The following is a 107,108-nucleotide window of genomic DNA, read 5'->3' on the forward strand; positions in this document are numbered from 1 at the left end:
AACTCAACACCTCGACAATAAGAAGACAAGTAATCCAGTTAAAAGACGGGCAAAGGACATAACAGGCGCTTCACCAAGGAAGACCTCAGGCAGCTGACAGCCGAACGGGCGTCGGAGGAGACACAGAGGAGGAAACGCGGATTTCAAAATGGGCGCCCCCCGTCCCCCGGGCAGCTGCAGGCCGGGGCCGGGACTCTGGCGTTCCCGGGCATAACTACCAGTCACCAGACGACCCCAAAGTGCGCCCCAGCAAGCCCGCGGGATGTGGGTAGGACAAGTCGACTTCCGGCCTCTGACCGCGGACCACGTGTGGCGCGGACCGCCCCCCTCCCCGATCTCGGGCCGCTCCGAGGCCGGGAGCGGTTTCCCGGGGTTGCATTTCCCGCCGTACCGCGGGCCGCCCGGACCGCCCTGGCAGAGGCCCCTTCCGGCGGCAGCGGCCCCTTCCGGCGGCCCCGGCGCGGAGCCATGGACTCGGCTTCGGCTCGGCAGCGGCCCCGGCGCGGTGCGGGCGGTTAGCGGCGGTAACAGCGGGGGAGCGACCCCAGGCGGCGACACGGGACCCGCAAGGCGGGCAGGCGGGTACGGGCTGCGGCGGGCGGACCCGGCGGTGGGGACTGCAGCGTCCCGCGGCTCCCGCGGAGCCCCCGTTGCACCTGCGGGTCGGGGTCCCGAGCGTGCACCCTGCCGCGCGGGTCGGCGCCCCCCCAGGCTGCGTGGGGCCCCTCACGGAGGCTCAGGCAGGGTGCGCCCTGGGCCCCAGAGGGACGTCAGCGTTCCGGGCAGGGACCCCCAGCGCAGCTCCTGGTTGGCTGTCCACTGACTGACCAGGTAACCTAAACTTAGACAAACAGAGGGGCGTCTTGGAGGCTTTCGGCTCGCAATTGTTTGCAACTCGAGCTCCATTTGGGCTGCCAGGGAGTGGCCCCGACTCTGGCATTGCAGCCCCTTGCGACAGTGGGGTTAGAGCAGTGAGCAGAAATGGCACCATTTGGGGCAGAGGGAAGACCTGGCTGGTTAGGCTGGGCGGTCACTTTGGTGAGGACATTGGTGGCCTGGATGATTTCTCTGTGTAATTTTACTGTTCTTGAAAATGTCAGACTAGTAGTTGGACCTTAGTTAAGTATTAAACAGGTGAATCTACTTAGTATTTCTAGAACATGGGCAGTCTGCTCGGGGAGTAAGGTACGTGGAGTGAGTGTTCTCTCAAAGTAATCCTTGCTCAGTCTGTTCTCTTAGTATTTAATTTTGTGTTCGGACCTTGGCCACTTGGTATTAAGTCACTGATACGGAAGGATAGTTCCCGTGGGGCTTAGTGGCTGGACGCAGAAAAGATAAGCCCAAGGAGAGTCTGCTTTGTCTCTACTTGGTGTGGGTCTAAGAGCCGTTCCTGTAAGGGAAGAGTGGGTGGAACATTCTCAGGGCCTTCCTCACCCGCTGAGATGGCCTCAGAGCGAGACCTTTGCTCCATTTTTGAACGTAACCTCTTGACGCCCCAGAGAAGGGCATGGAGTCCAGGCAGCCTGTGTGGTCCCACTGGCGGGCAGGGAGGGCAAGCCGAGCCCCAGACTCTAGGTGATGTCACCACAGGGTGGTCCTGTATGGTAGAGGTCCTGAGGGTCTCCTGGGTCACGGCTCCCCTTTGTCGTTCCATCTCCATGCGGGGCTTCAGCAAGGCTACTGCACCTGGTGCTGCTTTAACTCTCACCTCAGTCCTGCCAGGCAAACGTGTTCAATTGCTAACACACGAGGGGCTGGGCCCAGAAGGTCAAGTGACTTGTCTGAGGCCACCATTGGGAGGTGACGGCACTGGGGTTTCAGCTCTCAGGCCCACCCCTACTGACACGGTCCACCTTGTGGCCCAGCAGTAATCCCACCAGTGGGCCTTGGAGTGACCTCAGAAAGAGCTGTCGTGCCCTCTGAGTCTATTCTTAGGTGCCCACCGGGTCGGGTCCACACGGGGCTCTCAGGCAGGGCGGGGGGAGGGTGTGTCTGAGCCCCTGGTCCCAGTCTGCACCCCCTTTCTTCTGCACTCTAGGCTCTCTGTGGGCTGAGTGTCTAGTCCCTCCCCTCCTGCAGGGTGGAGACAATGCCCAAACTGCAGGGCTTCGAGTTCTGGAGCCGTACCCTGGGGGGGGCCCGCCACGTGGTAGCCCCCATGGTGGACCAGAGCGAGCTGGCCTGGAGGCTGCTGAGCCGCCGCCATGGGGCACAGCTCTGCTATACGCCCATGCTGCACGCCCAGGTCTTCGTGCGTGATGCCAACTACCGGAAGGAGAACCTGTACTGTGAGGTGTGCCCTGAGGACCGGCCCCTCATTGTGCAGGTGGGCCCAGGAGATCATGCCTCTGCATGGGACCCCCCAGCCTTCCCAGAAACAGATTCAAGGGGAGCAGGGTGGGGCTGGGCCACAGCAGGAATGGCCCATGGGGAAGCACGTAGCTGCCAGATGCACCTGGAGCCATCAGAGGCTGTTTCCCGCCCAAAATTAACCCTCTCCTGGGAGCTGCCCCGGGATGCATGGCCATCATGCTGCTTACCTGTCTTTTCCAGTTCTGTGCCAACGACCCGGAAGTGTTTGTGCAGGCGGCTCTCCTCGCTCAGGACTACTGTGATGCCATTGACCTGAACCTGGGCTGCCCGCAGATGATAGCCAAGAGGGGTGAGTGCAGCACCAGGAGCCCGCACGGTGCCAGATGGCAGCGCAGCACATTGGTTGCAGCTTGGGTTGGTGCTGCTCAGGTACTCTCTGAACATTTGACTGTGCAGGGCACCAGGTCCCAGTTCACACTGTGAGACGCAGGGACCCCTTCCAAGGGGGTCACCTGGAAGGCATGGCACCAGCCAGTCCTACCTTGGAGTCTGGGTGCACCAGTGGAGTCTGCAGGCACAGAGCACCCACCTAGCTGTCTGGTTGATGGGACTGAGCAGAGCTGGGGGTGGGGGCTCCTGGCCTACAAAAGCTCAGTAGGGACAGTGGGGCTGGGGTGGCCTCAGCCTGCCTACCTCGAGCTGCAGCCAACACACTGCTTGCCCTCCACAGGTCATTATGGCGCCTTTTTGCAGGAGGAGTGGGACCTGCTGCAGAGAATGAGTGAGTTGCTGCGTGCAGCTGTACTGGCAGGGAGGGCTGGGCCACATCACAGAAAAGGGGCGGGGGGCCCAGGGCAGTCTTGTGGGGGGCTCAGCAGAGGTGCTGGCTTGTAAGGTCCCGAGACACTGGGGGCCTGGTGGCCAAGTGTCTCCTCCTAGAGGAAGGGGCCGTGGAAGAGGTCACAGCCTGTACAAGCTGCTGCCTTAGAACCAGACAGTAGGTGCTGTGGGCAGTGCCTCAAGCTTAGCCCTGGCCCTCCCATGTCCTGGGGAGTAGAGCCAGATTGCCAGCTGCCAGCAGGGGAGGCTGGCGCTAGCCCTGTTGGTCTCAGACTCGCCAGGCCAGGGGAAAGGCCCTGGCAGACACCACGCTCCCCCGCCACCCCTCAGAAACGCTTCTCCTCGTCCACAGTTCTGCTGGCCCACGAGAGGCTCTCTGTTCCAGTCACGTGCAAAATCCGTGTCTTCCCAGAAATTGACAAGACCGTGAGGTACGCCCAGATGCTGGAGAAAGCTGGCTGCCAGGTGAGAGGCTGGGGGTGTGCAGGAGTGGAGAACCTGGCCTCCCTGAGCCAAGGGTGTCAGTCAGTGTGCCCTGCAGGTCCACTAATGGGTGTCCGGCTCGGCCTTCCTGTCCCTCTCCTGAAGCTGTCACTCACCCCAACCCCTGGGTCAGGCTGCCTGGTCGTTTCTGCCGGGGGCACTGGAGGCCCTGCCACCTGTTGACGGGGAAAGGGGGCTGGGCCTCTCACCCAGGGTGGGGCGGGGAGGGGGCTGTGGGACCTGGCACTGAAGCGCTGACCGGGCCCCCTATCCCAGCTGCTGACCGTGCACGGGCGCACCAAGGAGCAGAAGGGGCCCTTGCCGGGGCCTGCATCCTGGGAGCATATCCGCGCTGTGCGGTGAGTGGGGTGGCAGCTGGGTTGACAGGCTGGGATGGAGTTGAGGGTGGGTGCCCACCTCCCAGAATGGGGGACAGGGCAGGCACTGCCTCACAACTGAGCGTCTGTGCGGGCTCTGCACAGGAAGGCTGTGAGCATTCCAGTGTTTGCCAACGGGAACATCCAGTGCCTGCGGGATGTGGAACGCTGCCTGCAGGACACGGGGGCGCAGGGGGTCATGAGTGCAGGTGAGGGGGCATAGGGTCATGAGTGCAGGTGAGGGGAGCAGGGGTCAGAGTCATGAGCACAGATGAGGAAGGGCACAGGGTCATGAGCACAGGTGAGGGGGTGCAAAGGTCGTAAGCACAGGACATGGGAGGGTGGGGGGAACAGGCGTCCAGGATGCCCCAGGCTCAGGGAGAGTGGCCTCGTGAGCCCAGTAGGGCTGCCCTGTCTGCACCCTCAGCCCTCAAGTCCCCATCCCCCGCAGAGGGCAACCTGCACAACCCCGCCCTGTTCGAGGGCCGCAGCCCTGCCGTGTGGGAGCTGGCTGAGGAGTACCTGGTGTTGGTGCGGCAGCACCCCTGCCCACTATCCTATGTCCGCGCCCACCTCTTCAAGCTCTGGCACCACACGTGAGTGGGGGGCCCCCAGCACCCCGGCTGGCGCTGCTGTCGCAGACCCCCTGAGACGTATGGGGACTCGTTGCAAGCCCACACTGGAGATGGCTGTATGCATCCTGAGGGCTCAGGGGGGCTGGCAAAGGCGAGCCAGGCAGGCAGCTTGGGGAGGGGGTGCGGGTGGGAGAATGAGGGAGGGAGGGAGACAGGGCAATCATGTGTCTGGTGGGGCAGGTGGCGCAGGGGCCCCCATGACGGGCATCTGTCCCAGGTTGCAGGTGCATCAGCAGCTCCGTGAGGAACTCGCCAAGGCGAAGACCTTGGAGGATGTGGCCACAGTGAGCCGGGCACTAAGGCTGCAGTGTCAGGCATGTCCCTGTGGGCGTGGTAGGGTGTCGCCGGTGGGGTGGGGGCTCAGGCCATGACTCCTGACGGAGGGGCCTCTGGGCTTTTGCAGGAGGACATGTCCAGGCAGAAGGAGGGGGAGAAGCCCTCGGGAGGTCTGCCGTTCTTCCACTGGATCTGCCAGCCCTACGTCCGGCCCGGGTGAGCCCTGCATAGGTGCCGGCCTGGGGATGTTGGGGCTTGTTGCCCCTGAGCCTGGCCAGCACCCTCCTTGATTGTTAAGGTTAGTGGCTGCTCACAGGGAACGTGAAACAAGGAAGGGCAGGCGTGGCCACTGCAGATGAGGTGTGCCTCTCCTGTGGTGTGTCCTAGCCCCACACACCACCAGCCTCACAGTGGGAGCCCAGCTGAGCTCCTGGCCCTGGTGGTACCCTCACCCCATCTGGGGGCTTGTAGGTTTGTATGATCAGTTTCATGGGACGTTGCTTTAAACTTCTCTGATCCAGGTGGATTGGTCCTTGGGGTCAGGAGGGTGACCCCTCAGCTTCCTTGGGTCCTCAGATGCGGGGTGGTGCTGTGTGGCTTTAGCCCTGCCTAGGCACAGCTGTCAGAGGAATCCTGGCCTCACCGCTGTCTGCTCGCTGTGTGGCCCCGGACAGCAAGCTCTGGCCTTCAGCTGCTCTGAGGGGACCTGGTCTTTCAGGGCCCCCAGTGCTCTCCCCCTAAGGCCTGACTTGGGTCAGAGCACCTGGACCACAGTGGTAGGGCTGGGTGCCCTCAAGCACACTCAGCATTACCCATGCCTCTCTGTCAGGCCCAGGGAGGGGAGCAAGCACAGCAGTGCTGGCAGCAAGCGGGCCCTAGAAGAGGAGGAGGAGGAGGGGGGTCGCCTTGAGGTCCTGTCCAAGAACAAACAGAAAAAGAAGCTGAGGAACCCCCACAAGACCTTCGACCCCTCGCTTAAGCGTAAGCCATCCCCCCAGCCTGCCAGGCCAGGAAAGTGGGTGGGCTGAGGCCAGCCTCCAAGGGGCTTCTTGTCTCAGCCTGGTCTTCTACATGGCGTTCATCATTTGGCACCTGTGGCAGCCTTCCTGAGCCATCTAGGCTGTGAGACAGGACTTCTGAGAGTGCATGAGGGGCAGGTGTGGTGGGATCAGGCACCGGTGGGGGAGGAGTGAGTTAGGACCCAAAAGGCCGCTCGTCTACTCCCTGAGAGCTTTTCTCAGCCCTGTACCACTCCCCCCGAGACCCGTAGGTGAAGGGGCTAAGCCCACTGGGCCCTGCTTCTTCTTGCGGTTGTCCCCCGAATCAGATTTCTCTGACAGCTGCTGGCAGCCCACTATTGGAGACCCCTCCCCCAAACAGGCCCTGCCTGCCATTTGTACCCCTAGCTGTTCTAGGAGGCAGCCAGGGTGGGGTGGGGGTGTGGGCTGAGCCCCCATCTCGCCGCAGCTCTCAGGGCGGATGGACAGGGCGTTTTCTGGGTTCCCATCCACCTATCACCTCCCACATCCTGCTGACACCTCATCTTGCCCCTACCCCTTGCCCAAAGGGAAGAGCAGACCAGGGCCACCCCAGTTCCCTGAGCCTCCAGCTGTGACGGCTCTGAGGGACCCTCATTGCTGAGCCCGGCCACCTGTGCTCCCCCTAATGTCTTTTGTTCTTTTCTTAGCAAAATACGCAAAGTGTGACCAGTGTGGAAACCCTAAGGTGAGTGGCTCTTTCTGTCCATTGCTGCCCATGTTCAGGCTGCAGGGCCCCAGGCCATGGTGGGGAGCCAGGAGTCTCCAGTGCAGCGGCCTGGTCGCTAACAGTGTGAACACCACTGCAGCTCCAGGCCCTGCCCCCAGGACAGCCCCTGGCCTGTCACCTGGAGACAAGTGCCCTCTGGGCGCAGCCCTGCTGTGCCCCTCCCAGGCTGTGGTACCAAAACACCAGGGCTGCTCCCTGGTCACCTTTGGTGGTGCCACACTGGGGAGGGCAACAGGCTCACTGGCCATTTTATGTCCAGGGCAACAGGTGCGTCTTTAACCTGTGCCGGGGTTGCTGCAAGAAGAGAGCTTTCAAAGAGTCTGCAGATTGCCCAGGTGAGGGGCAGCTGGTGGCCCTCAGCTGGTGGGCAGGGGTGCCAGGGCAGGGCCAAGCACAGACCCATTTCTGTCCCTCTGCTCCCCCAGGTCACGGGCTGCTGTTCAAGACCAAACTGGAAAAGTCTCTGGCCTGGAAAGGGGACCAACCTAGGCTGCAGGAGCCACCCCCACCAGGACCTGGGGGACCGGGTGGCTTCCCTGAAGTTGTGGGCAGTGCTGTGGCCTGAGGCCAGCTGTAGCCTGGACAGGACTGCCATTGAGGCTTGGACACAGCTCCCTAAGCACATACCTTTACTCAGGGATCTCCTGCTATTTAACATGGACGGGAGCATGCCAGTCCACCCTCACTGGGGTCTGAGGATGCCAGTGGGCAGGCCCCAGTCCGGTCCTGCCCTATTGTCCTGCCATTTGAGTCTGTGTTTGAAGTGAACAATAAATTGTCAGTGCCAGGGGGGTGGCCCACCCCACCAGAGCAGGAAGGTGCAGAGCCAGGGGAATGTTTGCAGTCTGCTCTTTAATGGACGCCTTCACTCCAGATGACACGGGAAGGGGGATGAGACTGGGAGGCAGCGCCCTGCGCACCCCGTGGGGCCAGCACCACACAGCTGGGGAGAGAGAGAGCGTGCCAGGGGCTGTGGGTGGATGGGTGGGTGGATGGCCAGCCCTTGGAACAGGCTTGATGGCACCAGGCTTCCTGTGCAGGGCCAGCAGGCGGCAGTGTTCCACAGAGGCTGGGTACTTCACATGTTGGTGCTCATCCGAGACTGGCTGTTGGCGGGTGTGAGCTCCCCCTGGCTCCCTTCCCGGGGAGGAGACTGCCGGAAAGGGTGGGAAGACGGGGCTCAGTCTGGCCCCACCCACCCTGCACTCTCCCTCCTTCCCAGGGAGGAGACTGGTAAAGAATGGGGAGGTGGGGCTCAGCCTGGCCACAACCATCCGTTGAGCCCCCCTCCAGCTCCCTCCAGGGAGGAGACCCCAGAAAAGGACAGGGAGGTGGGACTCAGCCCAGCCCCACCCACACCACCCGGCCCAGCCCACACCACCTGGCCTCCCCACCTTGACGTGGATCTGGTTGCGCAGTACTGCGGCTCGCAGGATCATGGCTTTGGCTCGGCGCTGGAACTCTTTGCCCATCAGGAGGGACTTCTCAAAAGTGGTGCTGCGCTGGTCCACATCCCGAGCATGCAGGATCTGCAGGAAGCAGGGTCAGCAGGGCCAGGGGTCCCACCCCCTTCCCAGGGCCTGGCATCGCCCACCTTGCTGTGAGAGTCAATGCGCGCGTTGATAAGCCCCTCCAGGATCAGCTGGGTCAGCTCATCCTCCAGTGCCACCACTGTGGTGTTGAAGGCGGTGGCCATCTTGCGCATGTCAGCAGACACATAGGGGCTGAAATACTACAGGACAGAGATGTGAGCAGCTGCTTCACCTGCCAGTGGTCTGCCAGGCTGTCAGCAGCACCTACCCACCTGCTCCCATGCTTACCTGGATGAGGGCACGGTTGCGAATCTGAGTGTAGAGGGTCCTGACATGGGGGGCCAGGTACATGTCCAAGAGTAGGTTGTCCTTGGGTGCAAGTCAGGTCAGGGGTGCCTGCTGCTGCCCCATGGCCCCCAGTAGTAGACCACCCCCTCCCACAGCCTGGCCTGGCCCCACCCTCACCTTCATCTCGTCCAGCATTTTAAGACAAGAGGCGTACTTGGACTCGTAGAATTTAAAGATGATGTCCCGTACCTGGGGCTCCAGCTCCAGAAACAACTTGAAAGAGCTGTAGGGACCAGACTCCTCAGAGAACGGCCTCTGCCCTCCAGGGCCACGGGGGCCGCCAGAGGCCAGCTGGGCATCAGCCCCAGGCTGAAGGGACATCAGGGCTGGGGAGGGGCTGCTGGGCCAGGGCCGTGCCCCCACCCACCTGCTGGAGATGACGTTGCGCTGCAGCTCCTGGCGGTCAAAGGTGGCCAGGGCGCACAGGCCCCCATAGACAGCCACGTTGCTGGGGGAGAGCAGCTGAGGGCAAGAGGGGAGGGGGTCAAGACCCCAACCACCAGTGGTAGTCAGGATGGTAGCCAGGAATGAGGCCCGGAGCCCAGGTGGGGTCCGTGTAGACATCTCAGAGAACCCCTAGATGCCCACCGGAGGGAGACCCCAACACCAGCACCTAACCCACCAAGCACACCCCCACTGCTCAAGACCCAACCAGGCTCCTCCAGAGCCCCCATGACCCCTCACCTCGGGGAAGTCACAGTGGTCAAAGGAGGCCAGCAGGAAGCACTTGGCAGCCTGCTTGTACTTGCGGGCAGCCAGCTCGGCCAAGCCTGGGGCAGAGGGAGCCGAAGAGCCTTGTGAGGCCACCAGAGTGCTGTGGGCAGCAAGGGCTCAGCGGCCAACGGTGCCCCCTTGCCGCTCCCCCACCCCCATGCCGCTCCTCAGCATCAGGAACTTTAGGGACATTGGGGACAGCAGTGATTAGACAACAGCGCCACCACGTGACTGAGAAAAGCCTCCAATGAAGTTATCACCGTTGTGCAAAGGAGCCAGGCTGCACAGCTCACAGGTGGGAAACCAGCGGGGAGAGGCCTGCTGGAAGGCAGGGCCTCTGTTCATGACCATGGTTCCTGCCCCACAGCCCCTCGAGTGGGCCCGAGCGGGGCAGGCATCACCTGCACCCACAGATAATGCTGCGTCATGTGATCCTGCCGCGATAGAGCACATGGGGCCCCGACAACCTACTTGGCCCTCACCTGCGGCACACTTGAGCTTCGTGAGGATGGCCTGGGTCTGGCTGTCCCGCTCCCCACGCTGCTGCAGGGGAAGATCACACAAACGAATGAGCATCACCCCGCTTGCCGGCATCTCTCCCCAGTGCCCCTGCCCCAGCCCAGAGGGAATGCAGGCAGCTGGGGCTCCTGGGGCGGCAGTGCCGTGGGAAAAGGGGGTGGCAGAGCAGGCTCCCATCTACCTCGGCGATCTCTGGGGTAGACTCAGCCTTGCTGACATAGCTCAGCACATGAGACCAGTTCTGTAAGTAGACGCTGACCTGCCAGACAGAGCAGGCAGACTGAAGCCAGTGCCCCCGCTGCTGCCCAGGCTCCCCATGTCTGCCCGTGGTCCCACCTTGATGACATTGAGGCACATGTTGATGACATGTTTTGCGCTGGTGCAGTAGTCCCGGGCCCGTGAGTAGCACTTGAGGGCGTTGCTGAGGTCCCCGCAATCCAGGTAGTGGTCACCCAGGTCATCGTGGCCACGCCTGCAAGCCCACCATGAGCGGCCCAGGTCAGGAGATCCCAGGCAGGCCGCCCGCCTCCCCAGGTAAACCAGCACCTGATGCTCTCTTTGATGGAGTTGCCCTTGTAGTTCTTCAGGTCCGTGTCCAGCTTCTCCAGCTTCAGCAGAGCTTTTTTGCGAGTAGCCTCCACCCAGGCCGTGTCCAGGGGCGGGGGCTCCACACCACTCTCAGGGACAGTGTCAGAGGCATGCTGCAGCTCCCTGGGGGAAGACCGGCCATCAGTCCAGTGGCTGGTGTGGGGGCTGGGGAGGCGTAGGAAGAGTCCCCGGCCACAGGCTGGCCCTTGGAGGTCATGACCTGCAGGCACCTCCTACCCAGCCCCCACCTGCCACACTGCCCATGCTACAGGCACCCAGTCTGCATCGAGCCCGGTACTGGGCCCAGAGATGGTCCCAGGGTGCAGAGCCTGGAGGGGAGCCTGCAGCCTGGCTGAATGAAAGGGCCACCTCCACACACGCCTTTCTCTAGGAGTCAGAGAATTAAACGTGCGCGCGCGCGCGCACACACGTCAACTCTCAGCAGGAGGGCAAGACCTCACCATCTCCTCCGCTTGCCCCCTTTCCTGACTGGGACACGGAGACATGTGGAGCCAGCAGAGGCAGCGGGAGCCTGTCCCCACACCACCTGCTCACCGGGTGGCCTCCGAGAGCTTACGGTGGATCTCCTCATACATATCCACGTTGAAGGTTCTCTGCACGAAGGACAGAGCCATCTTCAGGGCCTCCACACGAAGCGGGGGACAGTGGTCGGCAATGAACTGCAGCCGCTCAATGCGCATCAGGCCACTGTAGCTGGCTGCGTACTGCTCCAGGTCCTGGGGCGGGCATGGGCACAGGGGGCTCGGGCCACGCCTGCAAGGCAGGACCCTGGACCCAACCCCCCGTCCTGACTGCCCGGAACAGGATGCTGCCCCAGGTGCTGAGAAGAAGGAGACGGGGGGGGGTAGGTGGGTTGGGGGAGGCGGTGGGTGGAGAAAGGGGAGAACCGAGTATCAAGGGCTCCAGGTCAGAGACACCCCACCAAGCATTGCTGAGAAGGGCCAACTGTCTGCCCCCACCCAGGGACATCCTGTGGCTCCGTACCAGGGTGGGGTTCTCCACCACATAGTTGACATCAGGTGCATTCTGTGGGTCCTCCTGGGGGTCCACGTCAATCTGCATGGGCTCCACTGCCCCCTGCAACAAGGGTACCTTGGCACCTCATGCAGGAGAGGCCCGGGAGGGCTGCACAGACCCTCACCACCTCCCACAGTCACCTGCCCCTCTATCCTCTGAGGCGCAACCGTGCCCGCGCTCCTACTGCTGCACCCCAAGAGTGCCCTCCACAGCCCCCTTCCTGGCAAGTCTCCAGTGAAGAGTCAGGGAGGGCTGTGCACAAAAAGCCCTTAGCCTGATGGTAACCCCGTCAGGAGGGCTGTTACACAGGCCTCTGAGGCTGTCCTACATGGTTCCAAGCACTGTCCTGATGTGGTTTCCTCAAAGCCATAGAGAAGAAGCACATGAGACCTTAATCCCAGGATGCAGGGGGCCTGCCCGCAGGCTCAGGCCAGCCCCTGGAATGTCCCAGAACCTGTCCCAAGCAGCTGGAGCAGCAGTACAGGGCAAGAGTCACGCCGCAAGGTCAGGAGGGGATGGAGTCAACTCGGGGAACCCCACAGGCCTGGGGGGGGGGGACACTGGGTTGGATGCTCAGTTTCAAGATCTACAAAGCAGGCTGGTGCCACGCCTGTAGGAGACCCCGAGGTCCAGGCCTCTTTCTTGGAAGGGCAGGGGCTCAGGCTGCCGGCCAGAGCGCCCACCCAGCCCCTCTGCTTGGTGCTGAGTCCCTGTCCTCGGGCTGGCGGGGCGGCGGGGCTCTCCCCCTGGCTCGCTCTCCGCCGGGGCCTCTCTCCTGGAAGGTACCTCGTAAAGCAGCGTACAGGCCGACAGACTGGCGCTCAGGCTGAAGTCTCCGGCCGTGCCCGGCAGAAAGAGGTCTGACCTACTGCTGTGAGGGGTGCAGCACAGATCTGTCACTGACGAGGAGGCCGAGCTGGGGGCCGAGCTATCCCTCATTCTGTCCTGACTTTCTGCACCCCCCGACCCTGACACAGAGCTGGCTGGATGCTGAAGGGGAGAAAGAACGTTAGCGTCGGGGCCGGTGCCTCTCCCCAGTCTGGCGGGCGGGCGGGCGGGCGGGTGGGGCGGGGGAGGGGAGGGGGCGCCGCCCGGCCGAAAGCTGGGGGGGGCGGGCGTGACCCCAAAGGGCTCCCGCCGGAGACGCAGCCGCAGCGGGTGGAGCCCGGGGACGCGACTGCTAACGGCACCGCGGCCCCCGCCCCCTCGGCATGTCGGGCCGACGGCGCAGCCGGGCAGGAGGCTCTTAGGCCGGGGCCCGCGGGACGCACACCCCGAGCGGGCCGCGCTCCTGGGCAGCTCACCGCGCGGCCCTGGACACGGCCCGGCCCCGCGCCGATCGGGCCTCCGGGGGGACTTCGCCGACACTCGCTCTGCGCTGCCCGGGGCTCCCTGCGGAGGGCCGGGCCCGGGGCGGCCAGCGAGCGCGCCCTGCACCGTCGGGCGCAAACCGGGCCGGGGGTTGTGGGCAGGCCCCGCCCGGGCTCGGCGCCCGGACCCCGAGGGCGGCGGCGGAAGCGCGGCTGGTCCTCGGCTCGTTACCTGCAGGTTAAACACCTGGACCGGCAACGGCATCTTCTACCCACCCTGCCACGGCTGTGCCGTCCACTTCCGGGTTAGCGCAGCCGCCGCTTCCGGGTCGCGGGGCTCCAGAGGCCGCGGCTCTTAAAGGGTCCGCCGCGCTCTCACCTGCGGCTCCGGCCGTGCACGCCGCGCCTGGCGCCGGGGGTCGCGGGCAGCCGCCGGAGGTCGCGAGCGGCCTCATGAGCCGAGCGCGGGGGGCGCCGTGCAGGGCCTGCCTCGCGCTCTCGGCGGCCCTGGCCGCGCTGCTGCTGCTGCTGCTGCCGCTGCCCCGTCTGCCCGCCCCGGCCCCAGACCCGCTGGCCCCAGCCCCCGCCGCGACCCTCCCCGGGCCTACCGCCGGCCTGCGCCCCGACGATGTCTTCATCGCCGTCAAGACCACCCGGAAGAACCACGGGCCGCGCCTGGGGCTGCTGCTGCGCACCTGGATCTCCCGCGCCAGTCAGCAGGTCGGGCTCGCCCCGGGCCCCCGGCCACCCCTGGCTCCGGCCACCCCGCCGTCCTGGCCAGGCCGCGGACTCCCCTGTCCCCTGCTGTGTCCGCCGGATCTAGGTCCCGAACCGCGAACCCCCACTTCGCAGGGCGGCCCCAGTCTCTGAGCTCACCAGACCCAGCGCGCAGACTACCGGATCAGCGCCCTCCTGGGCCACAGCTCAGCCGGTACTCTGGGGGGGTTCTCCCAACCTACCGGCCTGAGACCTGAAGAGCTTCTCCAGTGATTCAGGCCTAGGGCCAAGCTGCCATTTAGGGGCGGCAGGATGACAGCCAGCAGTGGGCATCTGAGGGCACCCCAAACACCCCAATAGGCTCTCTCTCCTGAGGTGCCTCCCCTACCTGTTAGGCACACTGCACCAGGCCCCTGCATGGTGGCCCTAGGTGATCACAGGCATGTTTCCCACCAGACCTTCATCTTCACTGACGGAGATGACCCTGAGCTACAGCTCCAGTGGGGTGAGTGTCCCCAGCCTAGCTCTGCCCACGGGATCCTTCTGCACAGGGTTCCTCCCACCCCTAGAGAAGCAACAGCCTCACTGTGTTCACTGTGTTCCTTCTACGGATGATAGCCCCAGGGAGGCAAGTGACCGCCCCCCGCCCCCAGGATCACAGCTGGCAAGGGGCAGAGCCTGGGTACCCACCAGTGGCCAGCCAGGTCCCAGGACCCTGCTCGCCGCCCACCATGCCGTGTATCCTGCCTGGCCACTGGCTGACTTCCAGGGCCTCAGACCACATCCTTCCCAGGCTAGGGGGCGAGGGTCTCTCCTCAGTCATGTTTTCCAGTGGGTTTCCATTCATGTGTTCTTAAGCAATGGCCACCTGCTTAGATCTCAGAGGTCACCAATGGGTATAGCTGAGAGAGGGCTAAGCAAGGCTGTAGTTGGACCCAGGGCAGGAGCCTGCCCTGCCCTCTCCGTGGCGGTGCCCACCCGTGTTCCCCCTGTCTCTGTGTCGCAGGCAGTCATGTCATCAACACCAACTGCTCAGCCGTACACAGCCGCCAGGCGCTCTGCTGCAAGATGGCGGTAGAATATGACACGTTCATCGAGTCGGGGCGCAAGTATGTGAGGCCTCATCCCACCCTGGGGTGCCCATTTGCCTTGGCCTGGTGGGTGGGGTTTGGGCGTTCACTGGAACCCTCTCCACTGCCCAGGTGGTTCTGCCATGTGGATGATGACAACTACGTGAACCCTGGAAGCCTGCTGCGGCTGCTGGCCTCCTTCTCACCCAGCCAGGACGTGTACCTGGGTCGGCCCAGCCTGGACCACCCCATCGAGGCCACTGAGCGGGCCCCAGGGGGCGGCACTGTGAGTGTCCCAGGCCAAGGGTGGGGCGGCCACAGTCAACAGGTGGAGAAATGGCTCAAGCTAGAGTTCTGCCTGACAGCCGGGCTCAGGCTGGAGTCCCACGGCAATGGTGGGCAGTACCTCACACCCCTGAGGGTGATCCTGGAGCTCCCAAGGGGCGGCCTGAGGAGGGCATTGAGAGCTCTAGGAGACGTCGGCGCAGAGCCCTAGGCCTGGCAGCCCTGACCCCATGCCCCCACCCCACAGGTCACCACAGTCAAGTTCTGGTTTGCCACTGGTGGGGCTGGATTCTGCCTCAGCAGAGGCCTTGCCCTCAAGATGAGCCCGTGGGCCGGGTAAGTGGGGAGCAGGAACTAGGCCAGGTTGTGGGGGAGGGTGCCGGGCAGCACTGATCCGCCCTGCTCCCAGTTTGGGCAGCTTCATGAGCACGGCTGAGCGGGTACGGCTCCCGGACGACTGTACTGTGGGCTACATCGTGGAGGGGCTGCTGGGCGCGCATCTGCTGCACAGCCCACTTTTCCACTCACACCTGGAGAACCTGCCGCAGCTCCCAGCCGATGCTGTGCTCCAGCAGGTACGCTGCCTTCCGCAGATGGCTGTGCCTCGAATCCTCATCCCAGGCTACCAGCATCTCCTCTCTTCCCCCTTTCCACTCTGTCGCTCCTCCACTCCTGTCCCGTATCTGGTGCCAGCACCCCTCTAGCTGATCTCCTCACCCTTTGGTACTGTTCCCACAGCCTGGCCCACCAGGGCTACCAGGCCCCTCCAGCAGGGGAAACTGGGAGCCAAGCAGCCTCTCCTGGCTGGACTCTGGACCCAGGCAGAGGCAGGGTGGGCCCTGAGAAGGCAGCTCCCCTCACTTTTCTACTCCTGCCCCGCCCCAGGTCACCTTGAGCTATGGGGGTCCAGAGAACCTGCATAATGTGGTGAATGTGGCCGGAGGCTTCAGCCTGCAGCAGGACCCCACTCGGTAAGCAGGCAGCTGTGGGATGGAGGAGCTCAGGCCAGCAGGAGTTCAGGTGGCAGCAGCCCCACTTCCCACAGCCTGACACCCACTTCCTGCCTTCCCAGGTTTAAGTCGGTCCACTGTCTCCTCTACCCAGACACGGACTGGTGCTCTGCACAGCAGCGGGGCTGACTGCAGCCCCTTGGTGACCCACAAACTCTGACCCGGGTGCAGGCAGATGATGTTCTGTCTGACCTCCACAGTGTGGCCAGTGGGTCACGCACTGTGCCAACCATTTGGCAAGGAGAGGACAGCACGTCCTGCCTGAGGACTGGCATCTCGTTGATCATTTGGCAATAAGAGGACAGCATTTCCCACCTGGGGACGGGCACCGTGCTGAACACTCAGCAATGGGAGGACAGCGTGTCCCGCCTGGGGATGGGCACTGTGCTAAGCATTTGGCAACAGGAGGACAGTGTGTCCCGCCTGGGGATGGGCACTGCACCAAGCATTCAGCAACAAGAGGGCAGCGTGTCCTGCCTGGGGCCAGGCTCTAGTGCCACTCGCTGCCCTGAGAAGGGAAGGGAGGGGCCGCAGAGCCCTGGGGGGCACCCAAACAGGCCACCACAGGGGCCAGCACTGTGCTCCCAGGGCAGGCTGAGGCCACGGTATCCTGCTTCTTACAGTGGCTCTGCCCTGGGACAGTGCGTCCACCTCCCACCCCATCTCCCCAGCTTGCTCTGGGCCTTCCACCCCCCATGGTGGGTCCCAGTGGGTCCTTCGCCCATATCACCCTTGTCTCCAGGCCTCCCTGGCACGGCCCCTCTGCTCTCTGGATTCCTGCCCAATAAACCCTCTTTGAGCTCCGCAGTGACTCACTTCCCCACTCGCCAGCAGCCCCCACAGCTAAGGCAAGAGGGTGCAGAGGTGGCTTCAACTGCTGGACCCAGTTGTCAGGGATCCTCACTGGCCCTCTGGGGGACCTGCCCCCAAGGAAGGAGGCCCTTGAGCGGCTCGGCCTGATGCATGCCCCCTCAGCCTTAGTCTGCTGTGGCCTCCTCTGGGGATGGATGTGTTCCCAGCAGCCTTTGGGCCAGGCCTCTCTCTCCACTTCGGCTTCCTCAGCCTACCTTAGTCAAGTTAGGTACAAAAAGACACAGGAAAATACAACCCACAATGAGGGGAATAATTGAGGAATCAGAACTCTATCAGTCTGGGTCCAACCAGAAAAAAGAAACCACCCAGTAACTTGAACAGAGAAAACATAAAGAATTTTCATCTGTAACGTGGTTGGAGAAAGGAGGAATTGTTTAGTAACAAACAAGGAACACTCTGAAGAATACAGGACTAACAGGTATAAAGACGTATAAGTATTTGCCACCCGCAGGGCTGAAATAGAGTGCCAGAGAGGACACCCCCACAGGGCTGAGACACAGGCCTTGTTGGAAGGGGACGGCCGGGGTCACTGGGTCGCAGCGAGGCAGCTGTGGTGCTGGACATCTGCCCTCTGGGGTGCAAGGGAAGGCTGTTCACAGGGAGGTGCCTTCCCAGAGACACTCCTGCACAAGTGCCGAGACAGGTGCAGGAAAAAGCTGCTGCGGAGCTGGGCCTGGGAAGCCTCTATGCTCAGGAGCCCACACGCTGTAGAAAAGGGGATCCACCAAGGCACATCGCAGTCAGATTGATCCAAGCAGTGAACAAGGGAAAAGCTTCAAACCCAGAGGAAAAAAAAACATGTAGCAAGAATCAAAGGAAAAAACAACAGCTTTTTTTATCAGAAACACCACAAGCTGGAAGTACTGAAAAAGACAAAAATACCTCATCAACCTAGGATTCTATACTCAACCAAGTTAGCCTTCGGAAACAGACTCATACAGACAAGCTGAGTTTCCCACCGACAGAGCCACACCACAGAAAGCGCTGAGGGAAGTCCTTCAGGCAGAGGGAGACAGACGCCTGAGGTGGCCACACAGGCCTGCACAAAGGCAGGAGGTTGTCACCAGAAGTGCTGACTGTGGGGAAGTGTGTACTTTTTCTCATGTAACTCTTTAAAAAATAATTGGCTGTTTAAACAAAAATAATGACAGGGTAATATGGGGTTTATAACAAACTTAGTTAAGTGTAGGACGGTGTCACAAAGTCCTGGGGATAGGAAGGGAAGTTGTAAGGCCCTCGGGCTATGCAGAAAGTGGGGGTCTGTGATAAGCTGAAGAAGTAGACAATAAGCCCTAAAACGACCACTAAAATAACACGGTCATATTGAACAAACGGGCAACAAAGGTAAACGGAATCCCACTTAAACCCACCTCTCTGTGGAATGTCACTGGTCCTGCTCCTCCCAGCAGCTGAGAGGCAGAGTGGGGTGGCTTACACGAGGACTTGCAGGTGGTAGCAGGGAGTACCAATCTAAGGGGGTGCCAAAATCCCAGTAATGAAGACATAGACATATTTTTTAATTGTGTATTAGGTGAAAGTTTACAGAGCAAATTCATTTCCCATTCAATAGTTCATACTTAAAGTGTTCCAAGACATTGGTTTCATTTCCCACAATGTGTCAGCACTCTCCCCATTTCTGTCGGAGACAGTATTTTAATGCAATATTTAAAAAAAAAATCAAACGATGCAAAAATGCCCATGATGAACAAAATACCAGAATTTTAAGTCAGGATCCGGGTTACTGTTTCCTTCTGCATCAGTGACTCACCGGCATTGTTGCTGGTCTTGTCCGCACTGTCCACCTCCCGGGTACTCTCCCCAGGCCAGACCTAGTGTACTGGCTATGCCTTAGGGCCCAGTTTACAGGTGGAGAAAGTGATGCCCTGTGAGGTCCCGGGCCCTCCAGCCCCCCAACCCCAGGTTGTGGGCAGGGTTTGCCCTCGAGCCACTGCACTTCTCCCGGCTCTGTCCACCTGGTAAGTCAAGGTCTTGCTTTCCAACTTGAGTGCCAGGTGCAGGGGGTGGGGGGCAGGTCTTGGGAGAAGGAAGCTTGGTTTTGGGTGCCGGCACTGAGGTAGATGTGGGTCTTCAGTTAGCTTGTGGGGCCCACAGAGCACTGCCAAGGGCCTGCCTGGGATGCTGTCACCTGGCCCACGGCAGGAGGAGCCAGGGGTCCACTGTCCTGCTTGGCTAAGCACCAGAGAAAGGGGCTGTGTGAAGATAGCCAGGGCTACTCACTCACACAGCACCTGCCTGCCTCGTGGGGCCCTGCCGGTGGCCTCGGCTGAGCCCTGCAGGATTTGGGGTAGGAAGGAAGGAGCAGGATCTGCCCCATGGCCTCAGGACCCTGCAGTCCAGCTTGCCAAGGCAGAGCATTTGCAGGTGTCTTGTCTCGGGTCATCTCCTTAAAGAGGGAAGGTACCCCACTGGCAGAGACGGCTTGTGAAACAGACAGGATGGGTCCCAGCGTGGCGGCCCATAGCATCACGCCAGTCAAAGTCCGCAGTGTGAATGACCCGAGAACAGTGTACATCGCAGCCCCCCAGCAGCCCTGGGGGTAGTAGAGGACGTGCCTACGTCAGCCCCACCCACCTCTGGGGGGCAGAGACGCAGCCCTCTAACTTAGTGGGCCTCAAACCCCAACGCTGCCCAGGTGCCTTTTCAGCTTGGTTTAGGCACCAGGAGAGTGGACTAAACCTTTTGGTTAGCAGCCAAGCACTTAAGAGAGTGGATTAGCATGTGCCTAAAGCCAGGCTTCCACCAACCAGAGACTCGGTCTCAGCTGATGGCAGAGCGTGAACTAGGTGTGAACGAGCCCTCTCCTCTGTCTGGGCCCAAACCCCAAGTCCCCAGCGAGGGGCTCCGGTTCCAGGAGCCTGTTCAGTCCCCAGGGTCACCTGGCCCTGCGCATGTGCTGCAGTCCTCAACCACAGGCGTCTGGGCGGGTGCAGCCCCCTCCTCTCTGATGCCATTGGATCCCTGCCTCAAATTCTGACCTCTGCCCCCTCAGCCCAGAGCCCCACAGGCACTGCTCGGGCTCCCCATGTATAGCAGGAAGCTCTCCCCTCGTGGGTCTCCATCCCCTGGGGTTGCAAGTCTTGTGCTGCCTGTGCCACCTGTCCCTGGAGACAGCTGCCAGGTGTATTTTGGTGAGCTTATGGGTTCTGCTGCTAACCCATTGGTGGTTGGAACCCACCCAGTGGCTCTACGAGAGAAAGACCTGGTGATCTGCTTCCGTAGAGATAACCCTATGGGGCAGTTCTGCTCTGTCACGTGGGGTCACTATGAGTCGGAATCCGCTCTATGGCACCTAACATCAGCATGGCTATTTTCAGGGACGGCTGCGGGTACCAGGCACAGCACGTGGCTGCAGCACGTGACTGGAGGCAGCCGTCTGAGAGGTTTGCACACACTCCAGTGCCTGCAGAGGATGGAGCCACCCGCCTCCATCTGCTTTTGGCTCCTTCCCCTCTGCACTGGGGGGCCCAGCAGCAGCAGCCCCTCCGGGACCTGCCCAAGAGGAGGAGTGGTGGGGAAGAGTCTGGCAGGGCCAAGACAGCACCTTGTCTGAGCTGGGAAGACCCTGAGGGGCTGCTGGAGGGACGCCGTCCCAGGCTGGGGCTGGGCTCCTGCAGGAAGATTGGTGGCCTCGCCATTGAGGGGGGACCCCAAACTCAGGGCCCATGAGTATAGGGGCCCTGTGCCTGAAAGCTGGGGTCTACTCCTAGGAGCTGTGGACCACTTCCAGAGGGGAACCTCAGTGCCCCCACAGGTGAGGTGGGTAGGTGGGGGCAGCTTTCTAGGAGGGAGATTGATCCCCCTACCCCACCGTGGGCCCCCCCCCAGGTCTAACCCTGGGAGCTGCCGGGATTTTTTTCCAGTGGCATCACCTTACACCTCCCACGGAGATTTTGTGCCTGGTCACTGCAGCTCTAGCCCTGGCCAGACCCTCCACCTGGAACGGCTTAGCCTACAGCAAAGGCACCCCCTGCACCCCCTAATTTCATGTGCGTGGCTCCTCCCGCCTTACCCCTAGAAGAAATGGGCCCCTCCATGCAAGGGGATCTGCAGGCCTTTACCTGCCAGAGAAACTGTCACTCCCCTGGGTCCTGGGGGTGACTCAGACCTCTGTTGTGCCTCTGGGACCCAGGAGCCTTGAGGATGTGGGGTCCCAGCGCTCTAGCCTGGGCAGGGGGAGGACCCTATTACGGCCACAGACCCTGGCTCAGGGGGAGACATGCAGCCTGACCCCCTGGCACTTGCTCACCCCAGGACACTCCAGCCATCTCCCCAAACTCAGCAGAGTGGGCTGGGACCCTCAGGGGATGATGGGATGCAGCCTGTGTGCGTGCATACGTGTGTATGTGATTTCTATTTGTGAATGTTCGTGTGTATCTGTGTGCCTCGTATGCATGCATGTGTCCACGTATCTCCATGCATGCCTGTGGACATAGATGTGCTGTGTCTCCATTGCTCCTTGTGCACATGTGTCCATGTGTCTTCATGCGTGAATGTGTGCACGTGTGTGTGGGGTCACCATGTGTGCCCTGTGCAAACATGTATGTGTCCATGTGTGTCTGTGTGTGCCTTGCATGCACATCCATATGCGTGTGTGTGTGTGTGAGCCCAGGTGTGCTCACAGGAGAGAAGAACCATGGCAACCAGTGTCGGGAGTAGGTTTTCTTATCCTCCCAGCGTCCCCTGGGGCCTATGCCTCCCCCAGGAAGCCCCTATGGCTGTGGCCCCAGTGGTGCTGTGAGGTTCTTGTGCTTTCATCTCTAATTTATAGTTTCATTGCACCTGTGTCTAGGAAGCTCCATGGGACCATGAGTCCTGATAATAGTCAGAATGACAGAGATAAGGCTGGAGCCTTGGAGGCCAGCCAGGCGTCCACACGGGACCTGGTGGCCAACAGAGGCTTTTCTCCCGTTATCTCAGACCCCGCCCACACTTGTGCTCCATGCTGCATCCTCAGCTCCCTGGGCTGGCCACCATGGCCGGCTCCCTCTGCAGCCCTGGTGCCTGCTGCTCGCCCCTTGTCCAGGGCATGTGCCATTCACTCACTCATCACTCATTCGACGGCATGTGCTGAAAGCTCTCTGCCTGCGTCGGGGGATGGCCATGAGGAAGCAGCCTCGCCCTGGGGGCTCTCGGTCCATGGGGAGGGGCAGAGAGGGTGAGGATGAGCCAGGGCAGTGGTGAGGGCACTCTGAATGCAGGAGTAGGGGGTGACTCCTGGGCAGAGAAGGCCTGTGCCAGGGCAGGGGGAGTATTGGCCTGGGCGGCAGCCTTGCAGCTAACTGGAGCCGCCGTAGTGGCCAAGAGTAGCCACAGAGCTAGAGTCTAGGCCCAAAGAGACTCCATACCCAGGCTCTGTTGTGAGGCCACAGGGGGCAGGCAGGGCCCAGCATGGGGCACAGAGGCCACTGAGGGGCCTGGCTGTGGGAGAAGGTGGTAGGACGTGAACAGTAAGTGGAGTCGAGTTGGCAGCCTGGTGGCCACAGGTGGCCAGTGAAGGACAGGGAAGGGCCTGGAACCAGGCAAGGCTCCAGGCCGCTGCCATTCAGGAAGGAAGGCCAGGTTGGGGACTGTAGGTCAGGACCCGAGTCTCCGGTGTCAGAGTAGGATTGGAGCCCTTCACTCCTCATGCACCTCCCTGTGCCCAGAGCTTCTTGCATCCCAGGGAACACCTACCCATGTTTGGAGCCAGACTTTGCTCCCAGTTTCCATGAACGCCCCCTCCCTGCCATGCTGTGTTTGGGGTCAAAGGAGTATGGCCATAGGCCATGGCTGCCCTCTCCTCCCAGATGTGGAAGTTTCCAGGTGGCTTCAAGCCGTCCCTGCCCAAGGCCAGCTTCAGAGGAGCCCCCTTGCCCAGCATCCCTGGCACACCGGACGCCCGTGGAGGCTGTACACCCTGCACCCCCTACGTCCTCAGCTCTGCTGGGGCAAGCACCCTGAGCTGGCTTACTCCCCCAACACTGTCCTCCCATGACGCCATGTGGCCAGTGCACAGCCCTTCCCCAGGGGCTTCTCAGACCCTCCTATCCCAAATCCCTGCTCCAACTGCAGCCCCTCCCACCCCCACTCAAGTGCCCCCTGTGGGCCAGAGGAGTCCGGATTCAGGAAACTTTCTCAAGGGCCCTCTCCATCCTAAGAAACCCAGAAACAGGAAAAACAGAAAAGGAAATACAACATCTCATCCAAGTGACCACAGAGGGAATTTGAGAAGGAGTCTTAGCAGCTTATCGGGAAGGGCCTTTGTCCCTGTAGCCCCTCCCTTAGAGACAGGCTCCATCGGGGGCAGGGGCTTTACCTCACCCCTTGTCACATGCACACACACACGTGAACTCACATGTATACGTGGACACACGTGTGCACACATCACATGCTTATGCATATGCAAACACATATATTGCATGTACATTCACACATGCAAACATGCTCACCCATGCACACACAAGCACTCACACACACCTGCACATGCACACACATATCACAGGCACACACAAGGCAGTTATAAGCCATTGGCCCGCTCTTCAAACCCTCACCTGCTTCACAGTGGTCTCCTGAGTGAGGTCCCCCACCTGGCCTCACCCATCCCAGGTGCACCTTGATCACGTGGCTCCATCCTCCGTCCTTCTGGATCCTCAGATCCCCCACCCACGGGAGCAATGCCCATGCAGTGTCCTCATCCTGCTGTCCTGGTCAGGTCTCCCCACTTCAGGTGTACAGTGGCCAGAAGTGTGCAGACTGGTTGTGGACACTGGGTGTGCATGCTTGAGTGTATAGGTGTGAGCCCTACCAATCCCACCACAATGCAAGAAACCAACTAAGTAATGAAGAGTTGGGGCTGGAGTAAGGAAACTGGGAAAGAGTGAGCACAGACAGAGGGCCAGTGTAGACAAAGGGGCGAGTGCAGACAGAAGGTGAGTGTGGCACAGGTGTGAGTGTAGACCAAGGGGTGAGTGTAGATCAAGGGGTGAGTGTAGACGGAGGGGTGAGTGTAGACAGAGGGGTGAGTGTAGACAAAGGGTGAGTGTAAACAGAGGATGAGTATAGACAGAGGGTGACTATAGATGGAGGGGTGAGTGTAGACAGAGGGGTGAGTGTAGACAGAGGGTGAGTGTAGACAGAGGGTGAGAGTGGACACAGGTGTGAGTGTAGATGGGGTGAATGTGGACAGAGGTGTGAGTGTAGACTGGGGGGTGAGTGTTAACAGAGGGCGAGTATAGAGCAAAGGGTGAGTGTACCAAGGGGTGAGTGTAGACAGAGGGTGTGTGTGGTGAGAGGGTGAGTGTAGACAGAGGAGTGACTGTAGACAGAGGGTGTGTGTAGACCAAGGGGTGAGTACAGACAGAGAGGTGAGTGTGGACCGAGGGTGAGTGTAGACCGAGGGGTGAGTGTAGACAGAGGGCGAGTGTAGACTGAGAGTGATTGTAGACAGAGGGTGAGTGTAATCAGAGGATGAGTGCAGACAGAGGGCTGAGTGTTGACAGGGTGAGTGTAGACGGAGGGGTGAGTGTAGCCGAGGGGTGAGAGTAGACAGAGGGAGAGTGTACACATAGGGTGAGTATACACAGAGGGGTGTGTGTAGACCTAGGGGTGAGTATAGACAGAGGGCGAGTGTACACAGGGGGTTGAGTGTAGACCATGGGGTGAGTGTAGACAGGGTGAGTGTAGACACAGGAGTGAGGGTAGACAGAGGGTGAGTGTAGACAGAGGGCTGAGAGTAGACAGAGGGGTGAGTGTAGACAGAAGGGTGAGTGTGGACAGAGGGGGAGTGTAGATAGAAGGTAAGTGTAGAAGAAGGCGAGTGTAGACAGAGATGTGAGTGTAGACTGAGGGGTGAAAGTAGGCCAAGGGGTGAGTGTAGACCGAGGGGTGAGTGAGGACAGAGGAGTGAGTGTAGACAAAGGGGTGAGTATAGACCAAGGGGTGAGTGTAGACAGGGTGAGTATGGACAGAGGGGTGTCTGTAAACTTAGCAGTGAGTGGAGAGAGGGGTGAGTGTAGACAGACGGTAACAGTGGACAGAGGGTGAGTGTGGACAGAGGAGTGAGTGTAGACACAGCATGAGGGTGGACAGAGGGGTGAGTGTAGAGGGTTAGTGTGGACGGGGGTGAGTGTAGACAGAGGGTGAGTGTGGACACAGGGTGAGTGTACACAAAGGGTGAGTATGGACAGAGGTTGAGTGTAGACAGAGGGTGAGTGTGGACAGAGGGTGAGTATAAACAGAGGTTGAGTGTAGACAGAGGGTGAGTGTGGACAGAGGGTGAGTGTGGACAGAGGGTGAGTGTAAACAGAGGGTGAATGTAGACAGAGGGTGAGTGTATATTAAGGGGTGAGTGTTATCCGAGGGGTAAGTGTAGATCAAGGGGTGAGTAAGAATAGAGGTGTTAGTGTAGACTGAGGGTGAGTGTAGACAGAGGGCGAGTGTCGAAAGTGGCGGAATGTGGACAGAGGGTGAGTGTGGGCAGAGGGTGGGTGTGGATTGAGGGTGAGTGGATAGAGGGTAGGTGTGGACAGAGGGTAGGTGTGGACAGAGGGTGGGTGTGGACAGAGGATGAGTGTGGAGAGAGGGTGGGTGTGGACAGAAGGTGAGTGTGGAGAAACGGTTTGTGTGGACAGAGGGTGAGTGTAGACAGAGGGTGCATGTGGACAGAGGGTGAGTGTGGACAGAGAGTGACTGTGGACAAACGTGGTGAGGACCCTGCCCTGGGACAAGAACGCTTGAGACGGAGGCAGAGCAGCACCAGGAGCCTGTGAAAGCCGGCAAACAAGGGCTTTAGGAAGAAGCCCAGCAGCTGAGGAAGGCCAGACCAGCAGGTGAGACCGAGTGGCAGTGGCTGTGGCGGAGAGGGAGGGCGGTGGGGGATGGGCAATGTCCCATCCGTGGGTTTCAGGGGCAGGTGATGACGCAACAGCTTCTCTCAAAGTGCTTTTCTGCAAAGAAGAGCAAAGGTGGTAGCGGGGGGGGGGGGGTGCGGCAGGAGAGGATTTGGGGGTTTTCCTTTTAGAAGGAAATGGACTTGGAGAGGATCCAGAGGGAAGGGGTGCAGAAAGCCAAGCCCTGGGGAGCAGTGTGGGGGTGAGAGGTGGGGGAGCATGGGTGGGCTGGGAGAGCATGACGTGCCCTGGACCACCCCTAGGGGCTTGCAGAGGGCCAGAGCAACGGGCTATAGCGGTCTAGTTGGTCTGCCCTACTTGGCCCAGGAAGGAACATGGCAGACCCTGGCTAATGTCCACTCAGGAGCATTACAGGGAAGCTGGCAATGCCAGAGATAAATGACCCCTGTTCCCAGGGGTTTGGCTGCCTGGGCCTGGAACAGCCTGGAGTACCTTGAACTGTTGGGGAGGCCAGGGCTCCTTTTCTGGTAAAAGCGGAGTTACTGGGTAATGCTTCTGTCCAGGCAAGAAAAGAGGAAAAACAAAATTCCATCACCCTGCAACCTCCCTTCATTACACAGTTGACTGTATGAACACCCACTCACACATACTCACATACACCCAAACACATACACATATGCGCACACACACATACACATATATGCACACTCCCGCACACATATATATAAACAAACATGCATCCACACTTTTTTATTTCTTCTCCAAGATCCAGAGGGAGGCCTGGACGGTGCCTCATGGGTACAGGCGAGAAGGACTGCCCCTTGGGGACTCTCAGCTTTCCTATGAAGGAGCAGAGAAGGTCTGTGCTGTCTGCCCCACCCCCATGCCCTCAGCCCTCCCTCCGTCTGTCACCGCCAGCCCAGGGCTATAAATCTAGCTGCAGCCTGGGTCCTGGGTTCCCAAGGAGGCCCAGAGCCAGCATGATGCAGTTGAACTTCAGTGGCCTACGGGCCCTAGTGACAGGGGCAGGAAAAGGTGGGTGTGAGTGGGCAGGTGGGCTGCAGATGGGGCCTGTGTGGGACAGTGAGCAGACCCATCCCACATGGGGCCAAGGGGAGTCACTGTGTGCCTGTCACAACCCGACCAGCAGCCTCTGTGCCCTACCGGTTGGGATGGGACAGCAGCCCCTCCCAGTGAATGCAAGACCACCCTGAGAGTGGTGAGCTTGCCTTGATCCCAGGGAGGCCCCCAGACCCAGCCTGGCAGATGGGGGTCCAGCCCTCTTCCTTCGGGCCCAGTGGGAGGGAGCTGCCGTTGGGGGCTTCCTTGGGCTGCATTTTGCCGGCAGGCTGAGCCTCCAACTCAGACTGCTATCCTGGGCCCTCCATCTGCTCCTGCTGCTAATTTCTTGGCTGTTGGGGCTGCAGCCCCCTCCCCTTCCCAGCCTTATCCGATGTGGGGCCTGTGTGATGTGGGTGCCCCTACAGGGATCGGGCGGGACACAGTGAAGGCGCTGCATGCGTCCGGAGCCAGAGTGGTAGCAGTGAGCCGGACCAGTGCGGACCTGGTCACCCTGGCCAAGGAGGTAGGCAGTCACTTGGCCTGAGCCCCCTCTCAACCCCCTCAAAGACCCCAGTGTGCCCACTGTGGCTAGGCCTGCCCTCCACTGCCCAGCCACTCTCCCCCCACAGTGCCCTGGCATTGAGACCCTGTGCTTGGACTTGGGCGACTGGGAGGCCACAGAGCAGGCTGTGGGTGGCGTGGGTCCCGTGGACCTGCTGGTGAACAATGCCGCCGTGGCCCTGCAGCAGCCCTTCCTGGAGGTCACCAAGGAGACCTTTGACAGGTGGGAGGTAGGGACAGCAGGTTGGCGGGGCAGGGGATTTGAGGTGGCCGCAATCCTCTGACTGGGCTTCTTCCATGCCCCCCACCAGGTCCTTCCACGTGAACCTGCGCGCTGTCTTCCAGGTGTCCCAGGTGAGCTGGTGGGGGTGGGGGGGCATGGCCCAGTGGGGAGTGTGCTGGGCAGGCTGGGTGGGTCAGCAGTTCCCTCTCTTCCAGATTGTGGCCCGGGGCATGATTGCGCGTGGAGTGCCCGGCTCAATAGTCAACATCTCCAGCATCTTGGCCCACGTTCCTTTCCCTGCTGTGTCCGTCTACAGTGAGTCCTGTGTCCACTGTGTGCAGGAGCTACCAGGCTCCAGGGCTGGGCCACCGTGCAAGGTCTGCACCCCAAAGAACCCTCAGTTCTGCCCTCCCCCTACAGGCTCAACCAAGGGCGCTATGACCATGCTGACCAAGGCCATGGCCTTTGAACTGGGGCCGCACAAGGTGGGCACGAGGGCTGCCTGAGGTAGGCCCTGGGCTGGGGCAGGGCTTGGGAGCAGGGACTGGGGCCAGAGCTAGAGCAGCCACATGAGGTGGGAGAGGGAGTGGAGAATGAACACAGGGGAGAGGGCAATAGGCCTTGGAGCCATACAGGCTCTGGGCAGTGGGGTCAGGGTTGACTGAACAGTGAGCTCAGCTCTGGGGGCCATGGGGGTATGAGGGCTGCTTTGGTCCCATAACTGAGGCCACACCTCCCGCCCCTGGGCCCCAGATCCGGGTGAACTCTGTGAACCCCACGGTGGTGCTGACAGCCATGGGCCAGAAAGCCATCCAAGACCTGGAGTTTGCCCGGAAGCTGAAGGAGCGCCACCCCCTACAGAAGTTCCCAGGTCAGGAGCACTGTGGGGTGCCCGGAGCAGTGGTGGGGCAGGGCCAGCCAGCAAGCTGCCCTGACCCCCATCTAACTCTCACCCCACCCGCACCCTGACTCCCGACCCTGCCCTGACCCCTGACCCTGCCCTGACCCCCGCTGCCCACCTGCAGAGGTGGAGGACGTTGTGAACAGCATCCTGTTCCTGCTCAGCGACAGCAGTGCCTCCACGAGCGGCTCTGGCATCCTAGTGGATGCTGGGTACCTGGCTGCCTAGAGCTTCAGCCCCAATCCACCCCACACCTGCTGCCCAACCTGCCTGCCCCATCTAGCCTGTCCAGCCTCAAATCCTGTCCCCGAGCTCTGCACACAGCAGGCAGCTGCCCTCAGACCCGCCCCTCTGCCCTCACTGCCCCTGCCTCCCCACCCCCACCTGTGTCCAGGCTGTGCAGCGGTGAAATTTGCCGAAATAAACGGAGGCTATTCTCCCAGAACCAGAGCATACCGGAGTCCTGGGTGGGCAGGTAAAGCTTTGGGGGGGGGAGGGGACAGATGGGGGGATGTGTCACCTTCCCAGAGTGATGAGGACAGATCCAAGGCCAGCCCGAAGTCACCGTGGCCCCGCCTTGTGGCGCCCACCCTCCAGCTCCTCATTCCCTGTCGGAGAGGATAGGGGCTTCAGCTGTACCTTCTGGCCCAGGGCTGGCACAGCGAATGCCCTTCTGGGAGGCTGGAGTATGGACTGAGGGGGCAGTCAGTGGGACTGGCCCAGGGCTCAACCCTGAGGAGGGGGACAGAAGGGGACATGGGGGGCCTGCAGGCAAATGGAACCTGAGGGCACACTGACCAGGGAGCAGGGCCTCCCAGGAGCAAGGGTTGACTGGAGCTGGCTTGGGCTGGTCTGTGAGGGTCCCTGGGCAATGGAAGGATTGGGACCCCGCCCTGAGGGCATATGGTCAGACACGCCTTCCTGAGGTACAGGCTGGGGCTGTCCCTCCCTTGGTCTCAGCAGGCAGAGGGCAGGGTCCTGGGTTAGGAGCAGAAGGCAGAGCCACAGGCGGCCAGGGAGTGGAGGCTCCACCTGGCCTCAGATCTGCCCCTCCTGCTGCCCCTGGGCACCCTCGCCTTCACCTTGACCACCCCTTGGACCCAGAGCCCCAGGTGAGCCCGGGGCCCTGCAACCACCAACCGCCCAGCCGCAGGAGGTGCTGAGCCGCGGCTCTCGGAAGGCCCCACCGCTGCCCGGGACAGAGCAGCTTGACGTGGGGCTCAGTGACCGCGCACGCGCACGCGCACCTGCGCTCTGGTTGGCCGCCCGCGCTCCGCTGTCCCCGGCGGCCCCTTCCTGTCCTAGGCCATTCTTTGCAAGTGCTGCCGGCCTCCTGGTGGCCTCGGACGGCTAAAGCACAGCTCTTGCCCTCTGAGACCCCGAGCCGGGCGGTTGCTCTGAGAGGCCGCGGGACCCACTCCCAGGTGTGGGGCGGGGACAGGCGTTCTTCTCAGAAACAAAACAAGAAACGTTAGCCCTGAGCTTTCCATTTCACGCGTAAAGCCCCAGGTTCCTGGCATTAACTCCCAGATATGTCTTTCGTAATAATCTTGGCAAAGAAGAAATGCGCTTCCGGACGCCCCCGCTCTGAGTTTGAAAAACCTCGCGCAGGGCAGTGAGCGACCTGCCCCGTTCCCGGACACGCCTATTCATTTTGGCCAATCGCACTCGTGGTGTGTGTGTGGGGCGAGCGGGAAAGGGGGGGAGGCTGTATTTGCATGACCCCACCCCCAGGGACGCACGTCGCCTTCCGATTGGCCACGCCGCCCCGCCCCGCGACCCGCCCCACCTAGCGACCTGCCCCTCCACCCCCCCTCTCCCGCGCACTCGCCCTCGAACACGCCCCCCCATTTTGGCCATTGGCATTCGCGAAGGTAGAAGCTCGATTTGCATGGTTCCGCCTCCTCCCCGCATGTCGTCTTCCGATTGAAGGCACCGTCTCACCCCCACGCCCTTCCTTCGACCACGCCCACTCGCTCCGACCAGTCAGTGTGGCGGAGAGGTCGCTATTTGCATGGTCCCGCCCCCCGCCTCGCCCCCCCCGCCCGCGCCCCACCCTGGTCACCCGCACGGAGCTCGAAGTCCAGTCCCGGCGCGCAGGCCAAGACGCACCACCATGGAGCTGGGGCTCGCGGGCCGTCGGGCGCTCGTCACCGGGGCAGGCAAAGGTGGGCCCGGAGGGCGGCGGCGGGCAGCGGCGGGCGACGGCGGGCGGGGAAGGCGCACACTGAGCCCCGCTCCCGGCTTCCCGCAGGCATTGGGCGCAGCACAGTCCAGGCGCTGCATGCGGCGGGCGCGCAGGTGGTGGCCGTGAGCCGCACCCGGGCCGACCTGGACAGCCTGGTCCGCGAGGTAGGCGCCGCCGGCTCGAGGCTGTCCGGTCCCCTGCTCGGAGGGAGGGCTGAACCGGGCCGGGGTGGGACTGGAGACGGCCACCCCGCCCACCCACCCTCCCATTCTGGGCGCCAGGGCTGGGGCTGACCAAGGACCCTCAGCACCCCCTCCCCAGGGGTAGAGAGGCCCCCTAAGCTTGGAAGGAGGCAGAAATGGCTGTGGAGCAGGCTGGGGCCAGGGTGCTCTGACAGGGAGGAAGTTGACTTGCTGCAGGTGCAGCCAGGCTCCTGGTCAGTGGCCCTGGGCTCACCCAGTGGCCAGGGCCATGACACCTCCCCTCCCGCCTCAACCTCCTGGGGTCTGGTCTCCAAGAGGGCAGCTGGCCCCTCTGGGACCCCTAACCCCTCGCCTGTCCAGCTGAAAGATCGCCCAGACCCTGCCCCTCCCTCAAGTGGCAGAGGCCCAGCTGTACCCTTTTGTGGGCATGGTGCCCCTGCTAGCTGCCCACCCCCACAGTGCCCAGGCATTGAGCCCGTGTGTGTGGACCTGGGTGACTGGGAGGCCACGGAGCAGGCGCTGGGTGGCGTGGGTCCCGTGGACCTGCTGGTGAACAATGCTGCCGTGGCCTTGCTGCAGCCCTTCCTGGATGTCACCAAGGAGGCCTGTGACATGTGAGTCTGCTGCAGGAGCCCTGGGGGGCAGTGGCGTCCTGGGGGGAGGAAGAACTCCGGGGGAGGGGCTGCCCCTGCAGCAGTCCCGGGCCCTGACCAAGGTCTGTCCCTCTACCTCCAGGTCCTTCCATGTGAACCTGCGTGCTGTCATCCAGGTTTCCCAGGTGAGCTACCCTGTAGGCAGAAGCAGGGACTGGGGATGCCCCGTGTCGGCTTCACCCTCCCTCTGCCACTCCAGATCGTGGTCCGGAGCCTGATCGCCCGGGGAGTCCCAGGTGCTATTGTGAATGTCTCCAGCCAGGCCTCCCAGCGTGCCGTGACCAACCACAGCGTCTACTGTGAGTGAGCCCCATGTGCCCCACCAGCTGAACGCTGGTGCCCCCCAGCATGCGGCATTGGGCTCCCTGCCGCCCCTCCCCACAGGCTCCACCAAGGGTGCCATGGACATGCTGACCAAGGTGATGGCCCTGGAGCTTGGGCCGCACAAGGTGAGCTGGCCAGGGAACCTCCCACCCAGCTTCCATGCCCAGGGGCACCTGGCCTGCCTCACTAACCCGTCTGCCTCATGCAGATCCGCGTCAATGCGGTAAACCCCACAGTGGTGATGACACCCATGGGCCAGGCCAACTGGAGTGACCCCCAGAAGGCCAAGGCCATGCTAGACCGCATCCCACTGGGACAGTTTGCTGGTGAGTGGTGGGATAGCCGTGGCCTCTTCCTTCCCCAGGTGAAGGGTGGGAGGAAGGGCCTGGGTGGCCCCCTTCATCTGCCCTGTCCCCACCCCAGAGGTGGAGCACGTGGTAAACAGTATTCTCTTCCTACTGAGTGACTGCAGCGGCATGACCACCGGCTCCACCCTGCCAGTGGATGGCGGCTTCCTGGCCACCTGAAGGCCTCCCCACGCCTGCCTGGTCCCAGGTGCTGAGCCCGCCCCGCTCCCCTGCTCCCTCCAATAAACACTCTCTTCCCTCTTCATACTGGTGCCGATTCCTAGGCTGCTAGCAAGTGTCCAGGAGGTACTGGGCTCAGGGCTGGGCGTGGGTCAGGTCCACACAGGGAGGATCCCATTCCACTCATGTTCCAGGCCAGGTGGGCGCCTGGTTCCCATACCTGGCTGACTTCCTGGCAGAGGCGAGGAGGCAGAGGCTTTAAGAAGGATGGCTTCTGGGAGGCAGCGGTGAATTTGGCCTTGGGGGGAGCCCTGATGGTGCAGTGGTTAAGAGCTTGGCTGCTAACCAAAAGGTCAGCAGTTCAAAGCCACCAGCCAGTCCTTGGAAACCCTATGGGGGCAGTTCTTCTCTGTCCTATAGGGCCACTTGTGAGTCAGAATCCACTCAACGGCAAAGATTTTTTTTTTTTGGGGGGGTGTGTGGAAGTGGTGGAGCGCTTCTAGGAGTCCAACAAGCACCAGCTCGGGGAGTGAAACTCCAGCTGAAGCTGGTTGAGATTTCTCCAAGTTAATGAGTAGGAAAAAGTAAGACAGTGAAGGTGTGTGGGCCAGAACGTTTGTCAGCGACTGAGCTACATCTTTATGATCAGCAAATAGTTTTTGAATGCTGGCGGAGTGTTTGATCGACTTTGTGTGCTGTTTACAGCGTTAACAGCCCTAGACTCAACACACTTAGGTTTAATCAGAATTAACTTTTTTCCATCAGTTTCTTAAGTCTAGATGATAAAACAAGAATTCCCAGTTAATAGCATTTGCCAATTCCCATAGTGTAAATAATGGCACTGTGCATGACTTCAAGCCACCAATTTGATGTCACTGAAGTGAGGTTGGAGTAAGTGCAGCAGCCATCATTCCATGGCATCTCCACCGTACATGTACCCTTGACAGGGGTAACCTCAGGGCACAGATGACAGTAACACCAACAAAAATAATTAGGAAGGGGTGAGCTTTGACTATTCCGTTGTTATGCAGTTTTTCTCCTATTTATATAATTGAAACTTTAATAGTGGCTACGAAACAACTGGCTAGCACCCATTCCAGACAGTTTAGCAGTCGGCTCACCAAACCAGTATGAGCTGGATCCAGCATGAATGTGTTCTGATCACGTGCCTGTCCGGAGTGGTGCCCTGTGGCCTCTGGAATGAAGTCCGAGGCCCTAGACTGGCTTCCAGACCCTCCTGGGCCCCACTCAGGCTGACCCGAGCTTCATCACCCACTATTCCTGCTGACACAGCAACGCCGACTGCCAGACCGCTCGCCATTGCTGTCTCTCCCGCTGTGCCTGTGGGCAGCCCCGCCTGGGCTTTGGGGCTCTGTGAGGCCTGACATGGCAGCGGTGAGGAGTGTAAGTGGCCAGACTCGCCCTGTATGCCCTCCCCCAGGGCCTTGTTGAATATGGGCCAAACACACCCACTCCTGCCGTGACCTGGGCTGTGTCCTCTGGGAAACCGAAGCAGCCCACCAAACTTTCTTCTCTCTTGCCCAGAGCATGGGGCCAGGCTCAGGGAGACTCCCCTTCAGGGAAATCATACCCCGAGGTGCTGTTGTGTGTGCTGCAAAGCACCTGGGGTGGGGGGGAGGGCGAGGGGGGCAAACACTGAGGAAGGCAGGCAGTGTTGGTAGAGAATGTTTATTGTATAAAATAAGAGCAGACCGTCCCAGTCCCAGGCACATGGACAGACCTTCCGCCCCAGCCCTCCCATCAGAGAACCCACCCTAGGGCTGCCCTGGACCTGGCCCTGCAGCCCTGAGGGAGACCCCACTCCCTCCCGGCCTCTGGGGGATGGGGAAGGCTGAGCCTCGCACCCCAAAAGAGGAGGCCGGGAGCCCTGTGCCCTCCAGGCAGCCTCGTCCCCATGCTCCCCCCACCCCCCCCACGGCCCACAGCAGACTCAGGGACACCAGACACTTCAACACAACAGTAGACACTGCCCACAGGAGCTGCTCCTCATTGCCCCGGCCAAGGTGGGTTCTAGAAAACCGTGCACTTCTTCCCCGGCTTCTTCACTGGTGGTGGGCAGAGCACAGCCCGGATGGCTTCATCGAACACCGTCTTCAGGCCCCGCTGGGTCAGTGCAGAGCACTCGAGGTACTTGACAGAACCTGGGGTCCAAGGGGTAAGGGCGGGGGTGGTGAGGGGGCAGTGAAAATAGACGGAGAGTGAGGACAAGGGACAGTGAGGTCAGGGGCAGCAGGCACGAGAAATGGGGACAAGGCAAAGCGGGGAGGAGGGGCGGGAGGACGAGGGGCAGTGGAGTCAGGAGCAGCGAGGACAAGTAGTGTGGGCGGGGTAAGCATGGACCAGCAGTGCCCCCTGGAACAGCCTCCCCTCTCTCCCTCTGCCCGCCGTGCCGCTTACCGATCTCCCTAGCCATGGCCAGGCCCTGTGGGTAGGTGATGGGCGCCAGCTTCTTGTCCCGCAGCCGCTCGATGGTGTCCTTGTCATCCCGGAGGTCCAGCTTGGTGCCCACCAGGAGGATAGGCGTGTGGGGGCAATGATGCCGCACCTCTGGGTACCACTGTGGGGACCAGAGACTCTGATTCCTCAGGACCAGGCCTCCCCTGCCCTGGGGGCTGCTCCCCCAGCATGGGCCCATAGTGGGCCAGGTCCCCACGGGCTCTGCCTCGCTGGCCTGAAGCCCCATGCTTGGCCCTTCCTGTATCATGGGTGACCCCGGCTCTAGTGGGGAAATGACCGAAGAGGAGATAAGCAGCCCAGAAGCTTCCAGGCTTATCCAGGCATCACAGTCAGGCTCTTGGCAGTGTCTTCCAGCCCCCCTAAAGGTCACAGAGAGGCCCTCTGAGAGCCCTGCTGGGGACCTCATCCCCACCCCTTCTCCCTTTACCACCCCAGCTGCCTTTAGACCTCACCTGGCATGCCCACCCGAGCAGAATGGCACCTTGACTGCCTCCAAAGGGCACCTGGCCTGTCTGAGATCTTTAGGCAAGAAACTCCTGTGCCCTCTGCCCTGCCAGGGCCAGTCTCCTGGGGACCTCTTCCTACAGGGTGGCATCCCAGCCCTGCTCACCTTGGCACGGACGTTCTCAAAGGAGGCCGGGCTCACCAGGGAGAAGCAGATCAGAAAGACGTCCTGGGCAAGGCAAAGAACCAGGTGGGAGCAAGGAAGGATATTCCAGTGGCCCAGCCCCAAGACCCATATGCATCCTTAGAGACACCCCCACCCCCAGCCCATCTGGGACCTCAGGCCCCCGGCCCCCAGTGCCAGCTGGCCCAGGGTGCAGGGGTAGAGGCAGTGGCACCCACGGTCTGGGGATAGGAGAGCGGTCGCAGCCGGTCGTAGTCCTCCTGGCCCGCAGTGTCCCACAGCCCCAGGTTGACTGGCTTCCCGTCCACCATCACGTTGGCTGAGTAGTTGTCAAAGCTGGGGAATACACAGGGGTCAGGGCAGGGAGGGGCCTGGGCACCCTAGCATGCCCTGGTGGCCCGTCCAGCCCACCCTGGCGCCCCGGCTCACACAGTAGGAATGTACTCTCCGGGGAAGGCGTTGGTGGTGTAGCTGATGAGCAGGCACGTCTTCCCCACCGCGCTGTGGACCGACAAGCCACGTTGCTGCCGGCCGGCCCCTCCACCAGCAGCTACCCCCTCCCATCGAGCCACAGGCTCGGCTTAGGTGTCTGGGTGGGGACCCGCAATGACCTAGAGCTGGAGGAGGCCTGGACAAGCGGTCTCTGAGGGGCGGGGTGGTGGGTGCGGCACAGCGTCCGACATTGGGCCAGGCACCCCGGGAGGCAGAATAGGGGCATGGTGGGGAGGGCAGGGGGCGCAGGCTGAGGGTCCACCCAGGGCAGAGGCCTGGCCTCATCCATGCAGAGGGCCGGCTGGTGGCTCGGATGCAGAACCTGCCTCGTCCTGGGCACCGGCTCCGGGGGCCCGGCGAGCAGCGGCGCCCCCGGGGAGGGCCGGCAGCATCAGGTGGGCCTGCCGGGAGGCCTGCCGACGCCCAGCCTGCGGCTCCCGGCTTCCCCGGCCTAGGCACGCACCGCCCGTACCCGGGGCCGGTGGTTGGCCCGACCCCGCCCCTGCCTCGGCCAGCGCGCGGCGGCCCCTCTGCCCGGGCCGCGCCCCGAAGCCGCGCTCGGAGCCCAGCAGGGTCCCCGGGGCCGCCCCCGCCCGGTCCCGGCCGCAGGGTCCCCAGCCCGGCACTTACCCGTCGCCTACCACCACGCACTTGATGGCCTGCATGGGCACCGGGGCCGGGCGGCGGCGGGCGCGGCCGCGAGCCGAGCTGCGGAGAAATGCCCGGCGCCGCAGCGGCCGCGGGACCGAGCCGAGAGCCGAGCCGAGCGGCCGGAGACAGCCGAGCACCGCCGAGTGCTGGGCGCGGAGACAGCCGAGCGGCGCGGCGCGGGCGGGGGGCGCAGGCTCAGCTCCCGCCCTGGCCCTCGACTCCCGAGCGGAGGGGGCGGGACGCAGTGCCCCTCCGGCCTGTCCCCGAGACCCCAGGGTCTGGTTAGGGACCGGGGTCCTGGTGCACAGAGCTCCCGGGTCCCATGTAATCTACAGTCAAAGGAGAGGGCCGAGCAGGAGACCCTGGGGGCTCCCTGCAGGCACGCCCATTACTCTCCGCTCTGACTTGTGGCCCCAGAGCTCTGGGCAAGCTTGAGCGTGTGCTTGTTGTGGAGGTATGTCTGTAGTCTTTCTAAGAAGACCACCTGAGACCCGAGGAGCTGAAACCCACGCACCCACCCTCCACCCCCCCACACCCACTCTCTGTCCAGCCTTGAGGCAGGTGATGAGGACTGGGGGTTTGCAGTTGGTCGCCAGTGTCCCAAAGGCGGGCAGCTGCCCTGCCCCCTGTCCTATCTCTGCCAGCAGTGGACCACACCCAGGGTCCAGGCAGAGGGTCCCCCACGGCTGTGGGAGAAAAAGATGGAGCCAAAATGTATCACAAAGTGCAAAAGTCCTGTATTTTAAACCACAGTCACACAAGTCCGGGCTGCAGACGGCTGGCCCTCCAGTGGTCTTGACTACCTTGTAAAAACGATTACAGACGGGCAGGGAGCTAGCTCAGGCCGTCCCTCCACCAGACACCCTCGAAAGGCACACGGTTCCAGGGGTGGGGACGAGGTGTGGAAGGGGCCCCTCTGGACTCAGGGCTCTGATCACCCAGTCCTGGGGCAGGCACCCTGGTGGCGGATGTGTTGGTTCCCCAGCTCAATCTGGGCAGATGGGAGGAGGCCTCGCTGATGATTTAGGGACTCAGCTGTCCATTTGTCTGTCTGTATGGCGCACACGCTGCTTAAGGCCAGGGAAGAGGGGCAGTTTTCTCTCTACACTATTATTATCTCCAGACACTGAAGGCACTGTGCTTCAGCCTCTCCGGGGCCACCTGGCCTCTCTCACTTGTGGGGGCTCAGGGCCCGCAGGGGCGCCCCCTGCACGTAAGCCAGGACGGCGTTCTGCAGGAAGCTGGCCCTCTGGGCCTCCTCCTCGCAGATTCGCGCTATCTCCACCTCCTTGAGCCGCAGCTTCTCCCGCAGTGAGGCGTTCTCGCTCTCTCTGTCCAGCAGCGCCTCCCGGTGGTCACCTGAGATCACTGCAGGGAGGAGACAGTGAAGGGTGCCGGCCACCACAGGCACCTACGGGAGAGTGGCACAACGGGGACCTTCTCACCTTTCAGCTGGCGCTCCAGGGCAGCTACCTTCTCCCTCAGCCCGTCCTGGGCCGTCAGCTCCGCCTGCAGGTGCCCGATCTGCTCCTGCAGCTCTACCCGCACCCGGTTCACCTCAACCACCTTCTCCTGGTCCTTGCTGCTCAGCTCCTGCCAGCAAGGGGTGGGGTGCTATCGGAGGTGAGCGCGGGGATGAGGTGCAGCTGGGGAACACCTCCCCATCCCTCTCGTCGCCCCACCTGCTGCAGCTCCTCCAAACGCTGCCGCAGGCCATCCACCTGCAGGCTGAGCTGGCTGGCCCTAGCCTGGGCCTCAGCCACAGCCTGCTTCTGCTGCAGGCAGGCATTCTGGGCCTCGTCCCGTGCCTGTGCCAGCAGCCGTAGCTTCTCCTCCAGGTGGGCCAGGCGCTGTTGCTGCACCGGAAGGGGACGGTGAGCACCCATGGGCCCTCCCTTGCCCCGGGGCCGATGCCTTGAGCTTGCTCAAGAGACCCTCAACATGTGAAGCGATGGCATACAGCTTTCATCTACAACCTGGCTGCCCTACTGTGGCTCAGGTCACTGCTGTACTGTCCTGGGCCTGTGCACCTTGGACCTGCCTCTCAGAAGTGCCCTTTTCTGGGCTGCCCCTTTAATCCCAGGTGAACTTTGCCTGATGGTCCCCCTCTTAATTCAGCCACAGGCTTGAGATTACATGCTCAAGATGGTCTAGGGCTGTGTTCAAGCCAGAGCCAGGCTGACTGAGAACACCGTGCTGCCTGCTGGGGGCACGAGGTGTCATGCTGGGGGACAGGCATTCTGATTTCATGTGCTCCCTGCACCCCACTTTGATAGGACCAGGACCCCAGAGCTTCAGACTGCTCAGCCCCCTGCAGAGTCCGGCTTGGTGCCCTGATGCCTTGGCCTGGCCAGCGTGTTCCCGGCTCCCTCCCTCATCTGTCAGGGGACTAGCGGTGGGTGCACGCACCTCCTCCAGGCGGACTTGGGTCTTGGCCTTAATAAGCTCTGCCTCCACCTGCCCTCGCTCGCTGAGTGCAGCCGCCTTCACGTGGCTCAGCTCCTGCATGGCAGACACCACCCACGGCCCTGACTGCCCCGCCTCCCCCTACACCAGGAACCCACTGCTCCTCACCCCAGCCACCAGACTTCTAACAGTCATGAGGCTACCTCTACATCTCCTTCCCGGGCAGGGTTTTCCATGGCAAGAGACACCCGAAAACACCTAAGTCTCTGAGGGCCCCAGCTGGGCCCTGACAAGGCCCTGCCCCCTCCCTGACTGACACACAGGGACACACACCTCCTCCAGGGTTAGCCTTGCAGCCTCCAGCCTCTGCACCCGCTCCTGCAGGGCCCGCTCGCTCTCCTCCACGTGGCGGGCCATGTGCTCCACCTGCCGGATGCCAGGGTGAGAGGGGGCTCCCCCTGACCCACACTGGAGCCCCTGGACCTTCTGGGAAAGGGCTGCCTCAAGGGCTTAGCAAGGAGGATGGAGGGCATCAGTTGAGCCACCCAGGTCGGCAACCCCAGAACATGTGCCTCACGTGGGCACAACCTGAATGGCTCGTCTGCACCTTGGGGTACACAAAGCGTTTGGGGTTCCCCTCATATCACCACTAGGTAGTACTGGGCCTGATATCTGCCCAGCCATTATCCCAACACCCAGGGTGGGCAGCAGCAGGGTGGACCCGCGCTACAGGCATCCCAGAAGTTTGGGAAGATCAGAGAAGCTGGTCGCCCTGGTGGGGAAACAGGCACCTCTCTGATGCGCAGCTGCTCCGAAGCCTCCAGGCTCTGCTTGAATCTCTTCTTCTCTGCATCCAGGCGCTCTGGAGGCGTGGTAGGGAGAGGTGGTGAGACTCCCCAGGGGCCTCACCCTAGGTGCCCTTCTCCCACCCCTCCAGGTCCCAAGGCCCACCCTCAGCCTGTACAGCCCGCAGTTTCAGCTCCGCAGCGGTATTGGTCAGCTCCTGCTTGGCTAGGAACAGCTGCTCCTGCTGGGACTTCACCTTCCGCTCAAGTTCGTCCACCTGCAATGCAGAGCCACAAGGTGGGGGGCTCGAGCTCCCTGCCCCACAGAGCCCCACCCGCCCCCAGGCACCCAGGGCCCCACCCACCCACCTGGGCACCTCAGCCCCATCTACCTGCCCCTGGCGCCCCCCCCCACCCCAACCCACCTGGTTCCGCAGCAGCAGGTTCTTCTCACTAGCAGCAGACATGTCCCTGAGGAGCTTGGACTCGCGCTCTGTGGCTTCCTGGAGTAAGGATGGTGAGAAGCAACTAAGTCACCCTGCCCCTGCATGCCACCTGCCCACCACCCCTGCCCCGGCCCACCTGCTGCTCCAGCCTCCGCTCCTTGGACTGCTTCTGCGACAGACTCAGCTGCTCCTGCTCTGCAGTGGCCAGCCGCTCCCCCAGGTCCTGAGCCTTCTCCTCTGACAATGCCAGGGCAGCCTCGGTCATCTGCAGCCTGCGGGGGGCAAGGTGGCCACCCCGGCCAATGACTTGAGGGTCCTGTGGGCCGTCTACCCCCGACACCCTCAGTACCACTCCCTGGACAGGCTGGCCCTCCCTGCGAAGGACCCCTTGGCTGAGGTATCAGCAGACCCCACCCAGCTCCACGACAAGCACCAGACACCTTGCACGTACCTTGCCGCCCTCTCACCCTCGCCTGGCCCTCATTCAGGCCCCATCTTGACGTCTCCTCTAGGGAGCCTTTCTGGAGTGGCACCCCAGCCCACTCTGCTTCCACGGGCACAGTTCCACCAGTGCTTGTAACTTAGCACCTTGTTTTGTGCCAATTCCTCAGTCCCCAAAACATGCTCCCTCAGCCGTTGAGACTACCTCTTAGTGACCTCCTACTCCCTTACTTGGCCTTGAGAGCGTTGATGATGGAATGCCTCTCATTCAGGGCATCCTGCAGCTGGCCTACACGGGCAGCTGAAGTCCTGTGGGCAGAGAAGAGGATCCACCAGACACCCAACACTGGTGCCTTGAAAGGCTCTTCTGCTCCAACAGCAGCCACTGCTGTTCCCTGGACACCTGCCCCACCCCAGCAGGAACCACCGTGTGGCCAACTTCCACAGAAGGCACACAATACAGCCCCTGTCTTGTGGCCAGAAGCATGAAAGTCAGTCTACGGAGAGTCAGAGCCGGGACAAGAGGCCAGAGACGGAGACCAAGCCCTGCCCCGATCCCTCCCCCTGCTGCCCGTCACTCACCTGCTACTCTGGGCTATCTCTTCTCGCTGCTTGTGGATGGTCTCCATCAAATCCAGAAACTGTGGACAGAGCCGCCGAGCCTGTCAGGGTATGCGGAGCCCTGCCGGCTGCCTGGCTGGGCTGGAAAGGAGAACAGACGCCCACCTGCGTCCCCGGCCCCGCCCCCACTCAGAGGACGTATATCGGCAGAGGGTGCCTGGAGACCCAGACCACCCGAGAGCACCCAGGGGAGGGGGCTCTCAGCTCAGGGCCAAGAGGAGGGGAGGAGCCTGCTTGGGGCAGCGCATGGTCGGGGCTGCGGTGGACACACCTGCTTGGACTTCTCCTCTCTCAGGCTGTGTACCTCCTTGCTGAGCATGTGGGTGCGGGCTTGGCTCTCTCGGAAGGCTGCCTGCCGATCCTGGTTGTGATCCACGGCCTGCTCTGTCGGAGGTGGGCTTGTGTTACCCACGGGGTTGGGGTGGGAGAGACTGCTCGGGCGCTGCGGCAGCAAGTGACCACCAGCCTGGGGGACTGGGGGACTGTGGGAGGCACTGTCTCATGTCTACCAACCAGCCTGCATCACCCTATGCAGTGCCTGGGGGAGGAGCTCAGAGAAGCCACTTGGAGGCTGGGGAGCGCTGGAGGGGACAGGGCCCTTACGGTGAGGCAGCCCAATGGCCAGAGAGCTGTTGCTGCTGTTTTCCTTAGCATTTCCTTTTCCCTCATGACTTCTAAGTCAGGCTATTTTTAAAGCAAGTTGCGTGTCCCGAGTTGTTCCCCTTCCTCCCTGGGAGACAGTTCCCACCTCACTCCCAAATGCTTGTGTGCTACTCGTACCCACAGCTCTGAGGACATCGCTGGGAATGTTGTTCCCGGCCAGCTCCAGCCTCCACAGAGTTCTGTTGCTGGGGAGACAGTTCACCAAGGCCCGGCCCCCCAGGAGGCCGATGTTGTTCCAGCGCAGATCTGCAAGGAGACCCGTCATCATGGATAGAGCATGCCTGGGGCAGCAGTGAGCTGGCCCAGCCCAGACACTTACGAGGCTTCCTTTGGGGCAAGGCAGATTGTTGACCAGAGGAGCCAAGGCTGGGGTGCCCCCTCCTCCCAAGCCCGTCCTCCACACTCTCATTTCCCAAAAGACAGAGGAAGAGCAGAAATGCTAGGACAGACAACAGGATGCAGCCACAAGACGTCATGGTCCCTACGCTAGGGGCCGTAGTCATTTACAGGCTTTGCGCCTGGGCCTCACCCAGCTGCTGGAGGCTGGAGTTACTCTTCAGGGCCAGGGCCAGCTCCTCAGCTCCTTTGTGGTTGACCTGGTTGTTGCGGAGGTCCAGCTGCCGAAGAGTGGCATTGGCCCCCAGGCCTGTGCAAAAGGTGGCGAAGGCCTCCTCCCAGGTGCCCAGGTTGTTCCACTCCAGGGTGAGGCTACAGAAGGGTGGCCGTGAAGGTGTGGCCCAGAGAAGCAGGCTGCCCCTGCTCCTGGGGCCCAGGCTAGAGGAGGGGGCGGCCCATCTTGGGGCACTGTGCAGGGGTATGGAGCCTCGTGATCCATTTAGACTGCCTGCTCCCACCACTGCTCGTGGCCTGAAGGATGAGCCCTTCTGGCCACAGGCCGTGTCCTCTGGGGCCGTTCCTGAGCCAGGCAGAGAAGAGGGGTGAGGGTGTGGCCAGATGGCCCCTCACCTCTGAAGAGACTTGTTCTGCCGCAGGAGCTTCCCCAGCACCTCAGCCCCCATGCCACAGAGATTATTACCCTAGGACGGGAAAAACAGGACAGTCACCCCGCCACCAGGACCAGGCCTGTAGAGCTGTCTCAGCCCGAGGTGAGCTCTGGACCGAAGGTGCGGCTCCTCTCAGGGACCAGTTCCGCTGACTTGCGGTGGGTGGGGGCTTCCTGGTGCTGGTTCATCAGGTCACATGTGTGAATACCTGGACACTTGCTCACAAGGATGAGTGTGCAGACCCTAAGTGCCAGGAACACTTACAGACATGACCTCTGGCCACCATATAGCCCCCAGGTCATCGGGACACCCCATCCCTCTGTCCTGACCTCAGGGGGCATGCCTGGAGCTCAGGTCCCCTCACAGGGACACCCCACTAACCAAGACACCTTGTCCCCCTTCTGTGCTGCCCTTAGGGGATGCACCCGGAGCTCAGGCCCACTCACAGGGACATCCTGTCCCCACTCTATCCTGACCTCCAGGTCACACCTGGAATGCAAGTCCATTTACAGGGACACCTCATCCCCACTCTATCTTGACCTCGGGGGCGTGTCTGGAGCGAAGACCCCTCACCTTTAGGTCCAGGAGCCGCACAACTGTGTTGGAACAGAGCCCCTGAAGCAGCAGTCTGGCCCCTGCAGGGAGGACGGCATGTTCACCTGCTGCTCAGTCAGTGGGAGACCCCCACCGGCTGCCAGTGTTTCTAGCACGACTTGCCAAGTTGGAGACACTAGAGCTTCCCTGTCACAAAGACAGTGTCTCTCTGCCCCCAGGTTCCAGGAAAGAAGCTGCCGCTCACTCAAAAAGAGGTTGCTTTAACTAAGAAAGAGAACCGCTCACAAGGAAGCATCCTACTTGGAAAGACTGGCTATGTGTAGGGACTCCCAGTGGATCAGCCCAGGTGGTGGATGCTGGATCCAAGGCTCGACCCAACCCTAGGCCCCGGCGCCCACCTTCCTCGCTCAGCATGCAGTCGCTCAGCACCAGCTCGGTAAACAGCGTTTGACTCTGCAGTAGCCGGCCTAGGGCCCGGCAGGTGTCGGCCGTCAGGCTCTGGGTGGCCAGGTCCAGCCGGCCCCTCCGGGGCTCCTGCAGCCGCCGCAGAACGGCCTCCTGGGGCTCGGCGCCGCGCTCTTGACACAGGCGGCTGTAGGCGCGCCGGAACTCTTCCATGTCCGGGTGCTCGCGGGGCTGCAGGCGGCCGGCCAGGACGCGGGGGACCCTCTCTCGTCTAGGGTCCCGTCTAGGGTCCCCCGCCAGCTCAGCGCGGGACCCTCGGGTCGTGTGCAGGAGACGCTGCCCCAGCAGGCACGGGGACGGAGGGGTGGGAAACAAGCGGAGCCGATTCTCTAGGCGCGAGAAGCGGGTGCTGGGCGCCCACCGAACCGGGATGGGGACAGCCGCCGGGCCGGGTTGGGGGCGCCGCCGGCTGGTCCAGGAGGGCACTCGGGGCCGGGGCCTCGCCAGCGGGGCCTCTGCTCGCGTGCCCCCTGCTCTGCGCCCTGCAGCCGCAGCCCCGGCCCAGCCCTCGAGCGCGGGGCCGACGCCCGCACTCGCTCCCTACGGCGATCGAAGCGGCCGCGGCGCCTCAGTATCCAGGAAGAGCGGGGCTCGCCGGGAAGGTGGCCGGTGGGGACTACAACTCCCAGGGGGGTTCGCGCAGAAGAGTCTCACCGCTGGCCAATGAGAGGGAAGGGATGGGGCGCGCTCCGGAATCATTGGCTATGGGCACGAGGGGCGGGCTCTCCGGGAGTGCGCGCTCCGGGCTCATTGGTTTAGACTGAGGGGCGGAGCTCCGGGAGGACGCGCTCCGGAATCATTGGCTGGGAGGGCGGGGTGGGGGCTCTGGGGCGCGCGCAGAGGCGACAGTCATGGAGGGAGCCGGAGCCGGATTTCGGAAGGTGAGGGGGCAGGGGGACGGCCGGGCCGGGGTCCCGGGTCGGCGGAGGCGGGGGGCCGGGGTCGGTGGGGACCAGGGGGCCGAGGCCGGGGGCGAAGCCGCGGCCCGGAGGAGAAGCTGGCCCCGCCTCCCTGCTGCGACCCGACCCCACGCGTGAGCCAGGCGGCCCAGGCCCCGCGCTGCCGGCCGACGCCGTCCAGAATTGCTGCCCTGGTGGGGAGGGGGCGGTGGGTGCCCCCGCCCCGCACCCACGGGCCTCCTTTAAGGGAAGAGGAGGTCCTCAAACGAGGGAGTGTCGCTCCGAGCCGGGGCCGGGCAGGACCTACCCAGCACTACTTGGCGCGGGTGGCTCCGCCCGTCCCTTGGTGTCGACAGCGGCGGTCCAGTGCTCCGCGTCTCATCTACGCGGAGCTGAACCCTCTAGAGGCAGCCTCCTTTGCTCTTGTGCCGGCTGGCGTGTTTGGGGCTCACAGGGCCTTTCAGTCTTGGTAACGCACGCAGCACCTATGTCTGCCGGGCACTGCCGTGAGCACCTGGCACACGTTAACCGTGTTCACACCACCCTGTGCTGGGTACGAGCATGATCCTCGGTTTAACAATGGGGAAACTGAGGCACACAGCAGCTAAGCCACAGAGATGACTAGATCAAAACCAGGCAGTCTGACTCCAGACCTCGCCCTTGACCACTGCACCTAGCGTGTGAGCTCACATGGGCATGGGTCTGCGCCGTGCCATGTGCACACACCTTGTGCGAAGGGTCCGGTGCCCCGCACACCTGTGCAGGTTGTGAGGGCTGAGCCTTCTTTGGCTGCTCTCCCGAAGGTGAAAAGGCCCTGAGTTCCCTTGAGGTGGGGAAGGGGCCTTGGCCCCTCAGTCCACACTCCCTGCGCCCACCAGGGAGTTCTCTCGGCTTTTGACTCCTGCTCGAACCACTTCTCATCCTCAAACATGGCTTTGCCCCCACACTGAAGGACTTAATAATCTAGAGGGAAAAGTCACCAACCGCTTGGGCCATCTCTAGGGATTGTTAGAATCTGTGGGATCTCCACCATCTGCAAATGGATATGGTCCGGAAGGGCCCAGCGGAGAGGGGAGGGCCCTCTGGCAGACCTCACAGCTCCCTGGAGCTGTGCCTGGAGGCTGCATCCATGGCCCGGGGCCCTGGCCTGAAGCTGTGATCATCACCGGACAAGCATCCACAGGGCCACCAGGCCTCTTGCGAGCTATGGAACAGAGGCTGAGTGCGTCCAGACCTCTGGCCTCACCCTCTGCAGCTCCACTCTCTGTGCCGCCGGTTCTGGCCCCAGAGCAGGGGGCATTAAGCCCATGGGCGCTTCACGCGGCAGAGGGCTTCCACCTGTGGGGAGCAGGGGGCCGCCTGGCAGGGACTACTCGCTCCCCGATAACTGGGGCTGGCCCGGCACACACGTTTTTGCCCCGTGTCCATGCACCAGCTCCCGCTTCTCCAGCTGTTAAGGTGCTCTGGGCCTGCAGAGGAACCTCACCTGTCCCCAGCTCCTGTCCCAGCACAGCACCCACTCTGCGTCTGCCCCCAACCCCGCTGCTCCTGCAAGGGCTCTTCGGTCCCTGCCCTGGCTTTAAATGCCACCCACACGCAGAAAACCCAAACCAAACCCATTTGCAGTGGAGTCGATTCCAACTCATAGTGAAAAGAACACAGCAGAACCAACCCATACCGTTTCCAGGGAGCATCTGGTGGATTGGAATTGCAGACCTTTTGATTAGTAGCTACAAACTTCTCAAATAATGTTCCTCAGTGCCAGACACCTACCTGCTAGATTGCTCAGACATCTCATACCTAACACATCCCAAAGCGAACCCCATTCCCTGCCCTCCTAAAGTATATGTGCTGTCCATAGCCCTCCCACCCTATAGGGAGCCCAAGGCCTGCTAGGCTCAGGCCAAGCCCCAGGGGATCTCAGCCCACGTCCCTCATCCATCAAGTACTCCTGCCCACCCCTCCTCTGTGCCTGATGCCCTCAGCAGCCTCCTGCCTGTCCACCCACATGGCCACAAAGGGGTCCGTCCAAGTGTTAGTGGTGTTGCTTCTCCCTCTGAGCCCTGCAACAGCTTCCAGCCCAGCCCTTCGCTGCCCTTCCTGGCTGACCCCACTCCAGCCACACCAGCCACCGCACGACATGCTCTCTGCCATGAGCCTCCTGCCCACTCTGCTGGCAGCCGTGACTTGCACCCTCTGCCCAGGTGTTTCTTTGCTGGTGGTGTTGGCTCCAAGAGGCAGGTGCCCAGCTGAGTCTGGCACAAGTGGTGCTGATGGGGCTGGGGGCACCCCAGCCTGTGGGAGCCACCTGGACACCCCAGTCTGGGAGAGGCCCCTTGTCCTCTGGCTGGACAAAAGGATTGCCTCATGAGGCCTAAGGAGGTACAGGAATGTTCAGGACTCTTCTCTAGTTCCTTTTCACTCCCTGGGGTGCAAGCAGGCAGCATTGGGCCACCCCCAGTTGTCCACCATCTATCTGGGTTCTTGTTCTCTCACAGGGTACCTCCCCACAGGGGACATCAGAACCCCTTCTTCCAACGTCACTAATAGGCCCTCGTGATTGGCCCCAGACTCTCCCCAGGACAGCCCCATCCACTCAGTGCCTTGCCACCCTGGAGTCCCACTGACACAGGCACCTGAGCTAGGAATCACAACCAGTCTCTGTCCAAAACTTGACACCTGGCTGGCACTCCAGTTTGGGCACCCAGCCGCCTGAGTGCCTGCTCTCCCCTCCAGGAGCTGGTGAGCAAGCTGCTGTATCTCCACTTCAGGGACAGTAAAACCAGAGGTACTTCAGCGACGGTGGGTGGCTGGCCAGGGCACCCAATGTCCAGGGACAATAGTCCTGCCCTCAGGACAGGCCCAGTGCTTTGGCCAAGGCCGGGGGGGGGCGGGCAAGGGATGCCCCACAGGGGATGAAGCTGTCTCCTGGCCAGTGATGTGGCCTGGGTGACCCCCCTCCCCACAGTGAGCACAGACGCCCTGCAGCTTGTGGCTGAGATGCTGCGGATCTTCGTCATAGGTGAGTGGGCCACCATGGGTCCGTGTCAGACTTGGCCCAGGGTTTCTTTGGACCCATTTTCCCCAGCTCCCCACAAGTGCCTGAGTGCTGTGTTGCCCGACAAACCCCGTTTATGGGAGCCAACCTCACCATTCAAGGGGTGCCAGCTGGGCACACATGGGGTGGGTGAAGTCTCCCCACTGGGGCCCTGAGCTTCCCTGGTCTCTCACATTCCCTGTGTATGGCAGAGGCTGCCGTCCGTGGGGTCCGGCAGGCCCAGGCAGAGGACCTGCCTTGCGTGGATGTGGACCAGCTGGAGAAGGTGCTCCCTCAGCTGGTATGTGGGCACCTGATTCCCTGGACAGGCCCAGCAGGGAACAGACGCTGAGGGGCGGTGGGCCAGGTGGCAAGGCTCTGAGTGCCCCCTTTGCCTTCCAGCTGCTGGACTTCTAGAGAGCTCCCTGCCTGCCTATGCCCAGGCTCTGGCATCCCTGTTCCAGGACCAGTGTGTGCTGTCTTCTGTGGCCTTTGGTTTCAGGCAGGGGAGGACCTGAGGGGCTTAGAGCTGATCAGCCCAGCTCTACAGACACTGGTACCAGAGCCTCCCACCTGGACCACATCACACCCTGGGGACCCAGTGGGGGTCTATGCACCTACGTGTGGAACAAAGACCGGCGAAACCAACCACCAATCTGCACAGACTAACAGAGCGCTGCCTCCTTCCCGGCGCTCCTGCCACACTCTGGCATTGCCCTCTGGTATCAGAGCTGGTCTGTGACTTTCCCTCACACGGTGCTTCCCTGAGATGTAAATTGTTTTCATAAAGGAGTGTCCTAGTTCCACACATGCAGTTGCTTCAAAGCCTCCTCCAGGCCCCCAGGTCCTCCCATCTGTCTTCAGAAGAGAGTAGCAACCAGCATGCGTGTGTGCATGCCCCTCAGTGGCTGGAAACTCAAGAAGTGCCCCCTCCTATCACACAGCCACCAGGGAGCTGCCTCTGGGTGTTGCTAACAACCCAGGGGGTGTGGGGGCTGGGCAGCAGGGGGTCACACCATTCTGTTGCTGGGGAAGGACCAGGATGCCAGGAAGGCAGAAGTGACCTGTGACCAGCTGCCTGCCCCTGAAGCCTCCCAGCCCCCTCCCCATTTCTGGGCTTCAAAGCGTTGTTGGAGGCATGTGGAAGCCATTAGACCCAAGGGAGCAGCTCCTGGTGAGGAGACTCAAGTACCAGGCCTGAGTCTCTCGCACACTCCGTGGCTACTGACAACTGCCAGGAAGGCCTTTTGTTCCCCCAGACCAGGGATGAGGAGGCCTGGGCATTGTCAGCTGCCCAGTTATTTCACGGAGGGTCCCTGGACCTGACCTGAGCAGCCATCTGCAAGGTCCTTACCCCACTCCAGCCAGGCTGCAGGGGCTCTGGCCTCAGGGAGCTGCTGGGACACTCTCATCCTGGCCAGCAGCAATGGTGGGACAAGCTCTCAGTCCCCGACCCAGCACAGAAAGGATGACAGGAAGACCCCAAGAAGTACGCCAGCTTTATTCCCACTCAGGGTGGGGGTCCGGGGCCGGCGGGGCTCCTCTGGCTCCTGGCTCTCACCTCTTGCTGGCTGCAAGCACAGACAGGATGAGCGCCCTCCCTGGACTCCTGCCCTGGGCCCCTCAACCCCTCCAGATACCTGGCAGTTTCAACCACTTGGGCACCTTGCCCAGGCTTCTCCGCATGGGCTGGGCTGGCCCCGGGGTGGCCTCAGGGAGACCCAGTACCTCCTCAGCGGTTTGCTCAGACTCAATGGCCCCAGGGTCAGGGGTCGGCAGCAAAGGCAGGGGGCGTGCAGCCTTGGCCATGCACCTGGATTTAGAGGTGGAAAGCCAGGATGTGGCCACACCCAGAACCCCGCCACCCCGGGCCGGGCCTCACCTGGCCACCAGCAGGTCAGCTGAGGACGGGGAGATGGTGTGTTCCAGCAGCCTGGGCTCCAGGTAGAGGTCTGTAGAGCCAGGCCAGACTCAGGCACTGAGCTTGAGCCAGGTCCACCCTGCTCCCCAGCCATGGCTGCTGGGGCCACTGTCCCACCCTCCCACCCCAGGTCAGCTGTGCAGGGACTGAGGGTGCCCTCCCAGGGGCATGATGAGCTGGAGGCCTGACCTGTGGGCAGCACTCACCCATGGGCTCTTCTGCTCCAAAGTGGACGAGGGCCGTGGGGAAGAGGTTTGCCTGCAGGAGGGGCAGAGAGGCTCAGGTGCCGGGCCGCACACAGGGCCATGTGAGGCAGACTGAGCACACCCCTACTTCCATGAGATTTCATGGGGCTGCGCCTGGGAGGCAAGCCCTCCACCCAGAGGCGTAGTGAGGGGGCCACCTGCCCCTGGACACAAGTCCCAAGGGGTGCCAGGGCAAGGCTGGATGCCAAACCAACCCCCATGATGAGGTCCGCAGGGAGTGGGGCAGATACGGAGTGCCCCTGGGCATCTGTCACCTTTCCTATGTCTCTGTCCCCCAGCTGGCCGACCCCACTTTACCAGGGCCAGCGTCCTTCCACCAGGAGACCCTCCTGCCCTCTGGAAATGGGGATCCTGAGTGTGACTTCTGATATTTTCTAACCTGTTCTCATGAGGTAACATATCTGCCCCGCCCCCCTACTCCCCACGATGCTGGGCAAACAGGCCTGCACTGTGTGGTGGGCAACAGACAGCACCGCTGGGGGCCCTGGACAGTGGCAGGCCTGAGGTGCACATACGACTGCCCTGTGGGGACCTGCTGCAGGCCCCCAGCTCTCCTGGTCACTCAGCTCTCTTTGCAGTTGCTGCAGACCAGCAGGATGGCGGTCCCAAGGCCACAGAACCGCCTGGCCCAGACCTGATGGTGCTCTGGTGTAGGCAGCACTTCATGGACCACTGGGCTGAGAGGCCCCCAAGGGGGCAGCGGGTGTCCCCTCCCGTCAGGTTGCAGGGATGTGGTGGGCATACAGACGACCCTCACCCCAGTAGGCCCAGGGGCACAGGGGGCTGCCTCTTGGAGCCAGGTTGCTTTGGGGGGGGGTCCCAGGATAAGAGAGGCTACAGCTAAGACCCCAGGCACCTCACTACACCTGGCAGAGCCCACACTCCAATTCTCTGACAGGCCTGAAGCCAGGATCCCCTCACAGCGCCCTGGATTGGCACACTTGTGGGGGCAGAGAGAACACAGGCACCCCAGAGCCCTGGGCTGCTGCTCCGAGGCCCCAGCCACCAGGACTGGGCTGGAGGGGGGAGCCCCCCTGCCACCCCCAGCCTCCGTGCACCCAAGGGAGGAATGGAGCAAAATGGAGCCAAAGGGGACACCACCTGGGGGCGCAGCTTTCCAGCAGCTGCTCTTAAAGCGTTCTGAGGCAGCCTGGGAAGGGGAGGGGACGAGAAGATTAGCCAGAGGAGCTTCAAAGGCTGCCGAGAACAGGAAACCTCAGCCTTCCCTCAGCCGAGGGACACAAGGCAGAGGACACTTTGAGACCCAACTGAGGCTGGGATCAAAGCTTGATGGAGGGAGCAGCTGGGTGCCCTGAGCTTCAAGGGGGACGGGGGGAGCCCAGGGACCTCAGCCCGGACCCACAGGAGAGTTGGGGAGCCAGGGAGGAGGACGGGAAGGGGGAAGAGGCAGTGCCGTAGCTTCCCTGAGGGTCAGCAGGTGGGACCCTGTCCACTGACAGCACTTTGCTCAAGGGCCAGAGCTTAGCATGGGTCAGGTCTGGACTCCAGGATGCCTGGGTCCTAGCGGCATTTCCTGGAAGCCCAGGTGGGACAGCCAGGGGCACTGCAGCCCCCAGATATCCCTCCTCGAGTGCAGGCATCCCCCCAAGGATGGACCCCCTTTTCCCAACCAGGTTTCCTAGGAAGGAGAGAGTGGATCCTGCTCCCTCGCTCACACCCTCTGCATACCCAGAGCAAGGCCACAGCCCCCTCCTCCCTCAATCCAAAGGCCCCAGTGTGAGAGGCCAACCCCTAAGAGCATCCAGCCTCTGTCCAAACACAGCCTCATTCTTGCCCCCCTAGTCCACGTCAATACCCCCAAAAAGGCCACCCTGCCAGGCCGGCCTGTCCTGGGGCCTGGGCCACTCAGCACCACCCCAGGGGAAGCGAGGGCACAGGAACTGACACCATGCAACACGCTTGGAGACCCCCGTAGAAGCCCCATGGGTCCCAGGCTAGTGCCCTCTGTGGGTGACAAGGCTGCTGGGTCCCTTTGTTATCTCACCTGCAAGTATGGAGCTCTTAGCCAGCATGCACCAGGCAGGGTCTGGCGGTGGGTACCTCCCTGCCCTGCCCCTGCCTCTGCTCTGCACATGGAGAGGGGCACCCAGGCTCACCCTGAGGGTCCCCAGCCAGCCCAGTCTTACGGCCTTTCCTCCTCCCCTCAGTCCTCAGAAGCGCCTGCCCACATACGCAACTGAGAGAAGAGTGGACGGCAAACCACAAACCACCCAGAAGGTTCTCTCTGCTCATTCTGCAACCCCACAGGCCCTCTCCCTCACACCTGTGGCTGCTGCCAGCCAAGGACAAGGAAGGGAACAGGGCTTCCTCCCCGGGCCTGTACCCCCTGCCCAGCAGGACCACGCGGATGGGCTGTCCCAGTCAGACTAGCTGGGGAGGAGCAGATGGGTGTGAGAGAGAGGACCCTGGGGTGGTGGACAGGAGAAGGGGGGATGCGGATGGGGGATGGCAGATGGGGACACACGGGGGACAAGGAGAGGCTCATCCTGGCACAGCTGCACCAACGTGGGATGGGGGAGGGCTGCCCTCCTTGGGCCCAGAGAGAGGATGCCTGCCCCCTACCCCGGGGCCATGAAAGCTGGGGGCCATCAGCCCTGCCCTGAAGGAAGAAGGCCCCTTCCCCCTGGGCCTCCCAGCTCTCCTCTGGTGGCAGCCTGGTGGTGATGCTGGCCTGCGCTGAGCTGACGGACAAGAGGAGACAGCTGTGGTCGCAGGGAGCAGAGTCACCTGGAACCAGGTAGGCACAGGCCGGGCAGCTAGCGATTCAGCCAGCCCAAGGCGGGGGTCCTTGTTTACCAACTGGGAAGAGGGAAGGCGGGAGAAGCTCCTGGGGGCCTCAGGGGCTGGCTAGGGCACCCTGCTGTCACCTTCTGCACCCTCGCCCCTGGGCGCTTCTGCTCAGGCTGTCCTGGGTGAGCTCCCCGCCTGCCCTTCTACCCCCTCCTTCCCCTCCACTGCCCGCAGCCAGGCCCTGTTATTAATTAAATGATCCCAGAAGACTTTGAAGAAGAAGCCATTAGGCCAGAGAGCTGGGACAGCAGACCGTGCTCCCACAGGGCAAAGGACAGACATTCCTCCACTCTGGACGCGGCCCAGCAGGGCACACATTCTCCAAGTCGGGTGGGCAGCAGGGGCACCCGCAGCAGCAGAAGAGGCCAGTGGGTTTGGTGGGCCGGTGGGGACAGAGGGTAGGCTGGTGGCTAGGGGAGAACTGCCCTGCCCCACCCAGACCCTCCCACGGACAGCAGCCGCTCAGAGCAACCCCAAGTGTCCCCACCCCGGGGCCAGACAGGAAGGGGAGGAGGCGAAGAGCTGGTCAGAATGGACTCCAGAGGCGCCTGACCTGCTAATCTGCCCACTGAGCTCTCAAAGGTTTGTTGTCCACTGCTGGGGTGGTGCCAGGAGCTGCTTCCGCTGCCTGCCTTTGCCTAGGTTCTCCCCAGAGGGGGCAGGCCCTAGCACAGGCCTGGGGGCTGTAGGCAGCACCAGACTCTAGGCCTTCCCACTGCACTGTCCCCACCAGGCAGTGCCCCCTTGGCCCGCAGCGAGGTGCTGGTCCAGGTACCTGGAAGAGGGTCAGTGTGTTGTCGCCCAAGACGGTCTTTGGTGGGGCGATGACTGTGGAGAGAAGGTGGGTCTGTGTCAGGAAGCCCCTACCCCCCGTGCCCTTGAGACCACCAGACCCCCGCACCCCCAACTGCTGGAGTGGCTTGCAGGGATGAGGAAGCCAGAGGCAACAGGGTGGGCACAGGGTCCAGGCTGCAGGTCCGTTGTAATCACCCAGGGGGGTGGGACACTTGCTGAAGGAGGCGCTTGCCCGTCGGGGAATGACAGGAAGCCCTGGGGGAAGAGGCCAAGCTGGGCAGCAGAGGTTCCCAAGGGAGCAGGGGGTGGGAGCCTCTTGTTTCTGCCCCTCCCCCAGGCCCCGGGCACCCTCACACACTGCAGCCACCTGGGGACAGCCACCCACCCTGACCCACACTGTCTGGGAAAAGCTGCTTCAAGCCCTCAAAGTCAGGCTGTGTCTCAACCCACCACCTGCCCTGGGGCCAGGGTGGTGTGGTTGGGGCAGGGTGTGTGGGGTCATGGCAGAGGAAGCCAGGTGGGCCAGCAGGGTCAGGAGGTACTCACACAGGTAGAAATTCAGCTCAGGATTCCCCAGGTGGCTCCTCACGAAGTCCCGCAGGTCCCCCACTGGGGAGCAAGGGGAGGGGGGTCAAACGCAGGAGGCTCCTGCCCCACTCCCGGGGACACCTCCCAGGCCTGGGGTCCTCCTTTCATCTCCCACTCTCCAGATCTGGCTGTGAGCTTGGCCCACCTGCTTCTTCCTCAAGCTGCCCCAACCTGGGAGCTCACCTCACCCTACATCTGGGCACAGGAGCTTCCAGGTAGGAGAGGACAGCCCCCCGAGGCCTGGGTGCCCTCCCTGTAGCCCCCTCCCTGTCTTCAAGGGCTCTGTTCCTAGTGGCTGCAACCCCAGGCCAGAGACCCCACTATTGGGCGATGGGATGCCCTCAGCCAGCCCACGTCCAGGACAGACGTGCACATGAGCACAGGTACGAGGGCTCCCTGGGCAGGGCCGGCACATAGGAAGCATGAGTGGCCCCTTGACCCTCTGTCCATCCTATGACCTCACGCCCGGCCCCGCTACCCTTCGCCCATGACCCTCCTCTTGACCCTCCGCCCAGCCCCACCCCAAAACTGCCCAGTCTCCCCGGAGCCCAGTCAGGGGGAGCACAGGGCACCCACGGGGCAGGCCCTCACCTGTCTCGCTGGGCCGGAAGAAGCCCTGCAGGATGTGGCGGTCAGGGAACAGGACTCGAAGGGCCACCTGGGCCGGGACAGGCGGAGCGTCACCAGGGAGGGACAGTCAGTGCCAAGCCTGGGTTGGGAGGAGCGAAGCACCCACCCCCAGTGGCCAGACCCCACCCCACCCCCAGGTGGAGAGCAGGGAGGCACTAGCCACCCCTCTGGCCCTGACATCCCCATACTGGCCAGCGTCACAGGCTGGGGAGGATGAACAGTCAGGACCAGCACATGCAGATGGCTGTCTGCGTTCTTAAAAATGCACCAGCATTTGTTCTCAAACTCAGCATGCTGGACACTTACCTTGATGAAACCCACGGCTGTCAAGTCTGCCCCCGATTCACGGCTACCCCATCTTTGGGCCCCATGAGCTCCACAAACCCCAAGGGTGGCCACAGATCCAGCCCAGCCTGACCTCAGCCACCCCGGCCACCTGCTGACCTTGGGGTAGCGCTCCAACTTCTCCTTCATCTGGGCCTCGCGGTAGGACCTGGTCACTAACGGAGCTTCTTCCAGGCGCTTCCTGGTGGCACAGGGAAGGGAGCTGAGGCCCAGCGTGCTGGACTCAGGACTTCTCCCAGGCTGGCTCCCCCTGGAGGTGCTCGAGCATAGGCATGGGAACCCGGGGATGGAAGGGGACCTGGGACACCATCCCAAGAAAGCAGCCGGGTAGGGCGACCTGAGGAGCACCCACCGCTCACTCTTGAGGTGGGCAAGGCGCCGCCGCACGTCATCCAGGGTCACCTCAAAGAACTCGTCCGGCAGCTCCTCAGGCCAGGCCTGCAGCAGCTCTTCCATGTCGGGGTGGCACACCACGGGGTCTCGGTCCACAGGCTATACCAGGCAGAGCACAGCTGATGCTAGGACCTGGCCAGGGCCACCCCGTCAGCACCCACAGCCCACACCCCCACTCAGCCGCTGGCCAGGACCCCACTCCAGGAGTGGAGCACCTGACCCCTGCCTCCTTGGCCTGAGGGGCTGGGACAAAGGCCAAGTGGCCAGCCTGGCCCCAGCAGTATGGGACCCCAGAGGTCCAGACAGCTGCCTGCAATCATGGTCCCCAGAGGCAGGGGCAAACTCAGGGAACAGTGCGCCTGGTCCATCCACGTCATGGGGTTCACGGAGTGGGGGGGAGCGACTGTGCTCCCCTCTGCCCACCCTGGGATGTGGGAAGGGACAGCGTCGCTCCTAATTGGCAGCAACAGCAATGAAAATTACAAGGCAGGGCTGCTCGGGGGGTGGTTTCAGGAGGGGTCAGAGGGACTGTGTGGTGAGACGGCGCCAAGGCTGTGTCGTCCCAGGCACAGGGTGCCCTCTGCCCTGTCTCCCCTTGACAAACCAGCCTGAGTGGCCCAAGGGCAGGCAGGTGGCCCAGGGTTCCTGTCTGCTCCTGCCAGTCCCCCACACTCCCTCTCTTAGGACTGGGACCCCACCCATCCTGCCTTCTGACGCAAGGCAGGGGGGCACTCTAAAGGCTCTTTCCTGTCCGTACACACCACGCTGCTGCCTCTGCTGCATCAAAGGTCAGGCCCATCCCTGTGTGTCCTTGCAGGCCCTGCCCTCCCTCAGGCCTCACCCAGAGCTGGCAGGCTAGGAGCTGAGTGGGAGGCCAGGGCCGCCCAGCATCCAGGCACAGCACCCCCATGTACCTAGGGAGGGGTCGGTGCCCCCAACCGAGCCCTGGACACCTCACCCTTTGGACCCATGGCTGGCAGGTCCCTGAAGTTGCCACACACGGCCAAATCTTACCTCACCTGGTGCTGTCTGGAAAGGCCTAGTCCGGACAGGCAACCAGGGGCTCACAGGTGGCCGGCGAGGCCCAGGCTGCCTGGCCTGGCCTTTCAAGGCTACAAGCATCCTGGCTGCCACACGCCATCTGCACCAAAGCTTTTTATAACGTGCTGGGCGCCAGGCCACCCCCCACAGCCACAGCCCTGCATTTCAGAGGCCCAGGGCCTCACCCAGGCTGGGGGGGCAGCAGACAGGCTGAGCCAGGCCACTGTGTCCACAGCACTTGGGCCGGGGCCCTGGCACACGGGCGTGTGGGGGCCTCATGTGGCTGTACCATCCTGGCCCCAAGGGGCACTGAGTCCACACAGCCTGGGCATACCAGTGACCCCAGGACCGGCCTTGGACAGAGCACATGCCGTCCTAAAGAGCATGCAGCCGCTCTAGCCTCACCCCTCCTCCAGGCACCCCAGGCAGTGCTGACGCCCTGGCCCCACAGCCCACTCTGGCCACTTCCAGAACGGAGAGGCCAGATGGATCAGCCCTTGCTGCCCAAGGGCTACTGACTTTTGGCCAGAAAACAATCTGACAAAATCTTCCTCTGATCTGGCCCTGCCCTTAAGCTCCACCTGCTGCTTCTAGGTGCAGCAAGGACTCCAGCCCGTGCACAGGGCCTCAGAGGGCCGGAGGGTGATTTAGGATGGACACTCCTGGGGCACAATCGTGCCCACAGAGGCCAGTGCCACAAGTGCTGACAGAACTACCCACCACGTCTAAAGGGTCAGGCAACCCCATCTCATGGCTGGCTAGACATCCAGGCCCCCAGGTGGATCACATCCCAGGAGAAGGGACGGGTGTTTGTGGCAGAGCCAGTTGGAAACACCCTGCACCGCCAGGAGGAAGCGGAGCTGTCAAGCGCACTCTTAACACAGAGACACACAGAGGTGCACGAAGACTCAGACACACAGACACACAGGTGTGCAGACATGCAGGCACATGCAGACAGATGTTCACAGACGCAGGCACATGCAATGACACACAGACACGCAGACACACGGGCAGATGTGCACAAAGACACACACATGCAGACACGTGCAGACACATGCAGACACGCAGACATGCATACACGCACATGCATGAAGACAAACATGCACACAGACGTGCAGACACACAGACGCATGCACAGACGTGCACACACGCAAATGTGGAGCCAGACATACACACGGGAACACAAGCAGACACAAGGCACACACGCAGACATGCAGATACGCAGACACACAGGCACATGCACAGACACCCAAACACGCAGACAAGCAGACACACATGCAGATACACACGCAGGAACAATATGCAGACACGCAGGCACACAGACATGCACAGGAACACGTGCAGACCCACATGCACACAGGCACACATGCAGACACAAGCAGACACACACGCAGACACTATTACACACACAGACATCCGCAGACACGCACAGGCACTATTTCGTACGCAGACACACAGACATACATGGCGAGCACTATTATGCTCACAAGCAGATACACAAGCAGGCACCCAGAAATGCAGACACACAGGCACTATCACACAGACTTGCACAAACGCACGAAGACTCAGACACATGCAAACACTATTATACTCACACAGGCACGGGCAGACACACACAGAGGCACACGTAGACACACAAAGACACTATTACAGTCACGCAGGCACATGCATGCACACTTAGACTCAAACGCACACGCAAACACTATTACACTTCAGCACACACATACACGTGCACACACACACACCTCCATGAACCACCTGAGACAAAACTGCAGGTCTCACCTTCCCCTAAACCCTTGAGCAGCATCTCCTAAGAATAGGCCTCATCTTCAGTGACAACGCTGGAGTCACACAGGACTCGGCACCAGCCCGTGGCGCGCTGAGCAAACGGCCATCTTCAAAGTGTCCCTTCTGTCCCAGGTCAGCCTGGACGGCCTCTCTGGGCAGGTTCCTCCACCTGCGCCCGCACCTGGCTGCCCCATGCCACCCTTCTGGGTCCTGCTGGCTCTGACTTGGCAGACACCAGTGCTCTGAGCACTCAGGTGTGACTGCGGACTCTGCAGGCTCCCAAGGGCAGCCGGCCTCTCTCCTGCCCAGGACCCGAGAGCAGCCTCTCCCTGCTGACCAAGTCCCTCTTGTGTTAAGCCTAGTCTGGGTGGTTGTTTCCTACCAACATAGGACCATGTGAAGACACCCAGGCCACCCTCATCCTGTGCTGCCTCATGGCCTTCGAGGACCACAGATACCAGAAAGGGAGAGCAAGGTGCAGGGGGGGAAGGCCCCCTCCCAACCCTGAGCCACAGCCTGGGGTAGGGGGCGTGCAGGACAGCGGGGCAGGGCAGAGGCCAGCGTAACCCCCCGCCATGTGCAGCCAGCGAGCTGTCACACTGTCAGTGATCACGCACCCACACCAGCATGGCTGCGAGGCCCGGCCGCCCAGCCCCATCGGCTCCAGATGCCCGGGTGGATGTGTCCTGGCTGCATGGCTCACAGAGGCTCATGCCATGTGGGGCAGCTGCATTTCCTCCTCGCAAGAGGAATTTTCCAGGACACGATGACACACAGGGGAAAAATGTCAGGAACTACCCAGAAGTGACCTCAACTCCAGGCTTTCCGGGGTTTACTGTGAGGGTTTCTTGTTTTTCCCTCTCCCCCACCCCTGTCCTCTAACGGTGGTTTTGGGAGGAGGAAAATGTGTTGTTTCCCCGAGGCGCTGGGCTTCAATGAATCACCGCAGAGCCTGGGCCAAATCTCCGCGTTACTCACGCTGCCAGGGTGGGGAGGCATCAAAGCCCTGGAGGAGCAGCGGGAGAGGCTAGGGGGCCGAGGAGCAGGCTCCGGTACAGGCCAGCCTCATAAAGGCCAGGCCGTGAGGACTACAGCACTCTCAGGTCTCTGAGGCTCACCTCCTGCAGCAGGTCTAAAGTCCCCAGCCAGCCACAGGCCCCAGGGGACAGGAGGCGCCAAGTATGCCCACAGTGTCAGCTCCTGAAGCCACTCAGTCCCCATGAGCTGTGGTGCGTCCCAGAACTTAAGAGGGCAGGGTAGGTGCCCTGGGGCCAGGGGCTTGGGGTCAGGTTGGCACCAGGGCACTTCTGCCCCCCGCCCTGCACTGCGGCCTCCAGGCACGCTGCTCCCAATCACCTGTTTGGGTGGCTAGAACGTAAACTGCAAGAATCGGTGTGACCCACTTGGCCAGGCCCTGGTGCACACGGGGGCGGGGAGAGGGTAGGACAAGACTGGGGCCCACACCACATGGGGCTCTGTGCCCATCCCAGGCCGTTACGATGGATCAGTGATGAGGGGGCCACACGCAGCTGATGCCCGTGTGCTCACGGAAACCTAGCAGTGGTGAGAGCTTGCCTGAACTCTTCTCATTCCCACTGTGGATGAATGTTTAAGTTAACATGAAGCGGTAAGAGCATTTACAGAAAGGCAAGAGCCAGTGAACACACAGGCTGGCTGTGGCAAGCTTGCCGTTTGAAGCTCAGCATCTCCGACACACCGTAGCTCGGCCGCCACATTCCACGTGGACACAGTAAACTCCCTAGAGGGGACATGCAGACAAGGGCACGGAGCCTGGCCCCACAAGGCCTGCCTGCACAGTGAACTAACCCCAGGCTGCCTGGGAAGGATTCCACACCCCAAGGTCTGCGATCACACACAGTCCCAGCAGAGAGCCCCTCAGTCCAGACAAGTGGGACCTGGGCTAGATGGGCAACTGGGGCTGTGGCGACCCAGGCCCTCATGTGGCAGGAAGCCGCCTGGCATTGCTGCAGGGATGTTCCGCAGTGCAGAGACATTCTGGGGTGCTCTAGGACAACTGGGCCAGGCCCTCAGCTACCACGCTGCTGTCACGCCTGCCCCTCCAGCTGCTGCCCAGTGCCTGGGCCAGCCTAGCCGCTGCCCACCCTGGGGCCTACACTGTGGTCTGGCCAAAGGGGGCCAGCACCACGGAGGGATGTTGCGGGGGAGTCCCCAGGCCAGGTGGAGGAGGGGTGGTAGGCAGCCAGGGGTCCTCAACCATGAGGCCTAGACTCTCCAGAGATACCAGCCCCCAAGAAGATGTCACAGCCCTCCAGGCATGGGCACCACCCTCCCTCCTCCATGCCCCGTGGCATTCCCTGCCCCCCACTGCATACTCAGGCCGCCCACTCTTGGCACACACGCTGTTTCTTCCACGCCCTGATGTTTAGCCCTGGCAAGTGGAGGGCGGTGGGGCTAAGGCTGAGCCCTGCCCATGAGACTGGGGTGCACCGTGCCAAAGAAGTACCCGAGGACCCCATCTCGAGAGCAATGCAGGACACCCACCTTTGACCCATGAGCGGCTCACATGCAGTTGCCAGGCCACGGAGGAGGGCGGGGGGCAGGGAGACAGGAACTTCAAAGGACAGGCCAGGGGGTGCCACCGGCTCAGCCCCCCACCCGGCTCTGATCACAGTCAAACGACCTTCTAATAATTACCGTCCCGACATCAAAGGCAAAGCCGCCGGGCTGCAAACCATCCCGGCCTGCGAGCCTGCCTGCTCGCCCCCGCTGCCTTCCGACCTATTGAAGTCCAAACCACACACAGGACGTTAATAGGGAACCTGGAAACTTGTCCTGATTACTAAAGTGTACCTTTGAAGTTCCCCCAAAATGCTTTGTTTTGTTTCCTCCCCTGAAAGGGACACAAAGCAGATGGCGTGTGGCCGGCCGCCCTCCGGGTGTGGCTGGTAGTGATGGGTGCAGTGGCAGCAGGCACACTCCGTAATCAATCAGCCGCACGGCCTGATCAAAGGCATGGGCAGAAGCACACACTGCCGGTGGCATAGCGGGGCGGGGGGCCCTCCCTGCCCTGGCCGCTCCCGCCCTCAAGGCCTGGGACAGCAGCCACCCGCTGGGTGAGGGTAAGCCCCTGGGAGCTACCAGCAAATCCCCAGCTACAGTGGGGAGCTGGTCCTGGCCAGGTCGGGCGGTGGGTTTTGGGCCGGCCTAGAGGGTAGAGCCAGAGGAGGAACAGCCCTCCCCTGAGGGGCAGACACAGGGGCCCTGGAAGAGGAGCCAGGAGTTGGGGCCAGGCCCGGTGTACACTGCGATGCCAGAGCGGCCGTGGCCTCTGTGGCAAGGGAAAGGACTGACTGGGACGAGACGGGACAGGGTGGGGCAGGGCCGGGTGGGGCAGGCCTCTCAGCTGCAGGCTCCACCGCCAACGGAGGTGCGGGCATCTTCAAGGGCCAGGCCAGGGCTTCGAGCAGACCAGGGCTGGGTGTCAATGCCAAGGCCTCTGCCAGCTCAGTGGTGACCACCCAATACCTCGAAGCCTGAAAGGGGACCAGACAGGCAGAGCGCAGAGACAAGAAAAAACTGAGAGTTTTTAAAACCCAGAACCCAGCAAAATACGAGTCAGGAAATAATCTGACTCGGAGAAGGACAGTGATACGGGGGCTGGACGCCCGCTTGGCAGAGTGTTCGTCCCTACCCTCAGGCTAGCGCGTCTTCACCTCTTTTCCACACTGCACACCCCAAAAACCCAAGCCAGACCCGTCCACAGGCAGACACAGGGGAAGAAGCAGGGAGAGCAAAGCCCAGATCCCTAAGGCCTGAGGACACACTCAGCTTGAGGACCGGCCTGGGGATGGGAACATTGCCCCTGGGATGCTGGGACCCAAGACTGCCCAAAATCCAGCTGGCTAGAGGGGGGACAGCAGGTGGGCAAGAGGAGCGGCTGGCAAAAGGGCCAGTGGGGGGATGGTCAGGAGGGGGCTCCAAGTGAACTCAGGCAGCTGCCCACCTGGAACCGCACCCTGTGCAGCAGCAGCTTGACCCAGCCCAGCCCAGTGCAGAGAGAACCTGGAGCCTTGCAGTGAGGATTTCAGTGCTGCCCTTGCAGCCCAGGTCCTCCTCGGCTCCCATGGACCCTGCACGTCCCTCACAGACATGGCTGGAGCGGCCAGTGTGCGCTGGGCATAGGCCAGGCTGGGGGTCCCAGCAGAGGGCAAAGTAGACCCACAAAGAGCCCAGAGCACCACCCCTAGCAGTGCCACGGCCACCGACACAGTAAATACTGTGGGCAGCCACAAGGACACACATCCATCCGTCCAGCCCCTCAGTGGGCAGGGGCTCCATGGAGGACCCTCCCATGGAGGCACCACAAAGCTGGTGCTGCCACAAAGGGTAAAGCCAGCACCAGGCCCGTACTGACGCATACTCGAGAAAGCGGGCTGTCTGCACCCTGGAAACATCACCTACATGGCCGTGGGTGAGGTTCGGGAGCCACCAAACGAAGCTCGTAAGGTTTATTAGAGAAGTCACAAATGCTTGCGGATCTGCAGGCTGTGCAGGACCCACCCTAACACACCTTCACATCTCTTCACAGGTCATCACATGTCTTCACGCCGGGCTCTCTCAAGGGCACTGCAGGGTGGATGTAGGCGAGGGTCTGAGCCAGTGCTGATGGCTCCACAGGGGCAGAAAACCACAGAGCAGAAAGGGCTGGGACCCCACGAGTGTCCCCAGAGGAGAAGACGTAGCACCTGCAGCGCCACACGGCCCAGGTAATACAGGGCACACCACGACAGCATGCGTGTGCCTCCTTGGCTGGTCCGCACATACTCCCACCACGAGCCAGGCATAGATACAAGGTCTGGAGCAGCAGTGACAATAGCCTCCCGGAACAATCCTCTTTCTTCTACAGAAAAGGCGGCAGGCACCCAGATCACATATGATGCCAGCCAGTCCTGAGTCCACAAGTGGGTGAAAGTGACACGCAGTCGTTTTACTTTTGGAACACAGACGCAAACACCTGAGATAAGGCTCACCGGGACTAACAACAACAAAAACAGAAGTGCGCCACAGTCAAGCAGGACTGACCCCTGGAACACAGACGGCTGATGGTGAAGCCCAGGACAAAACCTGCCACACTCATGACTGGAGCCACAACTGTCTCAACCGACACGGAAAAGGCACCTCATGAAGCTCGAACCTACTTACGCTAAAATTCTCAAAAAGGACTAGAAAACAGCTTTCTTAACTCGATAAAAGCTTTTCACAGCAAACTGGTTCAGCATGTAGAGAAAAATAAACTGATCCCTATCTCACTTCATCTACCAAGGTGACCCCCAGGAGGAATGTGGACCGTTGAAAAAAAGACTGAATCCCAGAGCTAACAGAAGAAAATGCCAGGAAATATCTTTGTGACCTTGGGGTAACAAGGACTTTTTAAGACTCCAAAGCACGAACTAGAGGAACAAAATCATGATGGGTCTGACCATCCAGCATCAAGGACCTCTGCTTGGTGGGGACGCGTTGCCAACATCACAACGGTTTACACCGAGGAGCCCGTAACTGCTGGAATACATGAGGTGCTCTCACAAGTTAACAAAAAGCAGACTGGGCAAAGCAAACGTGAGCCGGTAACCTGGAGACAACTCAGCCAAGTGGCTGACAGATCTACTAAGAGGTGCTCTATCTCATTAGTAACCCGAGAAACACAAACGTAATTTGTAATCAGTACAAAAGGCAATCACACACACCTACGCTGGCACGAGTTAGAAGTCGGAGAGTGAGCACAGGCAAAGGTACCGCCAGGCTGCGGGGGAAGGGGTGAGCACAGGGGAAGAATCACACACCCAGTGGTCTAACAAAGCTCCCCCACACACACCACAGCCCAGAGCGGGGGACACCCTGGAACACTCCGGATGGCGCTGTGTGGGATAGCAGGAGCCCCAGCAGCCAAGGGCCCCTCACTGGCGGAAGGAGGAGCACAGTGGAGGCTCCCACTCAAGAGAAAACGTGACGAGCCAGGGGAACAGACAGGTAAAGAATGGGTCTTACAAACATGGTGATGAGCAGGGAAAAAAGTGGGGAGGGGTGCTACGTACAATATCACTTACGGAAATACAAAAACCCATAGAAAAAACCCACAGCCACAGGGTGCTCTCAACCCAGAACTCACCTGAGCCTCTGACCACCTCTGCTGCTCTGGGCATCACTTCCCTCAGACCTGCCCCCTCCCTGGAGTCTGACCTCATGGGGGTCAGCACAGGAGCCACACTGGCTGCTGAGAGACATGTGGATGGCAGTACCAGCCAGCCGCACAGTGAGGGCCCACCAGCAACCTCCCAACAGTGGCTCAGGGCACTTCCTGAGGCCTCCACTAGAGGCTCCGCACTATGGGAAGCAGCAGCTCTTGAGAGAGGATTTCCTTCACAACAGAGTAATATCTCAAGTTGGTACTGAGTGTAAGTACAGATGGGTCAAAGTGACGCTGAGCCAAAGGGCAGCACCATGGAGAGCCGGAGCAGTGCCAGATCGCACTGCTGCGGGACAGACCAGGCCGCAGCCTTCACTGGTATCCATGACTTGGGGCAGAAGGCTCGCTTCAACCATCTCTTTCTTCAGGCACCAGACCCAGGGTGCCAGGCTGCTGCACCAGCGGTTACCGTGAATGTGTGCTCCCCGTGGATACCCTCCCTGCTGCGCACCAGAAGCAGAGCCCTGTTTGGCTGGATCAGGAAGGAAGACCTGCAGCCCTCTACGGCACCAAGCCCAAGGAGGGCGAGGGGTCAGGGATGTTCAGGGACATTCTGGAAAAGTCCGTAAAGACGACTTTATTCATGACAGAGAGATGAGGCCCTGGGGGCATTTCTGAAGGGGCTGTCACATGAGGTAGCCGTGGGAGCGTGGCATGTGGCCGAGCCCCGTGGAGATGCCTTGCTGGCAAGGCCGCCCAGCCCACACCACAGCTTCCCCAGGGGCCCACGGAAACTTTGCTGTGTGACTCACTGAAGCCCAACTGGAAAAGCCCCAGAGACACCCCAGGCATCGCCCTGCAGGAAAAGGCAGCCTACAAGGCCCCGGCCACATCTCCCCTCCAGAGCTCCTCACGACTGCGGCTACCAGGTCCACAGAGGACAGGAGACAGCCCTCAGGAGCTGGAGGCCACAGAGAGCCAGCTAAGAGTGCAAATCAGACAGCAGGGGAGACGTGGCGGGGGGGGTGCCAGTGGAGGGGGGCCACCAGAAGAGGGGGGATGTGGGGGAGGGGGGACGCCAAGGGAGGCGGGATGCTGGGGGGGATACCCCGGAAGGGGAGATGCTGGGGGAGGGAGGTGCCAGGGGAGGGGGGAGTGTGGGGGGGCAGGGAGACACGAGGGGCAGGGGGTCACCAGGTGAGAAGGGATGCAGGGGTCAGCAGGGGAGAGGGGATGCAGGGGAAGGGTACAGAGGGGGAAGGGGTCATGGGCGGAAGTAGCACTTGTGTGACCCCGAGAGCCACAAAGCCATAGAGAGGCCTCCTGCATTTGCTGCCTGTGGTAGGCACCAGGGGGGAGCTCGCCCTCTGTGCCATCCCCAGGCTGTTGGCGACACCCCCCACCCATCAGTATGTGATCAGAAAAGTAGAATGGTGGGGTGGGCCTGACCACGGGCAGGAGAGCACGCAGCAGCAGAGCCTGGATGGGGCGGGGGCCCACACTACGGAAGGCATGGGGCTGGCGTCAGAGCTCCGTGCCACCCAGCCACAAGCGGAGCCGTGTGCAGCACACCTCACCCCAGGGGAATCGACTAATGGGGACGCAGCAAGCCTGCACTGTTATTCCAGGGCCTGGACACAGGGCCCCATGGACCGGCCGCTGGCCTGTCACCCGGCCCAGTGACAGCTGCACTCTCCTCCCAGCCAGCTCACCACAGCCAGAGAACTTCCCCAGAGCAAGGCCCCACAGAGGAGCCAATGTCTCACCCACTTAGCATCTGAGAGCTCATGAAAGGTCTCCCAACAATGAGCATATTTACCTCCTGCCTCCTGCTCCATCAGGGTGACGTTAAAATCACCCCACAGCCCCCACACCTCTTGGGCAGTAGGGGCTGGCTCGAGGTCACACACTCAGCGGGGGACAAGCAACACCTGAAGCAGCCACAGCAAGACCACCAGACCAAGCAAAAGGATGGAGAGGCAGCTGCCCCAGTCACCACCAGGAACAAAAAGGGCTCAAAACCCACATGCTAACTGGGGGGGAGGGGAGGTTAGTACAGGAACAGCAACATCTTGACTGATGCTGGTTACCTGGGTCTGTGTGTTTGTGAGAACCCATCAAACCACACATTTTAAACGGGCACCTTGCTATAGCTAATTTGAACAAAAAAGACATCACCCTAACAGTAAAAAGCATCCAGGGCCTGTCCCAGCACCGGGCTGACCAGGCCTGAGGTCACTTGTAGCTGCCACAAAGGCTGCTGCCCATGGTTAGGAGAGAGCCTTCCTAGAACCATCCAGGGGATCCCAGCCCCTCAAGGCCCCAACATCCCCTTACCGGCTCGGGCTCCTGCGGGGACTCCAGGCCAGGCTTCGACTTCTTTGGTTCAGAAGGGCCTCCGGGGCTAGAAACGGACTTGGCTGATTTGGTGGATGGTGACATCAGGGAGTGTGCAGACCCAGAAGGGCCACCCAGACGCTGGCCCTCGCCAGAGAAGGGAACAAAAGGGGTTGGCAAGGGCACTTTCGTGTCCGGCTCTGCCGGACTGTCTGCTGGCTTTGGGCCCTGGCCATCCGTGTGGCCAATCCTGGACGGGCCTGCATCCTCTGGGCGGCTCAGGTCACCTCCGCTGAGCCCCCCAATGTCCAGGGGAAGCACAGGGTGGCCGGCAGCCTGGTCAGCGGAGGTGGACGGTACTGGGCTTCCTGGAGTTTTGCTCCTGGCGCCTGCGGACTCTGGTCTGCTGGCTGAGCTACTTGGCTTCACAACAAACCTGTGGGAGGAGGCCCAGAAAGCAAAGGCGCTGGGTGTGTAGGCCTCATCCCAGTGTGGAGCCCCACCACACCTACCAGTGACAACCAAACCAACGGCCTCTTAGACGGCCTGCACAGCCATTGCCTCCCCACCAACTTCATCTATGCCAGGAGAGAGAAGGACCCCAAAGGGGAATCTGAGGGCTGCACAGCTGCACCCCAGCCCTGTGCGGCCCACGGGTACCTGCCCGCATCACACCAGCTCCCTCGAGCCCGCCACGCCCACCCCCACAAATCCCACATGAGGCCACCTACAGGAGGGCCCAGAGGGCATCAGCCTTTGATGAACGGGCTGGTGTGGGGGCTGCTGTGAGAAGTGAGTCTTTTTTTACTCTGAACCCTTTTCCCTTTTCTTTGAGACACATTTTTTACAAAAAAAAACTTTCAGGATCAGTTCCAGGGCCCGGAAGCTGCACTTCCTTCTCCTGACCTGATGATGGCACTGCCTCCAGTGAGGCCCAAGGACTGCAATGTCGTCCTCTGCAAGGCGGCCGGGCCAGTCACCTGTGGGGGGTCAAGACAGGACAGGTGGGCCCCGGGGCAAGTGAGCTCGGGACAGGTGGGGCCCAGGACAGGTGACCCTGGGATAGATGGACCTCACACTAGGACCCTAGGACTCATGGGAGCCCCAAGCCAGTCAGCCTGAGGGACTAGCCCCGGGAAAACCACATAACCTGCAAGCGCTTTTCAGCTTTTCCTTGTTAAACGCCCTCCCAACTGTCAGACCTGGAGTTCGAGCCTGTGAGGACCTCGAGGATGGGGTGCCCCCTCCTCCCACCTGGAGCCCTTGGTGGCCCCCAGTGCACACAGATAACCCTGACCCGGCAAGGCCTGTGCCCACTCTCTTCAACTCCCAAGGACCCCCCAGGCCAGCCCACCTTACTCCAAGCCCAGCACACAGTGGGGCACCCTCCTCCCCACCAGGCACCGCAGGTTGCACAGCACCCCTTTCCCAAGGCCTCAGGTCATAATGTTCACCTGCCTTACAGGGCCCCTCCCCATGGTTTACGTGTCCCACTAGGCCCTTGTCACCCCCATCTCCTAGGGAGCATCCTCAGGACCCCACTCTGCCCCCTCTGGTTGGTTCTAATCAGCTCATTCCAGCCCTCTGAGGACAGGGGATGGGGACACAGAAGGGCTGCCCTTGAGGAGGGGACGTGCCTCTGCGGGCTGGCTGGGCAGCACAGTAGGCTTCCCTGGGTCCTCCATAGGAAAGGGTAACTGGGCGTCCCCATTTACCCCAAGGCCGAGAGCCCAACAGCCATGCCTACTCCCAACTCAGCAGCCCCCGCCTTCACAGTTCCAGAGGACACGCAGGTCTGTCTGGGGCCCTGGTTGGGGATGTCAAGCTGTGGGCAAACGGGATGGTCCCGTCCATACCAGGGTCCACTGGATCCCCTAGTGATGGCGGCCACCCTGGTTGGAGAGGGGTACCCTGCCAGGGACAAAACAAAAGGCCACTGTGAGGCCGGGGCACCGGGCGAGGGCTGGGTGCGGACGGCAGGGCCTTGGTGCCAGGGCTGTGCCCGCCCCACACCACTCTCAGTTTTGAAAAAGATCAAAACACAGAGCAAAGCAAATATTTGTTAAAATGAAACCACTTTTGTGACTCTCGGGCTTTGAGAGGAGCTGAGAAAACAAACAGGGCGTTGAGGGAGGTTGGGGTGCGGCGCTCCAGTGAGGCGGCTTGGGCGTTTTTTTCCATGAAACACACCGTGCTTTCAGGAGCCAAGCCCCCAGCCACCGCTGCAAGGCAGGTCTGGGGAGAGTAGGTTTTCCAGGGTGGAAGGAGGTGGGTAGGGGGCCGGGCAGGCGCTCACCTACCTCATCCCTCATGTACACGCAGACAGGGGTCACCTCGCCCAGCTGCTCCAAGCACTCCCTGGAAGGAGAGACAAGGAACATCACACTGGCCGCTGGTTCCATGCAGGAAACTGTAGCCCCTGCCACCCTGCCCCCTGGGAGAGCCCACCCAGGGCCACCCCTGTGACCCCACAACCACTGCAGGGGCAGGAACCAATGGACCCAGGGGTCCCCGCCTGAGTCTAGCACCACTAGGGGGAGAGGTGAGGCCCTCAGAGCGGCCATGAAGGGGCAGAGCCAGGACGCAGCCCCAGAACAGACAGCCACAGTGGCTCTGGCCACCACAGGAGCTGCTGTCGGGGGCTGAGCTCAGCAAGGTAACAGTCCCGGACCTGCCACAAGAGCTTTCACCTATGACCTGCCCAAGGAGGGTGCTGTCCCAAAGCTCCTGGGTCCACCCTGGGGGATGCAGCAAGTTCAGGGGCTCCAAGCCCAACCCCGATCACCCCCCTGCCCTGAAGTCACGGGGGCCCCAGGACAGGACATAGCAGGAACAGCCCTGTTTGTAAAGCAGTCACCAGCATTGTGTCCACACTGGCTCAGCCGCTGTGTCTCTGGGCCATCCCATGCCCCCTCATCAATCAGACCCTGAAGAGCAAGAGCGGGTCCCAGGAGGCACTGGTAAGGGAGGGCCCGAACCTGGCCCAGCTGGGAGTCACAAGCACGCAACGGGAAGCTCACGGCAGGTGCTCACTGGGTGGGAGCGGCTGCCATGGGATGAGTGTTCCCTGAGCTTCAGGCTCAGACAGGCACTGGCCACAGCCCTGATCCGAGCTCACACCCTGGTGAAAGCAGCAAGAGTCCTTCCAGAACTAAATGCCACAGCCAAAGGCAGACCCCATAGAAATGAGCAACACAAAGGCAAAGCTGCAGGGCAAGGGCGCCAGAAGCATCAGGACAACCAGCAATGGCTCCAGGCCAGTGAACTGTGACTTGAGACAGAATCAACATGAGCTCAGGAAGCGCCCATTAGCCAAAGATGGACACACACAACGCGGACCATCCACACAGTTGAACACAGTTGTTGTTACTATTAGGTGCCATCGAGTCGGCTTCAACTGACAGCGAGCCCACATACAATAGAACAAAACACTGCCCAGTCCTGCACCATCCTCACAATCATTGCTGTTTGAGCCCATTGTTGCAGCCACTGTGTCAATCCATCTTGTTGAGGGTCTTTCTCTTTTTTGCTGACCCTCCACTTCACCAAGCATGATGTCTTTCTCCAGAAACTGGTCCCTCCTGATAACATGCCCCAAGTTAAGCGTGATGAAGTCTTGTCATCCTCACTTCCAAGGAGCATTCTGGCTATACTCCTTCCAGTTGAACACCACATAGCCGTACAAAGGAAGGAAGTACTGATACGGACCTGAAGACACCTGTTGTAGGCTGCCTTCTCTAGAGAAGCAAAACCAGTTAACCACACATATTCCCATAGAAAAAAAGACCACCAGGACTGCATATATACAAAAATTTATCTCAACGAAATGGCTCACACAGTTGTAGAGGCTGGCAAGTCCCAAGGCTGTGCGTCAGGTGTCAGGCTGGATGCTCCTCCTGACTCACGTAGCTGCAGGAGCTGATGAACCCAAGATTGGCAGGTCAGATAGCAGGCTGCTAGCTCCCAGGCTTAGGAGGCTGATGAATCCAAGATCAGCAGGGAAGACAGTGGGCTGCTGGCTCAAGCTCCAAGAACTGGAGGTCAGATGATGACAAGCCAGATGCAGAATCCAGAGTGACAAAGCGAGCTTTACCAGATCATCCATATATATATATTGGATACAGGCCACACCCCGCAAGAAACTCCCCTTACAACTGACTGGCTGATCACATCAGATCACATCATGCAGGATGAATACACCATTACATAACTGCCAAACCACTGAGATTCATGGCCCAGCCAAGTTGACACACAACCTCAACCATCACAGCATCCATCAACTGATGATGGACAAACACAACGTGGTCCATCCACACAATGGGTATCAAACCGAAAAACCGAACCTAGTGCCGTCGAGTCAATTCCGACTCATAGCGACCCTACAGGACAGAGTAGAACTGCCCCATAGAGTATCCAAGAAGCGAACTGACGACCTTTTGGTTAGCAGCTGTAGCACTTAACCACTACGCCACCAGGGTTTCCTAATGGTATATCACTCAGCCATAAAAACGAATGAAATGCTGATACATGCCATAAGATGCCCATCAACAGATGCCAAGCAAATACAACATAACCCATCCATACAGTGGAATATCACTCAGCTATAAAGAAGAACGAGGTGCTGTACATACCGCGACACGGATAACCCTCAGAGACACTATGTTAAGTGAAAAAAGCCAGACACAAAAAGCCACATGTTGTATGAGCCACTTACAGGCAATCCCCGGATTACGAATAAGGTCCATTCCTCAGTATGTCTTTAAGTTGAATTTGTACGTAAGTGGGAATAGTTAGCTACAGTTCACATCCGATGTCATTTGGTCGAACACTTGTCTTAGCGTACAGTATGCAGTTGACCTTTCCACGCATTAACAAACTAAAAAAGACACAGATACGCTCCAACGTCTTTAACGTAATAACAAAGCAGTAACGTTTCAATTCGTGCAGCAAAGTAGTGCCTGTTTGTTATTAAGAACTGCTACACGTACCTTGAATTTCTAACACAGTAAGCTTTACGGAGTTGGTTTGTAACCACAGGCTACATGTAAGTCAGATGTTCCTGACCTGAGGACTGCCTGTGTATGAAACGCCTACCCCCCAAAAAATAGAACATGTAAATCTATAAAGGCAAAAGGGGTTGCCTAGGGTGTGGGGGGTGTGGTTTGCTGGGGATACTGATGAGTGTTTGCTAACGGGCACGAGGTTCCTCTTGGGTAAAATGAAAACGTTCTGGAATTAGTGGCGATGGTTGCACAACACTGAGAATGTACTGAACTGTGCACTTAAACACAGAGCTAAGCTGCATGTTGTTTGTATTTCACCATAACTTAAAAAAATAGCAGCGCCAAACGACCTAAGCCCCTGAGAACCCAACAGCACAGACCCCAGGTTGGAAGGATACTGGTGTCCGGGGCTGACCCAAAAGAAGAGGCTGGGGCTCCACACAGACACACCCCCTCCCCCACTTTACTGCAATGAAGCCTGTTCCCAGAAGGTTCCAGCATCATGAGACCATCCCTCCAAGGACTATACTGCCTGGCTCCCCAGAGAGTGTGAATTCCACTCACACTGGCACCCTCCTCCCTGCACTCCAGGCCCAGGGTGCACCCCAAAATCCTCCCTGCATTAGGGGCCCAGCACACACCCTAGACACCCTCCCTACCCTAGGAGCCCAGCATGCACCCCAAACATCCTCCCTGAGCTCGGGGCCCAGCAAGCACCCCAAATACCCATCCTGAGCTCAGGTCCTGGCATGTACCCCAAATACCCGCTCTGAGCTCGGGGCCGAGATGTACTCCAGCACCCTCCCTGCACTCAGGGCCCAGCATGCACCCCAAACACTGTCCCTGTGCTCGAGAGCCTGAAGGTACTCTCCTGTTATCCACTCATCAGCGAGTCCTCACATCCGCCCTCCTTCCAGGAGACAAGAACTGGCCCAACGGACCCCTGTGACTGTACCCCAGGAATCCATGCCCAACCCCAACAGGAAGCGCTAAGGAAGCCTCAGAGGAGGTGGGGGCCTTCTGGGAAACAAGACGCTCAGACCAGCCAGGGCTGAAGAGAAAGTCTACTTTCTTCCACACAAGAGACAGCAGGTGAACAGACATGCTGGGAAGAGCCCTGGGTCATGGAGCTGTACACCATGCCCCCCACGGCCCCTCCTCTGGCCAGCCCTCCCCGGACATCATGTCCAGGCATGACACAAATCACAAATGGCCAGCCACCGGCACATCAAACACTCACCGTCTTTGAAGTGTGGCTCCTCAGCCAGCCGGCAAGCAGTCAGATGAGGCCCTGGGCCAGCAGGGGGGCTCTAAACATGTCATGTGTGAGCTGGGCACACAAGGGGAGGGTGGCTGCAACCACTTCCAGACCCTTGGCAGCACTGACAGCTGAGGACACCTCCCCCACCTCTCACACATGTGAGCGCCATGGTGCTGCTTTCTCCTCCCCACCCCACCTCCCCACAAATCCCTCCTGAGGACTCCGCACCTGAGACCCACCAGGACCACAGAACACCGCTCTCCAAGCAGGAAGTGCAGGAGAGGGGGCACACAGAGCCCACTAGATGCCACCGGCCCTGCAAGGACCAACTAGGCCTGACCCTGAGGACCAGCCAAGCAGTCATGCTGCTGTGTGGCTTCAGATGCACTTCCTCCCTCCAGAGCTCAGGGTCCAGGCACAGCGGCCGCCCTCCGGGCCTCTGAGGCCTGTGTGTGCCATCACTGGTGCTGATCAAGATGGCCGGCGCAAACATGGGGAGTCCCAAGGAAAACCTGGCAGCTATCACACCGGGACTGGAACCACCAGCCAACCACACAGACCAACAGAAGGAACATCAAGTGCTAAGACAAGGCCTCATCCCGGGGCCACGAGGAGACAGTGCTGGGGCTGCAGGGTGCCTGAGGTCCAGGCGGTGGAGCCTGGGGCCAGGACTCCTAAACGGCCTCCCCAGACATGCCAAGGGAGGCGCGGGCACCCAGAGGATCTCCAAGCAGGAGGACTCAGCACTCACCTCTGGCTACCTGGAAGGTTCCAGGCCAATCATACAAACCAGCCTGAGTGACCATAGGCTGGTTCCCACCAGAAGCAGGGTGCCCTGGGACCCACGTTACCCATGTACACCACCCAGGGATTCAATGAGTGTGCTTGATGCCACCAAATTACATGTTCCAACCTGGTTAAAATGGTAAATTTTGTTATGCACATTTTACCACACAACCAGACATAAAAACCAGGTAAAAGTTAAGGAAAACTGAACAAAACATAGACTTGAATTTATCGAAAGAGTCTGTAAATGGGAAAAGAACAATTTAGAAAAGGAGAGCGAGAATGGCTGCACAACTCGAAAAAGGTCATCAATGTCGTCGGACCATATGTGTAGAAATTGTTGAGTCGATACGTGCAAAATCAACAACAAAAAACTAAAACCAGTAGGGTTCCCGATCCCTCCTCCTCCGCCTGTCCCAGGCCTGATGGCTGCCTCGGAGCACAGCCACCCACTTGGCCCACCGAGGGTACCAGGCCAGCAAGATGAGGGATGCTGAGATGGGCTAGGCATCAGGGGTAGGGGCAGGAGGTTTGGGCAGGGGGATCCTGAGCAGCACCAGACCTGGGCCCATAGGGTGGGGTCCACAACACAGCCAGCGTCTGCCAGCAGGAAAGTCCTCCCTGGGGCAGAGTTGGCTTCAGTGGCCAAGGTGACTTTGGACAGAGAGCAACACCAGGCAGTCTGTGTTGGAGAGACAAACCAGGGGGGAACCGGCATCCTCACCCCAAGTGTCTCCGGTACGCACAAGCTTCCTTCCGGTCCAGCCCCTCAAACCAGAGCGGCTTTTGGCACTCGAAAGGTGGGACCCTCGGGTTACAGGGAAAACACCAAAGTGCTAACCAGGTGGCCCCAAGCCCCATCCTGTGGTCAGTCCCGCTGCAGCTGCGCTGTCCAGTGGCGGCACCAGCCTAGAGCAGCTCCTGTGTGCTTGCCCTGTGACTAGTCCAGAGGGAGACGAGAGATGGGGGTGAAACATACCAGACCCAAAGATTCCGAGCAGCAAGTCAGAGACCGTATCAGCAAGAGCTTCTAGTACTGACCGCACACTCAGACAGTGACATCTGGGATACGCCGAGTTAAGGTAAGCCTGCTACTAAAGTTAATCCCACCTCTCTTTTGTCCTTTTCAACGTGGTCACAGGAAAATTTGGAATTGCCACAGGGCCCACGTGGTGGTTCTGGGTCCGATGCTGCTCCCAATGCTGGGGCCCAGGGCAGGGTCATCCACACAACCACACAACCCCACCCAGACAAGCCACCACCATAGAAAAGCCCAGCTGCGTCCACCCGAGGAAGTGGTGCAGGGGGCCCAGCCACACACACAGCTTCGATCTGTCGGGGCCGTAAGGCTGCTTTGGGGCAGCAATTCTCCTTGGGGGCATATTCTAGGGAGTTCCTGTGGGCCTGGAAAGATCTCCTGCCAAACGGTCTACTTGAGCTCTGCTCCTGATGACAACAACGCAGAAACCACCACTGCCTGGTGTTCATCACGAATCAGGCCACACTCCACACGGGGGACGAGCCAGCCAAAAAAATGACACTTTGAGAATGCTCTACAAGGTACTCACCACATGCCCATAAGCAAACAGGATCAGGGCACAAATTGCTATTCAAAGCAATCCTATTTATAGCCTAAAGTGCACACACACGCACACCAGCACACACGTGAACAGGCACACACGCACACCGGCATGCAGACACCCAGATGTTCTCCAGCCCTGTGTGGGGCGCGGTGGCGGCAGGGGCCCTGCTCTCAGGATCTTGGGCCTGACCATGCTCGCCCGGTCACCTCCTGTCACCACTAAACTTAGGAGCCGTGTCGTCCTTCTCCACTCCAGTTTTAAAGAATGTTTTCACACGGTTTACGACATTAGTCGCTCCTAAAGAGCTTCCATTGGCCCCTCCTGCCCTCGAGCCCTCCACAAGTGCCACCTGACACCCCTAGCCACTTCCCATCAAGAACACACCACGGAAGGTAGCCTGCAGAAGCATCAGAGCCATCAGGCCCCGTAACACCTCAGAGCAAGCACCATGGATGCGCCTCTCTGCACGGCAGAGGGAGCAGGAGGGGTGGTCCTGGCACCTGGGCCCAGGCTCCTCAGAGCTGGGGAGGGGCCGCCAGGGGCTCAGCTTGTGAGTCCCAAGGCACTGGCCCCAGCTCCTTGTGCAAAGGACAGCATGGAGACACGAGCCAGCATGCCACAAAAGACAGAAAGCACTGCCAAGTGACGGTATGAATGCTGCTCAAAGGAAACAGGCAGGCGCTCTACTCAGAAAAAGCAGGCCACTTAGACGGCCGACTGGGGCAGGGCCAGGTGGCCTGAGGGTTCCCACCAGCCCAGAGCAGGCTCATCTTCCCCCATGGTGCCTGCTTGCTGGGGCCATGTGCATGCCCAGGGAAGCTGCGTCTCCCTTATGGGCAGCTGGAGTGGGTACTGGGCCCTGCTCACTGTCAGGGCACCATGCTGCTCACGAGGAACTTGCCCACACAGCAGGAGTCCCCCCATCTGCTAGCTGACAACTTCACAGGGGTCAGAGATGCTCACCCCACGACAGAACGCCAGAAGCAGAAGCGCTGCCCCTCCGACCCACTCAGGATCACCTACACCACTCATGCCCGACCAGAGAGGACACACATGGACCATCACTGAGGTTTCTTTAAAGACAAAGGATTCTCATTACAAGTGCATTTTACACCCTACGGGTTTTCAGGCTGAGATCACTGCGTGGCCAGGGCTGTTCCACCCCAGGACCCCAGAGTACCCAGCTCCTCCCAGGGACAGGCAAGTAGGGGGAGGGCACCAGCCCTCGATCCCCTGCTGCTCGAGGGCTCCTCAGAGGCCACCTGAGTCTGCACCGGAGAACTGAGCACATCCCAAGTGCCTGGGAGCCTCCGTGGGAAAGGGGGCTGCTAGGCGCAGCTGGTGACAGCGTCCCCCACCTCTCTCCCCTCCATGGAAAACCGCAAAGCACCAGAAGGCTCAGCTCGGCCAGCACAGAGCTCAGTATCTGGCTCTAAGTGGCCTGATCAGGCAGCGTCCAGTCGAAGGCGCCCACTGCTCACCTGGTCCGTGGGAAGTGGCTGAGGAGCTCCCAGAGCGTCCGGCCTGCACAGAAGGTGTCCTGCAGCCGGGCGCCATCGTCCAGGTGCAGTGCAATGCGAACCTGCAGGGGCAAGCAGGAGGCACGTCACCAAGAAGGAAGCCAGCAGCCAGGCCCGAGTCCGGGGGCGCACCAAGTTGGCAGTCCGGTTCTCAGACACAGGTGGGAGGCCACCCGCCCCTCCAGGCCTCCCAGAAGTTTATGAGCACCCTGAGACTGGCTTGCGGAGATAAGCAGGTGCCACTCTGCACGCTCTGCAAACCATACGTGTACATATGTGTATGTGGGGGCTCGCTATGCATACGCGTACTTGTGCGTGTACATGACACGTGTACCCTGTATACGTATGAGTAAACGCATACTCATACGTCCACACGCATGTGCACCGTACAGACGTACATGTGCGTGCGTATACATGTACGCGCACTATGCACGTGTCCCCGTGTCCACTACTCATGTGTTCATGCATGTGTACACGTGTGTACATCTACATGTACACAACACAGGTGTACGCACGCGTGTACGCACGCTACACGTGTGTACACGGGTGCGTTGTGTGCACTATGCACACGTGCACACGTACACATATGCACAGGTACACGGTACAGGTGTACACGTGTGCACGTATGCGTGTATATGCACTATGGATGTGTATGCATGTGCGTGTACCTGTGTGTGCACTATCTGTGTGTACATGTGGACGTACTCCTGTGTGCATGTCTACACTTATGTACACATGCACAAAGTTGTGCACGTGTGTGCATATGTGCACGTATGCACGTGGGTGGTGCGCAGGTGTGCATGTCAGAGTACAACTGTGCTCTGTAGAATTTTCACTGGCTAATTTTTCAGAAGTAGATGACCAAGCCTCTCTTCCAAGGCACCTCTGGGTGGAGTCAAACCTCCATCCTTTCAGTTAGCTGCTGAGCATGTTCACTGCTACCTCCACCTAGGGACTCCGCACAGTATCAGTCTGCCAACGTTCAGCTTCCATAAACCAACCTCATCCTGTGACATGTATGGAGCCAAGTGAGACAACACCAACCGAGACCCCGGCTTGTTACCGAGCCTGGGGCTGACTCAGGCCGGCCAGCTCCAGCCTTTATGACCCCAGGGCACAGTGCCCCACCCACTGACCCTGATGAACTACCCCCACCATGGTCCAAACAGCCCCAACACCCCACCAGGCACTGCTGCTACCCCTGGAGGCCCAACTACCGTGTTCTCAGGGCCCTCTCGGCTACGGGAAGCAGGCACCATCTCGAGCTTGGCGTTGTTGGGCAGGTTGGAGAACCTCCACTGGAGGGAAAGGTCAAGCACGCTCCTCTGAAACCTGCAAACCAGACCACAGCACGTTGGCCACGGCCACCCACAATGCCTAGCACTGCCCGTCCAGGCTGGCACAACCCTCCGGGAATGGTGCCAGGTGGCGGGCACTCGCTTCTGCCTCACAGACCCTACTCTGGTCCTCCAGGGCTGCAGCAACAGGGAGTTCCCACCTGAGACCTGCAGGGACAACATGCAAGTTCCAGGCCAGGCAGGTCATCCAGAAGGAAAGGGAAGCTCAGCCCCAGCACAGGACAACACAGAAGCCTCAGCCTCAGAACCCCGCCCAGGCCCAGGCCCAGGACAGACTCGAAAAAAACAACCGAGGGGGCCAAGCCTGGCTCTGCCTCGAATGTTCTGGAATAACAATGCTCCATCTCCAGGGCCCAAAGCTGCATCCCAGAGCAGACCCAGCTGCCATGCTCACCTGCACTGCTGGCCCCCAGCCAAAATGAGCACCTCCCCATCACGCCAGCTTCCTGCTGTCCCCAAGGTGGGGCCACAACTTCAAAAACAAGCATCAGGAAGCAGAGGTTCCAGAGGAAAACCTGGCCCAAAGTCCTGAGGGTCAGGCCTGGCACTCACAGCAACCAGAGCTGAGGGACTGAACTGATATTCCTGCTATTTTTCTAGCTCTGGAGCAGCTTACCATCTCCTCACCCCACCTTGCACACATTTACTGAGAAGGACAGAGGGCCTGGCCACAGACGACAAGGCCAGCGTGGCTCCCGCCGACAAAGGACTCAAAGGCCCCTGGGCCCAAGGGCACGGGGTTTCTCAGAAGCAACTGGGGGTGTGAAGAGAGATGGCTCTGGGGTCAGACCTGCACCACTGGCCACCCTTAGCCCTGCTTTGTAAACCAGAAGCTCTGATGAGAAGGGCCAACCATGGCCACGCCCAGGCTGAGCCAGGCTAAGAGAAGGTGCCTGAGGTCCAGCTAAGCTCACACTTTGGCCATGATGAACAAGGAAGCAACCCCACTCCTGAAAAATATGCAGGGAGAGTGAGGTGGCGGGACAAGGAGACCCAGGTGCTGCCTCGCTCCATGGACCCTTCACAGCGTGCAGAGAGGGGACCGGCCAGTGGCTGGCCTCACACCTCCTGACCCCAGGCCCCTCTGACTTTGAGCCCCTCCGGGGCCCCCCGGCTCCACACCCCTCTTGATCGCACAACCCCCAGGGCCCCCCTGACGCTGTGCCCCGCCCCCCGCCCCGAGCCCTACAAGAACAAGGCCTACTGCTGTCGACCCCAGGGGTCACTGGCATCTGAGAAAACCTGCTGCTGGGTTGTCTCAGTTCTGAGGGAGACAGATAGTGAGCAGGCTGAACCACAGGAAGAACAAACGAAAACTTGCTCATGCCACACAAAAGCCAAACTCTGCACTCCATTTTTAATAAAACTTTAGGGAAAAACTACAAAGAGACAGAGAGAATGTGTGTGAAATCCAAATATATACAAACGGGTCAGCTGACAGTGTGGAGGCCAAGAGACTATTGGAAACAATTCATGATTTCCTGAATCACAAACAGGTTTTGAGGGGATTCGGAAGAACTGAGAAATGGGCTACAAAAGTGAGTCTGGAAGCTGCCATGGCAGCAAGACGGGGACAGCAGATCCACAGAGAGCCAAGGGCAGGGGACAAGGATGTGTCACACACATGCTCGACGGCCTGCCCTACAGCAGTGGCATCTTCCAGACAAATCCCACAGTTGGTGGATGAAAGGAAGACTCAACAAAAATCAGTGTTGCAAGAGACCTGACCAAGACGTTTCTGACGGGGACCCCGCCAATGGATGGCATACCCTGTCACAGCCACCACAGGGAAGACACTCGGCCCTATACAGGCACAGTTCCAGACTCCAGCATCCTCTGGGGCGAAACTGGCTGAGGGAGGCTCTAGGGCTTGGGACAGGAGGCAGGAAGAATGGGATGCCTCCTGGACACTTCCACCTAGAAACCGTCCCCAGAGGCTTCACAGTGGGCAACTCGACACATGGGTGTGAACCCCATCCCATTAATGTGAGAGTGGGGAAGCCCCTTTCTTTGGAAAACTGCATGTAACTCCAGGGGCAGACAGCCTGCTGACGGCCCCTTCTGCATGACCAGCTAGCTTTCTGCCCAGCCCCCCAGAAGCATAAGCAAACAGAGGCACTAAGACACAGTATTCAGGCTAAAATCCAAACTCCTTGCTGGCCTCCCACAGCCTTCACACACTCTGCCCAGCCACACAGGCCTCTCTCCTCTCTGGTCCTGGAACCCTGGGCTCAGTCACAGCCTAAATGCCCCCTCCTCAGAAAAGGTAATCTAAAGCCCTATCTCTCATAGCCACCCACACATTTCAACGTATACAATCACACATGTACACTTCAAGTACAGGCATATATGCTCACACACAAACGTGTTCCAAGCACAAACATATACAATCACACACTCACTCAGACTTACGTACAAACACATACCCACTCATACACCCTCACACTCACTCAAATACAAACATGTACAATCAAACACACACTCACACGTCCACATACAAACACATACAGACATGCTCACTCAAATACATTCACACACGCTCACACTTGACTCGTGGAGACAAACATACATTCACTCACACATGCACTCACACACCCATAGCACTCTGGCTCAGGTCTCTGTGACCTGTAAACGCCGTCTGTGTGTGAGCATGCTCTGCATCTGTGCCCTGTACCCTACACCCTCTGGGAGGGTCAAGGCCAAGCCTCCCCCCTTTACCACTGGCTCCCTGGGCCTGGCATCATGCCAGCACGTAGTAGCTGCTCAGTAAACAGGATAAAGAAAGAGGATTAACAGAATAGCTGGCACCACAACCACGTTTCTCCCAAGAGCCCAGGCAGCCCAGCTGAGCGCCTAGACCCAGTGGCTGAGCAGTGGGACAGACTCACTTCAGGTCGTAGTCACAGGGGTTGAAGTCCTGTCGCCGGCACGTATCTTCCAGGACCTAAAGTGAGAGGAGAAGACAGTGAGGCACAGAACCCGGTACAAGGCCACCGAGGGACTGCCCACTCACAGTCCCTTGGCTGCTCCCCTACAGAGGCCATTCACTCTACCCCCTTCCTCACTGTGGCTCTGAAATCACGCCCAGCTCTGCCAGGACACACACTCGGGAATCCCCTCCCCAAACTCCACAATACCCCTGCACAAAAAATAAAGCCCAAACTTTGTAGCTGGGGTCCTGGCCTCACACAATGCCCCCGCCCCTTCCACATCTGAGCCAGCTTCAATGTGTGCCAGGCTCCTTCACAGCCCCTGGGGAGCCCCTGCCTGAGCTGCTTTCACACACGGGTTCTTCAACCTCTCGCACGTCTCCCATCACCACCCTGGCCTGTGGGCCTCAGACTGTGTCATTGGGTGTCTGTCCCCTACACAGCAGGGACAGACAAACCTACTGCCATCGAGTAGGTTCCGACTCATAGCAACCCTACAGGACAGACTAGAACGACCCCATAGGATTTCGAAAGAGCAGCTGGTGGATTCCAGCTGCCGACCTTTTGGTTAGCAGCCGATCTCTTAACCACTGCGCCCCCAAGGCTGTTTGAAGACAGATAAATAGTTTTAAATTCATCTAATCTAGGTAAAAGTGCAAAAATGACTCATCAAAAATCGTTTCCAAGCACAAACGCCAATCCATCTAGCCGCGGGGGGAGACGGGGCTCAGACGCCAGATGGTCGCCCTCAGATGGGGACAGGTGCCTGGGGCTGCACTCTTCTTGGGGCCCTCGGAAGCTGGGCCTCGCCAAGAACGGGGTACTTGGAGGGGACGACAAGAGATGCTGCCCTCCCACCACCCTCAGCCCGGCGCCAGCCCACTAGCCCTAGGGTACCGCCCCCGGCACGACCCGAAAGTACCCTCCGCAGAAGCCCCAGGCGGCGGCAGTGGGCGGGCCCGCAGCTCCAGGAGGCCGCCCATTGGACATTGCAGCCCCGCCCAAAAGCCCCGCCCCCGAAGCTCGAGGCTCCGCCCCCGCGGTCCTCCGGGGCCAACCGCAAGGGGCTGGCCCGGAGTCGGCTTCCTCCGCCCAGCGCCCCGCGGCCCGGCCACCTGTCCGCCCCGGCCCGCGGCGCACCTGCAGCAGCACGGTGCTCGGCGTCACCTTCACCGTGTGGCGCCGCCCGTTTGGGGCCAGCACCGACACCGCGGAGCCCCCGCTGCCTGCCGGGGCCGCCATCTTCCGCTCACGTGACCCGCCGCTCGGGTCCAACTGTTGTCTCGGCGCCAGCGGACGCGCGTCCGAGGGGCGGGGCGCGCGCGCTTCCGGCCGGCGGAGGCCCCACCCCCGTCCCGGCGCCCCGCCCGTGGCCTCTGCATCGGCCTCTAAGTGCGTTGCGTCGGCCTCTAAGTGCGTCGCCCTGCCCGCCCTCCGAGCAGCGCAGCTGCAGCTTCTAGCTGGGAACCGCGGTCACTCCGCAACGGGCGCGCCTCCCGCCGTGCTGTCCGCGTGTGGCCGCAGCCCTGCACCACCCAGCGTCACGCGGTGCCCCAAGCACGAGGCTGTCCGGACCTAGCCCCTGGCTCCCGGAGCGCCCCCCATCCCGGCACCCGGCTTGCGTCCACCACCCCCTTCAGTCGCCACCTCCATCCCTCCTTCTCCTTGAGTTTCTGCCCTCCCCAGTGTCATCCACTTCAGCACCTGGGGCCCCGGTCCAGGCCCACTGCCCCTAGTGGTCGCCCCGTGCCCTCCCTGTGCCCACCACCTGTCTGCAGCCGCCTTAGGGGGCCTGGGTCAGGCCTCATGCGTGGAACCACTGGTCACTCTCAGCTTAGCGCCATCTTCTGCCAGCCCTGGGGTGGCAGCCAAGGGTCCACCTGGCAGTGACCGCATGGGGGCAGAAGCACCCAGAACAGTCGCTGGCATCCCGAGGACCTCGGCCGTTCCCCTCCCCCACCCCTTCCTGCTTGCGGGCGGGTGCCTTCTTCTCCCGGGCTCACCTACAGCCCGGGGCCCTCTGCACTCCCCTCTACAGGCTTTTCCCTGGTGATCCTTTGCCCCTGCGGCCCACTCCCCTCTCCCCAGAAGAAAGGTCCTCCCTCTTCTCCCTCCTCCCCTTCTGCCTCCTGAGGGAGATGGCTCCATCAGCAAATGCTCCCTGAGGCACCCTTGTACCCAAAACTCCTTCCCACATGACCACCCTTCTGTCTGTGCCTCCACCTTTCCAATCCTGGTCACTTCTCATAGATTGTGCCGGGTGGAGGACACCCACGAGGCTCTTGGACTCCCAAATGCTCCCCTCCTTCGCATCCCTGCACTCATCCCCCATCTGGCCCCCAGATGTGCGGCCAGGGACATCCCAGCGCCAGGACCTCAGCTGGCACATGGCTGGCATGCTGACATCATCGTCCCCTCCCCCTTGGACTCCTCACCCACTTCTCACGAAGCCATCACCCCCAGGAGGCATCCCAGGTCCTATGCACCCCCCTCCTGGGACACCTCTCCTGCTCCACATCTCCTTCCTGCCTGGTCCGGCTATGCCCGGTTCTCCCTTTGCTCTGCCCTCACCCTGTTAGATACCAGCTCCCCAAAGACGCACGCCACACACCTGCACCCCATGATCCCCTAGCATAAGCCTTCAGCCTCAGCAACGGCAGGGCATTTGTTTACCTGGCAGATTAGTGGTTGAACAAGGAAAGAACAGAGGCCTGGGTCCTCCCCTCCCTCTGGCTGCCTCCAGCAGTGCACCTCCCTGCTCTGGCCTTGGTGAATCTGCCCACACCCTTCCCTCCACCTCAGCAGGCCACCTCAGGGGCGTGCACCACGTGGTCCACCACAAGGAACCGTTTGCAGCCTGCAGTACCTGGTGGCTTCCATCTCCAACACTTGCACAAGCTGCTTCCCCACGAGCTCACCTAAAAAAAAAAAAAATTCCCCTGGCCCCTGGAAACGCTGGTGGTGTAGTGGTTAACTACTAGGGCTGCTAACCAAAAGGTCAGCAGTTCAGATCCACCAGGTGCTCCTTGGAAACTATGGGGCAGTTCTACTCTGTTCTGTAGGGTCACTGTGAGTCGGAATCGACAGTAGTGGGTTTGGATTTTTTTTTTTGTAATTCCCCTGGCCCCAGGCCCCTGTCCTCTCCCAGCTCAGCCTTGGGCTCATCACGCACTGTGGATGTGTCTGCCTGCCCGTCTGTCTCCCCAGAGCCCTGGGCCTTGCTCATCTGCAACCCTCTTGTTCACCTTCAACTCTGTGTGCCATTATTAGGCCATACAGGTAAGCATCTCAGGTTGAACACAGATATGCAAGAGAAATCATGTTCCTAATTCCGCTGAAGGAATCTAGGTTCCAACTGGCCACCCTCCCCATGTCACCACACTCCATGGGAGCCGTCACAACTCTGTTCAACATATACATGCACACACACACACACCTATAAACTTACAACCACAGACACTCACTCCTACGTTTGAGAAAACCAGGAAGCCTCAGGGAAACATGGAGCCTGAGGCGCTCTCAGCTTAGGGGGCTTGTGGTTCCACCCATCCACACGCTCTCTGGGATGTCAGGTGACCTTATTTAAGGGGCACAGCATTCTCTTCAGCTCTTGATTCTCCCCCACCGCAAACGTCAGCAGGTCACCATCAGTCTACCCTGCCCCTGTGGTCCTGGGAGAATCACAGGATTTCAGGTACTGGGCGGGGGGGGGGGGTGCGGTAGCTCAGGAGTTCATCTGGTGAAGCCCGCCATTACCACATGTACAAGTTACACAGGACTACTGTAACAAAGCACCACCTATGGAATGGCTTGGAACAACAGAAATTTATTGTCTCAGAGTTTTGAAAGCCTGAAGTCCAAATCCAGGAGGTGGGCAGGGCTGCACTCCCTCTAGAGGCTCCATGAGTGGACCCTTCCTTGTTTCTCCCAGCTTCTGGTGCTCCTCGGCTTGTGGCATGTTACTCCACTCTCTGACTTCTGTGTCTCTGCGTGTCCTCTTCTCCTCTTATAAGGACGCCAGTCATATTTGATCAGGACCCACCTTCTCCAGTATGGGCTTATCTTAACTAATGACATCTGCAAATACCCTGTTTCCAAACAAGGTCACTTTCTGAGGCTCCTGGTGGTCATGAACTTTGGGGGACTCTACCAAACCCATCAGCTGCTGAGAAGCTGTCCTTTCCTTGCTACTCCTGGTCCTGTCATTTCAGACCTGCTCAGTGGGTGTGACTGTCCAGTGGCACCCAGTGCACGGCAGAGCTTCAGAGGAGGCACCCTTGGGGGCATTTCTGGGTGCCACTGCCTGGTTAGTCTCTCCCAACCCTGCCCTGCAGTCCATTAAGGCCCCACACGGTCTTGGGTGTCAAGCACCAGGCTCTGGCCCACCAGATGTGGTAGCCAGGTCCCCTTGCTACCCAAGTAGCCCCGCCTGGCATGTCACCACATCACCCTTCAGGGTCCCTTGGAGCCTTATCTCCACCAAGATCGCCCTTTGTGTCCAGCACACATAGGCCAGGGGACTCCTCCCTGGGACAGGGCCCTGGCCCCTTGGTGCACCACCTCCCAGCACGCAGAGCCTGGCACAGGCCGAAAAGGGAGGAATGGGCCCGTGACTCCTCCCCAAACACACCTTCCCCTGCAGCTGCCACCTTCGGTCCACATGCCTCCCTGGTGGGTGTGCCAGAGTACCCAATAAGCAAGGTACACACGGGCTTTCTTGTCCTTACTTACTGATCAAAGATGTAGTGAAACCCTTGTGAAATGTGCACTACAGGTTAGTAAGTAAACACAAGTAAACTCTTCCTTACTGGTTAATCGGCCCCTGAGGATGGGCTCGGTCAGGGAGCATCGGCTCTCAGCCAGGCCCATCCCCGCCTCAGCGGCCTGGCCGAGCATGACTTGGAGAACGCCAGGTAGAAACAACCCAGATATCCCCTGAGAAGCCCCAGCTTGTGATAAGAACAAACCACAGAGATATGTGAGGGGATGAGGGGCCTTGGGGCTGCACCTGCAGCAGCCTTTGAAAAGCCCCAGGACACAGAGAAAGGCCCAGAAATGGCTCTCCCTTGGGCAGGGGTTGATTTTGGGCCAGAGCCAAAATTTCAGGTGGCTTGAAATCCCCCAGCAGGAAGGAGCTTCATCTGCTCATTGAGGCTGCAGGTCAGCCATGAGGTTCTGGTTTGTTAAGAGTGGGCCTTCTGTGCTCTCTCAGCTTCTCACTGGGGCCTGGCACCTTTGTCAGGGACCAGCCTTGAGCTGCCCAGATTCCAGGACATGATCACATGGAGGCCGTGGCTGCGATCCTGGGGTCCAAGGTCACCACTGGGAGGGCCCCCTCCCCAGCTCTGGGCTGCTCAGAGCAGGGCCTGAAGGGAGGCTCTCTCTGCAGCTCCTATGTTTTTTTGTTTTTTTTTCCGATTTTATTATTTTTTACATTTTTTGTTGTTGAGAACATACAAAGCAGAATATATACCAATTCAACAATTTCTACATGTACAATTAAGTGACAATGACTACATTCTTTGAGTTGTGCAACCATTCTAACCCTCCTTTTCTGAATTTTCTTCCCCTATTAACATAAACTCTTGGCCCCTTAAGCTTCCTATCTAACCTTTCAGGTTGCTGTTGTCAGTTTGTTCCTAGATGGATAGATCTTGAAAGAGTTCAAAGCTCCAGGCAGACATTCTTTTCTAGTTAAGCTAAACCATTGTTTGTTTAAAGAAGACTTCAGGGGATATTTTTGGTTTCAGGTTTAAGATTTAAAGATTATCTCAGGGCAATAGTTTCCAGCATTCTTCCAGCCTCAATGGCTCCAGACCCAGTTTGCTATCTTAAAAAATGACAAATATGTACACAAAGGTTCACAGCCACTTTATTGGTAATAGTCCAAAACTGAAAACAATCCAGATGTCCTTCACCGGCTGAATGGTTAAACAGACTGGTACGTCCACATCACAGAATACTACTCAGCGATGAAAAGGAAGAAGTACTGAGAGACGCAAAACCTTGGGTGGATCTTCAGAGACTTACGCTGAGTGGAAAAACGACAGACTTAAAATGTCACATGCTGTATGATTCCATTTTCATCATATTCTTGAAATGGCAAAATTTTAGAAATGGAGGACAGATTAGGGGTCGCCAGGGGGTAGAGATGAAGTGTGGGGGGTGGGGGTGGGGAAGGGTCGTGGCTAGAAAAGGGTAGCAGGAGGGACCCTGCGGATGGACCTTCTGTGTCTCGACTGCGGTAGAGAAGGCACTTGTCTAAACAGGTGGTAAAGCTTCCTACTACAGCTCTGCAAGGTGTTACCCCTGGGGGCAAATGGGTGGAGCATAAGAGGGACCCCTTCCTGTTAGTTCCTACGACTGGACTGCATGTGCATCTACGATCACCTCAATGAAAGTTCAATTAGAAATAAGATTCATCACAGCCAAGTGTGTAGAGACCAAAGTTTCTTAGTGATTTCCCAGGGCAGGCGGGAAGGAGAGGGACCCAGGACGCTGGGCTTCTGATAAGGGTGTTGGAAAAGCCCGGAAACAAGTAGTGGTGACAGCTGAAATTGAGAGGGACACACCATGCCCTTCAGGGGGTTATTCTCCTGGGTGTTGACAACGGAACCAAAGTTTATTTTCCAAAGAAATGACGTCCCAGTCTGTGGATGGGTGAGTTCGGGTTGTTTGAACAGGACCACAGATCACATGTTAGGGATTAGAGGCACCAGGTGGCCTGGGGACCGACACTCCACTTACCTGTCTTATGGGGAAAGGATGCTCTCGTTAGGGAAGGAAGTGGTGATGGAGGACCCACAGATCCTGCCCCAGGGTCTCAATCCAGCCAAGTCCATCTTTAATTTAACCTGTTCTTGCCCCAAGTTTTCCGACACAGATCCTTCTGGGGATTATCTATAGTGTCGATTATACAGTCACTTCCCACCGCAATAGAAAGCAGGCTCCTGGCTGGCCCCCAGAGGCCTGGATGACACTGCTCTTCCTGGCTGCCATGCTGCTGGGCCTCCCAGCACCAGCCCGGGCCTCGAGTGCCGCCACCTTGCACTACACCCAGCCTCTGTCCTGAATGATTTTCCTCAGCTCCTGTCACTCGGGGACTCTGCCTCACTTCACCTCCTCAGGGCCCTCCCTCACCGGCATCCTCTGGCTAATTCACCCTTCCCCTCTTCTCTCCTGACGCTTCCCCCTACCCCAAGAGACAAGCCCCGTCAAGTCCATCTGTCTAATCTTACATCCCTGAGCCTGGGACAATTCTCAGCACACAGCACACAGTCAACAGACTCTTGGCAAACTAATGCATGACATCAGGGACCCCTACCCCGGCAGCACGTGTCTGGTTTGCCCCTGGCCTCACTGAGGTACAGACACCTGGAGCAGGTAAGCATCACATGTAGAATGCAGGTGTGTAGGCGCAATCACATCCTTTATTCCGTTAAATGAATCTGGCTTTCAAGTTGCCCCCCTACCCATGGTGCCCAGCCTCAGTTTCCCCTGGGCCTGAGCCCAGGCTGCCCAGGTGAAGGGCTGGGAGGGAAGTGAGATAGTATGAGGAACTCACAGCAGTCCTGGTTCTGCCGTCACACCCACCCACCACATCTAAGGGGTCAAGGAAGCAGCCGGAGTCATGCGGCCCCTTTGCCCCGCGGCTGCCACCCCCGCCCCCCAGGCGGCTGCCAGACAGCTGTCCCAGGCTCTGCTTTGAATTAGAGGTGGCTTGGCCCTTTAAGAGAGGCCTCCCGCCCCCTCGCCCCACGGCCCCTTTGAAGTCGCTGTCACGGAGAGGCTGCCGGTGGCAGATCTGAGAGTTTGTGCCGCCTCGCCTCCCCCAGGCCACGGATCACAGGGCGGAGGGGCAGGGGCAGGTCACATGGCCGCTGGCCCTGCCTGGCCCAAAGCCCTGGTGGCAGTGGGAGCGTGGGGCCCTGCAGGCTGTGAGGGATGGGGACCAGCCGGGCAGCAGCGGCCAGTGCCCTGCAGCTCCTTAGGACTTCAGAGGAGCTGGGTGTGGGGCCCTCACTAATAGCCCCCCTCACAGTGTGAAGGTCCTCGGACCCGGTGGGCACATTGGGGCACCCCTGACCCCTCCATCCCACACCCCTCCCCCCTCAGCTTAGAATGTGGCCATTTGGTGAATGCTGACACTTGGGTGAGCCCATTAGCTGAGGCCGGCCAAAGGCCACATCCAAAAGTGTCCTGCTCCCGAATCCACTGCTGGGCAAGGCCACATGAGGAGTGCAGCGCCAGGGGTGCCAGGCGTGGGCACTCTGCCTAATGACCAGTGGGGTCTGAGGCTGGGATCAGAGAAACCCAGGTGGTCCTCTGCCCACCACTGGAGGAGGCTTGGGGAACATCCAGGACTCAGCCCCCTTTGGCTTGGGGCCCCTCACTCCTGGGTGAAGGGGTTCCGACCCCCATGTGCTTGGAGTCCTAGGGTGGGGCTGTGGTCCTTTCCACCAGGGTTCCCGAGGCTGCCCACACCAGGCCTGCAAAGGGCCACCTGGTTCCCGGGAGCCAGAGCTGGGGTCAGGGAGGGCAGCTCTCCTTGGAGCAGTGGGCTGGCCTGGTGGCCCTGCTCCCCATCTACCTCTACAGGCTGGGTCCCGCAATGACCGTGGCCTCGCCCAGCTCTTCCTGCCCTGGTACACTCCTCACAAGAGTTTTGCTCATAAGGTCCCTGGGATGGAAGGGGTTCCTTCTGACATGGGGGACTGGGAGGGGGCTTTGGGAGCCCAGACTGTGATTGCATCCTCTAGCCTTGAGGCTCCCCGTGAGAACTGGGGTTGACCTCTCAGGTCTAGGGTGGAGAGCCCCACCTCGGAAAAAGCCGCTGGGAGAGAGCGGTGGTTGTCTTGCTTCCTGCCCACTTGGGCCTCAGAGGTTAGCAGTCAGGACGCAAGGATGTCCAGGTGGCTGTGTGGGGTGGGCAGCCGAGGCCAGCCGGCAGCAGCTGGGCCCCAGACAGCAGGTAGCAGCTGGAGGCAGAACAGCCCATGCTGGGAAGCCCTGGACTGCGGGCCCTCAGGGGCCCTGGAGGGAAAGTGGCCAGTAGCACGAAGCAACCATGTCCAGCAAAGGCTCTAGTCAGGTCAGCGTTCTGAGGGCCACTGACCCCCTGTCCACTATGCCCTCCTCCCTCTCCCTCAGCATCACTAACCAGGCAGGAACTTGCCCCAGCACAGACCCTAACTCTAGTTTCTGAAACTCTCCCTCTCTGAGTTTTTTTCCCAGAGAAGCAGGCGCATTTCCTCCCCGGGGCGGGGGGGCCTGTGGACTGGCCCCTGGACCCTCATCCCGCATCTGGAATGCCCCTGCTAGGGGGGCAACCCCCTTCTAGGCTCTTGGTTTCCCCGGCTCCCTTGCAGCTAGGCTTGGCACGTGATCTGAGCTCAGTTGGGGAGGCGCCCCTAGTCCAGCATCTGTGGTGCCTATGTCTGTGGCGGGGGCTCCCAAGGACCAGTGCAGCAGGGCAATGGAATGCTGATCCTGCCCCTTGTCCCCAGCCTGTGTCTCTGCCCTCCCAGAGATTCTGCCAGCCTCCTTGTGCCTGGGACCCCAGCCCACCTGAGTCCCTGAGGGATCACCAATCCCTATCTTAGCACCTGGTACCTGGGACCTTGGCCCACCTGAGTCCCTGAGGGATCACCAGTCCCTATCTTAGCACCTGGTACCTGGGACCTCGGCCCACCTGAGTCCCTGAGGGATCACCAGTCCCTGTCTCAGCACCTGGTACCTGGGACCTCGGCCCACCTGAGTCCCTGAAGGATCACCAGTCCCTGTCTCAGCACCTGGTACCTGGGACCTCGGCCCACCTGAGTCCCTGAAGGATCACCAGTCCCTATCTCAGCACCTGGTACCTGGAACCTCGGCCCACCTGGATCCTCGAGGGATCACCAGCACTTACCTCAACACCAGGTACTTGAGGCAGCAGTCCACCCAGGTTCCTGAGGAATCGTTGACACCTTAGCACCTAGTACCTGGGAACTTGGCCCACCTGGGTCCCCTAGGGGGTCACTGGCACCTATTCAGCACCTGGTACCCAGGGCAGCAGCCCACCTGGGTTCACAAGGGTTGTTGGCATCCACCATGCCCAGAGTAATCTCAGCGTGTTGCTCACCACAAGCTCACTGTGTGCCATGCCAAGCGCAGCCCTCTGTCCGTGCTGCCTCGTCTGATGCTCCCAATGACCCTGTGAGGCAGGGACTGTTCTTGTGCCCATTTTATAGAGCAGGAGCCTGAAGCTGGGAGACCCAGCACAGCCCAGTGAGAGGCAGAGCGAGGACCCTCACACAGAGAGCAGGCATCCAGCCATGGCCACACCCCCTGATGGACAAGTTCAGCAGACATTTGTCTAACGAAGAGATGGGGCACTAAACCCCCTAAACCCCCACATCACAGGAGGCTTCCAGAGCAGGACCATCACAAGCCATGCCCAGTGCATACAATGGCAAGAGCACTCCATTCACTTGGCCTCACTGTCCCCCACCACCGGGTGGCCTGTCCCCAGCCTGCCGTCCCTGATCAGTCTTACCCATTGAAGTTGAGCCCAGGTACACCTTTACCACACATCAGAGCTGCAGAGGCCCGCTGACCTCAGCGCTGGCAGCCTGAATCCAAGGGCCTGGAGCCCTAAAGTTAACAGAGCTGAGATCTGCACCCAGCTCTGCTCATTCCGAAGTCCACATCTGCTGTCCGGACCTCCATTGTTGGCCAGCTCAAAGCCACTCTTAGGACGGCCAGAGGGAGTAGCTTTGAGCAGTCTGATCTCTGGCATCCCCCCAGCACCTTGTGCCCACCCTCCTTGGAAATCCTACCAGATCTTGGGAGCTGAAATCCCTCGGTGGGGGCTCTGCACCTCCAGTGCAGATGGTGGAGCTGGCCCCAGAGGTCAGGAGGGTCATGGGGGAGCAGAGGGCAGAGCCAGCCTGTCTGGGTCAAGAGTAGGATGCTAGTGAGAGCAGCCAAGGAGCCCCGGGGCCCTGTCCCCTAGCACAGGGCTGCGGCCTCATCTGCCCAGTGGGTGGGGTTTTGCAGGAGAGGAGAGTGGGGGAGGTAGAACCCCGAAGGGCAGGGAAGTTCTGGGAAAGGAGGGTCCAGCCCTGTTTTGCTTGTGTTATTGATGTTGAATAAACCAAAACACAAACTCCTTTTGGTTCAGTGTGCAGGTTAAATGCCTTACAGTGAGCCCTGGAACTGTGTGTGGGACTGCTGTTCTGAAATTCCGCTGGCAACCGCGCTGCCCTTTGCTGTGCCCCGTGCTGAGCACTTTCACACATCAGTTCCTGTGATCAGTGCAATGGCCTGCTAATGGGACTACGGTCACTGCCCCACTTGAAACAAGAGGAAACGGAGGCACTGGAGAGGTCAATGGCCTGGCCCAAGATCGCCAGCCAGGATGTGGCTCAAAGCCAGATGGCAGGAAGCAGAACCCCACACAGCTGTGCCATGTAGTGGGGAGTAGTGTTCACTTACTCGGGACTCAGGACAGCAAGCTCTTAGAGCACAGAGTCCCTGGGTGGTGTCAACAGGGAACGCACTTAGTTGCTGACGGAAAGGTTGGAGATTTGAGTCCACCGAGAGGCACCTCAGAAGAAAGGCCTGGCAATCTGCTTCCAAAAAAATAAGCCATTGAAACCTTACAGAGCACACTTCTACTTTAACACACGTGGGGTCACCATGCGCAGGAAATGACTTGATGGCAACTGGTTTGGAAGGCAGAAGGCACTTGGGGCAGTTCTCACCCAATGTGAAATCTGCCTAAAACATCCTGTACAGGCAGTCAGCTTTCACGCAGGGGCCAAGACTGTGAGGGGCACACCAGGAAACCGGACTGTGCTGGAAGCTATTGTCTCTGGCCAGTCCCAAGCAAGGTTTTGAGCTGACTACCAATGAAGGGACAGCAGCTAGGCACCAACCCCAGCTCTGTTGGTGTCTCTGAGTCTCACGACCACTGGCCAGAAGGACAGGGCCTATTGTGAAGATTTGGGGTTACAGCCTCCCTCCACCTTGGCTGAGGATCCCAGCCCAGGCAGACTCCAGGCACCTAATCTGTTGTTAGGCTTTGCTGTATATGTTAAAGTGCCTTCACCCCTCAAGTCCTTACTGGGACACCCTTAGAGCTGCTTCGTCTCTCCCTGGTCCTGCCAGGGCCTGGCTGGAGCGGCCTGGTGTATAGGAGGAGGGTGGTGTTGAGATCTCCTCCTTCTGGCTCATTCAGCCTGGGGCCTGGCAGGAGAGGTGGCCCACGATGGCAAGGATGGTCCAGGACAGCGAGAAGGGTGGTCCAGTGCAACTCTGGCAGGAGACAGAGCAGATCAGAGAGTTCCTCACTGCTGCCATCACCCCACACTTCCAGCCACCCATCTGCCAGTCTCCCCGCCCCAGGAGGTACCACAGGTGCAGGCAGAGCCACTTGTAGGGAAGCAGCCTCCTGACCACCTGAATTAGGAGAGGCTCCAAAAACCCCTGTCCCCCCTACTCCCTGCCCCAAAGGCGAGGCCTCTTTCCTGTCTCTGCAATAGGTGCAAGGACCGCTGCCCACCCCATACTCATAAAAGAGAAGATAAATGAGGAAAGGTCCAGGTAGGGGTAGGGCACCTCACCGGCAAAGGGTGAATAAATGTTTTGCTTTCTACCCCCTGTACCCCCCAGGACCCGGTAGGAAGCTTCCAGAGCAAACAGTTGCCCACGTGGATTTCTGAGGAGGAAGCCGTTCTGTCCCCAGTGACCCCAGCTCAGGGTGGGGAGAGGAGGCGCTCAAAGGCCAGGCGATGGGGTTAGAAAGCGCTACGTTCTGCGGAGGTCATCAAGCGGAGACCAAGCCAGCAGCTTCTTCGCTCCCCACCCCTCCCCCACCCCCAGCGACGGCCACACCACGAAGTTCTTGGGGGTCGCACGCAGGGCCGGCCCAGGACGCAACCCCACGGCCCGCCGACCTCGGTAAGCGGCGGCGTCCCTCTATCCTCCGAAGCCGCCCCAGAATCTGCCCATCCCGGAGCGGGCCAGGGAAACTCCCCCACGGCGCCAGCCAGGGCGCCCGGTCCCTCCCGCGGGTGGCCGAGGGCGCCGGGGCTCGCGCCGCACCTGTCCGCTCCTCCAGAGGCCCTGGCGCCGCTGCTGCCGGCCCCTCGGCGCGGAGCCCTGTGTCCGCCGCCGCTTTGATCCCGGGGGCCCTGCTGGATAAAAGTCCCGGGCGGCTCCGCGCCAGCGCCAGAGGGGAAGCGCAGCCGAGCCGGGCGCACCAGCCGGGCGGCGCAGGCCGACGACGCAGGAGCCGGCGCGGGGCCAGCCGCGGTGAGCGCGGGCTCCCGGGCGCGGGGACGTTTGGGGCGGAGGAAACGGGCCCGGGTCCGAGGCCCCGCTGGCTGCTCGGGGCAGCGATCAGGCCCGGGCCGTGGGGGAGGCCGGGCGGCTCCAGGTGAGCGCGGCGCCTGGCCCCCCGCCCGTCGGGCCCGGCCCGCGGCGCTGTCGCGGACTCTCCCCGGGCGGGAAAGCCCTGCTCGCCGCCGGCCCGAGCGGGACCGGGGGCGGCGGCGCCGGCTGGCTGCGGGCACGGAGCCGCCGGGCCGCGCTGCCCCCCACCAGCCGGCCGGGAGCGCCTCCGGCGGCCGCGGCGGGGTAGTCCCAGCCCCTCCGGCAGCTTGCGGTTTGGGAGGAAGAGGCGACGCAGCCGCCAAGAAAGCAGCGACGCGGCCCCCTCCCCCTCGCCGCGCCCGGCGGCGGCGGCACTTCTAAGGCGCGGGCACTCGGGCCGCCGCGGCTCGCGAACCCGCCCAGCCCGGCCCCCGGCGTTCATTGGCGCGGCCCGAGCCGGCGCGCCCAGACCCTGTGCTGCCCTCCCGCGGGGCCGAGCGAGCTGCCTGGGCTGAGCGGCGCCGGCCCGAGCCTCGACGCCCAGCGCGCCGCCCCTCAAGCCGCCGGTTCTCTGCAGGTGGCCGCGGACCGGAGCGGCGCGGCCATGGGCAGAGGGGTACGCCTGCTGCTGCTGCTAAGCCTGCTGCACTGGGGCGGCGGCGAGGGCAGGAAGACCTGGCGGCGCCGAGGACAGCAGCCGCCCCCTCCGCCCCCGCCCCCGCCCCCGCTGCGAGCCGAGGCGGCGCAGGCGGCTGGACAGCCGGTGGAGAGCTTCCCGCTGGACTTCACGGCCGTGGAGGGCAACATGGACAGCTTCATGGCGCAGGTCAAGAGCCTGGCGCAGTCCCTGTACCCCTGCTCTGCGCAGCAGCTCAATGAGGACCTGCGTCTGCACCTCCTGCTCAACACGTCGGTTACCTGCAACGACGGCAGCCCGGCGGGGTAAGAGCTCGCCCGTCCGCCCGCGCCCCTGCCGGTTCCTACGGTGCCGCACTGCACCCTCCAGCCCTCACGTCCTCGCAGGGGCACGCGGGGCTTTGAGCAGGACCCTCCCTACGGGCAGTTCTGCACCCACTCCCCGCCTCCAGGGGAAAGAGCTCCCATCTAACGCCCAGCGGTGCTGGGGGGCGGCTAGTTGATGCCCTGCGCGGGGATAGGACAGCGCTTGCAGGCCTCGGCCCTGGCCAGTCGGGACATTGACCCCTCGGCCACCCGTGTCAGCCCCTCTGCGCGTGTCCTTTGGTTCCTGGGCGGGGAAACGCCGTTCGCCAGTGGCCCCGCTTCAGCAGGAGGAGGTGACACGGGGGTGGGGAAGCCCTGTTTTCCCCCTGACCCCCGCCGCCTGCTCCCTGTCCCGGGAAGAGGGCAGGACCGCCAGTGATCCCAGAGCCAGCTCCTTTGGCAGGGGCAGGTAGGACCAAAGGAGGCGGTGCAGCATTAACCCACCCCGCCCACTCACCCCAAGCCCCAAGGTACACGCAGAAAGGATGCCAGGCTTCGGGGTGGATGAGGCATGGGCGCCCAGGCCCTCCGCGGGTGGACGACAGCCCAAGGAGCGGGCCATTAGGTCGGCCTCGATGGCACTGCTGCAACGCCCGTTTCGCGCCCCCTTGGCGCACCCCATTGCTCCCCGAGCCGCATTGCCCCACGCACACACCTCTAGCGAGGGTGCCCCTGAGCGCCTCCGAAGACCCGGAGCCCAATCCAGGCCCCCCGACGGCCGGGCACGCCAAAGTTACCGCGGGTTCCGCGCCGGGCGGGCCGTGGGGATTTTCCACGGACCACACGGCCCCTCGCAGCCTTTCCCGCCCCACGAGCGCCACCTCCCGGAACCCGCAGGGACCGGCCGCCGGCGCTCGCCCGGCTTGTTCTCTCCGCGTGGGCTGGCCGCTGGCGCCCCCTTGCGGCCTTGGCGCCCACCCGCCGGGCGACAGGTGGAATAACGCTTTCCTCCCCGGAGCGGGGCGCGGGCTGGGGGCGCTGCGATCCCGGCCCTGCAGCCCTGTCCGACCGCCCGCCCGCCCGCCCTCCCTCGCAGCTACTACCTGAAGGAGTCCAAGGGCAGCCGGCGGTGGCTGCTCTTCCTGGAAGGTGCGTCCCTGAGACAGGCGGCGGGGCGGGCGCGGGTCCCCGGCGCGGCCCCCCAGGCAGGGTCCTGAGCGTGGTGGCTTTGCGCGCAGGCGGCTGGTACTGCTTTAACCGGGAGAACTGCGACTCCCGCTACGACACCATGCGGCGCCTCATGAGCTCCAAGGACTGGCCGCGCACTCGCACAGGTGAGCAGGGCGCAGACGCCGCCGCGCGCCGCCGAGGAGGCCCCTCCTGGAGGGGAGAGGGCAGCAGCGTCCTGGGCCCACATTTGGGAGTCCTCGAAGAAGTCCCCCAGTTGGAGCCCCCACCTGCGCTTCCCGGCCGGCCTTGGCTGTTCTCGGCACTTCCTATAAAGTCAGGAGACTCTCGCCTTCACCCTCTCATTTTTGTTCCGCTAACTTTGGGGGGCCGATAGCGGCTGCTCTGCTCGCGGATCCCTGGGTCGAAGCGGCCGGCGGGGTCGGGGGTCATGTCAGATATCACTGGCATTTGCCCTCGGGTGCCCCCTGGGGTAACTCAGCCTGTACGTGCCCCCATCTCCCACTTCCCCAGTCACCGGGCTCAGGCTGGCACCACGGCCACCCTCTGTTGGGACCAGGTGGAGTCCCCACTTTCCCCCATTTCGCTCCGTAGTCCTCAGCCCTGCACACCGTCTCCCGCCGGAAAGACTCACCCCCTCTGTCCCCCCCACCTCAGGCACAGGTATCCTATCCTCGCAGCCGGAGGAAAATCCGCACTGGTGGAACGCGAACATGGTGTAAGAGGGGTGCGAGGGGCGCTTGGGTGGGGGGTTCTGCTGGGAGACTGTCCTACCTGTGGGGGTAGTCCTCCTACCTGGGCCGCAGTTTTTCCTGGGGCGGTCCTTCCTGGGGGGTGGTCCTTCCTGGGGGGCGGTCCTTGGGGGGGGTGGTCCTTCCTAGGGGGTGGCCCTGGGGGGGCGGTCCTTCCTGGGGGCGGTCCTTCCTGGGGGCGGCCCTTCCTAGGGGGTGGTCCTTGGGGGCGGTCCTTCCTGGGGGTGGTCCTTCCTGACGCTTCTACCTGTTGCAGGTTCATTCCCTACTGCTCCAGTGATGTCTGGAGCGGGACGTCCTCCAAGTCTGAGAAGAGTGAGTCCTGTGCCCTCTCTCACTCTCTCTCTTTGCCTGGATTTTGGAAAAGACGGGGCAGGGAGGGTGCGGTTTGTTTCATTCTCAAACTCCTGTGGTGGGGCCACCAGGGCACCTGCGTGTCCATTGCGAACCTCACCCTGTAGGTGTCCTTATTCTTGGGGTGTTCCCTGGGGAGGGAGCCCCTGTATGGCCTCATGCACCCGACCCACCTCCCTCTAGTATACCCTGGCTGTAGCCAGACCACCCCCCTCACATCAACCTGGGGGTGGGAGGCCTTGCTCTCTGTCCAGGCCCCAGGGACCCACTCTAGCCCCCCTTTCCTCCATGCAGATGAGTATGCCTTTATGGGTGCCCTCATCATCCGGGAGGTGGTGCAAGAGCTCCTAGCCAAAGGGCTGAGTGGGGCCAGGGTGTTGCTGCTGGCGGGGAGCAGGTGAGCCCGGCGGGGAGCAGGTGAGCCTGGTGGGGAGCAGGTGAGCCTGGCGGGGAGCAGGTGAGCCTGGTGGAGGGGGAGGGGAGGGTGTGTATGGGAGGCGTCCGGAACGGGAGCTGGGCTGTGTAGGAGATAGGAATGGGGCGGTTGGGGCCAAGCTCAGAACTGGGCAGGCCCGTTGTAATGAATCCCGGAGGCTTCAGCCTTGCCAAGCCTGGGCAGTTGGCTTGGAGGGCCAGGGTGGGTGAGCTAACAGGCGTTGTTAGGGTGTCTTAGAGGTTTGGGCCCAGAGAGAAACAGGGGCTCCGAGTGGTCTGTGCTGGAAGAGCAGCACTGCTAAGTTCTGTGGTGGTTGGATGGGAGGGAAGGTGTGGGCTGCCTTCACCTGAGCGTTGGCTGGGTGGTGAGCTGTGGATTGAGGTGCCTTCTCCTGGGCCCTGGAGCCTGGTAAGGCAGGGACCACATCTATTCAGAACCACCTCCCCCCAGGCATGTGGGGGAGCACTCAGGAGAAGTCTGAGGAGTGGACGAAAGGGCCTGAGGCCACACAGTTCCTTTTCAGATAAGGAAACTGAAGTAGAGAGGAAGAAACGAGAGAGGAAAAGGGGAGTGTCTGGAGAACCTTTCTGCTCACAGGCTTGCAGTAAACCTTGTCTGCCTGTGATTGGGATCCCTGCCCGTCGTCGGGGTGCTGGCTTGGGGTGTGGGCCCGGGGGAGCCCCTCCCTGCCACCTGGCCTCACCGTGGGCCTTCCACACAGTGCCGGTGGCACAGGTGTGCTGTTGAATGTGGATCGCGTGGCTGAGCAGCTGGAGGAGCTGGGCTACCCGGCCATCCAGGTACGAGGCCTGGCTGACTCGGGCTGGTTCCTGGACAACAAGCAGTACCGCCGTACAGACTGCGTCGATACTGTCACCTGTGCCCCAACTGAGGCCATCCGCCGAGGCATCAGGTACCCATCCCCGCCTGGCTCAGGCCCCAGGCACGCCGCCGGGGACCCTGCGGGGTTTGTGTGCTCCAGTGCAAAGAGCAGAGTCCAGAATGGTAGAGCCTGTGGTGGCAGAGCTGCTGGGGTCCCAGCATAGCCTGACCCCTGCATGTTGCCCCAGGTACTGGAAAGGGATGGTCCCTGAGCGCTGCCGGCGCCAGTTCAAGGAGGGTGAGGAGTGGAACTGCTTCTTCGGATACAAAGTCTACCCAACCCTGCGCCGTGAGTGGGGGGCCTGGGGGCCCAGGGCAATATAAGTGAGGGGCTGGGGGGCATGGGCAGTGAATGGGGGGTCAGGGGCGTGCAGGGCAGCAGCAGGATGTCAATACTTTGACTTCTCTGCCTCTCCTAAGAACTCAGCAGCCAAGCCTACAGATCCTTGCCTGGGTCCAGTCAGGCAGCTGAGGATAGGGGGACCTGGATCCTGTACCAGGGAAGAGGCCAGATCTGCACCTGAGTGACCAACTTGGCCCAGTTTGCTCAGGACTCTCCCAGCATTAGCACTGCGAATCCACGTATTTTGGGAGACTGCTTGGCCCTTGCAGACCAGGACTGTTGGTCACCCTGTAGTCAGGAGTGCACTTTAGAACAGGCAGTCTGGGCCAGACTTCTGGTGCTGCCGTCTCTGCCATGGGCCCCTGGGCCTGATCCTCCCTAGCCCTTGACTCTGGGAGGTGGGGAGGTCCCATGTGGTGATACAGGGGCCGAGGCTCAGTAAATGGGGTGTCATCACCACCTTTGGTCACAGCCAAGTCCCCGAGAGTCGGGCCAAGGCTGGGCAAAGGGGGGTCCTCATGAGGGGTTTAACAAGGGTAATTGGTTAAGGTGGGGCCTTGTAGCGGGAGGTTTTAGAGGAGGAGGAGGGTGCTCACTGGCGGGGTGGCGGTGGCACCCCACGGGGAGGAGCTGGCTGAGCCGTGCCCCCCCAGGCCCAGTGTTCGTGGTGCAGTGGCTGTTTGATGAGGCGCAACTCACCGTGGACAACGTGCACCTCACTGGGCAGCCGGTGCAGGAGGGCCAGTGGCTGTACATCCAGAACCTGGGCCGCCAGCTGCGGGACACGCTCAAGGATGTGGTGTGAGTGTAGGCAACCCCAGCCCAGCCCTTACAGATGCACAATTAGTGCCCCGGTTTAAAAATCAAGGCCCAGATATGCCAGCCTATATGAAGCCTAGGACAGCCTCCATCATGGTCAGTAGGCCCTCAGAGCAGAAGGAGCACGGGCGGGCCCAGAGTCGGACCCCTAGAGCTGAGCAAGGGAGGCGGGAACATCACCAGGCAGAGGCCAGGCTTGGGGAGGGCCTGGAGCTGGTATGCCTGTGGGCACAGGTGAGGAAGGGGCTGGGGGCAGGAAGGGGCTGGGGTGTGGTGCTCACGCTGCGACTCCCCCCAGGGCCAGCTTTGCCCCCGCCTGCCTCTCGCATGAGATCATCATCCGCAGGTCTGTCTGCCGGCCCTGTTCCTCCGACACCCACAGCCACCCCTGCACCCCACCCACCTGCTCACCTCTTCCTGCCCCCCTCTCTAGTGGGCAGTGCTGCCCCAGCCTGGGTGGCTCCCGTGTGACCCCGCCTGGGTCTCTGCCCGCAGCCACTGGACGGACGTCCAGGTGAAAGGCACCTCACTGCCCCGCGCACTGCACTGCTGGGACAGGAGCCTCCACGACAGTCACAAGGCCAGCCGGGCACCCCTGAAGGGCTGTCCAGTCCACCTGGTGGACAGCTGCCCCTGGCCCCACTGCAACCCCTCATGCCCCACCATCCGGGACCAGTTCACGGGCCAGGAGATGAACGTGGCCCAGTTCCTTATGCACATGGGCTTCGACGTGCAGACCGTGGCCCAGCAGCAGGGCCTGGAGCCCAGTAAGCTGCTGGGGATGTTGAGCAATGGGAGCTAGGGGTCCCTGGCACACCACCCCACCCGCGAGGCCCTCTGCCTCTCCAGGACACAGGGCCCCAGCTGCTTCCCTGCCCCCTCCCACTGCCTTCAGGTAGCCTGCATTGGCCCAGCTGTGGCCTGGTGACCCTCCTGGCCCATCGCCTCCCCCCAGCCTCTAGCCTGCAGTGGAGGGGGAGCCAGAAGCACTGGATTCCTCCGCCCCCTCAGCCCAGGAGGCCCCTCCCAGCCTGCCCCAGCCTCTCTTACCTTTTTGTATTATTTTATAAAGTAACTTTTTTTATTACTTTAATTTTTAAAAAAGGAAAATAAGCAAGAAATATATGATGAATGATATTGTTTTGTAAAATATTTTTTTTAAATAATAATAAAAAAAGACAACCAAAGAACTTCACTGTGCCTATGTGTTTATTTGAACGGGGGTTCTGACCACTCTCCCCCTCCCCCCTCCCCCCACCTGCAGAGTGGCAGGGAGAAGGGGAGGGACCCAGGGGACCCCTGACTTGAAACCGGACCACTTCGTGGAAGCACAGACCCTGCAGGGGCTGGTGCTCAGTGGGACACCATCCAGACCCTCCTGAGGAGGCCCATTCTGCCTATCCACTCAGCAAATAATGGACCCTGGCCCCACAAGGGCCAGCCAGAGCTCGGTGCCACAATTTTTTTTTTTTTAAATTGTGCTTTAACTGAAAGTTTACAAATCAAGTCAGTCTCTTATACAAAAATTTATATACACCTTGCTATGTTTTTTTTTTTTTTTTTTTGCTATGTACTCCTAGTTGCTCTCCCCCTAATGAGGCAGCACACTGCTTCCCCCCACTCTCTCTTTTCGTGTCAATTCGGCCAGCTTCTGACCCCCTCTGCCCTCTCATCTCCTCTCCAGACAGGAGCTGTTCACATAGTCTCATGTGTCTACTTGATCCAAGAAGCTCACTCCTCACCAGTATCATTTTCTATCTTATAGTCTAGTCCAATCCCTGTCTGAAGAGTTGGCTTTGGAAATGGTTCTGGTCTTCGGCTAAACAGAAGGTCTGGGGACCATGACCTCTGGGGTCCTTCTAGTCTCAGTCAGACCATTAAGTCTGGTCTTTTTACAAGAATTTGAGATCTGCATCCCACTGTTCTGTTCCCTCAGGGATTCTCTGTTGTGTTCCCTGGGCACCACTTTCTAACAGATGTCCACAGCTGACGCTTCGTTTTAATTGAGGTGGAGCTCACATAACATGCCATTAACCACGTAAAAGTGAATAGTTCAGTGGCGTCTTAGTTATCTAGTGCTGCTGTAACAAATACCACAAGTGGGTGGCTTTAATGAGCAGAAGTTTATTTTCTCACAGTTCAGAGGCTAGAAGTCCGAATTCAGGGTGCCAGCTCTAGGGAAAGGCTTTCTCCGTTGGCTCTGGGGAAGGTCCTTGTTCCTTGGCTCCTTGGTGATCTTCCTATGGTTTGGCATCTGTCTTCTCACATATCTGCTTCTTCTCTTCCTTGCTTAACCTGCTTCCTTTGTATCTCAAAAGAGGTTGACTCAAAGTACACCCTACACTAATACTGCCTCATTAACATAACAAAGAAAACCCGTTTCCAAATGGGATTGTAACCACAGGTGTGGGATTAGGATTTACAGCCCATATTTTGGGGCCACAATTCAATCCATAGCAGGTGGCAGCCAGCACATTCGCTATTTAGGGCACCCGCTGCCTCTCCTTTTAAAACTTTCTCATCATCCCAGAAAGACACCTTGTACTTGGCTAACATTTCCTAAAAGTTTTCATTTTATTTATTTCACCAGGTTCACATGGTTCAAAATTCAAAAGACCCAGAAGGGTGTGATGAAAAATATCCCCTCTTGCCCAGCCCTAAGCCGGCTAGTTCCTCTCCCTAGAGCATCAAACATTGCCATCTCACAGATCTTTCCAGAAGCATTCTACACATCACCCAGGAAGTACACACATATGCACACCCGTGTTTCTGCTTACATGTGTGGCTTCACACCCTGCTCTCTGCTTCCTTCCTTACTTAATGCCATGTCCAGGAGGGCCTTCCAGGCGCACAGGGAGCTGCCTTTGGCACGGCGGCACGGCGGCACGGCGGCACGGTGGCACGGCGGCCCGGCCCCCCCGGAGGGGGTTGGTTGCTTACAGGGTCACCAAGTACAAAGGTGCCTGGAGTGTGACTAGCCTGGTTTCTGCATCATTTTGCCTGCGGGCAGGCATGTCTGTGGGGAAAATGGCCACCAGTGGGCTCATTGGGCCAGAGATCTGGTGCACCTGGATGTCTATTGAAGATGGGTGGGCCTCAGGTGGGTGGGCCTCAGGAGCATTTGCATTCAGGCCTGCACCAAACATTTCACGCGCACCCAGGAAAGCGGTCAGAGAAGGGTGACCACAGGCTAGAGATGAAAGACGAGGTCTCCAGGGGCAGCTACTGGTCCCTAGGGAGGAGCCTCCACCTCTCGCTTCCCAGGAGGGCTACAGATGGGACTCCCCTCATGGGCCGTGGGCTTGGAGGGGGAGAGGAGGCTGAGGGGCACACGAGGACTCAGCAGTAACCCTGCCTGGGATCCCTGGCTGGAAGGGAAGGCCTGACACGCCAAAGTCAGGGCCAGGCGGGAGGTGCTGCTTAGAGACCAAGCCCTCTCTGTGCAGAGAAGGTGGCAGGTTGCCACGGTGACATCAGCACAATTATCTAGAGCGACTGCTCGGTCTGGGGCAGGCCAGGTGGATCAAGGGTGGCTCTGGGGCCCACAAACGTGACACTTGTGGGCCAGGCCCGATGGGGGTCTCACCCTTCTCTCCCTATGTCTGCGGAGGCATTCAGCATGTGGAGAGAGAGGCCAGCTCTCTTGGGCCTGGCCGACTCGATGGCAACAGGTTTTTGGTATATAGCCATGGAGTTTTAGTGGTGCAAATGGTTAACATGCTCAAGAGCTGACTGAAAGGTTGGAGGTTCAAGTCCACCCAGAAGTGCCTCGGAAGAAAGCCCTGGCAATCTACTCCAAAAGCTCAGCATCGAAAGCGGTTTGGAGCAATTTCTGCCCCCGTGGGGTTGCCGTGGGGTGGGGTCGACGTGACAGCTGCTGTTTTTATAGTCTTATCTGAGAGTGAGTGCCTGCAGACGGAAGGTTCCGGGTGGCCATGTCTCCTGTGCTAACTCTCCACTTCACTCCACGGCGTGGTATTACGGCCAGCCCAGCAGGGGCACTTCCCGTGGCACAGGTGTGCCCTAATTCACTAGCCAGTCCCCTCTTGACTTTAGGTTCTTTCCAACTGAATTCACCTAAAAAAAAAAAAAATTTTTTTTTTTCTTTTCTGTTTCCACACGGTGAGAAGGTGTTAACCTCTAAAACCTGGGTTTTTGCAGGTTGGGAGAAATTAGCAAATGCTTGAGAAGACACAGTGGCCCCGCAGTAGAGCAGTCAAGGGCTGGTTGTCTGGAATTTGGAGCTGTCCTACCTTGGGTGCCGTATTCAGTTCCCAGGCTGCCCCTCCCTCCGCAAGCTGCTTGAACCACAGAGCAGCCCGGTTTCCGCTTCTGTGGTCTGGGCAGAAGCAGGCAGTGAGGACAGGCGCTGGCCACAGAGGGCTGCTAGGGTGGTGGAAGAGCAAAGACAGTTGATTTTATCTGGATCAGTCCTGAGACTCCACCTCCTAAGGACTCACTGTTAGAGCAGAACCAGGCAGTAGCTTAGCAAGGGCACACAAGCAGACCACAGGCTGGCCTGTCACGAGCAGGTCACCTCTGAGCCTCTCGTCTTTGGCCTCCTCAGAAAAAAACCAAACCCGTTGACCTCGAGTTGATTCCAACTCAGCGAACCGATAGGACAGAATAGAACTGTCTCATAGGGTTCCCAGGCTGTAAATCTTTACGGAAGCAGACCGCCACATCCTTCCCCTGTGGAGCAGCTGCAGAGTTTGAACCACCAAGCGCTTCACCATTGTGCACGAGGCCTCCTCAGACACCTGATTTTCTCGTTTTCACACGTGAAAACGTGGTGGGCTGACACCGCCCCCCCATGCCACCAGGCAGCAAGGAGCTGGGAGCCTAGTGATGCGGGGGGTGGGGAGGTGGGGAGCACTGGGCACAGCAGACCCACAAGTGGGGCAGGAAAACTGCTCCCAAGAGCGGGCACTGAGGCGTGGCTCGTCCCAGTTGTCTGTGGTCACCAAGTAGGAGGTGCAGGAGTCAGCTTCCTTCCACCCCCGCCCTCCTTGATCCCTCATCCTGGTCCTGAGCACCCACTGCAGACCTGGGGAGCTGAACTCCAGAAGCCTGGACACAAGAAGCAAGAAGCACAGACCCTCCTGAAGTGTGAAAACAGCACTGCCCAGGGGACTGCGCTCCCGCCTGTGAGGGGCACCTCTGCTGGAAATGGATGATGGGGGGGAGTGCTGGAGCAGTCCCCTTGAAGGCCACCTCCCAGGCTGCGGTGCTCGGACATCGCCCCCCAAAGTACGAGACGTGACAGCAAACGCTAACTCGTACCCGATGTTAAGTGAACCACTGGGGAAATATCAGAAGCAAGCATCTCAAATTGGATGAGCCACTGATTGTCTTTTACCAGGGTCCTTGTGTTCCCGGAGATAGGTGCTCAGCTGGGGGAGGAGGCCGGGGACACGCCAGGGAGGAGTCTGGGCCACCCCTGAGGCCAGACAGTGGGAACTCCCATGCTCTGGATGCATAGCACCAGCTGCTTCCATGGCTCCTACAAGGTTTTCCTGCCCAATGTGTTAAGCCAGACACAGCCTTCAGAATGCAGACGTGTAGGGATGGACAGTCTACATGGCCACTGGCCAGGCGTTCCAGACTCAGGGCTCGGACAAGAAGCCCCAGAATAAAAGACACCACCGACGTGCCGCCAGGGCTAGGCAGGGTCCCCAGCCAAATCCTGGTAAAATTTTAAAAGCTAGAGAATGAATTTTGGGGACAGTTGGGAATATTGAATAGGCTTGAACATTAAGGAATCACTGTTAATTTCACCGTTTTGAGACTCTGGAAAGAAATAGCCTGGTTTTGGGGAGATGCTTGCTGAGGTATTCGGGGGGAAGTGTTACCACAGCAGCAAGATAAATGATAAACAAAATATTTATAACCAACAACCAAAACCCACTGCCCTTGAGTCAATTCTGCCTCATAGCAGCGCCATAGGATGAGTAGACTGCCCCATAAGGCTTCCAAGGCTGTAATCTTTATGGGAGCAGACTGCCATATCTTCTTCCCAATATATTTATAAATCAACATATATTTTAAATATGTATTGAAATATATATTGTATTTATATAATAAAATAGGTTTCTATGTAAATAACACATATTTACCCATAACCATTGCTGTCAAGTTGATTCTGACTCACAGTGACCCTATAGGACCGAGTAGAACTGCCCCATAGAGTTTCCAAGGAGCACCTGGTGGATTTTTTGGTTAGCAGCTGTAGCTCTTAGCTGCTACGCCACCAGGGTTTCCAATACATATTTATATATAAAAAATGTATAGAAAAATAGATGTAAATAACATATGAATAAGTATACATATATGAATGTATGAAATATGTAAAACATCAATTATATGCAAACAAAATATGTAAATATAACAAATAAATATTTATATAATGTTTATTATATATACATATACCTAGAAATAGTATATAAATATATGCAAGTTTTTTTAAGTTATACATAATAAATAAATTATATATATTAAAAACCCCAGTGCATATAAACACTATCTAAATGTATAAATACAATATATAAATGAAGAAATTGAAGATTTTTACCAACTTCTGCAGTCTGAAATTGATCAAACATACATTATCCATTGATAATTACTGGTGATTTGAAATGTGAAAGTTAGGAACAAAGAAGGATCTGCAGTAGGAAAATACAGCTTTGGTGATACAAACAACACTGGAGATCCCATGACAGAATTTTTTTTTTTTTTCTAAATGACTTCTTCATTGCAA

General features: G+C 60.3%; 9 protein-coding genes across 34 annotated transcripts; 5 read left to right on the top strand and 4 right to left on the bottom strand.

The window, feature by feature from the left end:
- Positions 1-461: 461 nt before the first annotated feature.
- On the top strand, positions 462-7,376 carry DUS1L (dihydrouridine synthase 1 like). Of its 4 annotated transcripts, none has more exons than XM_010596873.3 (14): positions 462-582; positions 2,080-2,326; positions 2,554-2,662; positions 3,044-3,094; positions 3,506-3,618; positions 3,913-3,995; positions 4,119-4,222; positions 4,441-4,609; positions 4,866-4,962; positions 5,052-5,140; positions 5,754-5,905; positions 6,612-6,649; positions 6,951-7,026; positions 7,117-7,376. In XM_010596873.3, exons 2-14 carry the CDS (start codon positions 2,090-2,092, stop codon positions 7,254-7,256), a joined length of 1,458 nt encoding a protein of 485 aa, XP_010595175.2. In that variant the 5' UTR covers positions 462-582; positions 2,080-2,089; the 3' UTR covers positions 7,257-7,376. The 4 variants fall into 4 exon arrangements, with proteins under 4 accessions (XP_010595175.2, XP_010595176.2, XP_023412548.2 ...); XM_010596874.3 differs by lacking the exon at positions 462-582 and adding an exon at positions 705-831; XM_023556780.2 differs by lacking the exon at positions 462-582 and having other exon boundaries at positions 838-2,326; positions 4,465-4,609.
- Positions 7,377-7,524: 148 nt separating this feature from the next.
- Positions 7,525-13,052, bottom strand: GPS1 (G protein pathway suppressor 1). 4 transcript variants are annotated; one of them, XM_064270479.1, is made up of 14 exons: positions 12,973-13,052; positions 11,398-11,490; positions 10,948-11,129; positions 10,351-10,515; positions 10,141-10,276; positions 9,986-10,063; positions 9,768-9,828; positions 9,256-9,341; positions 8,939-9,033; positions 8,689-8,794; positions 8,512-8,592; positions 8,286-8,423; positions 8,086-8,220; positions 7,525-7,844 (listed from the first exon to the last, which is right to left on the bottom strand). In XM_064270479.1, the coding sequence occupies exons 1-14, from the start codon at positions 13,003-13,005 to the stop codon at positions 7,770-7,772; spliced, it is 1,464 nt and encodes a 487-aa protein (XP_064126549.1). In that variant the 5' UTR covers positions 13,006-13,052; the 3' UTR covers positions 7,525-7,769. The 4 variants fall into 4 exon arrangements, with proteins under 4 accessions (XP_064126549.1, XP_064126550.1, XP_064126551.1 ...); XM_064270480.1 differs by having other exon boundaries at positions 13,017-13,040; XM_064270481.1 differs by lacking the exon at positions 12,973-13,052 and adding an exon at positions 12,735-12,755.
- Positions 13,053-13,178: 126 nt separating this feature from the next.
- Positions 13,179-19,736, top strand: RFNG (RFNG O-fucosylpeptide 3-beta-N-acetylglucosaminyltransferase). 3 transcript variants are annotated; one of them, XM_064270483.1, is made up of 9 exons: positions 13,179-13,460; positions 13,564-13,671; positions 13,914-13,962; positions 14,464-14,566; positions 14,660-14,813; positions 15,060-15,148; positions 15,222-15,387; positions 15,698-15,783; positions 15,885-19,736. In XM_064270483.1, exons 1-9 carry the CDS (start codon positions 13,194-13,196, stop codon positions 15,949-15,951), a joined length of 1,089 nt encoding a protein of 362 aa, XP_064126553.1. In that variant the 5' UTR covers positions 13,179-13,193; the 3' UTR covers positions 15,952-19,736. The 3 variants fall into 3 exon arrangements, with proteins under 3 accessions (XP_064126553.1, XP_064126554.1, XP_064126555.1); XM_064270485.1 differs by having other exon boundaries at positions 13,292-13,460; positions 13,593-13,671; positions 15,885-19,735; XM_064270484.1 differs by lacking the exon at positions 13,564-13,671 and having other exon boundaries at positions 15,885-19,735.
- A 10,612-nt stretch (positions 19,737-30,348) lies between these two features.
- On the top strand, positions 30,349-32,480 carry DCXR (dicarbonyl and L-xylulose reductase). Of its 3 annotated transcripts, none has more exons than XM_064270501.1 (8): positions 30,349-30,459; positions 30,546-30,643; positions 31,142-31,296; positions 31,418-31,460; positions 31,535-31,634; positions 31,720-31,784; positions 31,868-31,985; positions 32,083-32,480. In XM_064270501.1, the coding sequence occupies exons 1-8, from the start codon at positions 30,408-30,410 to the stop codon at positions 32,184-32,186; spliced, it is 735 nt and encodes a 244-aa protein (XP_064126571.1). In that variant the 5' UTR covers positions 30,349-30,407; the 3' UTR covers positions 32,187-32,480. The 3 variants fall into 3 exon arrangements, with proteins under 3 accessions (XP_064126571.1, XP_064126572.1, XP_064126570.1); XM_064270502.1 differs by having other exon boundaries at positions 32,132-32,480; XM_064270500.1 differs by having other exon boundaries at positions 31,868-32,480.
- A 1,379-nt stretch (positions 32,481-33,859) lies between these two features.
- On the bottom strand, positions 33,860-36,498 carry RAC3 (Rac family small GTPase 3). Of its 3 annotated transcripts, none has more exons than XM_064270504.1 (6): positions 36,415-36,498; positions 35,722-35,793; positions 35,511-35,628; positions 35,275-35,337; positions 34,605-34,764; positions 33,860-34,348 (listed from the first exon to the last, which is right to left on the bottom strand). In XM_064270504.1, the coding sequence occupies exons 1-6, from the start codon at positions 36,447-36,449 to the stop codon at positions 34,218-34,220; spliced, it is 579 nt and encodes a 192-aa protein (XP_064126574.1). In that variant the 5' UTR covers positions 36,450-36,498; the 3' UTR covers positions 33,860-34,217. The 3 variants fall into 3 exon arrangements, with proteins under 3 accessions (XP_064126574.1, XP_064126575.1, XP_064126573.1); XM_064270505.1 differs by having other exon boundaries at positions 34,601-34,764; XM_064270503.1 differs by lacking the exon at positions 36,415-36,498 and adding an exon at positions 35,904-36,158.
- Positions 36,499-37,152: 654 nt separating this feature from the next.
- LRRC45 (leucine rich repeat containing 45) lies at positions 37,153-44,284 on the bottom strand. Of its 4 annotated transcripts, XM_064270486.1 has the most exons (17): positions 43,755-44,284; positions 43,375-43,436; positions 42,764-42,834; positions 42,327-42,505; positions 41,915-42,043; positions 41,406-41,518; positions 41,096-41,154; positions 40,745-40,822; positions 40,209-40,344; positions 40,052-40,129; positions 39,793-39,904; positions 39,633-39,703; positions 39,175-39,267; positions 38,845-38,937; positions 38,118-38,291; positions 37,881-38,028; positions 37,153-37,803 (listed from the first exon to the last, which is right to left on the bottom strand). In XM_064270486.1, the coding sequence occupies exons 1-17, from the start codon at positions 43,972-43,974 to the stop codon at positions 37,607-37,609; spliced, it is 2,013 nt and encodes a 670-aa protein (XP_064126556.1). In that variant the 5' UTR covers positions 43,975-44,284; the 3' UTR covers positions 37,153-37,606. The 4 variants fall into 4 exon arrangements, with proteins under 4 accessions (XP_064126556.1, XP_064126557.1, XP_064126558.1 ...); XM_064270487.1 differs by lacking the exon at positions 38,845-38,937; XM_064270488.1 differs by lacking the exon at positions 38,118-38,291.
- A 359-nt stretch (positions 44,285-44,643) lies between these two features.
- CENPX (centromere protein X) lies at positions 44,644-48,567 on the top strand. 3 transcript variants are annotated; one of them, XM_064270508.1, is made up of 5 exons: positions 44,644-44,702; positions 47,457-47,508; positions 47,689-47,742; positions 47,970-48,058; positions 48,160-48,567. In XM_064270508.1, exons 1-5 carry the CDS (start codon positions 44,673-44,675, stop codon positions 48,172-48,174), a joined length of 240 nt encoding a protein of 79 aa, XP_064126578.1. In that variant the 5' UTR covers positions 44,644-44,672; the 3' UTR covers positions 48,175-48,567. The 3 variants fall into 3 exon arrangements, with proteins under 3 accessions (XP_064126578.1, XP_064126577.1, XP_064126576.1); XM_064270507.1 differs by having other exon boundaries at positions 47,970-48,567; XM_064270506.1 differs by lacking the exon at positions 48,160-48,567 and having other exon boundaries at positions 47,689-48,032.
- ASPSCR1 (ASPSCR1 tether for SLC2A4, UBX domain containing) lies at positions 48,558-82,549 on the bottom strand. Of its 9 annotated transcripts, none has more exons than XM_064270490.1 (16): positions 82,420-82,549; positions 81,238-81,293; positions 78,209-78,323; positions 76,953-77,053; positions 69,139-69,196; positions 67,745-67,818; positions 66,839-67,274; positions 55,466-55,605; positions 55,213-55,294; positions 54,730-54,796; positions 54,097-54,159; positions 53,531-53,583; positions 49,885-49,936; positions 49,640-49,709; positions 49,486-49,570; positions 48,558-49,328 (listed from the first exon to the last, which is right to left on the bottom strand). In XM_064270490.1, exons 1-16 carry the CDS (start codon positions 82,519-82,521, stop codon positions 49,200-49,202), a joined length of 1,683 nt encoding a protein of 560 aa, XP_064126560.1. In that variant the 5' UTR covers positions 82,522-82,549; the 3' UTR covers positions 48,558-49,199. The 9 variants fall into 9 exon arrangements, with proteins under 9 accessions (XP_064126560.1, XP_064126565.1, XP_064126563.1 ...); XM_064270495.1 differs by having other exon boundaries at positions 49,243-49,328; positions 49,486-49,557; XM_064270493.1 differs by having other exon boundaries at positions 49,243-49,328; positions 49,398-49,557.
- A 12,659-nt stretch (positions 82,550-95,208) lies between these two features.
- NOTUM (notum, palmitoleoyl-protein carboxylesterase) lies at positions 95,209-101,585 on the top strand. The gene is made up of 11 exons (XM_064270509.1): positions 95,209-95,577; positions 96,674-96,726; positions 96,816-96,911; positions 97,423-97,483; positions 97,774-97,832; positions 98,166-98,268; positions 99,029-99,220; positions 99,378-99,478; positions 100,186-100,333; positions 100,650-100,697; positions 100,847-101,585. The coding sequence occupies exons 1-11, from the start codon at positions 95,240-95,242 to the stop codon at positions 101,151-101,153; spliced, it is 1,506 nt and encodes a 501-aa protein (XP_064126579.1). The 5' UTR covers positions 95,209-95,239; the 3' UTR covers positions 101,154-101,585.
- Positions 101,586-107,108: the final 5,523 nt, after the last annotated feature.

Source organism: Loxodonta africana, chromosome 18, assembly GCF_030014295.1.
Source record: "Loxodonta africana isolate mLoxAfr1 chromosome 18, mLoxAfr1.hap2, whole genome shotgun sequence".
Taxonomy (NCBI): Eukaryota; Metazoa; Chordata; class Mammalia; order Proboscidea; family Elephantidae; genus Loxodonta; species Loxodonta africana.

Bases quoted from the DNA above. Each gene is read 5' to 3' on its own strand.
- DUS1L (XM_010596873.3), top strand. From the start codon at position 2,090: ATGCCCAAACTGCAGGGCTTCGAGTTCTGGAGCCGTACCCTGGGGGGG. The intron at 3,095-3,505 runs GTGAGTTGCTGC...CCTCGTCCACAG, and splicing joins GGACCTGCTGCAGAGAATGA to TTCTGCTGGCCCACGAGAGG. The intron at 5,906-6,611 runs GTAAGCCATCCC...TTCTTTTCTTAG, and splicing joins CTTCGACCCCTCGCTTAAGC to CAAAATACGCAAAGTGTGAC.
- GPS1 (XM_003417323.4), bottom strand. From the start codon at position 12,369: ATGAGGGATAGCTCGGCCCCCAGCTCGGCCTCCTCGTCAGTGACAGAT. The intron at 8,795-8,938 runs GTGGGTGGGGGC...TGGTCCCTACAG, and splicing joins CGCAACGTCATCTCCAGCAG to CTCTTTCAAGTTGTTTCTGG. The intron at 8,424-8,511 runs GTAAGCATGGGA...TCTGTCCTGTAG, and splicing joins GCAACCGTGCCCTCATCCAG to TATTTCAGCCCCTATGTGTC.
- RFNG (XM_064270483.1), top strand. From the start codon at position 13,194: ATGAGCCGAGCGCGGGGGGCGCCGTGCAGGGCCTGCCTCGCGCTCTCG. The intron at 14,567-14,659 runs GTATGTGAGGCC...TCCACTGCCCAG, and splicing joins TTCATCGAGTCGGGGCGCAA to GTGGTTCTGCCATGTGGATG. The intron at 15,388-15,697 runs GTACGCTGCCTT...GCCCCGCCCCAG, and splicing joins CCGATGCTGTGCTCCAGCAG to GTCACCTTGAGCTATGGGGG.
- DCXR (XM_064270500.1), top strand. From the start codon at position 30,408: ATGGAGCTGGGGCTCGCGGGCCGTCGGGCGCTCGTCACCGGGGCAGGC. The intron at 31,297-31,417 runs GTGAGTCTGCTG...CTCTACCTCCAG, and splicing joins ACCAAGGAGGCCTGTGACAT to GTCCTTCCATGTGAACCTGC. The intron at 31,785-31,867 runs GTGAGCTGGCCA...TGCCTCATGCAG, and splicing joins TGGAGCTTGGGCCGCACAAG to ATCCGCGTCAATGCGGTAAA.
- RAC3 (XM_064270503.1), bottom strand. From the start codon at position 36,073: ATGGATGAGGCCAGGCCTCTGCCCTGGGTGGACCCTCAGCCTGCGCCC. The intron at 35,338-35,510 runs GTGGGTGCCACT...TGCCTTGCCCAG, and splicing joins CGCTCTCCTATCCCCAGACC to GACGTCTTTCTGATCTGCTT. The intron at 34,765-35,274 runs GTGAGCAGGGCT...TGGTCCCCACAG, and splicing joins TTGAGAACGTCCGTGCCAAG to TGGTACCCAGAGGTGCGGCA.
- LRRC45 (XM_064270486.1), bottom strand. From the start codon at position 43,974: ATGGAAGAGTTCCGGCGCGCCTACAGCCGCCTGTGTCAAGAGCGCGGC. The intron at 41,155-41,405 runs GTGTGTCCACCG...CTCTGTCCACAG, and splicing joins GAGAGGAGAAGTCCAAGCAG to TTTCTGGATTTGATGGAGAC. The intron at 37,804-37,880 runs GTGAGAAGGTCC...TCCTCCCTGCAG, and splicing joins CCTGGAGCGCCAGCTGAAAG to TGATCTCAGGTGACCACCGG.
- CENPX (XM_064270506.1), top strand. From the start codon at position 44,673: ATGGAGGGAGCCGGAGCCGGATTTCGGAAG. The intron at 44,703-47,456 runs GTGAGGGGGCAG...TCTCCCCTCCAG, and splicing joins CCGGAGCCGGATTTCGGAAG to GAGCTGGTGAGCAAGCTGCT. The intron at 47,509-47,688 runs GTACTTCAGCGA...CCCTCCCCACAG, and splicing joins CAGGGACAGTAAAACCAGAG to TGAGCACAGACGCCCTGCAG.
- ASPSCR1 (XM_064270490.1), bottom strand. From the start codon at position 82,521: ATGGCGGCCCCGGCAGGCAGCGGGGGCTCCGCGGTGTCGGTGCTGGCC. The intron at 55,606-66,838 runs GTAAGGGGATGT...TGCCTGGTATAG, and splicing joins CCCCGCAGGAGCCCGAGCCG to CCTGTGGACCGAGACCCCGT. The intron at 55,295-55,465 runs GTGGGTGCTCCT...CTGTGCCACCAG, and splicing joins GCCCACCTCAAGAGTGAGCG to GAAGCGCCTGGAAGAAGCTC.
- NOTUM (XM_064270509.1), top strand. From the start codon at position 95,240: ATGGGCAGAGGGGTACGCCTGCTGCTGCTGCTAAGCCTGCTGCACTGG. The intron at 96,912-97,422 runs GTGAGCAGGGCG...CCCCCACCTCAG, and splicing joins CTGGCCGCGCACTCGCACAG to GCACAGGTATCCTATCCTCG. The intron at 98,269-99,028 runs GTGAGCCCGGCG...CCTTCCACACAG, and splicing joins TTGCTGCTGGCGGGGAGCAG to TGCCGGTGGCACAGGTGTGC.